Source organism: Sinohyriopsis cumingii, chromosome 18, assembly GCF_028554795.1.
Source record: "Sinohyriopsis cumingii isolate HCF-2022 chromosome 18, ASM2855479v2, whole genome shotgun sequence".
NCBI classification, from domain to species: domain Eukaryota; kingdom Metazoa; phylum Mollusca; class Bivalvia; order Unionida; family Unionidae; genus Sinohyriopsis; species Sinohyriopsis cumingii.
In genome coordinates, this window is record NC_142978.1 from 3,216,182 (window position 1) to 3,360,360 (window position 144,179).

Genomic DNA, 144,179 nt, shown 5'->3' on the forward strand with positions numbered 1-144,179 from the left:
TGATCTTGTATTATTCTGAATTTGTTTAATCTGATGTAATCTCTTTTTAAAGAGGAAATAAAGTCAGTCAGTCAGTCAGTCAGTCAGTCATACATACATACATACATACATATCAACATGAATAGGCTAGATTGATATATTGGTTGAATGCGAATATAGAGTCCTAATTATTTCCTTTTATTGCACCAGTAATGTGATACTCATTAGTATACTTAGTGATGATATGCAAATGAGTGAGTCGAAGGACATCAAATACTTACAATGTACCGTTATTCGAAAAGAGTAATTCATATATCAACCTCTTTCTCTTTTAATAACCTGTATTTATTAAAAAGCCCTATGTACCCTAACATCACGTGACTGTGTCAAAGCTCGAAAAACCACGATATCGAACCATGTCAGTTTGATGCACTTTCTGTTGTAACACACACACGAACATACACGCTTCAGCACATTACTATTCAAGTTTATCAAATTGGGTCGAATATATGGAACATAAATAACATGAACACATTATTATACTATGCTTTATTTAATGGATAAAGAAGAAATTATTTTTGAAATTACATTTCAAGAAACATTGGCATATGCGTATGATAAAAACCAAGAATATTACACCTAAATTTAGGTCTTAGTCCTTCATATCACCTACGTCAAATTATTAAATATCATGATATATGCAATATCTGAAAACGTCGACTGAATGTAGTGAACGTTATTTAGAAATTTAGTTTCAATGCACTTGCCATGAAAATTACTTCAAAAACCATATGCAACGTTGAAAATTTCCCTGACTCGAGACAGTGTGACATCTTTGGGGGAAGTCAGGATTGTAAGTCACCATGTTAAACTGTGTTCATGACTGCTGACATACTGTAAATCTGTAGTAATATTTTGACAAAGCATGCTATCCTTGCATCCACTCAACTCAACTTCCTTTCGCGACAAAGTAAAGTGTCGTATGTAACCACTACCCCTACCCCTCAAAAATCAAATTATTTTAAAAATGTGGTACTCTTTACAAGCATATCTGAATGAAGCAGGCGTATTTATATTAAAGTCTCTTTGCTGTAGAAGACGTTATTAGTTACAAGTCTTTTAACATATTTAAGCGGTTATTAAAACAAAAATAAACCTTATACATTAAAGGCATCAACATAGAGAGAGAGGTATATGGTTCATAAAGAAGGGAACAAATAGTGACAGAAGGATTAAAGAAAGGGCCTAAACGAGTCGGTGCTCAATCCAAGGAAGGGCCACACTGGCGGCATAGCCGCCACCCTCCCCTAAAATGCAATAAATTTAATTCAGTTTGCACGGACATTGTCCAATCAGTTTATGGAATAGCTGTTAATTGCAGGGGTTGTTAAATGCTGCGCTCCAAGCCAGTCTAGTCAGATTAGTGCCTCTTCCAAAAGTGTGATCTACAATTATCAACTGTTCATGTATCAAATCAATTACTAGACTGCAAATGGGGTTGTTAATTAATACATTCTGTGCCAGATGGTTAGATGGCAATTAGGTTTGTTAAATAATACTCTCTATGTTAGATGGTTTTGTGAGAAACAAATGAGCCCATACGCACATGTATAAGCTATTCAAGATTCATTCGATATAATCGATATATTACGACTGTACTAGGTATCCAGCTTATACGATTGCACGAAAGATTTGCTCATCTGTTTTGTTATGGAAATTATTTGGAAAGATCTAAATTGTTCTCTATGGGCATATTCTGGCAAGAATGTATGTCTCTGATAAGCATAAACGTAAGCTAAATATTTTAATAAACTTGGCGTCAAAGGTAGTAAATAGTTCTAGATGGAAATATACATATAGTTAGAACAATATTTCAAATCAAAGTCAAATTTTGTTGATACCATCGGTGACTAGTATGCATGCTGTGCACAATTCCGCCACTGACGTCACAAGGATAAGCCTGCGTATCGGGCTGTTTAGTAAAAGTCGCTGGGTTGTTTCCTTAGAGTTCACATTTCAGTAATGATTAAATAGCCATATATCCTGATTCAGTAAATGAATCTGAGTTAAATCTTCGAAGTGCACGTAACATGTGCAACAAATTATGATGACAGATTGCTGTATACGGCATTCAGGTTTACCGATAAGATGTTTAAGTTCAGGTTTACGATTAAGATGTCTAAATCCAGGCTTGCCATTAAGATGTATAAATTTAGGTTTATAATTTAGATGTCTAAGTTCATGATTAATGGTGATGCATTTACAATGTAATGCAATTACGAAGATTGCAGAAAAGCATTGATATACTGCAGGCATGAAAGTCACTAGTCAAAATATACACTCCTCCTATTCCTGTTTCATACATATTGTTCTTTCACATCATGACTGGATTTTAACAACACGAAAATATCCATAGAAATTTCCTTTGACATAAAGATAACGTGTCAATTAAAGTAACAAGTTTCTCTGTGTAATATACAATTTGCGATATGAAATAAATCATTCTTGAGAGTAAAATAAACCAAATTTTTTTCCCTTGAGTCTGCCTCGTCTTTACGCGTGATTCGTTATCCTTGATATAAAGTAACCAAAATGTATAAGCTGACTTTTGCGAAATGAGAGCTGTCGATATTCGGTGAAGAAATGTTGAATATGCCTAGAGGTTAAGGGGCGTAACTCGCTATTTCGATGATGTAAGTGTCAATGTTATGTCTTGTGCATTGTAGCCATGAAGTTGTACACATGTTGACACCCACTCATTGAAACACTTCATCCCGCTAAGTGCTCTTCTGACTTTGGTGAAACTAATACAAATGATGGTACAGATAATATGCATAATAGGATGCTTACTGTGTCAATTACATGAATGATTCTTTACATCATAAGCATATGTATACTTTAATTATACAAAAATCAATATAACAATTTCACAATGAAGGCTGATTGTTACTGAGACAAAATCAAAACAAAAAGATTACCGGAGAATTAGCAAACATTAAAATCACAAAATAGCAAATAGATCAAAAAGATATTTTTGCAGAACTACAGAGATAATAACTGAAGTATAATTGTCTATATCCATATACAAACAACCTAAATCACACCAAAACGTTACGAAATATTCACACTACGGATTATTATGAACCACTACATCGTAACTGTAAATGTCTACTACAGCAATGAATTCAGCGCAGACTGAGAAAGTCGATTACTGTTCAGCGTTTGTAATAGTAATAGTCATCTCCAGCTGACTGTACAAATAGCTGGTCCAGTTCCACCCTGATTTCTGCAAACGTCGGTCGCTTCTCTGGGTCTATGCTCCAAGCTCTTTGCATTACTCCATACCACCTGGCAAAATAAGGTTGATTGTCATATTGCAGCGAATTGAAGTTCTTTAACTAAAATTAGACATATTTCCACCAGTGAAAAATATTGTCTTGGTTTGCATTTAGAGCATGGGTTTTGACTTCTGTGAACAATGAAACATGAAAATAGAAATCTAATATATGACTAGAACTGAGATAATCATTTCGTTTATCTGATGAATGTTCTCAGATCAGGTATCTGTTTCATTTTTGTACCAACAGAACTGAGACATTGTTGTACATTCATATACCATTTTACATCTGTAAATAATGTGTGTGTGATTTGGATTTTTAACGTAGCTTTAACACGTTTTGAGTCTTATCGCAATGATGTCTGCAGTGTGGCAGTTTATAGCGATGTCTAGCACTGGGGCGTCATGCCGCATACATGTAGTATGATGTCCCACCCAATCACATTGCCACCAAGCCGACCAGTCCTAACACTAACCTTAATGTTCTGCGTCAAGCAAGGCAGCTGTTAGTACCATTTTTATAAGTGTCAATGATGTAGACGAGATTTCGAACAAAACCGTGATTCAGTGACATTACATTTCTTCAAGGCTTCTTTAAGATCTGTTCATATAACGTTTTGCTCTTTAGGTGCCTCATGTACAGGGCAAAATCTCGTACATACGATAAAATATGCTTGCGATTTGATTTAAAACGAAATACACACTACTCTAGTCTATCAATTAAAGATGAGTGGCGTCGGACGAGATTAGACATTCCAAATATTTTTAACACTTTACAATGAATCAACATAATCGTACATATCTGCATGTATCATTATTATATTACAAATTTTCAATCGAGCTTTCTTGCCTCTCTTATGATTAACACATTGTAGTGTTTAAGCCTTATTACAGTCAATAACTTCCATGAGTTACTCTAGATGGATTCTGCAGTCTCTTATAGTCATGTTAAGACATATGTAGACATATCATATGATGAAGTAACAACATGGAATATAATATTTGTATGACTTTATATCAATAGGAAACAACTCCCTTCCGTCAATAGAATTCACGACAGAGGTCACCAACTCCAACGACGTTTATCCTGGACATAACAACTAGCCTGATATAAGATACGAGCACAGCACAGATATTTACTCAAAACCAGCTGATAAACAGCAGTATATTAACATATAGCTGTCATTAAAAAACAATGAACTTGGAACATGGTCGAAGCTAAACGTGCAAGACAGAAAGTAATTTATCTCGTCACACGTGAATGAGGCATTTAGTACGTCGATCGGAAAAAGCTCAAGAGCTACACAGAATGATTAGTCTTGGCAGATCGGATTGGATGACAAAGAATAGTGTCTATACACAGAAGGATAAGTCTTGGCAGATCGCATTGGATGACAAATAATAGTGTCTATAGACCATTCTTAGAATATATTCATATATTCATGTGACCCTGGGTCAGCGAATCCAAAACGAGGCTAATATAGGCACCAGTTTCATTTTACCTCGCAACCATGGCTGCTACAGTTGATACCGGCAACAGAAAAAATCGTGACAATTATTGTTGTGTTCCGTTGTGCAATGGGAATGCTAAAATTCACATAGATTTAAGCTTCCACTATATCCCATCAGTGAAGAAGATGGAGCTTCGTAGAAAATGGATTGTTGCAATACGTCGTGATGAGGGGCTGAATTTTAAGGTAAGAAAACTGGATGATTGTTGGTGTGTTTATATTTTCTTGCAACTGAATGATGTAAGAATAAGAATTCCAAACGCAAAATAGATTCTGTCGATGAAATAAATGATTGTATGTATGTGTGTTTTATAATGACAGGTTTCTAAAAATGTTACCCTTAGTCCCATTCCACATAACGGGGTCATCGAAAACTGGGCGTACCTCCAAGCAGCGCATTTTTATAAGGAATTATGAATTTTGCGTAGGAGTAGTAAGTACAGAAAAGGTAAAGTTATTACCTCGTTAAAAAAACAAGTAGAATGTAAATGACCACGATAGAGAAGAGAAATAGCACCAGTACAATGAAAATGATGAGAGTACAAGTTGAATGAAATTACGAGAGAGAGAGAGAGAGAGAGAGAGAGAGAGGATAAGAATTAATGAAGCTGTTGATAAAACATCACTGCATAATTTCTCTTATTTACTCTGAAAAGACCTGATTTATGTGGGGCTTATTTTGCTTGCTGTTCTCCTCCAGATGGCACTGATATTTAATCAAACCAAAGCTTTGTAACTTTTGTTTTACACATTTATTTCATAGTGTGTGCATGGTGTGTGTGTGCATGACACAGTGTGTTTATGTGTACGAGAGAGAGAGAGAGAGAGAGAGAGAGCAGACAATCAGTGGAAAGCAGCCTCTGTTAAAACTCTTGTATAATTTTAATTATAGTGAAGCTGGTAACTTTGCTAGTTATATTTTTTTGTCTCCATTATAGTTAACAAATGTTGATGAAAAACTACATTATTATTTTATCTTCTTCAGATCCTGTGAGTTGCATATAGCATGCAAAAGTAAAATTACAGAGCTGGAGAAGAGACTGAGGAAAGCAGTAACAGAATTGGAAGAGAAGGAAAGGCAACTGCAAGATTTGAATAAAAAAATAAACATGGAGAAGCTTGGATTGAACAGATTTACAGATGATGATGAAATGATAGAATTTTACACTGGTTTTCCCACATATGAGGTTTTTATAACCTTCTTCAATAGCATCAAACCTACTGCAATTATAATGAAGAGCTTATATTACAGCACAGGGAATGACATCAACATCAGGGGACGGCAAAAGGCAATGGACCCAGTGGATGAACTTTTCATGTTTTTGTGTAGATTGAGATGTGGATTTCCGATTGAAGATATGTCTGTTCGATTTAATATTCACAGGTATTCTGTAAGTTGGATAATAATCATGTGGACAAATTATTTGTATTTTTTACCAAGTCGTGAGCAGGTTCAAGCAAATATGCCTCTCGATTTTCAACTGTCCTACCCAGGAACTAGAATTATTATTGACTGCACAGAATATTTACAGAAAGACCCTCATCTCTAGTGCTTGCATCAAAGACTTATTCAAATTACAAAACTCACAACACCTGAAAAGGTTTGGTAGGGATAGCCCCACACGGTGCAATCACGTGTGTCTTCCTTGTACTCGGGATGCATGAGTGATGTGGAGATCACAAAGCTGTCAGGGCTTATAGATTTATTAGAACCAGGGGACCAAATCATGGCAGATAAAGGTTTTGTTTTACATAAAGTTTTAGAAGGTACTGGTGTTTCCATTGCAACACCACACTTTCGGTGTAGTGATGGGCAGTTCACAGCTTCCCAGGTGGGAACCAATCAAAAAATTGCAAGCCTGAGTATACATGTGTAAAGATACATTAAGAGGGTGAAAGAATACAAAGTTATTACAGTCTGTGGTGCCTTTGACAATTTCTGGGTCAATAAATCAGTTGTGGACAGTAGCAAATGTACTGACTTTGTTCAAATGACCACTAATTAAACAAAAGAAATAGCATTTTGTGACATGGAAGTATCATGTAGAACTTGTGAATGAAAACAAAGATACTGAGACATTATGAAAGTACCACATAAGGTTCATTTTATTGACATTTCAGTAGTTTATTTTTAGACCTTAAAATCATGCCACATTTCATTGGCATCTTGTCATGCAAATACCTTTTAGATGTGTGAATCTTGTTTATTTTATTAACATTTCAGTAATATACAAGTTTTTTTAGAACACCTTTAGTAACATCGTGTAATATTTCAATGACATCTTGAATTTCATGCAAATACCTTTGGTAAGATGTGTGTATGTCGATATATATATATATACACACACACAATTACTCAAAGGGTTCATGTGAAAATGATACACAATTCTATAATGCATCTATGTGTGACTGTTCCGGCCTATATACATATATAGTAAGCAAAACCAGCTACGCTGAATTTAAAATTGACAATTTATGTAAGTAGATTTTAAAAGCAGTGCAACAAAGTCCACATTGGCAACTGACTTGCAGCCATTTTGCTTGGAGTTGTCAGAATGATTTAATAATGTAAAGGCATAGAAAATTCATTTTAATATATCTTACAAAACATTCATATGCATATATACAAACAGGAGAACGTACTAGTTGAGGTAGAATATATAACAGAAGAGATCAAGCTTGTCATTGACAGCTTGCCAAAATTCCCTGTCAAACAGAATAGTCTCAACATGAAAGTCATTTTCCAACCACACACAAAAATCACACCATTCCAGTCCTGTAACTGCCAACTGCATTTGAACTTGGTAGTAGTAGTTGTGGTTTGTCTTCAATTTCAAGGCATCATTAGAGACCGCAAGGTACTTCAGAGATAGTAAAGTGTCTGCAACTGGACATTTAATCTCCAACAAACCATGGGGGGGGGGGGGAGGGGTCCTGTTGGGGTTGTAGACTTTACGATCAGGAGTTGCAGCAAGCCAATGACAAAATGGGCTCACAATTATGCCACTTGGGTACAGATTGACATTGTCATTCATTCTCTAGAAGAAAAAAGTTATTTTTTTTTATATAAAAACAAACCAAAATCATAAATCGCAATAATTTAAAAGGTGGTTTTGTTTCTTATTCAAATAAAATGTTCCTACACACTGGGGTGTCATTTATGCAATACAGATTATTTTCCTTGATTTCTTAAGCAGGTTTTACAAATTTTTGTTGTTGAAATTTCTTTTAAAAAGGATACAAATCGGATAATTTTCTTTTCTTCTTTTCTTTACAGCATACTCATTTTGTATTCCAAAAGCAATCCTAATTTAGGAAAATAGACATCCCTGGAAAGTTTATTTGAAGAAATATGATATGGCCAAATCGTATCGTAGACAGCAAGATCTGAATTTCGATAATATTTTAAGTGTTGAAATATTAAAAATATCTGTGCATGTTGAATATAATTTTAATAATTTATAATATAAATATGAATGAAAATGACCTCAACAACATGTGGTGACTCGTTCTTCTTTTGTGATCTAAAACACCGTCCTTGACAAGGCATTCATTTCTATCTCTATAAACTGAAAATAAAAGAGAAACTCAGTTTAATAAACAGATTAACATAATATCCCATACATAAAATGACAAAATGTTATATTGTTTAGACACGATTATTCCCTATTATGTTTACTTGATCTAATGTGTGCAGTTACATACTGGGTGTTAAAATTCATCCATCTACCAACACCACAAAACTAATAATAATTATAATCAATGAACAATGAAGAAGTTCACATAAATAAGGGACCAATTTGTGTGTTTGGGGGCAGGGTGCTCTTTGATAATATATATATATATATATATATATATATATATATATATATATATATATATATATATATATATATATATATGAATGGATATAAAACAGCTTTGAACAAATAATCCTGCTGTTTTGTGGGTAAATATAAAAATGTCAGGTTGTGTACTTTTGATACATATTAAAATGCAAGGTATGTACCCAAAACTATTTAAAGTGCACCACAAAGTCTCTACTGGTGAGGAAGGGGGCGTGGTTGGTTAAAAGGGCAGTTTGTGTCACTATGCACGTTTTGTAAATGTTTTATTTTGACCGCATGTTTTGACCACAGTACTGACTGACAGCTGTACATTTAAATCAGACCTACTCAGAAAAAAAAATTATGCTTTAAATAGTTTAATTTCTATATCGTTAACTTGTGTATTGTGTGCAGTAGAGAAAAAGTACACTGAAGATAGGACGTAAATCGACTTACCTTTAAGAGAATGACATATCCCTCACTGTAATACTTGAATCCTTTTGTCATCTGTTCATTCCCTGAACTGCTGGAGACAGCCGTGATGAAATTCTCAACAAATGTAAAAGAAATATCTGGCAAACAGCTCAGATCGTTACTCGATGTACAGTAAGACGCCATATTTTTTTCTCAGTCTGCCTACCGTAGCCTCGTTTTCGCGATACATTAATATTCATGAGGATCTCATTAAGAATGGTCTATACACAGAAGGATTAGTCTTGGCAGATCGGATTGAATGACAAAGAATATTGTCTATACATATAAGGTGTAGTCTTGGCAGATCAGATTGGATGACAAAGAATAGTGTCTATATGAGCTTGTGTCCTTGACAAACAGGACTATCTCGCCACGGTTTTAATGCCTTCCAAAAAGTGATTTGCAATAATCCACATAGTATTTACTTTCATATATGTTCAGACTAAACTAGTAACCACGATTTATAAACGAGTTTTACACAAGAAAATGTTAGAAAAATAATCTTGGGTCCGTGTTTCCTACATACATGTATCAGGTTTCTCTAATATGGAATTAGAGAAAACTTACGTGTCGTCACAAAGCTCTGGTTTGGAAGGACGCTCTCCTTTTTTTAGCCTTGCTGGCAGGTCACGGCTTCTGATATTTTGGTATGGACTCTCACCTAGAAAAACCAATAGGCATATATATATATATATATATATATATATATATATATATATATATATATATATATATATATATATATATATATATATAAAAGCTTGTAGGGTGGTATATAAATGACTCACTTTGTTTATGTATTATTATTAAAGAACATACATTTATCTAGATCACATATATACATATGTGTGCATTGAAATGGAAGATGTGCATATGGGGGGGGGGGGACGAACACAGACCTAGACTAAAGATCTCCCACAAAACCACTCCGTACGACCAGACATCACTCTTTTCAGTAGCCCCGGCGGTACTCTTCATACACTCTGGTGCCATCCATTTAATTGGAATTCTCTCCTATAATAATAATGTTAAGATAATGATTACTACCACCAGTACCTTTACGTGGACATTGTTATCTTCTTATGCAAACATGTTAGTCTCTTACAAGTTATGAAACAACAATTTATCCAACCACTGTATGCTGAATCAACCCGTATTGTCGATATGTCACCTTTGGCCATAACAATTTTAAAGTCGAAGGTAACACATGGATACTATAATACTTTACATGTTTTGTGCTTTAAGAGTGTTTTACTTTTTATATAAAGGAAAGGAAAAACAAAAGTTAAATGTGATGCTTTTATAATGATAATTAAACGATGCCGAACACATTAGTATTCAATGAAATAATTTTAATACGCACGCAGTTTAATAGAAGAGTAAACTATTTTAGAGTGTGAACCAGAATAAAATGTCATGCTCAAAATTTACACGTTAACAAAGATCATGTGAATCACGAGTAATGTGCACAATATTTTACACACCACCTACTAAAATGTACTTGATGTTTTTGAATAGTATCTGAAAGCGAGATAAATTATATTCTATATTTCTTCGATCAGAATTGAAGAATGTCTCTAGCATATATTTCCCTTATATTTTACTCATTTACTGGCTCATGAAATGGTGACATTGAAGGCACTGATGATACCCACCTTCTTCTCAGAATCTCCATCATTGTCATCCAGTTCGAAGTTCTGTGGTCCGAACCCAGAGATTTTGACTTCATTCATGGAAGTCAAAAGAATGTTCCTTGCAGCAAGTCGGCGATGAACAATCTAAACAGATAGTAGGGTGTATTACCAAACGAGTAAATATATTGCAATACCGCAAGAAAAGATAAAATAAAAACAAGAAGCAATTAGCATTGAAAAAATAAACTGAACATATAAAGCTCATTTACAGCCATCAAAAATAAATATGTCCATCGCTTTAGCCCGACGAAAATAATTAAATGCCAATATGGATAAAATGTTTGCTTGATCAAAACTGTGTACGCTTCTATATATATATGTATATATATATATATATATATATATATATATATATATATATATATATATATATATATATATATATATATATATATATTCTGTGTTGTAATAAAAGGCATGAAGATGTAAGCAAAATATAAGATACTGCAATAAGGAAATAACATAGGAAGAAATATGATTTATATTAAATCACGTTTTCTTGATCAAAACTGTTTAAATGAACATGTATTGCTTGGAAGAAATATCTAACTTGTCTCACCTTCTTGCAGTCAATATCGAGTGTTCTTTGATACCAACCTTTTTGGAAACGAGGTATTCCATTCCTTTGCAGATATCCAGACCAAAGCGGAACAGTTGATCCTGTAGTTGCATGGTGATATTTCTTGTTTGGCTTTCCAGGTAGTCCTTTAGGGGTCCATTCTCACAATACTCAAAGATTATGAATGGACCGACTGTCATGTTAAGCAAAATAATATGAAACTGGAATTTTCTCTTTATTTTGCTGGATGTCGCGACCATTTTAGGTAGAATTAAAAACTGGTTAAGTATCAAAGCACAGACACAGAAAAAGAGAAACATAAAAACAAAAGTAGTCACCCCATTTGAAATTTAAAGAAATATTATAGTTCACATTGAGTTTGCAATCAAAGGCAAATATATGATACTAATCAAGAACCAAATTAGTGATTCAACGCTAAGAAAACCTTCCATTTCAACTCTACAGTTTCATTTGCTTAAATCTGCCTTATTCATATGTGGAGATGGATGAGTGCTTCGGTATCGGTAAGCGGAAGCTAATTTAGAAAAATCTGTTTTCATTTTCCTTCATATAAGTCGTTTGGTCTATATCTTACTGGATACAAATGTGGCTGGTATGTGGAATAGTTCTCTAACATGCATCGAGAGACCCTCGACGATTGTAACAATTAGCATATTGAGATTTATTGATAGCTTTTATCTTTTCTTTAAACACAGCCAATTGCTGCTTGGACGGTCGAAGATGCAACGCGTGATAGTTTGGCTGATGAACCAGTAAGCAGTCCTGCAGCAGTCATGCAAGATACGATAAAATATTTATGCTGACTTTCAATTTAAGCAATATCAACATTGAAACAACATTAAAGTTCTACCAATATGTACTATAATGCGCTATGATGAAGGTAAAATGAAATTTGTGTCCTTAGATTGTCGTGAGAATTGTCTTCTTTGTTCGAAAGTAATGTTCATGGGTAAAACCGTGTTCTACATTTGTACATGGAAAAATAAAAGGAAATTATTTATGTATAAGACTCGCTAACATGTTTAGTGATTGATAATCTTGTAAATATATGGCCATAATATTTATAACATATATGTCGATTCTTGAATATGCATGTGGTTTGCTGACCATCAAACTATATCAGTCCAATAGGTTTTAACAAAAAAGTATGTGGTACCTGAATATACTATTTTGAATTCATGTAAATGTGACTTACTGGCGTCATTGTCTATAACAGCTCCAATAAATTTAAGTATATTGGGATGATTTCCAACTTGAGTGCCGGTAAAATTTATCTTGGCCATCATTAGTTCCTTATCTTTGTCAGTGAATCCTTCTGAATGAAGAATATAGTATATATTATGAACAAATGGAACAAAATGTCTATAGGCCTACTTAGCCTTTATGTTCGCTAAAACTAAGTTATCAGTTTGGTAAGCATGGCTGATTATTATGTCAATCGAGATAGAGCTTGTAAATTGAATTTGGTATGATGGCTGTCAGCACACAAAACATGCATTACGTTGTATTTTGCTACATATTCACTTGAGTTATATCATGAAGAAAAGTTATTTAGTTTGTGTGGTATTTTCTATTCATTTCTCCATTGCCTAAATGTAAATTGGATGATAAAAGTGCCGGCTTTCTTATTTCTTATAAACGATTAATGTTTATACTGGTGGTGATGTTAATTAAGAGCTGGATCTACAGAGAATATGCATTTATAGTCAGTTACTTTAATATTGTCATCTTGATCTTTAAGCTCTTAACCTGTACAGAAGCGAGTGAGATCGACACATACAGAGTGATATATATATATATATATATATATATATATATATATATATATATATATATATATATATATGCATAGATATATCGAGAGAGAGAGAGAAAGAGAGAGAGAGAGAGAGAGAGAAGCTAACCTTTCAGGCTTTTTGCAACCACAATTTGACGTTTTTTGGACCTAAATTGGAGAGATGCTTTGTATATGTTGGCAAAGCGACCGCTTTTAAGGAGGCTTTCAAAGACAACGTCATCTCGATTCATATGCCATGGCTGACGTTCATCGAATTGCATTCCACCATAAATATATAGGTCATCGGAGTCGCTGGGCTGTATGTCATTAATAGAACAGTATTTATACACCAGCTGTTAGAAATAGCACATATGGTATAGTCCAGCTTCACTTTCTTTCACACACAGGCACATACGTATACCGAGGGAGATCAAAGGGGGAACAATGCCGCCAGTCCACGACCATCAGTAAAAAAGAGTTAAAGAATTCGAAACAACCGTAATATTTTCAGAGTAAGTTTTCTTTTACGGTAGATGGTTAAACTCATGGCATGGAAACGCTGAAAAATGTTAGAAATTCCGGGCGTTTCAACGTTATTCCTCTAATACTTGCTTAAGCCCTCACTATATTTCTATATCCACTCTTGATATATACATTTTTACAACTTTATGTTTAATCAGCAGCATATAGCTAATATTGTGCTGACGTGCCGTTAAATCGTAGGCATGTATACATATAGACAGCTACTTGTATATACATATACATATTGGTACAACGCTATCATACAAATACTTTAAGCAGCTAATAATATATATTCGATATAAAATCAATATTCATATGAAAATCATTGTAATTAATCTCCGTCTGCTAAATCCTGAGGAATATTCACTTACAGCATATGTTTGATTGCTCTGCCCTTTGACTGTGTTTCGGTATCGGATTGTAAAACGACTTAGACGTCTTCGGACAGGCTCTAATCTTCCCCTTCTTAGCAATACAATGAATATTGCTATCAGCAGTCCTATGACAGCGACTGCCGCTGAAAAAGGTAAATCAGAAATCATTGGTCCAGTTACTTCCTTGCTGTTAAAATACGCAAAGCTCTAAATGTATAAGCAAGAAAAAGTTTGTTTGTCGATTATTTTGTTGTTTAATTGCCGGTGTGTACTCGCATTTGCACATGAATCCAAATATGGTTCAGAAACTGTGTAATTTCCCGTAATTACGTTCTAATCTTGTGCCTGTTTCTTTGGCTTATTATTTTGAAAAGACAGATATTATACTGGACAATTCACTAAAGTGGTTATCTCGTAAGAGCTCTAGAAGTTGGCTCTCTTAATAGATGCTAATTTGGTTCACATCTAAAATTCCCTAAAATTCAATGTGCAAAGTCAGCGTACAACAACCGCGCCTACACATATGACGCTTTAAATTTCATCTGAAAAGTTGAAAATTGAACATACGTAAGAAAATATTCAACGTTCGCCGAATCCCTCGTTTGTATTGAATAATTCGGCCATCTGGCTTGGACCCACTAGGGACTTAGCAAAAGTTTGCTTTAGAAGACGCCATTGTTCTGTAGGAATTTGCTTGGCTTAATGGATGTATTCACTCAGCATGGAAACAAACAATTGAACTACTATAAAACTCATGGTTTTTATTGTCTCGATGTAACACATTTTTATGTCTGTTATTTTAGAACTCTTCATAATACCAGAGCTTCAGCAAATATTTCTGGCCTGCATTGCTTAAACTTTTATGATTATACTAGTTTTATTGTATTATGTCTTTTCTAATTCAGGAAAGACAATTGCGAATAAATATATTGCTCACAACATATATAATAAATAATGTCATAAATGTTTGGATAATGAATATTTTTTATGCTTCATTCATATTTTTTATTTATAGTATTTGACGTATTTCGTGTTTATTATTTCACTAGTGTTTTGAAGAAAAAAAAAGACTCACTCGTTGTCTGCGCTAAGCACGAGTTCCGTTAGCTGAGACACTCGTGAATCTGTTCACAAACCGTGTATTGAAAATTGTGAGAGCGCTTCATACTAAAACCCATTTCGCGCTTTATTCTCGAAAAAGGTATAACATTACAACCTATTTATCTATCCTCTAACGATATATCTAAAAAACGTCTTGAATTGCTCTATATGAACTACTGCAAAGCTGATCCGACAATATTGGTAAGAAAAACACATGACGAGTATCGCACAAAAAGAGAACCAAACTTTGTAACCGCCTGTCGACAAAATTGCAGTCTGAATGGCAAGCATAAGAAGAGATAGCACTTGTATACCACGCGATTCTGATTCAGCTAAGCGTTTGAGTTGACATGGACGATACATGTTTTTGTCCTTCACTGACTTGATACATAACATTAGTATATTTTTAAATGGATAGGTGGACAGAACGGACTGGTAATTAGATTGATGTAAAGCTATAAAGACACATTACTACTGAATTTACCTAGTACTCCTCCTATTATTGCCGCAGTTGGTATATAATCATCCTTGGCAGCTGTACGGTAAAAGAGGATAGGCACAAATCAAAGATACTTTCACTAAGTGTAAAAAGAATGACAACGATGACGATTATGATGATGATGGTAATGATGATAATGCAGATGAACTGATCATAATGTATGATTTTTGCAACAATTATAACAACGATAACGGGGAGTAGAATGACAACAGTAACTCAGATGTTGATAATACAAATTATTGTGATGGATATTAATACATGCAACTAAACGTTTTGTAGGCTGCTACATTTAACGTATATGTGACAATAGCAATATAATAAATAAATATCAATGCTGTTGTATGAAAAAATCTTATTAGCAATAAATTTTGACATAAATTGAACGAGAAGATACCGCATTATACGTGCACATTTCTAACAAAGACGATACCAATTTGTCAAATATTTGTTCATTTGACCTTCATACTTACAGAAAACATCATTATATATTCAACGCATGCGAAACTTAATTAACTGAAGAATTGTTTGCTTACTGTCATGCATGGTAAGAATGTGTCTTACATTGATACACATTGGAAATGACACTTTCGAGAATTTTGTGTTTTTATTGGTCAACACTTGTGTTCAGTGACAAATTGCATTACCTGTTTGGAAAGAAAATGGCATATTTCCCATTCTCTGCTCTCCGTAGCCGAGACTGAAAGCTGCCGTGTATCCTGCATCTGGATCCAGTCCTATTATATCTACAAATGTAGTATTTCTGCTGACAGTGTAAACTTTGGTCGAACCATCTTTCATGTACAAGATAATAACAATGTCCGTCCTTCCGTAGCAAGATTCAGTTTTAGGGAGATCCCATTCCAAGCGAACACCATTAGAATTACTCTTTGCTACACGAATATTTGTTGGGCCAGAGTCTGAAATAATGCAAAGTAAAATGTATCATTCATTGCTTTGTATTACGGAAAACAAATTACTTGCTTGAAAGCATTATGAAACAATTATTAAATCTGCGTGTATGTTGATATTCTGACAATAAATGACGAATTATTTTCCCTGCATGTAATAATTTAGAATCAATCGACGTTAGTTATACACGAAGCTTTGATATTTTGAATTGTTGCAGTAATCGAATGAAAATTAGAAGCTTGATAAATTGAAAGCAATATAGTTGGCATATACAGAGGTTAACACTAAATGAGAAGTTGGTTTTATTTGAAAAATAAGTTTAAAATTCTGAGCGGAAAGTTATTCATACATGACATCAATCAACATACAGTAGTATGTTCATTTTGTTACATCCATTCAAATGCATAAATTTGCAATTTTATTGAATAATGGCAGTGATTTCAATGTGTGAATAGAATTATTCATATTTATGATTAATGTTACATCAGTCTATGTAAGTAGCTGAGTAATTTAATTTTTGTAAGAAGGCTAGCAAATGGTAGACACAGTTGAGCTCAATCCTATGAAATTAGTACTTATGAAAGATCCTTTTTCAACGAAATAATTTTTCAAATCTTAATAAATTGTGTTAATAAAACGATTTTTTTAATAACAATTATATATGTATATATATCAAACTTGAATGTAACGATGTGGAGACTTACAGTATTCGAGACCACGCAATTCATTTAACTTGTCCACCTAAACGAGAAACATAAATGAGCGAGCGACAGCAAGCTGCTGCATGGATATTATATATAAGGTACTTACCACTCAAAGGAACTTGTATTAAACAATATATCTGAATCACACACTATTATAATTTCTCTTACTGCAGTTAATGTATTCTGTAATATTATGCAGGCGTGTTAATTTATCACAGCATACAATCATATAAACATATAATGTTGATGCTATCATGTGATTTCCACAACATTCTACACAAAATAAGTTTTAGTGTGAAAACTAATAATCCCTAGCTGTAGGTAACACGATGCATTTGCGATGTTAACGCGGTTTCATCGTTGTTGATGTCATGGTATTCGGCATTTTCTTCACATATCATAAGGAGACAAATACAATTTAAAAGTTGTCTTGAACGGAGAAGAATGTTATCTAGCCCTAAAAGAATCAGTAAATAAAGTCTTGTAGATAATACACTAATAATTACGTACAGTGAAGTTAAAAGTCGTCTTCAGCATGGCTTGATTGTACACTGTAACCTGTACAGTTATGTTGGCATGATCCAACTCCTCCAAAGAAGACATAAACCAACAGTTGTCGAGGTCCAGAACCTGATCCGAAATGAAACACTTCTCAAGGACGCATTTACAATTAATGCCAGCATTGCAGGATATCTAAAAAAATAACGTAATTGTCCATATCATTAACAAATATCAAATACAATATTTGTTACATAATATTAAGTGTATTTTGCAGAAACATTTTAGGCAACATATAATGGAATGCAGAAATTACAAAACATTAATGTCGTTTGCCTATAAAAATAAAATTCTCTCAAAAGCGACACGAATTTAAAGAATAAAAACTTGCCTTAGGTAAACGTTTTGTGATCTTCATACTATTTGAACAGTCTATATAGATATTAACTATAACATAATAGTGAAGTGAATTAATATATTTTTATCATTTGATCAAAGTCTAATTTGCAAACATATGCCCAAATCAATCAGAAGTATGACGACCGGAGTTAGCTTGGTTATCGATCATAATTTAGAATGTCTAAATAGAAAAAGTATATATTCTAACATAAAAGATCTGTGCTATTCAATATCATGGCGAAGGAGTTGATTAACTCCCTCCCAAAACCAAACCCCCGCCCCCACCAACCCCCAAACAAAACACGCAAAACAACGAAACAAAACAAAATAACAAACAAACAAACAAACAAATAAGCGAATAATACCATGAACCACATTCGAAACAAAATCAGCGGTAAACATTTTAACCACTGGAACTCGACACTGTATTTAGTCAAGCCGAAATATAAGGCATACGAAAGGAAATATACCAAATACTACAAATAAACATTCAAAGAATGTTCGGAATAAATGAAAAAGTCTAACCTTCTAAATGCAGTCTTATCAAAACTCTAGCCATGCATCAGCTTATCACAAGTACAGATTTTTGCGATAATAGTTACCTAAGTAAATATTTCCAACTCTTCATCATTATTATTATTATTATTATTATTATTATTATTGTGTGTGTACTTGGTGTGACAAAGACATTTAACGTATCTTTTAACAATTGCTCAGTCAGATAGCTACGATGTCAGCAGTGTGGCAGTTTATAGTGATTCCTAGCACTGGGATATCATGCCACAGACATGCAGCATGATGTCCCACACAATCACATCATCTTGACACCTAGTTAACAAGTCCTAACTCTAATCTCGTAATTCTGAGCGCCAAGCGAGGCAGCTGCTAGTACCATTTTAATAAGTCTTTGGAATGACTCGCCAGGGGTTCGATCCCGCGAACTTCCGCATGTGAAGCGGGTAGTCTAACCACGTAGGACACAGGAGCGGTTATTATTATTATTATTATTATTATTATTTTGCTATTATTAGTATTATTATTAGTAGTAGTAGTATCAGTAGTGGTGGTAGCAGTAGCAGCCATAGTAGTAGTAGTAAGAGTAATACCCACATCGCAATGAAACGTTAACAGTTGCAAATCCCTGCTGAAAATCCATACCTTGATCCTGTTCATTGGTAAATTTTAACATTTTGTTACATCCGTTTTTGAAATTTGCGAGCAGTTGAAAAGTATGGTTATTACTTGTTATAGATTAGTTTATGATATTTCAAACTAAAGGTTGTGAGCTAATTTGTCAGAGATTCAATCATCATTTATTTGCATCAGAAATAAAAGTCTCATTCACGTAATTGTGTTTCGTGTTTTCGCTAGATTCAGACCATCCCAGTTCATCATGGCGGCTGTTATATCAATATTTTTCCCATTTGTATTGTCTACTATTTCAATATCCGTTTCCGTGTTAATAAAGAAGCGATTCAATATCTATATTTGTTATTAGGATTCGAGATCAAGTCCAAAGTATTGGTTGCCACACATGTTCAATTCCAAAACTTAACAAGTGTTATGTTCAAGCTTGAATTTGGAAAAGTATCAGCACTTATTAGGCAATGGTCTTTAAGTACATGACAATAGTTTTCTAAACTTCATTTTATACGCTGCATGCTTGAAGTGTCAATATGTAAGATCAAGATCGTACTTAACAAATTTGGTGTTTGCAAGAGTTACTTACGCTATGATTTTTAATCTTATTTTTACAAATGAATTTTTATGGTTAAATTAATTTTCATTGTAACCAGAATAAATGACAGCTGTTTTCTTTCTTGGAGTTCTGTAGCACACCGATGTGGGTACAAATTACACATCATCAATACGTCAATGTACGACTAGTTTTAAAGTAAACAAAAGTTCCTTTCGTGAAGAAATGAAAGCAAAAGGAGAATTGTCACCGCATCGCATTAAAAATGCTGTTGAAACTAGATTCAAATTTAATATTTTTGCTGTGAAGCATTAACCAATCTATCTATTAGGACACAAACAGAGAAATAAGGAATTAGAATGCATGTTAATGCATCCATGGTTGTTTCCTAGTGTTGTTCTTTGTGTTGTTCTCCTAAACAGTTCATGGCCGGAGAAGCTGTTGTCGATAATTATTTATTAAGAAACGAAACAAGAAAATGATTTCATTAAAACGTAAGGTCATCCCAGTAATCACCGTCTTCGTTAGCCACATCCTCCTTCTCGTCATTATTATCGTCGTATAGCAAATACCACAACACTGCACGATAGTCATATTTTGCTGTTATTGTATAACTAATTATTACAAGTTTAGCATTTCCTAAAATGTATCTGAAATTGTAGGTCAGATATAATTCGCTTACACATTGAGCTCTAGCTGAAGTCAACTCTGTGTTGTTTGGATAGTTAGGAAGCGTCTTATGGAATTTCTTAGCTATTAAACGTTTCGTACAGAACTCTTTGTGTTGTGCTCAACTTCATTCCCGAGACACGTGGGTGAAACAGGCTATTAGATTAGTATTCGGGTAATATATGTGGTCCAAGGTTGACATTACCGGGGTGCGAGTGGGAGACAAGCCCCCATTCCTCCAGAAATGCACCATACAGCTTGCGTCTCTGATCGCCTCTGTCAGTTAATATACATAGCCAGGCCTTCAAGAGTGGCTTAGCTTCTAAGTCCGGCGGACCATGTTTCCAATAGTAGGATAAGGGGTGAACGATGGCCACTGGCTCCTTAAAAACCAGTCGCTTTGGGTAGTTGGGACTCGTACACCGTGGACGGTAAATCATATTGGAGAAGGAAAACTGCGATTTCAAACCTCCACTGCCTTGCGACGATACCCACTCACGGGAAGGCCAAGGGAGTTAACCCCGACAGAAAATCCGGAGACGGAGTCCCTAAGGCGGTCTGCTATTGGCCTCAATGTCATTCGGGTAACTCTTGCGCCGCCATTGGTGCCAAGATGTATCTGCACTCATCGTTCCCTTGAATCCACCAGCTGAGTGGAGAGGGGGATCTTCTGCATATGCAACAGCTGATTCTCCATACCACCCTGCACATGCTTCGTAGTTCCATTGGAGAGGACACCCCAGCGTCATCGTAAGGCGTCGGCACAACACGAGAAGCAGCAGTTTACCGGTTTTAAGTCATAGCTCGATTGGCGTAGAGCTTGGTGCCAGGGGTCGCTTCCGACGGTATGAGAGATTACTATGTCTCACTGGACAGCTACCACCAGCCTCAAGCTGGGCTGCCCCCAGCCAGTAAGGTGCTGACCCAACATGGCCTGCCTGCTTCACTGGGTGCATGTAGCTTATAGAACCATCTCGACAAGTGCGATACAAACTCTGCATCAAGGAAGACTCAAAAAATAAATAAAAAGAAATCAGCTCTTCGTTTTGCAATCTGAAACATCAGGACCATGAATCTTGAATTCACCGCTGACCTTCAGCAGATCGACTATGCACGGAATACTTCCATCATTGACGGGGAACTGTCTCGACTGAACGTCGACATTACCTGCTTTCAGGAGACGAACTGGCCGACAGCGGCACAATCAGGGAAGCCAACTACACCTTCATAATGCAAGAGAAGCCCTCATTGCATACAAACCGCAACATCCATTTATCCCCAATATTGATGGTCTCTTCCTACTAGGAGAATTCAATGTTAGAGTGGAAGCTGACAGTGAGGCCTGGTCCACCTGTCTCGGCTCTCACGAAAGGGCAAAATCAACGAGAATGGTCAGCTACTGCTGCAGATGTGCTGCTCCTACAGCCTATTTGTGACCGACACCTTCTTCAAATGAAACGAGATCCACCATGTGTCATGGAGAAACCCACGATAACGCGACTGGCACCGGCTAGATCTCGTCACCACCATACTTTCGGTACTGGCCTGTGTACTCCTTACCCGCAGCTACCACAGTGCCGACAGACATACGGACCACTCCCTCGTGGCCAGCAAAGTGCGAATTATACACAAAAATCTGCAACAAACCAAGAAGGGTCGCCACGAATCAACACCTGCTTTGCAAGAAGCCCACAGAAGACACAGCAGATCATCAGCAAATTCCAGGAGGCTCTCACTAAAGAGACATCTGATGACACGGTGGACTCCAAGTGGTCCCACTTCCTTGACGTTGTGTAGAATCCAGCCACTATTGCTTACGTAAAGAAGGAGCGCAAAAATGCCGACTGGTCTTAGGCCAACTGGGAAGAGATGAAGCCCGTGACTGAGGCGAGAAGGAAAGCCCTCCTGGCATACAAGGCTGCACCTAGCCCTAGTACATTACAAGCCCTCATGACTGCCAGGAAAAACGCTCAGCAGACCGACCGCCGATGTGCCAAAACCTATTGGCTGCATCTCTGCATCCGTATACATACAGCTGCCAAACGCGGATATGACGAGGAATGTACAAAGGGATCAACAAGGCGACAGACCCGCCACCTCTAAGACCGCCTCCCTCAGGTTCAAGACGGGCAAAGTCATCACAGACCAGAGGAAACAGTTGCAGCTATGGGTTGAGAAATATCTCGTTCGGTATGCAACCCAAAACGTCGTCACAGACACCACCTTCGACTCCATCCCAGACCTGCCAGTCATGGAGGAACTAGGCACACCGACGCCCAGGAAAAAGCCATCGATTTCCTTGCTTGTAGGAAGGTCCCTGGGAGCAACAGCATCCTGATTGAAGTCCTCAAGAGCGGGAAATCAGCACTGTCTCAGCCCCTACAAGAACTCCTCTGCCTCTACAAGAGCAAAGGTGACCGTAGTGACTGAAAAAACTACCGGGGCATATCCCTCCTCATCATCGTCGGAAAGGATTCCTACACGGCCTGTCAACTGTAAACATGATCGTCTCACTACGCCAGCTAAAGTAGAAGTGTCGTGAGCAGCAGGTGCCTGTACAGCACAATGGCCTTGAACGGCGCAACATTGGAGGTCTTCACAGTCAGCGGAGGTGTGAAGGTGTGAAGCAAGGCTGCGTCATTGCGCCGACGCACTTTGCCATCTTATTCTCCATGCTCCTCCAGTAGGCCATCAAGGACTGCAACGAAGGAGTGTACATTCATACCAGGGCTAACGGCAAGCTGTTCAACATTGTCCTTATCCGTGCTAAGATTAAAGTCAAGGAGGTGAATTGCTCTAGCCGACGATGTAGCCTTGATATCACACATGGAAGATTAACCTCAGCAGCTTGTATGTCGGCTGTCACACGTCTGTAAGGATTTTAGCTCATTATGAGTCTGAAGAAAACGACCTTCATTTCGCAGGAAGTAAACCCCATTCTCACCATCGCCAGCGATGAGTACAACCTGCACGTTATTGAGAACTTCACGTACATCTGGTCCACTATCTCCAACTCGCTCACCATTTATGTTGAGGTGAACGTCACGTTTGCCTAGGCAACAACATTTAAGGCCAAACTGAATCATAAGGTCAGGAAACTCCCCAACCTCACTGAGAAGACCAAACTATCAGACATGTGTGCTCAGCACACTCCTTTACAGCAGCGATGAATGGACCACCTATGCAAGCCACGAGAGAAAACTCAACAGCTTCCACCTGAGATGCATGCTGCGCATTCTGCACATCCAGTGGAAGGAGAAATTACTCAAGGCAGAGGTTCTGGAACGTGCCAGCATGAACAGCGTGTTCTCCATTCTGAGCGAGAGGCGCCTTTGACAGCTAGGCCACGTCAACAGAATGGACCCAGGCCGCATTCCCAAGGACTTGATATACGGTGAGCAAACAGAAGGCGCACGACTGACTGGACAGCCACGTCTGTGTTACAAAGATATCTGCAAGAAGGACATGAAGACGGCTATCATTAACGTCAACGAATAGAAGAGCTGTACTAGAGTAGGACTCTACAGCCACTCGCGAAGGTGCAGATATGTCACCCAACCGGAAGCTACACCATCGTCTCCCGAAGGCTGACGGAAGCCGAGATGAGATAATATATGTTGCAATGAATAGTTTGAATAGTCAAAGTCTAGAGACTGTAGGGTGATTGATTTTAAATGTAAGAGAACCTCACATCTGTATTGCCATCAACACTAACCTATTTAGTTGATTCTGGAAAACTGTCATATTACCATGTGCTATTGATCATCACATAGAACCAACATTGATTCAAAGTGTTTGTCATCAGAACATTTAATTGTTTTGTGTCTTAAAAACTGAGGTTCAAAATAATTTTTTCTTGATAATTTATTTGATATATTAACTTCGTAACAGTGACAACGCATGTCAGAGGTACAATTGTGCTTCGAACATGTACTGATGCGAAATGAGTTGAGATGTTGAAACATTTCGTTAAGCACTTCAAAGCGAGTCTACAAAACTGTATATTCTTTGCAAGTATGAGAGTATATACGGCAATTATTTAGACTTTGAAACAAATTGCGTAAATTGACTTTTGTGGTGCAAGTATTTCATTCTCTATTAATTACTCTTTTATACTCACATGCAATTATTTGTTGATTTATCTCTGCAATATTTTTCTTTACACCACTGTAATACTAGGTTAATTTCGCTAACGTTGCAGAATATTTGCATATTGTTATTTTGTTTCTCGTGTTATCATTTCCCCATTAGATTTTCTCTGTTGCAATAATAACATCTTGTAATTACTTGCACCTATAGTGGGCGTTGTCTCTGACCCGTATTTCCGTCAGAACACCATGCTGTTTCATAAATGCAGGTCTGATTTAGCCATCATGCTAAATAGTACTTCAATTCGAAATTCAGAGTATAGAGTTCTAAATATATCAATTGACAGTTAACTGAATAGATTTATCCACGCTATCTTTTTCTTTTTGCTCTATTTAACCAAAGCCACAGCTATGGATATATTACAATTTTAATTGTAAAAACGTTTTGGTAAAATGTCAACAAACTTTAAGTGAATTGCTCACACATTTTAGTATATAGGCTGAACATTTTCCACTTGAGATGATATGTATTGTGCGCAAGTTGTAAGTTTTCAATGTATCCCTTTTTCAATAAATCTTAAGTTTTTTGTGATGCATCAAACTGACTCTTTCCTGAGCTTCGCTTATCTAAACATTCCTTAAAAAACATTGTGTATGCCATCTCTCTATTTCATTTTTATTTTCGCAAAGAGCCTATATCCATAGCCGCATTTTGTATATACTGGCATGTGGAAAATATAAGCCTGTCACTTGTCAGCCACAAAACGCTTTTGCAGGAAAATCATATTGAGTTGCTAGTGTTATGTGTAAGTGGATTGTTGACCTAATTATTCCTTAAATTCGTTGTATCTTTTTCCTTTTCTCCCCTGCTTAATTTATTCTCACAAATGATATATTATTAATCAACTGGACTTTCAGAATGGTACTAAAATTGTTTTGAATAAAACAAATTGGCTGTCGTCTCTGATAGAAGTATGTATTTTAGGTACATCATTTAAAACTGAATAGAATATCATGAAAGTATTGTAATTATAATTTGTCATTCATTGTTATCAATGAGCAAAGAGTAGATCCTTTCTGCAAGAGGTGCCTTGTTGCCATCAACGTTTTCTTACTATGTGAAACTTTGAATTATTACTGATTTATGCCAATTTTGTCACGCCTGCAGCTGATGTTCAAATAATTATTCCTATATTCTAAGCGAGCATTTGTTCATGTAATTCTGACTTTACTCTTTGTGTTCCTTAACCATGTTTCTAATATATCATTGGATTTTGACCCTGCGAAGTTTAAAATATCTTCAATTTGTACTCTAAATTTGTATGTATATACATTTGCGCATCTAGTCAAATAACGTATGCGGTTTATTTCTTTCTTATGCCGTACTTTTTCAATCATCATGATTTCAGCGTTATTAAATTATCTCATCATAAAACAACATAATCTGAAAATTTTCTTAATTTTTGCATTATATCTTTTTATGATCCCAATCCGCCAATCAAAAGTTTGATTTTCGTTAAATTATTTTATAACTCTCTAGCCCTAATAACACTTTTATCTTGTAATGTTTGTGGAAAGAATATTTAATAAATTCTTGATAACGACTGAAATGGTTTGATATTAAGCTCATAAGCTCTTCGTATCAGAAGTTGTAGAATTCTGGAATTCAATTTAACATAGTTTTGTACCTTCAATTACGAGCTGCATACTGCTTACAATAAGCATTATAATTGTATCTTGAGAGGTATGCTCTTTTTCAGCCCTTGTGTTGCTTGCTAATTGTCTTGAATTGTATTTGTTTTCAATTTTCATGATTTTCAAGACACCTTTATTAGCGCTGCTATAGTGAATTTCAATTGAACTTTGAATGCTCTCGTGTTATCGACAAGAACATCAAAACATAAAAATGGCTGTTCTACGTCTGGTGATTTTGAATATCCCTATATAAGGAAAGTAAAAAAATGATGCCCCGAAAATGACACACATACATACTCACATTCTTTTGTGATGCAGAGATGGATCCATTATGCTGTACATGGCCTGTATCATCGCGCAAAAGTTTAAATCCGATTTTGTGAACACCACTCTCGTGATCAGCAGCTTCAAACAAGATCCTGACAAACGTGAAATAAATTAACTACTTTGTAAAATTGAGAAATATTTGTTATATTTATAAGTTATATGGCTTGTTACTGCGAATTTATATATTTATTCCAGTAGCCATAATAAATTGTTTTACATGTTTACATGAATCCTAGCTTCATGAAGCATTAAAATAAATGAACATCTATGGAATGTCTATGAATACATATTAAAAACTCTACTTGAAAGCGTTTGTATATACTATTTATTTCAGATGCTTTAATCAAGATTCAAGCATGTTGACTTTCTCCTGTACATTTGGAAATGAGTATCACTTTGAAAGATATAAGAATAATTTGAACTACTTTCATAAAGTCTGATTCACAGTCGTTTAACATACGAGGAAAGAAATAAACTAAATATATGTTTGAATATAAGGATTCTCTTTGGAGCATGCCTCATTGCAATAAATTAGTGATATACATCCATACTAATGCGTGAATGAAATCATCCGATCCCTTTTATATTTATTACCTTGAGGTGTACATATAGGTTCCGTTCTGAAAATTACGATAAAAAACAAAAGACTCGGTTTCCACAAGGGGTGCTGTGAAGTCAAAATGTACTTCTGTTTTGTCACTCATAGTATTTCCGAAAACGTCGTGGGCTCTGATCCAAATTCGAGCAGTTCTTCCCTCTTTGAGGATTTCGCTGAATGTATAATTCTGGAATAATCCGCTGATGTTGAACCATCCGTATTTGGGCTCACCAGTACTGTCCGACAAACTCATGACTGCCTCGAAGCGGACGATGCCGTTTGTATTGGGTATTTCATCGACAGTTCTCTCACCCTCGTTGTCGTCCAAACCAGGAAAAACGAATCTGCGGATAATGTTTAGTTTTATATATACTTCAACAAGAACAAATAAGTGGTCTTTTAGTTGTTTAAGCACTCTCTAAAAGGGAAACTATTGAAATGATTACAGTTGGAAGAAAACATTTATTTTTAAAGTAAATAATGAGTAACGATAAGAAAATAGTAAGCATCAGAAAGTAACTGCATTCACATGTTATGGGGGCCCATAGTGGCCGAAGGATCACTGCCATCTCACAAATGTCTGCGTGGGTTCGAGTCTCGGGTTCGGCCTATGTGGTTATGTGAGAAAGCATGCCAGTAGCCTCCCTTGGGTCGATGGTTCTTTCCGGAGTTTTTCCCGGTTTTTTCTCCTCCATTAATACTGGCCGCCTTGTTTAGCCTATTTTGTGCTGAAACATGGCGTTAAATACCACCACCACAACAACAGCAACAACAACATTCATATGTTTTGAGATTTCATTGTCTGCTAGCATCAAATACCTTAACATAATTGGAGATTCAGGCCATTAGTCCGCATTATATCATTACATAAATTATGTCAAGATGTTTTAAAATATGATTAATTTGTGGTTTTATTTCTAATGCAGTCATATTTCTATGTAGGAAAAGTGCAAATTTATTGACAAGTTTGGTTAATAGCTTGATCAAAACCAAGCAGTTTGGTGATTTCACACATCACATCATCCAAGCTTTAGAAATATACTGATTTACAGTTTACATTTCATGATAATAACATGTAAATACAGAACTTAACTCTAATAGAAAGATGGCAAAACAGTATAGTACGAGGTAGGAATACGCTACGTATATCGATTGGATAAATATTCAGATTTGTATTCGATTACATTTTTTATGCAACGTTAAAATCTGAGACAGCCATAGAAATTATAATACTGGACATAAATCTTAAATCATTCATATGTTTTAAAGAGACGTTGCAAATTAATGAAAATTAAAGTATTTGTTTTAGACTGAGGCCATTTTCGCTTATGGATAATACAAAAATACAGTTTATCGATTTAATGATTCTCTGGAGGTATTTAGTTTTAAATGAACCATATAAAATAGTTAATGAGGATATAGTTGCTAAGATCATAAGAGTCCAGTTGTATACACAAGTAACAATTAACTGTGGAAACAAGTTAAACTTGAAAACAAATATACTCTGAATAAAATGAATAGTTAATTGATTAGTGTGCTTAACATTACTAAGCAAGTGAGATCAATATTTTCCTACAAACGTTATAATTATCCCATGGATTAGTATTGTTGACATTAGCGCATAAAGAAAAGACAGCAATGAATACAAATATATTTTGAGTGTCATATGTTTGTTTTGGAATCACTTGGGTTGAATAACAAAATTAAAAACGTCCAAAGAAATACTAAATCCTTTCGATAAATCTTTAAACAGAAAACTCATGAATAGTTATTTATGAATAAGGAAATGAATTATACAAGAGCAAAATGAATAACTTGCAGGAAAATGATAATATTAAATGATTTACACCATCCACATCATCTGTTATGGAAAATGTTAACAGTTAAACCTAGAATGTGAATGTATTGCATCCACGATGAACCCGACAAAAGAGGAACCCTTTTTGCCAAAGTTCAACTGAGGAATGAAATAACACCACATATCAATCGAAATGCCGCTGATGGCAGCAAACAATGACGAAAACAGACGCAAAGTGTGAAACACTCTATTCAGTTTGCTGACAAATGATACATTTTAAGTCCTAAATGGAGCAAAACAGCCAGGATTTACATATGGAAATAATATTTTACTAACAATTAACTGCCTTCTTATTTTTGCACAGGAGTTTACAACCAGGACAAACAAGATGACATAGATTACATTTGGAAACCAGCGGATAATATGCCATTAAAGTACACGACGTCCACATGTCGTGGAGCTTTGCTGAGCTGGAGGAACCAGACAACATAATTAGATATATTAATATTCAAGAGCATGAAACCTTTGAGTCATTGAACAATAATCATGCCATAGAAAGTGCAGGATTTAGAAATACAACAGTTCGATTTAATTAAGGATCTAATAAGTGCAACATAGTTTATTTTGTGTTCGAAATTATGAGCGAAACAAGAGCAGTAATCCAAAAACATCAAGGAAAATATCAAGACAAACACAGAACACAGAACGTGACCTCAGTCCACACAATGTCCTGACAGAGTAATAACTTCATTTACATGTACCATTAAGAAAAGTGACATGAAAAGGTATTGACCCAGCCTCAGAGCAAAAAGGCTTGCAAACTTATAAAACGTAAAAGCCTACAAGCATATCTACGAGATTTTAACCGAAATAAGAGCTAAAGAAACTCACTTAAATGTTCGTGCTTTTGAGGAGACATATGCCTTTGTCTCTGTTGCACGAATAAATTTATGATCAAATATGCATTTTACATTTGCAAACTTTTACGATGTATTATTATCAGCGCACGTATACAATCTTTCTTTACAAAGAATTTCGTCACATGTTACCGAATTCATCTGATTTCAGAACAACACCCTGTGGATGAGGGAAAACCTAATATATTTACCTTGTGCAGATATACAGGTCTTGAACATATAGCTTTTACATAACTTCACAATTTCCCTTTTGACACCGGTGCATTATATCTTACTACTGTGAATATGCGTTGGTTACGGACCTTTGTATATTATGGTCATATGTGTACTGTGGACACCTTTGTGAAAACTGTTGAAACTAGGTAGAATTTATATTTGTTCCAGTTTTATGATGCTGAAATTCTACTTGCTAGTTTGTGTTTGCCACACTGTTGATGGCTTTCGGGAAAACTTTGATTTCACCGATACTTTGGGCTTGCGCTCGAGACAAAGCAGATATTCTATTGATATTTGCGTGGGTCAATCGGATATTGGGCGACATCCCCGTCTATGTTGTGTATTTGCATTGAAAAAGACTGATTAAGCAGTCAAAAGCGGCCAGGCTAGTTAGATACTAGTTTACTAGTTTTGCACTGCTCGTTGTCAGTTTATTGCATATATATATATATATATATATATATATATATATATATATATATATATATATATATATATAACCTCTAATTCAGAAGAAAGGTAAATGATGAGGTTATGTCTTTATAAACATTTTATTACTTTACAGAATCGGGGGAGCTCTTAGACTGTATTACCCCTCTTTGAAGGTTTCAGTTTTTGCAAACTAAGGTTCAAATGCATGGTATATTCAACACCTAACATAGTCTATCGCAATGTACAACATGACATAAATCTTACTTTGAGCTCTGAAGTATGCCTTCTCTTTGAATGTTTTGAAACTGTATTGGATACCCGTTGACCTTGTTCAGCAGTTTCCCTTCTGAAATGAACTTATTTACAAAATGATTTTTCCATTCGACACTTATCTCTGTCATTTCTCCCACTTTGTTCGTCTGCCATATATATCCTGTCTCAGATTCGGCTGTTGAAATAAACAGTCGGCCATCGTCATCTGTGTTCAGGCTAATATTTGAAGCAGGAACATAAAGTACAAGTCGTCGGGCGATCTTGGAATTATTGGCTTTATCGAATGCTTGTAGCAATACAGAAAACATGCCACCTTCTGAGGGAGGGTAGGTGCACAGGTAGATACCATCATGAGTATGATTAAATACTACAGAGTATACAGGTTTAAGAGGGGTCATTTCAATTAGATTGCCATACGGATCTGGGGAAAGCTTGAAGATTTCTACGTGGTAGCGGTCCATTTTAGACATATCGTCTTCCCATCCAGCCCAAGAAATGTTTATAGGTAACTGCGAATAGAAATGTACCAGAATTACTTCTGGAACCTAAACATGAATTTACAGATGGCCATTAAAATGACTTTATAAACTGAATATATGTACATTTTCCTTTGCTAAAGGATTTAGACCTAACGACGACGAACAAACCTGGGGAAAAATCTTCTGATCTAACTCGAACAGCCATTTAGACGCATGCATTTGGAATAGATAAACATTTGAACAGACCGTGATATCTGGAATCAACTCGCAAGAGGCACATTCATGGCAAATCGACTCCATTTCTTCTTCATATTAAAGTTCAAAAGAACGTCATAGCAAGCGTTTCAGTATAAATACGTGACCAACCGTTCCATAAAAACATTCTCAGCAATGCTTTTCTTTAATATCTCCTAAATCTCTCAATGAAAAGCAAACTCAGATAAAAAAAGTGATGGTTTGGTTAGAATGATTTCTTTTTTATTCCTCCAAAAATCATATCAGATAAGTATTATGAGTGTATGCTCTTAAAATAAGCAACAGAAAAGAGTGAAATCACAAATCACAAATCTCAATAATAACAGACATATTTAGTCTGTTATAGCTGATGTAGTGATGATGTGTCAACAATCTTTTGTTGAATCAGAAAATTATAATTTCATGTTTGAATTCAGTATAAGTCCCAGTGACTGTCTTTATCCAAGAAATTTATCAGAGCACGTTTGTAATTCAAGAGAAAATAATCACTTGACTTCAACAATTTGAAGAAAATGACAATCAGCACAAACTGGTCACAATATAATACACTTTGAAAGTGCTAGATATTAATGCACGAATGACCACGTCCTCACAATTACAAGATTATATAGTTCTCTACTTGACCGAAGGTCACAATTATCGAATGGAAATGAAAAATAACATTCTAGAATGATCTAATGAGCCTTGATTACTTACAACAAAATAACCTGTACAATTCAAAAGGACATACACATATTTACTCCTTCTTTTTTACCTGGATAATAATCCTAATATTAAGCTCAGACACATAGAGAATAATTTAGCCATGTATTATTATTAACATGAAATAAAAAAACGTAACAATGTCAATCAAAAATGAACTCAGTTTTGGACAAGGTCAAGTCCATACAATGTTACATTACAATTCATTCACAAAAGATAATCATTTTGCTAAAATGATAAAAATATGCTTTTTGCCTATCCATTAAGAAGTTAAGATTGTCTGAGTTTAAAAAATGAACAGTTTATTCTGTCTAGTTACCTTGGTAAACTCATTTTCTATTTTTAAAGGAACGTCAGTTGCTCTGCATTTAATTGTGCTATTTCTCTCTGAGCAGTGCATTGGTACGTAGAAATCAAACCTAAATTCTACTTCCTTCCGGTCTGTTAGACCCTGGTATATTTCGGTTTTATAAGTGCTAGCAGGATGATCAACGTCGACCAGATTTCTGTAGCCTCCACTCTTAGCGACGAATAAAACATTGAGCCTAATGTAAATGATGAATAAACAGTTTTAGCTATGTCCGCATTAAACAATCACTATAGCTCTTTAACCGAAATCCCTAAAACACGCATGTTTCTAAGGTAATTCATACAAGCTTATTTAAATAAATATGAGATCAAATATGGATGTCGAAATGACAAAATCTCTACTACATAAAGAAACGAATATAATAAGGTTAACTTGAAAGAAAAGTTTGCAGAGAACAAAAATAACAAACCGATAAAACTGAAATAATTGAATAACATTCTCATTCATATTTGTATAAATTCCATACACCTTTTAGTTGTAAAATATCAATAATTGTGGTTGAAGAAGATATGGATAGGCTCTACGTCCGATATACAAGGCACATGCAAATGAACAACTGTAACTTAACGCCATACCATATTGTAAAGTCAGATGCTGAATATATTCACAAATTAGAAAAATGTTTTATAATTTTCAAATGTGGAAACAAATTATCATTGCTTTGGACTTTTTTTTAAAAAAATATAGAAATTTAAACTAGATTAAGGATGGTAATTGATCGTAATGACCTTTGAGTGAAAACAAAATTTGCTAGCAGAATTATACATTTGGAAAATGTGTACATTATATTGTCTACTGCTGGAGAGAGAGAGAGAGAGAGAGAGAGAGAGAGAGAGAAAGAGAGAGAGAGAGACGGAGAGCTTACCAGTCACCGTGTTCTATATTTGTAGAGAATTGATTGTCATTGATTATGCAATCAGCATTGTCCTTCGGAGTCTTATTGGTTAGATCAGGACAAGAATATTCCTTGCGGAAAGCAATATCACGATTATTACCTGTTCGAAAATGTATAAAAGACAGTAAAAATGACAAATTAGAAATGAAACATCAAATGTTTTCTTAATTTATAGGATTTGGAATAAGTGCTAAGTACAATTTCTAATTTTATAAGTTCCCATTTGTCAAGAATTTAATATATTATACGAGGAAGTTTGGTTTCGTACACACATTTTCAGCGAAAGAAAGGAAATTAGTTAAACTTCTCTTCCAATATAGATACGCATACTTTTCATTTTGTTACAATGCAACTCCTAAACCTGATTCAAAAAGAAAGTAAGGATGCATTTCATATTCAATAATTTGCAAGAAAAGGAAAATATAATTAGGAAAATGAAACATTGGAAATGGCAACTGATTACTCAGTTTGCCTTATTTGCTCTAACTTTACGATCTTTGCAAGTCTGTTTACATCAAGGTACATCTTATTCATCCTGCTTGCCGTAAGATAAACTCAAAGCCCGAAAAAATATCACGCAATATTTGAAACGTTAGTCGAGTGTCTCTAACCTTTTCTTGGAATTTTGGATATGTTGGCTATTATAGTACCCTCCACAATGCCAAGTTGTATCTCACTAACGTAGTTTGGCTTATCATACTGAAATTGTGGAGTGTTGTAAACGGAATGGAACTGAAAGTTCAGGTAGTTAAAATCCTTCTGGTTACTCCAAAAGGTGTATATTCCCTTCATGGTACCATCCATTGAATAGGAGAATTTTGTTGAATTGTCCGTACGTCTCACGTGAGCCAACGTAACCGTGCTTCGACTTATGACTGGCGTCCCCTCGTCTTCGGTCACTAATAATAATAATAATAATAATAATACGAACGTTGATGATGACGACGATGATCGTTATAACTACAACAACAATAACTTCAGCGATGATGTAGGCCAGTGAAAATGATAATATCAGTTACATTGTTCGTGTGGAATCGAGGGAACAGTTTTAGCCTAGGAGCCAGGTCTGCTGCAATATAATGACGTAACACACACACACACACACACACACACACACACACAAACACAAACACACACACACATATACACACACACACACTACAGAAAAGATATGCAATTTGTTTCTCATTCTGAGTTTTAGAACTGTCCTGGAATTGGTAATTGGTGCGCAGTGCTTCAGAATGCCAGTATGTACTTTGAACATCATGCTCTCCAGTAATAGTTAAGGACATTGTTGTGAGGCAGAGTCAATAGATTGGGTTAATATCATAACAATTACACTGTGTTTACTTTAATTAATCAAATTAATATAAATATGTTATGCTTATACGTTTTCGTAAAAAGGGTCAATGGTTCACGTTAACGTATACGTGACGTTGATAGAGATTGATATTGGATGGAGTCACCTGTGTTAAGGACGATATTGCAAAAAAGTGTCTTGTTTTGTTTAAATCGTGCACTATTACTTGAATGCTGTACTAAACTTAGAATAAAGTGAATAAAATTATATATTAATGCAGTGATTCAATCATCTGAGTCGTATGAACAGACTTATAATCTACATTTGGACAGATAAAGCAATATACTCCTATGCATAGACTGTGCATGCACTAGTAAACATGTTTATAATGTACATTTTGTTTCAGTCGGACTTCTCAGATTAACATATGAATATGCTCAACAATTGTGTTCGTGTAATGTCTTGTGTAATACAAACTTTACTTTCCTGCTATCCTTGACCATTCGACCCTGAATGACCGCCAACAAGAGCTTTTAGTTTGCATTTGATGAATGAATGTTACCCTGTTAGATTTCGTCCTACAAATTAGTTAAAGTTAGGTAAAGGCACTAATTTCATAGTTGTTTCTAGAAACAATAAAATAACACGCAATGTGAGCTGTCAATTGAGCCTTTCTCAAACTCGTACAGGTTGCCCCAAATTTAACTTTAAAAATTTCCTTGTCGTATCTAAGTCAAGTGAAATAGACCACGCCGCAAAATATGCTCTTTGCATTGTCGTTTTATTGCTTTATTTTTGTCTGATACACTGTGTGTTTACACTTAACCACTAAAATCCTCAAAATTCAGAGAGGTTTACGCATATTTGGTTCAAAGTTCTACAAATGTCAGAGTTATGGAATAAATGAAGGTGTTTTCGCAATTTAGAAAATAATTATAAACATGTATCAGCAGGCTGTGTGTGATTCCTCTTACTCATTTTCCAAATGTCAGCTTCCATAAGTAACAAATAAATTACATGCCAGATATCATGCCTAAAGTAATGCCTAAACTTATCGCATTAAATTATCATCTGGTAACATCTGTCGGATTTTCATTAAATATTATATTTATTTTATTATCATATACCTATTCCTATGATGTGGTATGAATATACTTATATATTTTATCAACAAGGTACATGTAGAGACCACTTATTTAAACCTGTACAGAACCGTAATAGAATAGGCATGGAAATAATGAAATTTGAGACTGCGTTTGAGCTTCATAACATGTGCGGCAAAAACACGAAGGAATTCACATTTTTGAAATCACTTTTGAGTGGATGAGAATTAAAAGTAAATCTCAGAGTCAGTCTGATAGTTATATAATCTCCAGGTCAAGTTTGATATGCAGATGTTTTTATGCTTTAGCTATATATAGATTTACATGTACGAGTGAAGCCTTAAATAAATTCTGCCTTGTTAAAAATTACTACTTTCCTATCTCCAGAAATCTGGGAAGCAGCACAGCAGGGAGGCCAAATATTCTACTTTGCGCAGAGAAGATCTCGGCGGTAGTTTTGATTGCTGAGAAGTGCCTTTGGGAACAAATGTTGTCTGTAAGGCCACCTTTCAAACGGTTCACCGCAGAAGCGGGCGGTTGGGTGACGGTGAGGGTCGGGATGCTAGCTTGCATCAGTTGGCATGCTGTCGCAAAATACATTTTTGGATAGAAATATGATACACAGTATATACAGACCCATCCACAATGTGTGCAAGTGATTGGTGCTGATAAGAACTGACCAATGCGAAGCGCAATATGTCGTGAAATATTTTTAGGTACACAGGCAAAGGGGCATGCGTTATTAATTCCATGCCGTTCATGTTGGTTGGGAACTCGTAGTGAGGCTCAACTCTGTCGGTATTGCGTTAAAGACAAGGAAAAGGGTAAACCATGTCCAGGGAAGCAATTTAAGCTGGCCCTTGTTAAGCTGCTTATCAAAGTGCGGGTTCTTTGGGCAATAAGTGATTGTTTTTTATATACTCTTTACAACTAGACAAATGTTGCTCAGATCATGTCGCGTACTTGGAAAGGGTGTCCTTTGCGGTTCACAATGTCAAATGGTCCATAAACGGCTGATGATGTTGACAGAGGAGGTTCCAGAAAGACCATACTTGCGATTGCCTTCTTCGGTGAGTAGTGTTATCTCTCACGTAGGCACGGTGCAACTGCAGGCAGACATCGCACTCGATCAGTGCTACGCTGTGCAATCTCGCTTTCTGCAGTACTCGGGGCTTATTTATTCCCAAACATCTGATCGGCTTGATCATAGTTCAACCCATCAAGATACCATCCTCACTTGCACTTTGTGCCTAGTCAAGAGGTTTTACAAAGCTCATATAAACTCCGAGCCTGGACCAACTAGAAATAGTTCTGGTAGCTTTGGAGGCCCGATGCTTGAAAACATTCCTATGCTTCAGAGACATTGAAAACCTCGCTCGTGGTAACTGGTTTGGTCTCTTCGTCGCGCTCGGCGATATCAACTACAGTCAGCGCATACTTGCACCAATTGTTCCCAGCCTTGTTCTGCAGAAACAAGAGGTCTACCAATTGGGTATCATTAGAGTCTGGAAATGCCAACCGCGGCTAGGGAATTTTGCCTGTTAATGTAGGTATATCTCCTCCCAGATAGACTGCTTTTCGAGCTATTCCATGGCAACAGTTTGTGAGACTTTCACACGTATGTTAACATTTGGATAGCTTCTACGTCCTGCCAGTAACCTAATTGCATGCTTCATGTCAAATTCATCAGCTATTGGCACGTTAGCGAGTAGCTTCCATCTAATTTATCTGCAAAGCCAAATGACTGCACTGACCTGAGCATAAATACTTATCGGCCACGCAGCCTACGATGGCAAGACTCAAGATGATAATAAAATATCATATTTTGCTCATCGGCCGAAGGTCTGAAAAGTCATTAAAAATCGAGGTCCAATAAAATTGAAGATCGTCATCTATGGTTCAAGCTATCATCAAGTTGTACTCTTGCTAATGTCTTGGTTATTTGTTAAGACGGCCTACACATCTTGGAGCGCTTCTGCAACATGTATGTGTCTTTCTTGTTCCTCTTTGATTGTATATTGTGTTAAGGGATTGCAGAGATCGTAACGTGTGTGATTGCCTCTTTTCTTATGTACTACTGTTGGATCTGTTTGTCATGACGGAAAGAACCAGAGAGATATCACTGATAGTTCTGATCACCCCTCTGAGTACTAGATCTACCTGCCGTGACCATTACACGTCAGCTACGATAAATAGCGGTCTTTTTGCAAATATGGTACATGACATATCGTAGCATCTCGACGTAGGGTGCGAAAATTAAGTTGATTCTAAAAAAGGCAGCGAATGATGCATCGAACCATGTGGTGGCAACATTGGTTCCTGTGTTCTATTTGCCTTGAGAGGCCATGTTGTTGTCCTTTTTCAGTCAGTTAAATATCACTGCAAACGCCCCACGTGTCCTCATCATCGATTCGCCCCCACTGATTATTCTTTGGCTTGAAATGTATCTACTTGATGACGGAGACAGTCAATAATTTTCAGGCCTCACAGTGTAATTTTGAATGCCATTTTGTCGGTCCCTGACACAATAACGTTGCTACTTTTGAGGTTGCTAAAGCGTATAATAAGCAACTGGCTTTGGTTTATGGAACTTGGCTTATTACAGACGACAACGGTCCTCCGCACACCCTTTCCACCAAACGCGCTGCCGTTCGAATGGAATGGGTCGAGCTTGGATACGTATTGCAACATGCTCGCGGTAACATTGGATTCACCATTTTCATTCTTAATTCTTGCCGAATTGCAAAACATGGATAAAGGATAATACGAGTTTGAAATAATCATTTCAGTTGGAGAACGAATATATACCGGCGACTGACCTTGATATTGACGTTGAAGAAGCAAATACTACACGTATCGACCTCTCAAACGGTGGTGAATTTAATTCTAGATAAAAGGGTTTACGCTTTCCTTAGGCCATAGTAATTAAGGAAAGGCCAGTCCATGCAGTAGAAAATAATCAGTTGAGAATTTGGAAGGACAACATTGATCTTTTAATACAAAAAAGAGAAGCTGTTAAGGGTCACTAGTTTTGCTATCTATATCAGAGTAATACTCAAAACGTAAAAGAAAAACCAAACACAAGACGGCTTAACGATCGACAAATAAGACAAGACAAGTCACCAAATTAAACAAAATATCCCTCAAAATTGGCTTAAACGGTTGCAAGAAGACAAACGGGAACTAACGGATGCAGAGCTAATTGATGTGGTGAGATCCACGGGCTGCAGTCCCTTCCCTGCACCCTTCGGCAATGTAATTGCAGTAGATCGTGTCCAGGTCGTTTATTTTGCATTGTTTTATCCACCACTTATCCCCTGCATTCGAACAATTGTTGTTCTAGATGGCTTCGTATTCATGGTTCGCCAGAAATGAGCTACTTCATCTGAATGTAAATCATTCTCACTTTGTTAGTAAGCAAGAAAACGGCAAAATATTAGTTTCAACGCAGACAACTCTGGTCTTCCGATTAGCCCCACTAGAAGGTGCTAATCATGGAACATAAGGTGTTATCATTTTGTCCAAGGTACAAACTGAGCAAGACACAGCTGTCGAATTCTACAAATCAGCCGCTCGATTGCACTAAACGCGCCTGGTCAGCTGGATGAGCTTCTGCATTGCATTGATAACTTGGATTCATTTTCATCTGAGAGCCAGAGAAAGGTAGCAATGTTGCATTATGTTGTGCGGAACACTACAATACAAGACTGTGTCCTCCACTAAAACTAGTTGGCCAATCAGAGAATGGATATTATAATTTAGAGATCTCATGTTCTGAGCAATGTAAACTGTATCATTTTCCTTAATGGGAATACGATACTCGACGAATAAACCGGTTACCGTATCAAGAGATTAACATGAGGAATGATTGTCAATGCAACCTGCATTAATTTAATATCATTGATAAAGTATAGTATATTGTTGCCGTTGACAAACGGCAATTGAATACATATTATCTGACTTGCATATTTCAATTTGCTTATGCTTCGAAAACAAATATCTAAAATTCACGCCGACCGTACTTAATTTGTGAAAGAGGGAAGTACATACTAAATTTTCCTATCCTCTCAATAAATGTGCATGACTTTTTTTCATAAAAAGAACATCGGCAAATTTAACAAATAATTTAAACAGAAATTAACTTACAAGGTGTCCATTCATTATCTACACGCGTCGCTCGGATGTGCATGAATATTATAAACGATTACTCGATAATTGATAACCTGGTAATATGACGATTGCATGTATAACCTAAAAGCAAAACATATGTGCATTATTAATAAATACGACACTCTAAAACTGAAGTGTATAAATTGTTTACTTGTCAGGCAACTCCGGTCATACCCGTTGAACCTATTGTCACAACGACAGTCATTATCAGCAATGCAAGTTCCAGGGTAGCACGGTGACAGATGCGAGCAAGCACCTAAATTTAAGAAGTGAAACTTTAAATTGATAATTGATGTCTCATAAAACATCTTGTCAATTAATTATTCTGATATTATGCTTGATAAAGAATTAAAATGTATATACTAATTATCTTAGTTTTAGTGTCAGCAAATGAAATCATTATGTACTACTGACAAGTAAATAACATTTAACTAACTGATATACATTGATACATAAACATAATTCACAAGCATCATTGTTAAAATCATATCATGATTCCCTTCATGTTTTATGAATAATGGTTAATTTTACGTCTAATTCATAAAATGAAATTATTTAAATGTGCACGTTGGTCCTTAAATAACAAAGGTGAATAATGATCACCAGTAAATGTATTTTGGCTTCTTTTAAACAGAAACATACAGATAATTGCAGCCAATGCAGCGAGACCGTCTCAGAGTAGGTGAACTTTAATTTAAACTCCAGAAATCTGATTGGCTGAAATTTAAATCTAACTTATATTTAACCAAATTGTTTTTCTTGTATCCTGATTTTACCATAGGTATTATAATGGCTAAAGTGTGGAACGGGAAATTCACGTAATAAGAGTGCAAGAGGTTTCTATATTCTTGATGACGATAATGACAAGGTCAGTTTATCTCTACAGCATATCCCGACACTGATTTAGACCAATATCGTGGTTACCATTTATATCACAGAATAGGCACGTTCGAAACATAGCTGCTAATTTGTTTTCTTTGTACGGATTGAAATATTTATATATGTTTTAAATCTTTACTGCAACTCAAATATATGGGTTGCTTTTCCCCTCAAATAATTATAGTTGTAAACTTCAAATCATTTAAAAAATGTGTTCATATGAATTTTAAAACACTATGTCTTTTAATATTCTATTAGTTGCTATAGGTTGTAATTAGAGCATCTTCATTTTCATACACATAGTCTGATATTCTCTAATTTTTATAAGTTGTTGTGAAATATAAAAGAATATGTATTACGTTAATAAATAAACTAACTTTAAATATATTTTACAATTAGTTGAAAAATAAATACAATTATATAGAGTAAACAAGCAGTATCATATTCCAAGAAAAGGCTTTCACCAATGTAACCACTTTGGGTACGAAAATGTTGAATTTGCTCTCACTAATTTTGCAATAGCAAAGTCAATTGTATCGCACAAAGAAATACATAAATAAACAAATAAATTAATCTCTCATTCAAAATGATTGAAAATAAGTATGTGCTAACCATACTGATACAAGTAATGCCGTTTACTACACAGCGAAGTATTTGTTTGAATGAAATTTAAACAGATTAAAAAGAAACAGTGATCACAAAAACACAGGTTACTTTATTATCTAATATGATGACAAAGCAAACATTTAGATAAAACTTACTAAGCTAACCACATTGAGGATACGTTGAAGAAATGTAGCAAGTGTCAATGTTTATCTCAGGTGACTGTAGGAGTTACTTACGTATATTATTACAGCCGGTGTCACTCCCACTAAACCCTGCTGGGCACGCACATTTGTTCGGAGCAATACAAGTTCCACCGTTCTGACATTGTGGGTTGCACACAGCTGCAAGTGAACACAAATCAAGCGGTCTTTACATCTAAATTACATTCGTGCCATGCTACTCTTTCGCACATCATTGTGTTATATATACATATACATATACATATATATATATATATATATATATATATATATATATATATATATATATATATATATATATAATTATAATATTGAGTTCGAAACATTACACATTCCTTTACACAGCTGCAGTACAAATAAAACAAAAAGTATTCAAACTACACTTTTTCAAATATTAAAGAAGTGAAAGGATATTTGTTTCTAACGTCAAAATTGCATTTTTGTACTTCACTAACGGTGTAAAAAAAAGAATGAAAATGGTGTAAAAGCAATCATTCACTAATCTGACCAACCTACACAATAATGCTCACGTAGTTCTAATTATTGCAGCTCTGAAAACTGATACAGTCAAAAGGATTAATCAGTTTTATCCATTAAAGCAATGCTCAAAGGCAACGAATTCAGATACTATATAATATAAAATTAAAATATGCTCACGAATAATACAGTTTTGATCCCCATTTATATCTGTCCAGCCTGGTGAACATCTCAAGAGACTAACAATTTCCGTCTCCTGGACGGTATTCCATTCAGAACACCTGATTGAAGAAAAATTTAAATCAAATCATTTTCATTTAAGATGGTTTTGTCTACGATAAACGTAAAGGTCAACAATTCTTCAAGGAATTATTGATTTCTAAGGGAATATCTAAGGTTGGTATTCAAATGTACATCGGACTTCATCAATCAACAATATTGCGAAAACATGCATGAAAATGATTCCATTCATTTTATATATTTTGAGGTTTTAAATAAGCATTCCATATCTCAGTGAAGGCACTATCGTATCCATCGCTTTCCAAGTGAACGAGTTTGCTAATATTAATACAGACACATGACTTTGTAACTCAAAATAGCTCTTAGAAATCTTAGCTGATTTCATCCAAGTGTGCATACTGGGATGTTAGATATGCCTATTTTTGGAAGGAATGATTACCATAGAAACTACCCAGTTTGTCATAAGAGGTCGCAAAGGGACGTATACAAAGTCGGTCGAACGATATGAACAGTGTACTACTTCAAGCACACTACACACAGCTCATACTCCTTCATCTTCACCCAAGTCCATCGTCAATACGCATTAATACACGAGTACATTGATTGGGTGCCATTTTCCATATCTAATCAAGAATTGAAGTCATATAAAACATGGGAGTTAAAAAATGACTATGAATAAGGGTTCAGATTTTTATCACCGTAAGTCTGTTTAGTACCACATTGTAACTTAGTCATCCGTGTGCCCCTTCTCTGAAAGTGAGTTTTTTTCTCTCACTTATTTCTCATAAAATATTAGCCAACAGTTTCTTTGTTTTTGCACTCGTCGTAGAGATATCATCTCCGAAAATGGAGTGTAAGCTGTTTGCAAAGCAGTTATCAAGGCTAATGCTATTCTCCAGGTGACATTTCACAACAACGAGGTTTTGGCAGTAGCGGGAGGTAACCTACTGTGAGAAATATGTTATTCAAACACAGACTGATTAATGTTCCAGAAACGAGAAGCGCTTTAGTGATCAATGCATTAAAACAGGAAGTAAAGGTCAAAACTATCTTCATGTATAAATTATTAAGCGAATTAACATGATAAATAAATTATATGCAAATGAAAGTAACTAATATATAAATTCTAATATTGTGAGAAAGCGTATACGTATGCAGAAACTCTATCATATTTTCTTTTTAAATTATCAAAGGAAACAATCTTTATCGACCTAGTACATTATTTGGGAGTCGTAAGAAAATATCAGAACTAAATCGGGTGACCCTAAACATATAAACGAGTTCTTACAGCTGATCAAAGTAGGGGAAATATTAAACTGCTACAAATAGCCATATAACAGAGGAACCGACTTAGCGGCGATGTTGAAGAGTTATTTCGTCACTTGTAAAAGTTGACGATGATAGAGCTAAGACATATCTAGGAGGAATTTTACTTAAAGTGAGTTTAGACACACTAAAGAAAAATCGCGAATTGTACATACATGAAACACACCAATATAAGAATATTACATGTGAATTCTTATGTAATGTATACCTAAGACATCATCTTGATACACCTGAATGAGAATGAGCTTAAACAGTTAGACAGAGGAAAATATGTCATTGCAAAAACAAGTTGAAACGTGACGAAGGCAGTTTATTCTTCAAATAAAATATTAGCGACTATTCTAATAAGTTTGGATAACTTCATCAGTTGCTCGAATTTACCATTAGATTTTGATTTGATGTTAACATATAAAGCTAAGGTGAGATGTTGTTGACTGCTAAAACATTATCTTATTGGTGTTTACAATATCTATGCTAGTGGTTATGTTAGCTAGATACACATTGTGTGGGGTTTTAAGGAGAAATTTGGTTGAAAAGGCTAATAATATGCATTTTTGGCAAACATATCAAACTTAAATATAGTGTCCCCATGCTATATTACAGACATAATTCTGACATGTATTCATCAATGTTTAGCAACTATTAGGGTATATGTTTATTTTATTTGTTTGAGTTTCATAAATAGAATCACAACTCTATATGACACATGATAAATATTTTATTAACAAAGTCTTCTTTCAAGCTGGGTACCTCGATACATTGTTATACAGCTTGTAATGAACACCAATGACATACACATTATTTAGCTTGTATTTTCAGTAATCATACGCAGAACCATTCATATTAAAAATGTTCTTTGTTTGCAACAAAAAGCAATTAGAAGAAAAAACAAAAAAGACAAAACACACATGAATTTTGAAAGATAACAACATAACTGAATGACAATTGTCGCGGGCAGCGTGACACGTAAAAGTAACATTGACATATGGCAAGACCCTCAGTATTTATATAGTATGCGATAGATTTGGTGCTCCTCCTGGGGCATAAATGCTTTTCAATTAAAGACATAGAGAGGCAAGATTATTCTGAGTTTAAGTAGCAACAAACATGCCACAGTTTAACTAATTCGGAGACAAATTTATGCCATTGTAAATAATTGTCATAAAATGAATAAATCGACTTTTCTTTAGGAAGGCAAGACGTTGACTACACAAAAAAGAGCAACAATCTTTTCTCATTTAAATGTTCCAAGCGACAGGCATCTGGAAGTTGAGGGACATGAAACGTAAAGGAAGAAAGAGATTCCGATGCAGAGAAAAAATTGAGTTTAGGAAAGCAGAAGGTTTTTCTCAATTGCATAAAATTTATCCATTGATACGATTTCATAATTATTTGTTATGTTTATTTACTTTAGAATCAAACATCCATTTTCATTTTTGATGAGTTCGGAGTTAACTGTTTACATTCATCTGTCTTAAATGTTATATAAGTAATTTATTCTCACAGTATCATACATTAATGTCTTAAGAATTGACTCGTTTGTATGTAATAAGTATCTTCCATTACAGGAGTATAATGTATTAATTATGAAACTAATTGTGAAAATAGAGTGCATTTATCTGTTTTAAACGATATAATCGTGTTGCGAGGAATTGATATTACTATCCGTGGAAAAGTCAATGACGTACTAGTTAGCAAGTAAGTTGGATAAGAAAAGACGTGACTCCAATAATTTATCTGTTTAATTATGTTGTGAAATCGGAGCCTGCTGACCGAAATTTAGTCCAGTTAGTGATGTATAGCCCCCAGTAAGGCGTAACACTAGTTTTTTTTTTTAAAAGGATAGGTTATGGCATAGTACCGTTAGGAATGCGACTAAAGATAGGCTCTGTATTTGTAATACCGTTGTGCGTATCAGGTGCAAGGCTGCAATCCAACGTTTCTGTTGAATTATGAGAGGACTATCTGACTTAACAAGAGTGGTTTTCTTTGTTCAATCCAAGAAGTAAAAAACTGTGACAAATATTTCGGTTGCATATTTATTTAGTTATCTTCAATGTGGAAAATAGCTCGATATATGCAACATACATTGTGGAAAGAGAAAAGACAACCATGTTACGGTTGATGATTCGAAAGAGGCATGAGAGAGAAGACAAAAATGAATCAGGAGACTCTGACCTGACACTATCGTTGAATTTTGGAAGGACCGGAAGCAACCAGGTTATGCAAGCTCGCTGAGGAAATGATCATTAACTCAATTTCATGATAAAATTATTTTTATCGCTGCAACTGAACTGCTGATTGTATTTCATATCAATTTGGTAAGTTTATTTATGTCATATTCAATTTGGTTTTGTTTGAATAAATCATAAAGTTGTTGTATTTTACGTACGGGGGATACTGTTATTATAGTTTATATCTCTGCTCAGTTCTATATTGTTCCATCCATAATTTGTTTTACTTGATCCGAGGAATAATACCGGAGTCGTTCAATACTATATAACATAACGAACCCAAACCTCTGCTACGTATCAAGTGACCTAGCAACTCGCTAGAACAAAATAAGCAAATAAAAAATTCACACCCCAGACATACATTTCGGACACTTGGTATTTCTTTTACATACCACTTGTTTGGCGTATTGTTTGAAATGTGAATGAAATCTGAGCGTACTGACAGAGAACGAGCAGTAAATTTTGTTCAAAAAAGGATATGACAACTTTCCTATAGGACAAAATCCTTAACTGGGAAACTTTTTTTATCTGCTTGAGAGTAATGTGTATACAAGATTTTAATACACAACATGAAATAAACATTTAACATTAGCGGCATCATCATAACCAATAGCAAATACAACACTACTACTAATATTACTACTACTATGACAACTAATAACATGACTCTTGTACTTACCACCATAAGATATGGCAGGAGCAGTATCTTCTGTAGCTATATTTGGCGTAGCTGTAAGAGCTAGTATGCCTGTAATAAATTGATATATATACATAAATGGTACAGTCCTTGTAATTTAATTCCATCATAAGATTCACTCATTTACATGCCAAAAATACATGACAATATCAATATCTGTTAAAAAAGACAGACGAATTCGAAAAGTTTCTGTAACCACAATCTCTTTTTGCAAGATTCAGCGAAATCGATATATTTAGGTGATTTTAAAATATGCATGTATCCTTCAGTAAATATGAATGAAAGTGTTTGCGAAAAACTTGGAAAACAGAAACTAGGGTTAAAACAAACAAACTTCAGTCTAAAACTACTGGATGAGAGTGATTTTCCCATCTTACAGTAATTGATACAGTAATGTTGAACGTATATAAATATACTTCTATTCTTCCACAAACAGTCATGTGGTTCACTACCTTGACAGAGAACCAATAGTGTTTTTGCACTAAGTAATACATTAAGTTAATTGCTATAGCTAGACTATTCAAGAAATATTTACATTTACTATATGCAAAATCAAATAGAGATATGCCTGGTATATAGGCGTGAATCATCCTCAGATATAAATTAAGGGTCAAGCGGTTTATTGTCAAGTTTGATGGACACATCTATTCAGACAATACACTATTTAATTTAATTATCAGCTAAGATAATTTGAGGTTCATGTTTTGGTGCATAGATTGTTGCATTTGTCGATGTCATAGTTGCAGGTATATCAGCAATTAAATTTCTGACCTTATCTATCATTACCCAAACCTCCAATTCATAATATTGACTCGCACCTTCTATCACTTCAGGTGCTGTTTTAACGTAATGATGCATGCCGATTCGTAAGGAAGAATACAATGATACAATCGGCAATGATATGTTAGTATCTGCAAATTTATCAGAATTCTAAATTGCGTGGAATATACACAAAAAAAAAACAACAAGAAAAAACAACAGCTTCTGCGAAAATATTGTTTCTATTACCAGCTTATGATCTTAACTTTATGTGCTGTTTATATATTACACGATGCGTCAGTCCGTATGTCTATGCTCTTGCACACGTTGACTTTCACCTCTCTTGGTCAGTGATGTAACCAATGTCATAATTATTTAGCTTGCAAATAGCATCATATTTGGAAGAATAGTTCACGTACTTAATCAGAATTGTTGTCAGAGTGTCTAAGATTGTATTTGTCGCATCTCTTTTTAACCTTTATATATAATTATTTTAGAAAACTACCTGATACAATAAAACATCTGATCCTACCCTATGCATTAAAATTTTAAATGTTGTTCAGGCTTTATACCATGTTAGGTGTCTGTAAGATAATAGTGTCGTCGATTAAGACGATTCATAATATGTATTATACTTTGTCTTGTTTATCAGGAATTATATATTTTTTATAAGTTGTTAGACTATTTGTTTAGAGAAATTTATTTATTCTTATTTTGGACGTCTAAAATCTTTATGAAGTGATTTTCTTTCCTTCACTATTTGTTCACTTCTCAAAGAAACGTACAACCGATGTAAACGTATTGCACATTAAACCGGAAATAAAAGCACTCTCATAAATTACATATTTTAAGCAAATTTGCAAACATCGGTAACTCGGGTTGACAGGTTCTACATTTCTAAAGTATCGGCTTCATTAATAAAAGCATTAAAATTTTAAATACAGACATAGCATTTTAAGACGTCATTGTCTACGGTCAAGTGTCTTTGTTCTGAGTCTTTTGAACGCACTTGTTTCCGCAGTTCATCAAGTGCTCTATAGTCACTTTCTGCCTAAAATTTCACTAGCCTAAGGATCAAGTAACATAAACAGAATATTAAATGTTCTTAGCGTTGTAAACGTAAAATATTGAATAAAAGTATCAAATGCTTTCCTTCTAAATAATATATACTCTTTTTATTAATAATTATAGTGTTTCATATATATTGATATCCATATTTTATCAGCACGTACAGTTATATTATTCCATATCTCGTGACAGTATGATTCTGTTGATCTCTTGTGATTTATACACTTGTTAAATAAAACATCATTGTACAGATATACAGCTGGATGGAGATTATTTCAAACAAAATTTGTCTTACGACCGTTTTTATACTATTAAAACTCATCTCATCTTTTAAAGATTCAAAAAACTTTTGTTAGCTAAATCGCGTATGACTCAGATCTGTATATTTTTTTATTTTGCTTCGCAGAAGTTATATGTCTTAGCACCGTTGCACTGCACAATTGTGCTTTAGCTTTCTATTAGCATAATGATTATACCTCCCCTGAGGCTAAAATACATAAAATAACATCACATCATATTCGGTTAGGAATTCTATCCTTGTTTAAAATAATGTCGTGATTTAGTAATTGTGTGTATATATATTTGATAGCATTGAAACCTTTTGATTGCGACCTCTATTTACTAGATCTTTAGTAATGAGATGAGAACTGTATCTAGGTATCAAGATGATGGATAAATTAATTATAGCACTGGAGCATCATGCCGCCGACATGGAGCATGATGTTCCACCCAGGCATATTATCCTGACGCCAGGCCGAACAGTCCTAATACTAACCTCTTACTACTGAGCCCCATGCGAGGCAGGTGCTAGTAACATTTTTAAAGGTCATTTGTATGATTCGGCCTAAGTTTGAACCCATGACCTCCGGCATCCGTGGTTAACGGTCTAACCAAGTAGGGTACCGGAGCAGTATATGTATAATGTAATGGATGTTTGTTTGCATGATGTTTTGTAGTCTTGCAATTTGAAACTAGATTTAAAAATCAAGTGCATTTTACAAAAATATTGTATTGTGCGTTTCGTTTTACTAGTTCATAGACATTAACTGATATGTCAAATTAATTTTGAAATAAGTTGAACGTCTCCTCCTTAAATGGTGATCTTCTGTTGTAGTATGAGGTGACAGTACGTCGTCGTCGCTTGGCTTCACGTTAGTGAAGATTCTGATTTATAATGATGCAGTAGCACATAATATAGTTAAAAAGCTCACTTTTACTGTTGGAGTATCACAAAATTTAGTAAAGACTCTACAGCCTTCCTCTTTTCTCTTCTTTCACTTCATTTATTTACGGACATATTATTTTCTTAGCAGTCTCACATTAAAAAACTTTCATTTCAACAGTTCATAGGTACCATTTCACTCTCGTATGATACATTGGATCAGGTCGGTCAGTCTACTGAATATGGGTAGTAAAAAGGTTAATATATAGCAAATTAAGAACCAAATATGACCCAAAACATTTGCATGACAATGGGTATCCTCATATATTGAAAGAATTAAATCCTCCATGGGTAAAATAAAGACATAAAGAACTATGCAAGGAAACTAACAAAAACCTGCGAAATCCAGTAATAAGAATTCAAAATCACTTTGAATTCATCATAATTTGCAATGAATATGTTTCATTTTAGATTGTAAATGTAAGGTAAAGCCGGTTCTTAAGTATCTGGTTTTTATTATGTTCATCCCATTTAATAGCTATAAAGGTACATTTGTGTATACATGTCAGTACTTTTTCTCTTTTCATTTTTTTCAGTCCATGTTTGATGGTGCGTAGCATGTGAACACCGGTACTATTCTGTCACTCTGCATGCTATAATATTATGAGGATCGCGAGGCTTATGCGGTGAAAGGGTGTTATTATTGTTTAAAAGGGGATAGTAGGCAGGTTATGGGGATAGGGAATTTAAGTTTTAATAAAAGGAATTTAAAGTCAATTTTTCACTACTCTTTTACAAACTACTCTTTGTGACCGTTAGAGGAATTGGTACTGGTCACTAAAAACTGTGTGATTGTTAATAAATGTGGGTGTTCAAAGCGAGTGTGGTGGGTGGATGCTACATGATTCGGTATTGATTGTTGATCACTGGATACTGGTTACCATATTGGCATTGTATGAATAGTAGATTACTGTGTAATGAATAGCAAATGAGGTTGTAATGCATAATATATGCCATTACTGGGCAGTCAAAGTGTCCGCTAAAATCACTGGACACTTTTAACATTACAGTTGGGCGCCATATAAATCAATAACATTAAACCTACGATCTAAAGGCTTAAATTTAAATTCACTTTTGAGTCCATAACGTTCCCTACGTGTTAAATATGTGACGTAATGTTATTTCTTTTTTGAGGCCATATCATTTCACATTGCAACTACTTCTGATGGTTGAATGACTACAAAACCAAAACAGAAACTAAAAACATTTCTTGCTGACTATAATAAAGTTTACCTTTACTCTCAAACGGTTCCTACCTGTTTATATTAGCAGAAAGACATTGGACTGTTTAACCAATAAATATAACTGCATCAAAAGTAGACAAAATGTAGGTATATATAATACACACACACACATATATATATATATATATATATATATATATATATATATATATATATATATATATATATATATATATATATATATATATATATATATATATATATATATATATATATATATATATTAGGGTTTATCGGACATGATTTAGTAGCTGTAATACATATAACATGTGCTAGTATTATTGTGCTAGTATAAATGTGCATGAACCGAGTATGCAATAATTTGATTGTTAATATATAAAAAAACGTTCGTGTCGTGCAAATGTGGTATACATTAACAAAAACTTAACCCGGTACCGTTTTGCTCTTTAGTTCTCGAACGGCTTTGTGTCAGGAAAGTTTCATTTGTGTGAATAAAAAAATGACGTTATAAATTTAAGACTAAAGCTGTACAACTACTCATGAGCAAAGCATTCTTAGCTTCGCCAGTACGACATGAAACAAAGCAGTACATAGACAATGAAAACATGACTAAACCTTAATGATGGAAAGAACGATGCCACGAATTAAAAAAAAACAATAGAAAAATAACAACTGTATCCAGTTATATATTTTTGCTGCTAATATTGCTGCAGCAAACAGAAGAAGTAATAGTGCATACAGATTGTTAAAGACCTAACATTTCATGTTGTATAAAAACAATGTTTTCATTGATATCAGCTTATCATCGATGCGAATGAAAGTTTACTTAACCTTTACACCTATAGCAACAACTACTGTTCCCGCTGTTGCTATTCTGCTAGTAATACTAATGTAACTACTTCTATTTTGACAATGTAGTTGTAACAAAACATTTTGAAATAGTTATATAATGGGTTGCTTTGAGTCCTGATACAATTTTTTTTACGTCACTAGATTATGCATACGCAAATTTGCTTACTCACCCTGACCACAGATCAACAAAGGTTATCTGAACTAAAATTGGCCATTAATCCACATCGTGAAGTTGTTGTGAATTCAAGTTAATTTCGAATGTTATCATGTATGTGACCTGCGCACTCCAATCTCATTTTCCCAAATTTAAGATATACGTTGTATATCTAACTAACTGACTTATTAAACAACAGATATTAACAAACAAAATTGTGTTGTTTTAAGAGATAAAGGGATAAATCAGTTGAACGATGTGAACATGTGTGTCCCTAAATTATTCCACATTAGATTACCAATGTCTAAAAATAGATACGAACGTCATCAATTTCGTATGTTGTCACACGAATCGAAACAAAAACGGGTTACCTATAAGTTACCACAATCCAAAATTTGCGGATATTTGTTCTATACTGGCTTGATTAGATGAGGGAATGCTTGATTTGAGATTGTATTAAAAAGCAGATCTTGTCAACATTGCGAGAACATCCACTCACGCTCACTGAAATTTGGTAAGAACGTTTGTGCATATTACTGTAAACGAGGAAATCATATATCAGGCATACATGGGGGATATGAGTTCGTATCGAGGTTTTGCCAGTACCGTGTGAAAACAAAATAACTTCTGTGGTTGGGAATGAGGTTTAATAAAAAGCATGACCAATAATTCAAGAAGACAAATTTACAATTTGCGACTGACCCACAAGAGTTTGAGACAGAGTCTGTTACATACCAACCAGCTAAATGTAACATAGAAAAATAGCACAAACGTACACCTGTCTTTCTGATATCGTTCTATTACGAATACTTGTTTATGTGGATATTAAAGCCACAATTATAGCATTGTAACGTCTCTTTTTGTAGTACTATACTAGAGTGCTGATCAGTAGTTCTGTGTATTGTTTAGTGAGAGTGGGTGCTGGTCAGTAAGTGTGAATATTGTATGGCTGCTGGTAAGACCGTCTGTTGGTCAAATGGTGAGTTGTTGGTCAGCAGAAAGGGGTTTCGCTTACTAACAATATGTATTGGTTAGTAGGTATGAGTGTTGGTCAGTAAGACTACGCTTTGTCAGAAGTGAAATGCAATGGTTAATAACGTCCGATATTTTTACACTGTCGAAATGTCGGTCAAATATCTGAAAAATGTTATTATTTTCTGTTTTCAAAGCTAATGGAATATGCGACTATTTTAAATGTTCAAATGTTCACAAATATTATATGCAACGCAGCATTTTCCGATAGTTTGACAGCTACTCTTTCTTTTCAGCACTTGCTATTTTCTTAAGTCAGCAGATCAGTGCATGTTTTAGCAACATTAAAGTAAGCTAAAACGTTATCTTACACGTCGACTGACGTTGACGTTGACAATGTGGCAATAGCTCACAACATTTCAACATAGGCCACATAACGGTCTTAAAATAAAGTCGACTATGAAACTTTGACATTGGTTTTACCCATGCTTTAAAGTAGCAAACTTATTGGTCAGTAAGACAGTGCATTAGTTAGTAGGTGTGAATGCAGCTGAATAAGACGACATGCATGTAGTAAGAATTTGCGCTGATCAATCTGTGTATTTCACACTATATTGCCCATGTCCCGCTAACTGTCCGACTCTGTTAAAGCTTTGGTTATTATTCACATACAGTTCACTTGGTCGCAAGAGGTTCATATTAAATTTAAAACTATGGACGTTCTCAGCATAAGTATTCCCCGTCTCCCAAGAGTGACATTAATACTAGTGCCGATTGTGTTAATTCGCCATACGTTCCAAGTTTGCCGTTGTATCACCCATTAGCGACACAATGTAAGGACGGAACCATTAGATTTCGTTCTTGCTTTAAATATAAGCTTAGATCAAATACTGCTTTTAAAAGTTGGTTTTCCTAATCTTGATTTTATTACAACGCGCTGAATGTTCCCTATAAGAAAAAGTTTCAGAATCGGTTCTGGATGATAAAATTATCTTTTGTTGAATAATAAAAATACATAATATCTGCCCTATAGGATAATCAAGGTGTTCACATTTAATCACTTTTTGTGCTAATTTGTAGTCTAATATATATGCAGCTGTAACAATTAAACGAGGCCCACTTATCGCTTTAAAATGCCAAATTGCATCAATTTTAAATTCCACCAAACTCTTGACTATACAATACATCACTTGCACCAAACTAACAGCATCGACCAAATAATGGATGATGATAAATATATTATTCATTATTTGTTGTATGTAAACAGATTATTTGTTTCAAATATTCATTGGAAATTATATGTCTTCTCAGATTAGAGTGTGCGAGATTTTTAAAAAGTTCTCGTGTTGTGAGATACATGATATTAAATTTACAAGATTTTTCGGAAATAATACTTGTGTTCAAAACGTTATTTTCCACATCAACTTCATATAAATCTGCATAAAAGCAACATATGACAGCAACAGGGAAGAACGACACATAGTGAGTGCAACAAGAATAGAATAAAAATGATTGGAACCGATTGCCAATTTCAGGGACATTATTGCCACATTATTTGAGTTGGTGATTGCTGCCACCTCTGAAAACGTAGAAGTTAGTTATGCAACAAATAATCAAATCCTTAACAACAGCATCATCACCATCTTTAACTAATATAGTGATATGTTTTGTTCCAGCAATAATAACAGCGAGAAATACTACCGTTTGCGTAATTACAATGTACTACTTCTACTGTTACTGCTGTCAATATAATTGGAATCGAACACGTGGATTAAATCAAATAAGGGTTAGCTTCGTTAAATCGTATTTCATTTTAGTTCCTAGAAGTTTGTTCATACAACTTTTGTATACTGACCCTGGCCAGCTTCAATGATGGCAATTTGAAGGAAAATAAATCCAGAAATGAACAGAACCAATACGACTTTGAGCCACATTGTAAAATCGGTTTAGATTGAAGTGACCTAAATTAAAATTATAGCTTGCATGTAAAATTCTCCATGCTATATGAAAAGTCCAAGTCTAACGCAGATATTAGACAGGTTACGCTGTCGCTTGCGGCAATCATACACTTTATATTCGAGTTAATGAATAACTGTTATCTATCAAGAAGTATGTAAAGTATTGTTTGAGAGATACGGGACTAAATACATGTCATATAAAAAAACTTGTCGAAGCTGGTTCATTCCATTTGTCATACCTACTGATCAAGGTAACAGTTTAAACAAAAGTTATTCATATTTTTATATGGTTTATGAGCCATTTCCCAAAAGAGATTTTAAGCTGATACGTGGCTAATGCTGATATAATTTTGAGGCGAAATACATCAGCGGAAATGTATTGTAGTGCGCAAAACAAAACCCAGAACATATTTACTACTTTAAAATATCTCTGCTTAGATAAGAATCAAAGCGTTTAATAAAATATAAGTTCTATTCAGAACTATCACGTATGCATTTGATATGCAACAACAATGATGATACTGAAGTTAATATTGTGTCCACTTATCCTTCAGCCTTGTGTCAAACTTATCCATACACTACTTGCACTCATAATGACTTTATTGTATCAAGATGTGGCAAGAATACATACAATGTCCTAAAGAAACTGTTTTTATTGGGAATGCTTACTGATTTATAAACGGAGCTACTCTACCTGAAACAATCAATGAATATTTTGCATGATCATACAGCGACATCAAAACTAATGATACGTATTATCTATCATTTTAGAATAATTAGGTATTAAGTAAAATACAGGAGCTGAAGACATGCATATCAATAAAGGACAAGTGTTGGATAACTGCGTGGTATGGAAGCAATAATTTCATTGTTTTAACAAATGTCATATAAATAACACTTTGCTAGACAACAAAAAGCATTATATCATTTAAAGCTGGGGAAAACAACGAGAAAGCTTTATTTTCCCTGCACATAAGTTGAGTTTCCATGTAAAAGGATTTCAGAGTCATATTGTAAAGACATAATAATATATAATTTTGCCCGATTTTAGCATATTTTTGCCAGTCAAATAAGAAATGTTCCATATTTTGTATTCTCATCAGGTGTACAGAGGGAGCTCCTTCTATTCATGGAGAAAATATGTTCTCTTATCTCAATATATTGTAGCTATAATTGTGCGTGAATTTGTTAAACATTGTCACTCTTTCCAGCCAATAAAGACGTAGAAGAGAACTATCGTATGCAATTTAAAATGGAAGGACATTTCCAAAAGTTTGTCCACATTGTCATTTCAATATCTTGGTGTTATGCAAAAACTTATAAATTATATACTTATTGCCAGCGCACAGCATTGTATGTTATCATTATTACAAACGCATTACACATAATGCTTACGTTGCTGATATTTTATGATATTTGGCAAGTATTAAAAGTATCGTTCATGAAACATTGTGAACAAAATATGTTAATCTGTTTCCAACGTCAATTTACATTCTGCTCAAGACTTAATTGTTTGTTAACCTAGTTGACACTTTTACAATTCGTGATGCTTGTAAAATAAATTTAAATTTCTTGATTTACAAAGCGTCACAATATTCATAACTACCAAGATATATTCAAAGAAGCGACAAAAATGAAAAGTAAAGAGTAAGTAATATTCAACCTTGAAGAAATTTATTATATTTTCCCACTAGTTCAAAGAAAATAATAATGGGATAATATTATGTATATATGTTCCATGTGCCTTCTTAAAAGACTGTATGTTATAGGTGACTACGAATATCAACATATTTTGGTACAGAACAAGATGGAAGGTTTTTTAAAGGTGGATTTTGTATATTCTACTTGTTAGAAATAAGCATTGATTTGGGACAGTTTTGCGATAAAATGTTTCAACCCATTTATGTGACAATTTTTCTCTTTGCCTGATTAGAATTGAAGAAATGAAGAAAAATATAGCATTGTTCACAGTTATATACAGACTGAAAACACACTTATTATATTGATTCTTTGGGTATACACTCGGATAAGTCTCTAGTCACACTGCCCTCCAATCCACGTTTTTAATTCTGTTTACAGAACATTGTTTGATCTAATCCGTATATTAACTGAGACATTTTGGGATCGTCTAAAAGGGAACGGATTTGATAGCTAATAGAGAAACTGACTAGGTTTACTCTTTATATTTTTATATACACTCAGTTTAGATAACGGTAGCAATCAAACATCTCAAAGATGTGGGTCAATAATTACTCATGTCGTTATGTTTTATAAAATGGTGTAAGTTGACCTCTAACCACTTAGAATAAAATTACCGTTAGGAATAAATTTGTACCGGTTCACTGATCTGACAGCTTCTAGATTTTAGTCCTAATTAAACCGGGCCCTGCACTGTTGAACGTAAGAACATCGGTTAGAAGTTATGTTACTTGGACAGTAAGTTTTCGTTGGATATTATATTTCTTCTATCATTTATAAAGATGTAATATATCACCAAAAGGCTTGTGCTTTATCGTTTCAGAAACTAAAATTTCTTTTCTTATGGATCAGTGAGTGAGAGTTTCTACAAAAAATAGTTTGGATAATGGTTTTGTGTTTGATATTCTGTTGGAAATGTTTCATTTTGAAATCATACCATATTTGTTATTGTATGTCTTAGTTTTCTCAATATAGAATGTTGTTCTGAGTGATGAATTATTTTCGCTCTCCAATACTATTGTCGCCTGCAGGATCTGATTTGTCGTCGAATACACTTTGAAAGGTCAGACGGTGTTTGCCGCCTAATCGTAGTAATGTTAGGAGGAACAGCATTAGCACATGCTTGGTAAATATCGTTGATGACTTTTCTTAATAATCATCTATATCTTCAAGAGTAATAATCCTATACCTTCAAGAGTAATAATCTGTCAATTTCTCTCCAACGTTGACGTAATATATTATATTGCATTGTTGTATTTCCAGATTCGTCTAGTAAGATCTAATCTTTGGGAAAATTGAACTTGTACGTGATTAAAAGGTATTCTACGCAGACAGTGAATTATGTCATCTAATTGTATCGTACATATCTATGTCTGATTCTTTAGTGTTGAAGCCTTATGATTCCACTCATGAAACTGTGGCAGTGACACATGCTTATAAGTACGGTTTTGCCAATATATTAAACATCAGGTCCATCAGGATATTTAGAGACTTTATTGTGGAAATAAACGGACTTGTCCGTTAAGACAGCATTTAAATTTGGGGGAAGAAATGATATTCAGTACAAACTATGAATTATAGCTGTAGAACACACGGTACTAATTATACGGAAGAACTGTGAACCAGTCTAGAAATGGGTGAAGAAATAATAGAGTATTTACAGGTTTGGTGGTCCATAATTGGTTAATAATGAAAATTAAAATTTTAGGAAAAATATCTTTTGAGAGCTTATCCTATATGTAATGTAAAAAAAATATTGACAAATTTCTACTGATGCAATTTTAGCATTTTTACAGGCTTTACTCAGGAGTACTCAATACTGAAAGTAGCACCTGACTCATTTGGTGCAGAATCAATAACACGTGTTTCATGCACATGTATGTAAACAAATTGCCGCGGGTCATATGGTGTTCCCCACACATAAGCTTGCACCAAGGTTAGATGTGCACGAAAAATTATAGGTGTCATTATCAGCACCCATAAATTTTAAGTTATTGAATTTTGAATATGATAGTGTTTCCATATGTTTACCATTGGAGTGGAATTAGTACCGTGAGTCCTGTAACCTTTATGAAAGACAAAGTAGTTTTGAAGTAGTTATCAACGATTTCTGCACATAATATTTATACATTTCGTTACTGTATACGTAATTTATTTGTGAGTGGTTGCTAGGTGGGTGGAAACTATATTTTCAAACAAAAGGACATTGCAAATACAATTATGATATATACGGAGTCTCAAAACAGACTCATTTTATATAAAGCCCAGGTGTCAGGCACTTAATGTTAAATTGAAATAAAAAAATTATACTATCATTCAGATATCCTAGAGAAATTAATTAATGTTCTGAAACTTGATTTCATGCCGTGAAATTTACTGTCATGTTACCAGATTAAACATTCATCATTACCAACGTCACTCAGTTACTTAACATGTTTCTTTTCTTTTGAAGTCGTCATATTTGCAAGCTTGGCATATCATAACCAAGCTTGGGATAAGGTTATATATTTGAACCGCTGCCTGATCCGTACTTGACTTTATTGTCTACTTTCGATAATGCTCATTAAAATCCGTTTTGTTCTACATATAAATTTGCCTCAGAGTGTTTCAATCACTGATATCATTCACGTCGCGCTGGGAACAGGTTTATAATAACTAGTTGGACATGTATTGTGTTGTCGTATTCCAAAATCTGTCTCTCATCATTTAAAAATGTTCTAGAGTATGCACATTAATATAGGTCTGTCGAGTTGTTTTTTAATCTTGCAATGCAAACATTCGACCTTGAGTTTAGTCAAACAGATGTCATGATTTCCTCGATCTGCATTATATCATAATAGTCGTCGAACCGCTACTAATTTATAATGAGATGTTACTTATCAAGTAGGTGTAGATAGCTACCTTTGCTGTTCATCAAATATCACCTGTTCTTAAACTCTATCTACAATATTTTGGAAGGCAGACAATAAGGTTTAATTTACAGTGATCTAGATATGAGCCACTCACATTTTTCTGTATAAACTGTGTCCAGTAGGCTTAACACATTGGATGCATTATTGAAATAAACGTGTTTGTGATGGAAATCACTTTAAAATAAGTATAGAAGCGAAAGAAAAGAAAATTATCTCTGAAGCTTTCGTATGAAATATGTACAGCTCTCAACTACTGCGATTAACAAAATAAAATTGATTCAGTGGAGACATTTTGTGGCTTATTTGACAATTTAGCATAATTATGCATAGGCCATACATAATACATTAGTCACGCGCTGCACTGCTTAAATCCAACCTTTGCAAACTGTTTATTTCTCTCCTTTATAGTACACGGAGATACGTTTTAATCTTGTATATGTAATAGTGTAATTATGAGTCTGAAACACATGTCGACAGAATTTATTTTTGTAAATATGGGATCAAATTTGACCCCATACCAACGAATAATTAAGATCCAGATAAAAGGACCGAATATCGTTCATAGTTCATGTGTTGATAGCTTCCATTGAATGTTGGGAATTCCAGAAACATTGTTTAGTATGGATCATGTATCTAAAATGCCTTTTAAATATTCAATAGCTGGCACCATATTTTATCATTATTTACTGCTTGATATGTATTTGCAATGTACCGTCTAATACTTTAGCATGCGGCTCTTATGAAGTTAATTTTGCAATCATAGAACTCCTCCCAAAAAGTTGTGTTCACTACAGAAAAGAACAAATATGGTGGGGAAACTTCGTATTATTAAATAATAACTTGCTGTTTTTTTTGTTGTCATTCAAACATTTAAGGGCACTTTTTCAAACAAGAAATGCTTATTGTTGTTATTTCTATGCAATTGGAGAGATTTCGACGTGCAAACCTATCGCTCCTTGGCAAGCTCTCCTGCACTTTTTCTGATGTTATACCATATGCAGCAGTTCAGATTTTCCTTTCATAAAGGCACGTTTGTTTTGTATAATTTACAAACAGACTGATCTAGCAGACTTGTGAAATTCAAGTTAGTGCTATCTATTCTGCACGGTCTTCACCCATGCACAATAAATGAAAACAAAATGATTACATCAATATAATATAATTCCATCTCGGTATGTCAGAAAATGGGTCCAGCACAGATGATTAATCAGCACTGAAGAGAAATTGCAAAAAATAAAGTTGAATTTGTGCAATTAATGATACTTATAGATCGTGCTCCATCTCTGCCTATGTATATAATACGCACGCACACACACACACACACACACACACACACACACACAAGGGACCTGCTATTGTTCCATACCTGGCATTCGAGAAAATCATGTACTCGGATGATTAGCTGTTTGATATTTTGTAGGCATATGCTTCACTATAGCTGTTACACGAGCACAACGACAAAAATAAATCATGTATGTTATGTACATTTAATTTCCGTTGTTTGTGATTTGTTCTAGTTTTTTTATTTCATTAAATGATATTGTAATGTAATATTGTATTTCGGACTTGACCTTGTCCAAAACTGAGTCCTATGTCTTCTTGACCTCAATTGACTTTTGTAAAATCTCTAAACAACTATTACATAGCTAAAACAATTTTTATGTTTGTGTGGGCTTGATATCAGGATCATTATTAATATAAATAAATATGTTTCTTGTGGTTTAGATCAAGCTTATTGGATATTACCAGGTGTATCTGACATTGTCCACGTTCAACATTTAATTTTAGCAATGTTTCTAATAATAACTAACATTTATTTGTGTAAACATCAGAATGATTTTAGAAGTTGATTGTCCATTAGGTAATAGGCTTTAAAACAAAATTCTAATTTTGACCTGAGATCAAGTAGAAGATTGTATAATAGTGTCACTGGAGAGAAAATTCATGGGTGCTTTAAGATGTTTTGTCAAGTAATTTAGTTTTTGGATGAATTTTAATTTTTTTCATTATTGAATTTAAGTGATTATTTTCTTTTGAATTACAAAAGTGCTCTGATAACATTCTTGGACAGAGACATTCAATGAAATTTAAAGTAAATTCAAAACTGGAATTATAATTTTGCTATTCAACAAAATGTTAACACATCAGTATTATGCAGGTTATAACAGACACATCATCACTTTCAGCTTAGCATTTATTTTGGACTTCTACTGATTTTATTCAGGATTTTATATTATTAGGACACGTGTCTGTAAATCTAGGATTATTTTGTGATTTTATTTGCCATTCCGTAAGTTCTGTTTTCTCATTTATAAACTTGTATTCTAGAGAAATAAATTATTTGTTGAATTTTACAAATTTTGTCGCTGTTCTCTGTTTTCTGTTGCTTACTTTAAGAGGATAGACTAGTAACATGTAACACGCAAACACTCTTTCCCTGTCTTATCAATCACGTGTTACTGGAAACATTCCATGAGCCTAATAAGATAATGTCGTCCACTATTTATGCAGTAATGCATAATGCACTGAACCACATAAAATTTCATTACAAGAGTACATCTTAGAATCGCACGAGGTTTACCCATTGTAATTAAATTAAAACTTAATATAATTGTACAGAGATATTCTAAGTGTAATAGCACAACATGTATTATAAAAAGTATTGCCACTAAAAAGGTATGAGCCGAAGTCCACCAATACTGCAACAATTAAATAAGTAAAGGAGTAAATAGTCTATCCCACTTGCGTCATGCAAGATCAGCCAACACAAAATGTCATCTTTTTTTAATTTGTTCAGTGCTAGCAAGTAAGACTGGTGGTAGAAAAGTAAAAGTTTAAAAAGCCAGAAATTTCTAGATCGAATCTTATTTTATTATACCATGTCTTGCATATAATTAGAGACTTCCTCGCTGTCTTTAAAGCGTACACTGAAAAAGGAGATAAAATATACTTCCCAATCAGAATAAACTAATCGTAGCATGTCAAAGGCGACAGGTCGCTAATCTCCATTTCCACCCGTTAGTGTATCCGAAAAGATTAACTCGTTGTCTGGAGCACAATATGAACAATACAATATGAGAATGTAAGAAACGCCTGCACATCAATAAAAGTGCTCTTGTTAAATATAAGTAAGTTATGTGTTTGGAGAGAAAATGTTATTGGCCGATTCAAAAAAGCACTAATGGTGATATCGGGTAAACTGAACACTACGAGAAACCTTAAATCACTCTTGCAATGATTGCTTAAGGATGTTTATGCATTTTCAAACGAAACGAAATCATCCTTAATGCAGGCACTAACACGTGATGAGAAAAAGAACCACATTTTCGCGTAGACTCAGTTAGGGATAGAGTTAAATACAAGATATTCCAATAACGAAAGAAAACATTGCCAAATTAACGCGGTGTGACTGAAGCACAAAAACGTGAGCAAGGCTGTATTGTACTCAAAACACTTAAAACGAAATTAAAATAAAAACTTTTGCAAAAGATACAAAAGACTCATTACGAGGCTCATCTATATGAGGCTAAAACCGTTGAGTGTACACAATCAGCTGATGTGAAAGTACAGTCTCAGAGAATAGATAATGATCTGATGTATTCAATGTGGCCAGCAGTTGCCCACCGATCCATGCACTTATCCGTTTCGGGTGGGTGTAAACTATAACACGGAGAACATCTCAAAGAAATGTAAATGAGAATGATTTACTGTGGAAACAATCAGCATCTGTGTCAATTTACACTGTCTTTGAGCGATATGGGAAGAAAATCATCAATATAAATGTTGGGGAAACTGGTTTGATACGACCTACTTAAGAAGCAGAGAAAAAAAGTATATACATATTTATCGTAGAGCAATATTAGCTATATCTTTTGACATTTATTTTGCGTTTAACATACTAGAATGTTATAGGAATAAAACGAAAGCACAGGATCGATGTTTGACTGGATTGAGTGTTTCTTATAGCGAGTGCAATATATACCACGCTATTCAGTCATAAATATAGTTGTATTAATAACGGGACATCTGTTCAACGAGAAGGTTCTAAACAATGATCCAGATAATAAGGAAAACACACAAAAATTCTACGAGAAATACGTGTCATTCAGTAAGGATTTCATTGCTGATTTATTTACGAAGCAAGCAACATAGAAAACATTAGAAATGAAAATTAGTGTAGGAGATCCTGTTAAATTCTTGGGACAATCTATGGAACAGCTGGCTGATACTTTAAGTGATTATAAATTTGCGGAATCACTGAAGCAACTCTGAGACAATATGTAATCGCAGAGCAAACAGCTTACACCTTACGTGTCTTAAGAAGGACACCTTTTGAATAGCTGTACCTCTAAAAAGGTTATATTCAAAAATCATGATTCCAGCATATCCAGCGATTATTATCCGTATGTCAATGCTGTCATAAGTTGAGTGATTCACAAGGAAAAACATGTGTACCGCATATATATACCTAAGCAAATCACAAATCCTACTAGTATACTAGGATATCGATTGCGAGCTGTTTAACAAATTAGATGGAGAAGATAAAATATGCCAAAAATACCTGAAATTCCATTATATTTTCATTGACATGTCATGGACTTTACATTAGCTGCTAAAAGACATGTAGGATACAAAATGATATATCCCCGTTGAAAATGAGGATCATATATGATTATAATAAAACAAATCCAGATAATCAGAACTTCGTGTGTACATTAATTAAATAAAGGGTTATTCACGACTGGAGCTAATGCTTAGAGGTTTCATTTCTAGCAACACCGTGTCTTTAATTATATACATGACCCAAAATTGATCTAAGACAAATAGGTAACAAATATTTAAAAAGACTGTTCACGTTGATCAATAACAAAACATCCAGTAAACAATGAATATTTTAATAACAAACACAACGTTAGAAATATGAGGAGATACAAACTTTAAATTCCAGAAATCATGTCAAGATAAACTCGTATTTATGATCATACAGCATCAATAAGTTTTAAGCGACAAGATACCTATATTGACTAACCAATTTATGGTGGATGGTTATTATAAAAAAAATGCACCAACACGGAACTTTTATGCACTCATGTTCAAACAGTGGATACAGTACCATGAATCTCGTATTTCAACAGGGGTGGAGACATGTTTATCAGCAATTAAAGAATTTGTTTTAAAATAATTAGTTTTTTTTTTTGCATAGATTAAGATTTGGTAGTTACAGATACAATGCAATATTGATATGTGTACCAACATAACTGGCCAAAAAAAACAAACCAAAAATATTCTTAAATAACACACACACACACACATCATATCTATTGTATTGTATTTTGTAATCGGTTTATCTCAAAACACTTGGTATGCTGATAGGGTATACGTGGTCGTGTGATTGACTTCCTTCAATGGAATTCAATGTCATACTGACTGTACGGTGATTTTTAAATGTGTTCTCAATTGACTAGTTAGTGACCAATTTAAAATTTTTAAACGTAAATATCATTCAGATACCATGGATTCAGATCTCTAATTTATTCACTGCGTTTCACTAGAATCTGTACACTTTTTTGCTAGTATGCAGGTGGAGTACTAAATTGGTTCTTTCCTTCGGGAACACAGGGTCTAAACGCTAAAACACAGGGTCTAGTCAAGACATTTCTCACCATTATGAATCTGTTCTTCCCGGGTGTTAAATTCCTAGTCTATTGTGTCATACTAGTAACAATATCCCTTAAATTGCTATGATACTGGTAATGATATCGAAATGAGGACAGACGTGAAAGTATTTTCTCTTTCAAAAATGGGTTCACGAGTCCCAGAAAGAGGTCAATTTTTAACTTGTAGAAGGAAATAACACCTTGTACATTGCAGGATTTCATAAGCTCCACGCCCAGTCATTCTTTTGAAGTCGCGCTTGTTCTACAAGCATCACTGATTCCTCTGGATAAGTTCTAGGTTCTACGATCACGGGCTAAGCAAATATTTTCCTAGTCTTTGTAAGCCTTGTAGATACTTGTTTTATTAGTGGTGAGTTTTTCCACAGAGAAAACAGTTTTTTATTAGCCTCTGCCATCAAACATAATTTGAAACATAAAGAGCTATATTACACCACTGGATTCCTTTCCATTTCATTGCTTTGCTAGTCTGATAAGTAGAGTTTGATTCAAATGCTTAATTTTCGCGCTTCTCCATCATTTTGGAATCTATATTCCTTTCAGGTTATAAATCTAATCACTGTGTTGCATGTGATGACATGTTATTGACTATTAAACATTTTGCCTGTGACTGTGCTGGAATGTGTGTTTATTTCATTCATGTGTTCTCATGTCATTCAACGTTTGTTTGCACAAGGTTTCGATTTCCCATGCATTATTTGATTAGAGAGTGGCTTTAAATTTGCCCAAACTAACATGTCTCTCAACGTTTGAGGTCTGCTAAATGCTACAGTTGGTTTGCGTGGAAAGATGAATTTTAACGGTTTACACGATCCGTGATTGACCAATGTTTGTGAATGACGTGACCTACTTGTGTGTTCTCTGAGTGGAACGTGAGCATGAATGTTGTTCGCTCTAAGTGTCTTTTCCCTTTGCAGTTTAGGAGGTCAACACGGTTTATTTGTTTGGCCTTATGTATGGCTTCTACTATTATATCTTTTTTGCAGACCCATCAAGTCAAATGTCTGGTTAATTATCCTCACCACTTTCCGAGGTTCTTCCATCAGAGCAAATGCTACTGATCCTAAGTGATTGACTATAAGGGTGAAATGCCTTGGGTGGCAGCTGGATGGTAGATGTTATTGATGTTTGTCAGTCGGTTTGGAATAAATGTCTGAATAAAAGTATCTTATTAACTATTGTAGTTTCTGTATCCAAAAATATATGGTCTTCTTTCGAAAGATTTTTTGAATTTGATCGAATGACGAAAAGTATAGACCTGCATGATGAATAATATGGAGAGGGAATACTGCCATAATTATATGCATGCATATTCTATTATTCCTTGATGCATTATTCCCAATGGTTGCTTGCAAGTGCTAATTTCATTATCCTATTTATGGATATTGTATTGTTCGTTGATGCAAACTGTACGTAGCATAAATGTAAATACTGCCCCTCTATCCCGTCGTTCCATTTTAATTCTACATCATGAATGAAACGTGCCTATTAGTATGGTTTATGGTTTATAGAGTAGAAACGTAGGCTTTCTAATTTGTCCATACATATATTTGCATATCATTTGGCCATCTTAGTCCCGATAGCTGTTCCGTTTGTCTGGAGGTAATTATTGCAAAGTTGTAAAGTTTATGAATTAACTCCAGGAGTTTAAAGAGGCTGTAAAGTTTTCAACGTATAAGGTATATAAATTAAAGATCACGAATATAGCGTGAAATATCATAATAAAGATCTTAACATGGATTACACTATTCGGAAAACACAATCCAAGAACCTGCAAATATTTTAAACTGTTGCATATTACCTGCACTCATTAACTGAATATATTTATAAACCTTTGTTCATGAAATGTAAACTTGAGGTATACATTTTCATCTTTCATCATGCAAAATAAAAACACGACAGGAGATAGTGATATCCACCACTCATATTTTGTTGAATGAAACATTAGCTAATTTACCAGTTTAAACAGGAAACACGATTTCCAGTTCTAAACCTAACTAGGATTTTGACATGTCTTTAGGAAAATCATTTCTAAATACAAACAAGTTTTAAATAACCTGCTATGTAGACTTATGCACGTTGTCTTGATTTTTGCTGCGCAAGCATGCCTGTATTGATATTTTTGTAATAGTTCTACATTATTTGTTAACCACAGAGTTGGCACAAAACGTTCATTGATTCAGACGTAGACATCATAACATATAGATTTCATTTCTAATATTCAACTATTGTCGTATAAAATGCCAAATACATATTTATGAGAGAATACATGTGGAAAGACATTTTTTCCTCATGACCACTAATTGATATAGCCCAATATTTTGTCATGCATCTTAAAATATTAATAATTAAGAGGAATCGACCAAGGGCACCGTAACCCATATATACTTGGCTCTGACATTTAGTATATTTTTATGGAAAGAAATAAAAGTTTTTTCAACTATATTCGATCTTATAAATCCCTACATTTCACACGCACACGTTAAAATCGGCACAATAGTCTGATCAAGCAGTTTCGGCAGAAAATGTATAGAAAATGGAAATGGTTTATTCGCTTTGTAAGCAACTAAATACCTTTATTTGTCATGGGCGCTATATTTTTTAGTCCATTGGTGAACTTTCCATTCTCGTGAAAAAGCCTAATTATTTATATTCATCTACAAAATCAATGTAACAACATAGGCGTTTATCTTAAGTTTGGTATGCAACAGTAAATACAATAATTTTTTCGTCTTTATTGACTTTGAGTTTCCACTTCTCTCCGTATGTGCTAACATATCAAGGGTGTATTGGATTTTAGTTGGATTATCTGCGACAGTTACAGTGTCAACAGCGTATAAAAATAATATAATATTTATCATATTTACAGAGACTGTTTGTTTGGAACATTCACAGAAACATTACATTAATTTAACAACAAAAATATTCCAAGTCATTTTGGAAGAAGGAGGAAAATAGTATAGAAAATGTCGACTTCGTCTTTCCCCGTTTTTGCAAGAGAATTAAACCTAGAAAATTGATCATTTTCACATAAACATGATTTGGTATTATCAATACTACTCAATTTAACATTAAACATCTTGCCTTTGATGCCCACCGAAAACAATGTATGGCACAATCAACGTTCCAAAAAATATCAAAGACATTAAAGTTTCTTTTCGTAATGTCTGACAAATTCGCTAAAGCTATACAATAAAAATGTAGTGTCTATTGTAAAATAGCCATTACTGAATGAAGTTTAAATCTCAGATATTAATTTACTATCAACAAGGAAGTTTGGAAATCTTCGCATAGCTGTAGAAACTATAACAAACTATTAATCCTAGCAAGTAACAAAATACTTAATTACATAAATGGTTATTTAAACACAGCTTGACCTAACCAATTGCCAAAGTTAAGCACCTTTTTATTTGATTTAGATACTTACAGTGTCATCAATAACTGGTGTTGCGAAATCGAATTTTAATGATGTCGTCATATAATATGTATTCTTGCTTGTGATCTTAATCTATTTTATGAAAAAAGTTGCACTTACACAAAAATAGGGACTGGCAATACTAATCACCCTGAACCAGGATCTAGCAAAGGTGATTTGCATTACTGAGGGTCTCTATTCAAGGAGTTTTATTACTGAGATCAGCGCTATACGAAGTAACATAATATGCAAGGATTGTAAATAAGAACACTACGGACATTTTTCTGAGTCAGGTCTAGTTCACTCTTGAACCGTTTAATGCACAATATATTCTGAACAACATTTTGTTCGTAAGTTGGGTACCCATTGTCACAAATGTTTTCATTTTCAATTCGAATGAAGCAAGGTCGAATCATTTGTGAAATCAATGCTGAACAAATTTATAGTTTAATCTGATCTAGTGGAAAATGAAGATATTCGATACAATAAAAAACTAACAGAAAAGCCAAGCTTGATAAATCTGCGTCCTTCAAATAGTGTCAGTTGCTACCTGCAAGAGATATCAATTAGTGCACGCTGTATATATTATATGAAACTTTGTTAACCATTATCAACATTAGATAGGTGCCTACCATATAATGGATATTTATTGAAGAAATGTTATTGGTGCTGTGTCTATACGGGTATGCATATATATATATATATATATATATATATATATATATATATATATATATATATAATTTAAATTCGTTATATATATATATATATATATATATATATATATATATATATATATATGTATGTATATAAAAGAATTCAAATCATATGGCAAGTAACAGTCCTTTCAAGAGCACGTGATCCAGCAAGGGGTTATTTGTGTCCGAGATCGATTAAGATAAATGCAATAAACTGACAACGTACAGAGGAAAACTAGTATATAACTAGCTTGATCACTTTCAACTCTTAATGTGTCTTTTTTAACGGCAAATACAAAACATTGACAGGACGGTTTTTCTGTTTAATTTGTTTGTCTTGTCTTTGTTTTGCCTTTGAAAAAGACTCATTAAGAGTTGAAAGCGCTCATGCTAACTAGATACTAGTTTTTCACTGTTCGTTGTCAAAGTGTTGCATATATATATATATATATATATATATATATATATATATATATATATATATATATATATATATGAATTGGGTCCATATTTCACTTTCGGATTATAGAGGTTTTTGGTTTTCTGAGAGTTTCGCAAATACGCGTAATGTCTTTTTATTTGGTTGCTCTGAAAGTCTTGACATACAAATCCATGCAAATCACAGTCATGGCTACTTACTAATATGTAAGCTATGGTTATATTTCATTTGAGTGCATTTGACTTGTATACTACTGTTGTGTCGATCTCCGCTGGTAACGTGTCAAAATTGAGGCGAAATAACTCTGCATCTGCACATATTCTTTTTCTCTCTGAATTTGCATTTCCATTTTTTCTTTCCTTATCTTTGCATATGCTTTTCATTTTCCTATATCTGAATTTGTATTTTCTCTCTTTTTCTTTGCATATGCTTTCTCTTCCCCTCTTTTTCTTTCTAAATTTGTATTTCCATCAATCATTTGTGAAGCTGAAGCTTCGTTACTTCAAATTCTATTTGGTTTTTCAACTGTACGTGCTGTAATATCCAATGAAAACCAAATACAGACATACTAATCTAAATCAAGGTACTATCATCCAAACTTTCCTTTCTCACCAAATATGGAAGCAAAATATTTTAATTTACTGTTTTCTGGAAAATGTACTTGCTTCAGAAAGATCATTTTGTCTGACAATCGCAAGGAACAATTCCTTTTTCATAGACTTTAACCCTCGTTTATCAGGACTTGAAATAAGATGACATTGTAAATATCTGCTGTTGTCACTAAATATTTCTGAAATATGTGAAATTAAAAGTTTTATAGATACAATGTAAATTCCTAAACATAGTTAATGTAAATTTTCAATTTCATTTTCATATCTCTGAAATGTTTTACAGAAATTCAGATCCCAGATAAGCCCCCAATATCTGTTATGACACAATGTATTAAACTATGTAACAAAAAGAAGCGAAACCAGCATGTTTAATAAAGCCAACAATTAACGTAATTCCATCAGCGAAAAAGTGTGAATTTATGAGACACAGTATTGGGAATTAAGTTCTAAATAATCCTACGTGTCCTATCACATGTCCAAACGTATAGAATATTCCAAATGAATTTTAATTTCTTTAATTTCCTGTTCTACTGATACTATTGAAGGTCCTGATGTACCTTTGTGATATAATCAAAAATCTCTTTCAATGTTTTCTCAATAATCACAATGAAGTAATTTAGTCCAAACATACAATGAGCACTTTCTAATTCCAATGAATAATTTTTAAACAATCATCACAAATCATATATGAAAAAACCTATATGATTTCAGAGACTGATCATAAAATGGGAGTCAATAACGTTTTACCAAACCTCTCTCTCTCTCTCTCTCTCTCTCGATATATATATATATATATATATATATATATATATATATATATATATATATATATATATATATACAAAAAACCTATTGACCCAAGCAATGAGGAGCCCCAAAATTGTAATCCAATAAAATGAGCTCCAAACACTCAAGTATGTTTCACGAATGGAGTAACCTACAAACAGACCCAGACCAACTCAGAGTTATCAGCGTAATGATTTCGTTTTTAATTCATTGTGCGCAAAAGAGTTCCTGCTAATTTAAGTTACATAGGTTTCCTACCCCAGCCTGCTTGTAAACAACTCTAAACAAGCGTGACTGCCATAAGAGAAATTTGAAATATAGCATCTTGTATATAATATGAGTAATAATGCATTCGAGTTTGCTTAAGAATATAAATTGAAAAACTGCACTCACATGTTTTAATGACATCAGAGTATAACAAGGACATTCATCAATAATACGAATATCTCTTCCTGGTGTCTTTCTTTCCGTAATGGACAATAATTTTATATCGAAATTACAATGTCTTCAAGGTCAACTTGATAACGACTGGTTCAGTAATTAATGATAAATTTTTACTCCTGTTATTGATTATTCCGAATGACAAAATGCATGATCCGAACATAATATGTTTCCACTACTGGATTATTTCCAGAAATTCTTTTGAAATTATCAACATGTAGACTAAGATTGATATTCAGTCATTTTATCTTGACTCTTCTGAGTATATCACATTGGGGTAAGTTTAATCTCATATTTACAGACTCATAATTTGTTTTATTTCCTTTGCTATGTGTTCGTCGTCTTTCCTTTTCTCAAGATATAATGATTGCTTTCAAGAAATCCGCGCGACCGCTTTTAAAAATATATTTTTAGAAGATAATAAAATTGAATCGACGATCAAATGGAAAAAAAGACCTCAAATGCATAGCACACTCCTAATAGCTAAAAGTGGAATTCTACAGCGCACTCATGAGCTAAGTACAGCCCCATTAGCATTGTACACTATACCATTATACTATACGTCTACAGCCATTATACAATATTATACATGTAATATTACACTTTATTACTGGCGCAGTACTTTCAAGTAGTTTACAAATAGAGCAAGTACACCTGTACAGTTTAGACTAGTGCAAACATTGTCTGGTTTGAACATGACCACGTGCTATATCAAAAGACAGAATGCTATCAATGATCAATTATAATTTAACCGCTCTCTTGTAGTAAGCTATTGTATCATAGCATCCGAGTTAGCACCTGCCGTCTTTTTATTTGTCGAGTCCTCATCTACTCATTCGCCATAAAATTGTTAAGCAAGGCACACTTTTCGCTGTTGGGGTGATGTGAGGATGTTCCAACTAAGACGGTACAAACATGTCTCTTAAGGAGAGCGGTGAATCTGGCTTTAAAAAAAATGATTTGCTGATGAGAGGATGTGACCTTTTTGACCTTACCTTTGTCTGCTTTTCTCTTTCATTGGGATACTTAAACTTACGTATCTATCTCTATCTGCTGTAGAAATAAATACATTAAAACTAAACAATTGAATGCCATCCACTTTTTAAGCATAAATGAAAGACGCCTGAACTCACAGTGACCCTATTTTGTCTGTATGTGTTTTACTTTTGTATACGTTTTGCCCATGCACAATAAACAGAATGATCGATGAATAAATTACAGCATGGTGATAATACACTAATATCTTGGAACCTATTATTATCGCGATATTGAAATCCTGCAAATAAACGCATCGATTGTGTAAAGTTTTGGATACAAAACTAAAATAAAATTAAAACGTAATTAGTATGCTTGCGCATGTGCAATACAAATACAAAAATCATCGTATTATAGTTACAGCCGTAAAATAAATATATTTTTTAAAACCAGAATTTGGCGGTTTGACTATTGCTCTGGAAGATTTTGCTTTGTATGTATTTGAAAATCGCAGTGCTACAAACTGGTCTCTTAAAGTAAATCAAAGTTATCCAGCGATCAATATAAATTCAGAAATTAGGAATGGTGTTAACGAGATGCCAATCATTAAAATAAATACACCACACGCACCTGTTGCAGTCACAAGGTATGCAAGCAGCAAATAAGTAAAATGTATTATGAGGCTAACGTAGAATAGCGCGATAGCCTGTGAGTGTGATTTGGATTTCTAACTTAGCTTTAACTATTTTTCTGTCATATCGCTACGATGTCTGCAGTGTGGCAGTTTATAATGATGTCTACAACTGGGGCATTGTGCCGCAGATATATAGCATGATGTCCCACCCAGTCACATTATCCTGACACCAGGCCGACCAGTCCTAACACAAACCTCTTAATGCTGAACGTCCAGCGAGGCAGATGTTAGTACTATTTTTATGTCTTTGGCATGACTCGGCCGGGTTTCAAACCCTTGACATCTCGCATCCAAGGCTGACGTTCTGACGCGATACAGTCTGTAGTGTACACAATATGCTGGACCAAATGTACAAGATTGGAGTGCACATAAAAATCTGCTGTATAACGTGTGGCATCTTCCTAGTGTAGAAAGTGGTGCAGTTACAATATAGCTTCACCCACGGACAGAATCTATAGAAAATAAGGTGAGTATTTCTTCACAATTTTGAGAAAGGAAGAATATTTATATCAACATTCAAACTAGTTAATATAGAGCAATTAAAGTAAAACAAGTTGAAGTCTTCTATACTCGATGAGTAAAAAAGAACCAGAAACCCATTGTTAGCTCTAGGAAGCATTAATAACGATATTGTAAGTATTGTCATCAAGAAAACAGAGATTCATGTTAGCATAATGTCAATCAATAATAATTATATGGTGGCAACAGGCAAGGCTTGACGCATTTTGGATGACGTTGAAGAGTATTGGTATGGCATCAAATTTAGAAAAACAAAAATATGGTGAAGCAAACACGAATAATACACGTTACGTTTATGTTATCGAATTTTATATGCTTTTAAAATTACCAGAGTTCACTGAAATGCAATTAGCATATATTTTTGTTTCTTTATTCTTTGTTGGTTCATTCGGTGCATTTTGCCTTTATATTTATAATAAAGGTCACAGCCTTTTTTCCCCAGGACTTGGGCCCATTTTAGCAAGTAAGTCATATACTATGTGCAAACCATGGAATATTGACTAATAAAAATTAAGATTATGGTATATATTGCACATCCGCTACGCAATTGCTTATCTATTTTCGGAGTTGTCGGTGATTTCCGCTTCTGTCAATACAGTCTATAATGCCATGATAATTGTTTTTGTTTCCTCGACAGCAACCGAAAACAGTATACTAATCGTGTTGAGACAACTTTGTACCGCCGCAAGACATTCTGAATAGACGTGTATTCGTGTATGTAAACGTATCGAAATTAATTTGATAGCAGCACCAGAAACTTCAGTTAGTATCGACTTAGCCCGGAAAATAATTCCGATTGATGCACAAATTATGTTTGTTGTGGTTGCCACTGCATGCCATAAAAACCGTCTACAACGAAACACGCTCATTAGTATTTATGAGTAGTGCGGTTGTTTTGGTGATTTCATCTCGTAGATGTTGCTCCGTGTCGAATTGTTTTTTCTCTCACTTCGGTGACATTAAGTGTCTATTATAGTTCCTCAGTAATACCATCGCGTAGTACAATTACACGATTGGAAGACCCTGTCTTGACTCGTCACGCCCTGGCACAGACGCACACAAACTTCGAATCAATTGCTATTTTTACTGGCACAAAAGTCATATAATTATAAAAAATATCTGCCTGAAGAATATATACATTTTCAACAATTCTACCTTGTCGCGGTCTCGAAATGATGTTAATTGACTCCATCCACTATAATAACCGGATGTAATAAATAAAGACGATACAGACTCGTGCACTGTTAAGATGTGAGAATTAGGTTAATCAAACCCACTTGTGCTGTCAAAGGTAACTCGACCGTTTGTTATTTTACATTCTGATATTTCCTCTTCTTTGCTGGTCAGCAATTCTAAGTATATTGTAAATGAACTTTGGACATCATGTGGTGCGGGCACCTTTTTTTAGCGATTTGTCATCTAAGTATTGTTTTATTTTAGCTCTTTTGAGCCTGGCTTTAATATATTGAATGTCAACATTTGACATTTGTAATTTACCAGCTTGATCTAAAAAAAAATCACCAGCTCACATGGAACAACACCAGAAATAAAATGACAAACTCAGTCATATCCGCTTTAGTGCTAACCTGCTCAGATCTACATCTGCACCAAGTTGGGTTTAGTAACGTCTGTACATGTTAATGGACATATTGTATAATATTACACTCACTTCAATATGAAATGAATAAGCGTGTGCGGAGTTGTTGATAAGGAAACTTTGCTTCCGGCCAGTGCATGCAAAGCTTCAACGACGAGATAGACGCATAAAGGGCCGTCCTGTAGTATAGTTGAATTAAACAGTGGTTGTCGTCCGGGTTGGGTGGTATGACCATTCATTAAATAATAACAACTTCATATGGTGATCTGCATAGTTGAAGTGATTTTACCATGTCAAGCGCCAGGCCCTGCCCTAGGATGTGCGGGGCCCAAGGCAGCATGCGGAGCCCTAGGCAGCAAAAGCGATGAGCGAGGCCCCAAGAAAAAATTGCATTACCTAATTGATTTCCTGAAAGCGCAGGGCCCAAAGCGGTTGCCTCGTTTGCCTTACTCTAGGGCGGGGCCTGTCACGCGCAATATAATATCGAATCCATGCAGCTGATGCACGCACACATTTAAACAATCCCTCTTTCCCTTTCCCAGATAGGATCATAATGGTAATTATATTAACTGATTTAATTTCATATTCCCCATGTTACAATAATTTCAAAAGGGCGGCGATAATGTTAATACTCACTGGCTCAGATTGTCCTATTCCTCCCCACAGCGAATCCTATCGCACATTATTGCCGAAGAAATAATAATCGTTAGAAACTCACACGTGCCAAAAAGGGCAATCATTCGTCATTTGCTGGGTAGCGAACCGCAGGAAAGGGACAGGCCGGAGACTTTAAACAACATTATGAAATTGTTTTGAATTTAATGAATTAAGATTTCAAATAGTTCAGTATAAACTTCCTTAATATTGATCAATGAAAAAAAATTGTGTTTGATAATCTACTGCAAGCATGGCCGAATATACACACAGTGAAAGCCCATATAACTGAAAACTCATAGAATCAAATTTTATTCTCAGCTTAAAACGGCGATTTCCTTAGAGTTTAGCAGTTGTGGGAAGATACGTGTTTTCATAAGCGTTTAATTGTGTGTGCATGAGAGAGAGAGAGAGAGAGAGAGAGAGAGAGAGTAATTATAAGAGGATAAGGGTGTATGTGTGTGTGTAAGAATTAAAAAATAAGAAGGTTGTCATTTTTGTAATGTGCTTTTTATTATTTAGCGTTGCACTTATTACTATAACAAGTAACGTAACTACATACTTTCTTCAGAAAATAATGTCTGATCACATCCGTAACTTTAGCTAGTTTTTCTAAGTAGAAATACTGTCCAGGTCTCAATAAACATTTAGTGAATGATATATTTTTAAAACATTACCAAAACTCAATTGCAAATAATTGTCCATAATGTTTAAACACTGCATAATTTGATAATGTTCTTACACCACCACCCTCCCAGTACTTTAAATGTAATTCGTGGCAGTTTAATCCTACGACGCTTCAGTGGTCATTCTGACATCTTGATACACACGTCCATATATATGACAGGCATTGATCATGAAATATATGTATGCAATAGTTTTCTCTTTGAAAATCACTCCAGCAAATCTGCCTTTTAGAATAGTGTTTTGTCGATCTCCATCGGTGAAACATCAATAGAGAAGAAGCCAATCTCGTTAATAAAGTCATCGTATTTATTTAGCAAAGCATAACAAGCAAACAGTCAACGTTATGTTTATCATTTAAGGAAATAAATGGCAGCAATCACAGCTAAATAATCGGCAGACAAAGATAATCGCTTTAAAAAATGGTTTGCCTACAAGCGTCCTGATATGAATAATATTCCCTAAAAGCTGCCTCCTGTTATTTTGAAAAGACTTCGGTTTAGCGTATGGTCAACCCTGATTTGGTCCTGGCTGTTTCAAGAGTTTATCAGTTCAAAGACAGTTCGAAGCGAATTTCGGTTTTATGTATATTTTAGTTTAAATTTAAATTTCGAAAAAAAGTTGTACCACTTTTTGGTCCAGGCTTTTTTTTTCTGGGGAAAATGACGATATTAAAGACGGAACCATTCAGGATCTAATAAATAATTCGATCTTGAGTGATTCCGGTATTAGCGGGTTTCGGTTTTTGGAGTTTCTCCCAACACACACACACACACACACACACACACACACATAAATGCATACATATATACATACATACTTGCATGCATACATATTAAACAGGTTAGGATTCAATTATATTTTGCTGATTTTTCATGCCCATAACGGGAAATTGAACGATTAAAGTCAGTCTCAACATGTTGTAAGTAGGAATATGTTGCTTTTTTCTTTTGTGTTACATTTAAGAATAAAGACAAATTGCTTAACAACATATATTCCTTCAGAAAATCACGTCTGATCACATTAGTAACATATTTGTTCCACATAGGCACACGGTCCTTGTGTCAAGAAACATTAACGGGACCATATGCCTTTATAACATTAGTATAAGTCAATCAGAATATAGAATGCTAATCCATACTATTTATCCACTGTGCATGAATCATAATGTCTCTATCCAATTCCCGACCAACGTAAGGTGTTTTAAAGGAAGTTGTGGAAAAAAATCGTCAAACTTGATAAGACAAATTCTATTCTCTAAGGACAGTTTAATTCTACGACACTTTACTGGATAGTCTGACGTCTTGACATACCAAATCCATATCAATGACTGTCATGGCTACTGAAAACAACGTGTATAAAATGTGGCTTTAAGAATACTGTTTTGTCAGTAAAATGTTGGCCAAGCATCAAAATAGAGGCATGCATGGTTAATAAGTGCCGTGGTTTTTATTTAGCTAAGCAAAACGAACAACGAAGCTCAGTGATACGTGTGGATTATAATCAAAAAGATGAATAAACAAACAACGGCTTTTCACCATATAAAAAACGAATAGATAAAAATACTATCCTTAAAAGCTGGCTATTTTTATGATGCAAAGACTTCAGATTAGATTATTGTAGGCCCTAATCTATGTAAACAAACGTTTGAAGTGCTGATTTAACATCTCGTTCGCTTAGGGCTTTTTCTAGCTGATAAACATAATACAGTGTCTACTAAAAGTAAATAATCTGGTCCTGCGTGATTTAGAAATTATGGCGGCTTAATACAGTTCTGAGTCAGAAGTAATTTTTTTATATGCCTATTTTAGGACTGTTCCTGTAGTATAAGTGGTGAGAGCATCTGGGTCGTACCAAAGACTTTGGGTGGGACATGATGCTAACCGTCTGCGGCGTGATATTCCCGTGCTTGACCATAAATTTCCACACTGCAGACATTGTAGTGATATGACTGAAAATTTGTTAAAGCTGAGTTAAAAATCCAAGTCACACACAAAAAACACGCACACAAACACAGTGTACAATTTAAATGTTTGAACGAACGTTTATCACCTTTAAAACAGAGAGTTCTCAGTGTACTCGGAGCGTTTGGGTTCCGACAAAAAAGTTTTGCATCCAGGGGACGTACGTATTCTTGGGGTTATATTTTAGGAGATTCACTTGTATATCTGAACGTATTGGTTAAAATGAATAGGTGAACAAAATGATCGATGTACAACATGTATATCCTTCTCAGATATCTATAATACATGTATGCATTTCTTGAACCAAATCTTTAATGTCCTCAAGAGAGAGAGAGAGAGAGAGAGAGAGAGAGAGAGAGAGAGAGAAATAACCCGATATTACCAGCGGAGAGGAACGAAACCAAAAAGTGTAATTTAAATTAAATATTCAAGCAAGTCGTCGTTACTTCTTGTTTGAAAGAAGTTCAGATTTTGTATTTGCTCTGGCTGAGTGTTTAACCTTAGATATGAGACTCCAATCACTTCATACCTTTGTTTAGTTCAAAATAACTCTTCCTAAACCGTACTCACTGAAAGAAAAATGTACTTGATCATTTAGTATAAATATAACCAAACACAGAAGGTCAGCCATAGTTAAACTTATTAGTTTGCCTCAGGGAAGTTTGGAACGAACAACACTTGTTATCCTTAATCTTTTCATTTGACACTATGTAGAAGTCAATATAATGATAATGGCTATATAAGGATATTTCTATCTTCATTTTCGGCCAAAATATTAACGTTTCATTCATCCCGAAACCAGGGAATCTACTAATCTAAATCTTATTTCGTTTGTCTGTTGCATATATTACTTTTATCAGCATAAGATCTTGATGAATTAACGCTGAAATTCCCATACTCGTCTTACATCATCTGGATTGGGAGACTTTAAAAGTATTGACGGGACTAACTCAAATCAAGACTTGTCTTTCATTTGCTCTACACATGTGACATTTCCTTTTTTTGGGGGGGGGTCGCCATGTGTGCTAAGGTGTGGATAAGAACATCTTAATAAAATTAAAACGTTCATGATCAAACCTGCACGTAAAGACCCTGCATGTTTCCAGATTAAAAAATTAAAATCCGAATTAAATATTGCCTTCTTATCAAAAAGTGATCTCTAAATAAGTATATATGTATATAATATTTTATAAGGTAAAACCTACTAATATTTCTTCTTCTTCTTCTTCTTCTTCACATATTGCTACAACTACTACAACGAGAACAACTACTAATAATGTATAGTATTAATGATGATAATGACAATGATGATGAACTACTTCAAACACAACGAAATTAACACATCGTCTGTCTTATTTATCAGTCCAGTGTATCAGCTGAGTCACTGTACGATAAAACTATTCGAGAACCAAGTCCAGTACCATTACATTGTTGTAGCGTATGTTCAAATGTAAAAGCTGATTTAAATATGTTACAGTCGCATATGACACGGAATAACTTAGATAGCCCATACTCAGTAAGATTTCGCGACGAAAGTCACGGTGGAAGGACGGATAACTTTATCGACTGGCTGACCAACTCGCAGGATCTACTTCATCATGTCATTGCTAGATATAGGAAAGAAAAACGGTGACTCATTCTGTATCAAACTCATATACTACGAATGGTGCTTTCCCTTAAAAGACAGCGGTTAATAGTCATTTTTTCTTTTATTTCACCTGATGAACCGTTTTATAACAGGCATGTTCCTTTCAAAATTTTCAGCCCCTTACGTACCCCTTTGAAAGAATCTGCTGTATCCAAAGTCTTCTGGCTTGAGACACCATCTCCAAGCAAAAAATAACATTGTTTGTTAGGAAGCGCAAAAGCAAAACTAAATCACATCATGCAATCGTTGAGATTGAAATGTTTCTCTCAAACAAGAACGAAATATAAGAAGGAACCTCTGAAAGAAGATGTAAACGTATGTGAGGAAATACGGAGTGCTAAAGTGGACATTTGGTAACAGTTCTGTGTTTAGTGGAACTGAGAGATAAAGTCGTTAGCCCTACTCCAACTGAAAATTCTAGACCGTGTAAGATTTCAAAGTAAAGAGATTGTGCAAGGGTAAATGCTAATAATTGTCCTAATGAACCTTCTCGATATAAAGAAATTAGTATCATTTTCAATGGAAGTCAGCCAGACAATGCATGATCTAAAAGGTAAATGGGGGACAAATTTATATATATCGATAGACATGTGATGTGTATAATGGTTGATGTACATCGCAAGTTGATATCGAGTTTACTCAGGGTTGATATAGCCATTATTGATACACAGTAGAGACCAGGAAGAAAACTTCAAGTTATTGATATCTAAAAAATAATATTTTAAGATCTGATGTAATTAAGTAATTTGATTGAAAATTACGTTACAAAATTATTTTGTCATGTCCACACATTGAATTTTCTGTGTCCTAGATTATTAAATCATGCTTGTAACCATGTGAATTATAAACAAATATTAAAGATATTCATGGGCATTTTGTTTCTTCTTTTGTTTTATCGTTGAGATACTTTTGTTTGGTTCCCATGTCAAACTTAAAGTTATATATGGCATAATATACTTAAGATTTTAAGTCCTGAACAAATGTACCAAAATGACATTGATTTTATTCATATTTCCTAATGGGCATATTTTTATTAGTGAGCATTGTTACAATTGAGGGCTCTTTATTTGACCAAGCGGTGTCAACCCCTGGCGTGATTCCCGCTAGAAGCCATAAGTTTACCTCAAGTTTCCAAAGACTTCCATACAACTTCAGTTGTAAATTAGAAAACCCGACGTGTTCTTTATATAACTAAATTGTACTGTCATCAGTGCAAGACCACAGATCTCCCAACCTGCCAAATATCTATCTACCGCACATCTGCATGGTTTCTCTTCGTTAGGTTTCCGTACCGCCAGCAGTTCACGCCGCAGAAACTATACGACTGTCCTCATAACACAGGGCACTATTTTATCTACGCCACCTTAGGCCAGTCAGTCCGAGGTTTCCAGGCTCATTTCGCCAGTACAGCTGCACCAAGTTTGCCACCATGGCAACATTAACGGTATCTGCTAAGTCCCTTCAAGTTGATTTCATTGTGTAATTTACAGGTTTTCTACCGTAAATACTGCCACTTCAGTCACACTACCAATGTACACCACTAGATTTTAATAGGGACTATGGTATTCCAGGGTCACTCATTCGATTCGGACCTGAATTCACTACTAGTGAACCATGGTAACATGGAAACTCACTAACACTTTACTCCGTGACGTTTGCTCCTAGTAATTGGCTAATTAGTTCGGGCAAATTAATATTTATATTGCACCGATTTCCAATAATCAGACAAGTAATCACAAAGTCTAAACATTCCTTAAAAGGGGGCGCTATAACCGAATGCACATACTCCAAATTTATTACAATATATTGGGTGTTAAAGCATACCTTTACAGCTTTAAATTATCACAAGACATGAAAACTACTAGCCACTACATTCCAGGTATCCAAATATTATGTTTACGTCAGCATAGCTGGTGAGGGAGTACTCTAATCAAAATTACATTTAACTATAATTACCACATTATCTGCTCTAGGAAGATACCGAATCAAATGCAAGGATCGCAACGTTGGCAGCATGTAACAACACAACATATAAATAGTACAAAGGTACACTGCGACTATCTCATCTGTTGTGTCAAAGATTTAACGAGTTTAAGATAAAATCACCACTCATGGTATTATTAGTAAACGTATGTGTGTTTACGAGTTTGGATACGATAAATGTGCGATCATAGCGTGATGAGTTCTAAAATAGCATCTACAACAAAAACGTTTATATGTTGATTGCAAACATAAAAAAGATAGGAAACAATGTAATAGAAAAGCTTCAGATTTGCCAGTTTTGTTTTACTGACAACGTGAAAATTAGCATCATCAACATTGATAGCAAGATGGTTACAATAGCTTATTATGAGGACGGAATAAATTCGTATTTGCTTAAAGTTACTGATGCAGTTGATTTAAAAAAAAGGTCAACGATGTTTACAATTCTTTAAAATGTGTACGATAACTGCAGCTCTGCATCGAGGACGACTGATCATGTCAGGTATTTAAAGGACTTTGATTACGACCAGAGAAATCTGTTTGATTACACAAATATCATTAATATGTGGTACAAAGTTACACTAGAATAAGAAACTAATAAAATAAGCTATGTGAAATAAACAGCTAACTAAAACATATATTTACATTTTGGAGAATCAATCGAAAAATGTTATGCCTTCAGGTACCAGGTAGGCATTATCGAAATGCATGCGTTTGCAACATACAACGATGAAGACAAATACGTACTGGCAGAGATAATTATTTTCTTCTGGGCAAAGAAGTCACGTTTTCAAATAGCGAAGGCTTAAAAATTACGGTTGGAAGTCAGAAAAGCGTTTGGAACGAAAAACCTTAATATTTGTCGAAACAAGAAATTAAGGTATATATTTCAGCATACTGGAACAAAATTTCAATTGTTATGAAAAGTTTAGAACATCTATTGGACAATATATTTAACAGATGATTACAATGTACTCTCCAAGTGTATATACGCGCGTTCTATCAACTTTTGTGGAGTCTACAAATTGACATGGATGTGCTCCCCGTAGGTACATCTGTGAAAACTATTTATTTGAACTATATAAAGTAACTAAAAAAAATATTGTTTTTAATTCTTCGCAGTGCATCTAATACATACTAAATAAGCATTTAGTGAGCACTTTTATTTCCGTTTATTTACAGGTTTATACCTTAATGCACATAACCTAATAAAAGTTCGGTAGTCCAGAGTCTATTGTTATGTGTATTCCTAAAATTCATGCCACTCTATATGTAGGCGAAAACCCCCTCCATCCCATCACCCCAGCAACAATTTGCAACTTACAGAGAGATAGAAGATAGGTAAGATCTGGGCCGGCGCCAGACTATCTGGCGCCCTAGGCAAGGTTAGATTTGTGGCCCCCCCCCCCGAAAATATCAATTTCAAAATTTATAAACAATACATTTTTAATTTTTTTTTTTCAACATTTGAAAGTTTCGTATTCGCGCAATTTTCACTCACTCAGATTGCTTGTTTCGGTCAGCCTTGTGTTTCGGTCAGACAGAATCTACCCGATTATTTTTCCCTGTATGAAATAAACCAGGATAAAAAACGACCCTCAGTAAAACTGAAATTTATTTATTTATTTTTCAAAACTGTTGTTAATTTGGAGAAATGCGCCCCCTGAAATCAGCGCCCTAGGCGGCTGCCTAGTTTGCCTATATGGTACAGCCGGCCCTGGGTAAGACCAGCACCAGCACCGTCCTGGTGTTAAGTGGAGTCATGAGAGTACAGAATGGTTGAGGCTCGTTTAGGGTCAAGTCTTTGATGTCTTCGATAATTACCTTGAGCGTAAACAGCGAAGTTATCCAGCCCTTTATATTCTTTTATATGTATGTAGAATTGTTTTCCTGCTGGCTGTGTAAATATATGTTACATACAATTAGCTGTAATGTAATGTCTTGGACATACGAGGACGATATATATCAATCAGACTAAGATAATTTAGCATTTGATACAGATCAAAACAAAAGTCAGTTAAAATATTTTACAATCTTCCAAAAAAGCTACATTGATACAGTAGACAACGTTCCGTTAGCATGCAGAAATCAAACATTATGTCAGTCTACCTTCCATACCACACAAACTGTCAATTTGAGTACCAGTATTTTATTCATTGCTTGTATCTGATCTCGGCTATCTCCACGTTTTATTCATTATTTCTATGTTTCATGTTGAAACGAGTTTACATTTGATACTTTCATAGTTTATAATATATACCTTTTGCGGAATGTGCGTTTTCATTTCATAGTGTGCTGAATAATAAATGTATTTCGCTGGCTTTATCTTCCTAATCCATAGTGCAGATTAATGGTATAGTTTCCGAACTGAATGTGTTGTTGACATTACCTAGCAAATTATGTGTCTGCTGTGATGCTGTAAATCACTAATACATACATACATTTTTTAATCCGAGTTCTTCTCAACAAAGCAGATCAATTCAATTATTTTGCATGTTAAGAATCTATTGGAGCTATTCAACCTGACGAGATCATTCGACTTGAACAAATATCGCGCGATTTTCTGATTTCCTTCGCAAATATGTTATAAATACTATTTACTACAATATTGCTAGCTTACCATTTCAAGTATTTTATAGACAAAGCCACTGCCCGGCACGATACTTGGGTTTAACTTTGGTATGCTACCTTGTGGAGTTTGTTTAGATTTGAAAGGTGCTAAGGATGAATGTGATATAAGACGATTGAATGGTACGTAAGTCATGTGTGGTATATCTTCTTGCTGATGAGAATCGATGCATTTTGTCGTACATTGCCAGTCTTACACGACTATACATCACTTTAAAGGATTGCAAACATCTCGGTGGATTTCTTGAGATCTTTAATTTGGGCCGTAACTTTAACCAAAACACATTTTTATTCCGTCGTCATAATGGGCTATTTTAACCATCTTGATATAAATGCTGATATGACCGCTTTGGTGGTTTAAGTGGTTTAAGCGTCCGCCTCGAATGAGGGAGGTCGCGGGTTCAAACCCCTGTCACGTCACACCAAAGACGTATGACAAATTGTACTAGCAGCTGCCTCGCTAGGCTCTCAGCACCGAAAGGTTAATGCTATCACTGCTCAAAATGGAGTCGGGATTAATTGACTAGTAGAACATAATGTCACATGTCTGAGATATGATGCCACAGAGTTCGACATCACTATAAACTGCCACACAGCTGACATCATAGCGGTATGATTAAAAAAGATTTAAAGCTACGTTGTAAATCCAGATCACACACACACACACACACACACACACCTACACATCAAGGCTAAGATTGCCTAGTTTCACGTTATCATTATATCAGAATGGTTAATTTGCAGCTCTTCAAGTGCATTGTATGGTATATTTTCTGATGGTTGCAATCAACACACAAACCTGTTAGATATCTTGTATTTTGTTTTAGAAACGACCGCTCACGTATTCTGTCCTTACTTGGAAACAAATATATTTTTATCCTTGATACCGAAAGCATTGATTTGATTTTAAAATCGATACGAATTATTATACTTTTGTAAGAACTGTTGAAATTATCACATTGTACCTCTGTAGTGTCTCTGTGTTGTTTTAAAATATTCAACGTATTTTGTAGTATTTCATGTCTTGCGCTCATCTCAGTTCCAGAGTCTGTACTAGAATAGATAGAGTTGTAGTTACCCTATTACAGTCAATTTCGACTCGTATTCTCCCTCACCATCTGTGCTTGCTTATATACATTTCTTCTATAGCTTCAATCCCAATGTATCAGTGACTAGTAGTTTTCCTTTTTTTTTTTTTTGTCGTACTAATTCAAACTTGTACAAGTGTGCTTTAAATTTCAATATTCTAGCTACTAAAGGTATTCTTGATAAATTTAGATGTATAAAAAGAAGGTCTTATTTTTGCATTTGTTAAGTGCTGCACAACTAAAGGTATATTATGGCATATATAACTTTAAGTTAAAGAAAGAAACACATGAAATTATCTCAACGGAATTCTCTTTCTAGTCCCAAAAGAAGAAACAAATTGCCCAATAATATCTTCAGTTTTATATTAATTCAATTTGGTAACAGGTATCGATCTTATATCATTTGATCATTAATACAAGACAGTACGTTCATTATCTCAACTTAAAATAGAGATTACATAAAACAGTTGTCCTGAAATGTTTCAATGACATCAGATATAACCAATCAATCTTATAGATACCGATAGTATGAAGTTTTCGTCCTGGTAGTCACTGCGTTGATTATGTCAACATTGAATAAACACGAGACTGATAACAGCTTGCAGTGCCTGTCAAACGTTATATGCATCACAAGTAGATGTGTAAGGATTCAAGCACGATTTACCTTTTAAACAGATCGTCTAGCAGACTTCCAATGAAAATGATATCAATTTCTTTATATCACGAAGGGTCATAGGGATATTTATAAACATTTACCCAACAAGAATATATTCACTTAAGAAATATACGCGTTCGAGTTTTCGATGGGCGAACGGATGTTCACTTACTATACCAAAGTAAAATTAAGATACAAATCATGTGTAAGTGTGATTCTGAGTATATATCATAACAATATGACGAGGGAACAAAACAAGACCGATTAGATAAACACGTTATATATACTAGCATTATGATTATTGTGGCAAAGAAAATCAACTACATTCTACTTAATATTGATCTAAATTAACTAACTGACAGTTCGGACTATAAGGATAATCAGTGAAAATGTTTCTTTTTTCTGTATCTATTTATAGAGACATTGAACCATACTTAGGTTCTGCATTTGTTCTTATGCAAGTAATACTGTCTCATATACATTCAACTTATGTTAAGTACTCGGTTTCTTTAGTGGGTCTTCGTCTTTATCATTTTTACCATCCGTGGTCTTTGTTAGTATTGTTATTATAAGCTTTGCTATTATTGTTATAATTGTTGCAGCCTAAACTCCTCAACATTTGAATAAACATCGTCTATGCGTCATCAACCTTGTTGCGAGCTTCATCATCATTATCCTCATCATTATTTCTTCTATTTGAATTTCTAGCTTCCAGGGAATATTTGATTTCAACTGCGAAAATAATAGGAGGAGTACAAGCTAAGCTCACCTTTTTAACATATTTAAGTATTTTCAGTCACTAAAGCTAGTCAAAATTAATCACATAGCTCTTACTTTTCCCTCCTTTTTACATTTGTTCGACCAGAGACAGAACCGATCTCATTGATCCCATATGAAACCTCTGACACCGATATAACAGCTTAGTTTTAGGAAATCATTCTCTCCCAATGGAATCAGAGAGAGAGAGAGAGAGAGAGAGAGAGAGAGAGAGAGAGGGAGAGAGAGAGAGAGAGGTAGACAGGGGAGGAAGAGAGTGGTGTTCATATATGTAAAACGTAATATTTTCATTCTATAGAATCGAAAGTTCTTAATTATTGGTGTAGTTCAGGTTGAACATCTGCCTGTTGAAACAAATGTAAAACACAAATTTATCAACACATCGAAGACTGAGCTTAATGCCCTACCCGTTGCAATCAACTCCCATTCTATGCAAACTATTTATAATTGCAGACGGCAGAACAAATATAATAGCCAAACATTTTTAATATAAGTAATTAATTGTTTGTGCTCCGTCGAGATCAACGACTATTACATTACGTTTTGCTAAAGTATGTTACACACTAATCTTTCATTATCATTTTGCATGGAACCAAGCACAAAATACATGTAATAATAATAATAATAATAACAATAATAACAATAATAATAACAAAAAAACTTATAAAACACTGAATGCACAAAATTAAATATCGCCAGTTAAACCAGATATATGTGCACAGAAAGGCTATACAGTTCATTTTTTTTGTTGTTGCTGTTTTTGCAATTGTCTAGGGTTTTTTGTGTGCATCCTTATGGGTTATCACTTTAATGAGAAAGGTCAAACTGTAGAAAACTTCGAGGAGAAAAATTAATTTATAATGTACAAAAATATTTCCTTATATTTTCATTATTATCCAGAATGCGTAAAGTTATTGTATATTGTGCCGAAAACATCCTAAAGGCTCCATGCAGGAATTACACATGTACGGAAATCGATGAATTACATTAGTCTTTCTAGCACATTCATGCACATTACACAAAGTTAAGCAGTTAATATATGTCTTGGTCTTAGATGATAGCGATCATTGACGTATATGGTCAGGTTTGTGCTATAGAAATACATATGCCACCGTCAAGGACGTATAATGCAATTGAATAAAATCTAAGTTGGAAGTCTTTGAAAATCTCATAATTGGAATTAAAATGGCATTTTAATGTGTAGTTAAATTTACTATAAGGTAGGCATCAATAACCCAATAACTCTTTAACCTGTTCCTTTACGTCTTTAAAGCCATAGTCGCAGTAATATAGCAGACTGCAGTGGAAAAAAAAAGATGGAGCGTGGGTTTGAGCTTATAATTTTGGAAAGACATATCGTCACATTTTTCAGCTCGTAATAAGGCAAAGTAACAGTCCACCTCATTCGCCCTGTTCCTAACATTTGCCCCAGGTTTATTTATTATAATGAAAACTTCATAACAAACGTACAGAATATGATTTACTGTCTACTCCAAGTAGCCTACAATGCAACTTTTGCATGCGAAAGGTCACTGTAATGTACTGAATGTCATCTCAAACATTACATTTGTTTAGTTTTGACACTCTGGATCAAAGTTACCTTAGGAATGACACTGGAATTTAACATGGTGGGCTGCTAGGACCCCTAGAAAGAATGAATATTACACCGGTACTTTAACATTTGTAGGTCTCTATCGGCTCTAACGTAAATGTAACTTTAAAATTACACCATTCCTGTCGTCTAATACTCCATTATCCATGACTATCAGCTGCCTACTATGATTGTATAAATCATCCAATATTCATATAAATTATAATGGAAGATAAGGGGTATAGCAATTATAATATATATCCCCGACAACAATATTTTTAAAAAAGGACTAACTGCCATACCCTACTGCCGCATCATCCACTTAGAAACAAATTAAAATTCAAACCGTCTATGTAAAATCTGTCATCACCTTATAAACAAAAATATCATCTCCTTTCCATCATCATAATCCATAGTACTATCATAAATAGAGCGAAAGACAAATAAATCAAGACATTATTTAAGAACAAGCAAAAAACTTGCTTTTGACAATCGAAACACAAGCTTATGTAAGACAGCGTAGTTCGAATGCGAGATAGTTTTAAACTTTTTGTCTTCCTAAACGCTCCTCTGCTGGAATAGTAAGGATGCAGGATAGTAAATAAATGGATATTGATCATTGCACATTGCACGTTGGATATTGGAAAACTGGGTTTTCGATACATGATGACTGGATTGGAAGTCACTCCAAAAGGCGTATTGGTTTTTGGTTGTAGTTGAAAGGTTTATGCAGCATTTCTGGTCCTTACGGCACATATTTGGGGAATATGACTTCCAATGAGCAAAACAGAAACTATGCATTCTAATTAATACTAACTGATAGGAATGCTTAGAATAAAACTTAATAAGTGTACATAGGTAATTCACATTTAATCAACTGTCACAAATTTAATCAACGGTCACTTAAACAAGCAATCGTTTGTCTTGTAGCTTTAAAAACTTTATCAGAAAATGGCAAAGTCCTAAATATTTCTAACGAATTTTGACACAACCCCAAAATGTACAATACGAGTAGTGCACAGGTGTTTTCACACAAGTATTACACTATAATAGTCAACTTTACAGCTACACGTTAAGGGGTGAATTCAAATGCAAATGTGGATCGTTTGGATGGTGAATTATGTTCTAGGTTTTGAAAGTTAGAAAATTGCTTTTACTAGTGGCAGTGCACTGATTATTTGCACATATTTATTATTGCAGTGATACAGTCGGGGTAATTCTGCAAGTTAAAACTTAATTATAATGTAAAAATGCTGCAGTACTCATTGGGAAACATATGAACATGATATGGCCAAATACACGATAGAATGACCAAGAAGAGCACATATACCTTAACGTTTCACTTCCCGTTAGACGCCGCAGAGACGCATAACGTCAAACCCAAGATCATTACTACTTATATTATTATGTTATGCAGCTATTTTAGGCACGAACAATCAAAAATGTTAAATCAAAAACCCATTCATTTCTTTCAATTAGCCTAATATTTTACAATGTAATACATCGGAGTTATGTATTACAACCCAGCCCCTTTTATGTTGGCGATTCTTTAAAAAACTGCAAATACATATAATTGTTGGATTAATTTGCACTCATGTTGATCTCGCTGATATTAATTAGGTTGTTTATAACATGCATTTGGGCTGTGAAAATTTAGTTTTGTGTTCAAAACGTGACCGAAAATATTTAAGATATTTTAAAAGAAAATACTCATTGCATGGAAAACTGATGAGTTGGATATCCATGTTAGTTTTATCTAAAGTAGTTGTTTATTTGTGAACAAAGTTTTTTTTAGTGTGGCGTTGGTAACGGGAAGTGAAGACATGATATGTATCGAGGTTAACTGGATTTATCTGAAGTGTATTATCAAAGAAAGATTACATGTTGTCTGGGTAGACCTCACATCTTTCTCGAGTTCTCATGCTACGAAATAAATTATGTTGGCAATGACAGCTGCTGAAAAGGACATATCTAGATCTATTTTTTATTTGCTTACTTACAAAAGCCAATGTAGATACATTTATTTGAACATATACAAGATATGCGTTGCAAAGAGTTGTAGGATTTCAGATTTCCAGCGCCGTGTTTGTATCTTTCGTTCATTTCGTATTATTTTATAATTAGTTTATAATTGTACCTAAATATACATTAACATGTTAACCATATAATTATATTAACAATTACGTGAATGTTATATCATTCACAATTATGATTTAGATTTTAAAGGTCAACAAAACATTTTTTTGATGATACTTTTATTTAGGTATCCGTATCCATGAAAACCACTTATATAAATAATATCTTGAAGGCAAATTATATTTATTTTTACTTTCTTGCTTACAGGTTTTGGGAATATGCAAGCTGAACCATGATGCCCCAAGACCCTACTGCTCCTCTTATGTCCGTTGATCGCACACCATATCACTTTGTTCGAGAGTGAGACCAATGTAAAACGATGGTCGTTTCTAACATTATAATTCCCGTTGTCACCAGAAGTTATATCAATATGGCGCCCGTAATATTCTTCCTTTATGTCGCCATAGGAGTTTTGAATATAAAGTCAAAATTATGAACGTTTTGGTATTCATTGAAAATCAGAAAAGACTAGACACGTCTGTCAAAAGTTGTTTTGTCATCGAATTGAATTGTTCAAAACGTTTTTGATGTTATTTTTGGGCAAGAGTTTCAGAACATGTTGTGCATGATCAAATTCGTCTTTGCTGAGTCGAGGAAATAAAAAATATCTGCTTTAGAAAAAGTCTCATATTATCAGGTCTTTTGCTGACAATTTGTGGGCTAATGCATGTGCATTTGTAAAAGTTAAATGAAGCTGAAACGATATCTTACAATACGTATTTATACATTTTCCCCTCAATGAAAAGTGGCATATCCTAAATGGAATATACAAACCATGCGCTAAAATAAAAGCAAAATCTTGTTTAGGATAAATTTGTTAGTTTAACATATTTATTACAAACAATAAGTCTTAACAAATGTTCTTACTTTAGATTTGAGTCTGTATAGTTATATAGGTCTAGGACAATTTGTATGTTGAATCGACTTTAGCCAGGTCCAGTGACTCGTGGATACATACAAATGACACCAGTTTTGTTTGTTCCTTACTCCAACATTGGACCGCTCGGGTGGGCTAGTGGATGGAGCGTCCGCCTGGGATGCGGGAGGTCGTGGGTTCGATCCCCGACCGAATCAAACCAAACTGTCACACTGCAAACTTCGTAGTGATATGACTGAATTTTTTTAAAGCTACGTTAAGAAATCCAAATCAAAGACACACTCACTCCAACATTGAAAAGAAGAAGAAGAAAAAACCAAGTAAACATATACCTAGATCAAATTAAAAAAGTGAAACGAGCAAGGCAAATAATCAGTCAGGTAAGCGAACAATGAAAGCTGTTGATTCTTTTAAAAAGAGGTTTCGAAAGTAAAGAACATTAACTATGGGGCATCATTATCGTACGATAATTATCGCTTTCCTTAACAGCAACGCGATACATTACATTATTGTAGTCGTTTGCTGTCGCGGTTTCTCAGTCACGAAACAAATAATATACGTTTAGCAGTTCTACATTACACATAAAAATTATTACAAACAATAAGTCTTAGCTAATTAGACATTAATGCTATTCTAAAAGAAATCCAATGTTCGACATGCTGCCAATATTTATATTTATAAAAGGTCTTTTTGAGTAATGACTATAATATAACAAGATATTTCTTACTTACGTTTTGTGACTTGTATAGTTATGTGCGTCTAGGACAATTTATATTTTGAATCGACTTAAGCTCCTCAGTGTGGTATCTTCATTACAATTGTCAATGAGAAATCATTAAAACAAGAGTGTTCAGGTTTTGTGTGTTTGACAGGTCATATGATGTACTTTTGCATAGGAACTAGAGAAATGAGAGTACCTATAATAATCAATCGCCTTTGTAACGGCTTATAATTCATTGTCACGTGCAGCATACATATAAAGTAGAACATACAATTTAAATAGTTGTATAAGCAGCAAGACATATTGGTCGAAACGAAATAACGTATAATGCAGCAACATTACAATAAACGAAAACAATTCTATCTAAAGAACTACTATTGCCGCTTTAATTGCTTTTGCAATTTCTGTCATAGCTGAAAGCGTAGTCTACATATAAAACAAGAAAACAACAGTTTCAACAAAGAGAACACATACATCTACGAGTATTAATAGTTATATTTTCAGCTACAGCAATAATAACGAGAACAAATACCATAACAACCATTACTCGTTCCACTAGTATAATTATCGACTAAAAGAACTAGTACTGTGTAGACTATGGAATTTTTCAACCATGTCAGAATAAAACACTTGGACATAGTTTAATAAAGAATTGTAACTAGGATACATATAATTCTTACATTAATTTCCATAAGACCTTGTATTTATAAGATTTTGCTTACTCACCCGTTCCACTCTCCAATGACGGTTATTGGAAGCAAAATAAGTCCCAAAAAGGATGGACTCAGTACTTCGTTGAACCACATCGCATACCTGTGTTGATTTAAATTCGGTTTAAGTTATAATGTGTTATGTATGCAGTATGCTCTTTTCCATCTGAAACGCCCAAGTCTAAAGTGTATGCTGTAGAACTAGCTCAGCCGCTGGTGACGATGATAGGTACACTTTTAAATTACTGATTAAATGTCAATTGTATCAACTAGGAAGTTATACTGTTTCATGAAATACATTGGTTTTGATAAGCTTGTATCTAGGTAGCCAGGTTTTGTGACCAACTCACGGATACATAGAAATGACACCAGTGTCGTTGGTTTCTTGCTTCAACATGTAAAAGAAAAAGAAGAAAAAGAAGTAAACATATACCTAGAACAAAAACAAAATAAGCTAAACGAGAAGAGCAAATAATCAGCAAGCAAACTAATGGTTGTCCAGTGAATTTCTAAATAAGGAACTTTAATCCGATACGTGGCTATTGGTGCAATAATATTTAGGATATTTGGATTAGCTGAAGATTTTATCTCCCAATATGTCACTCGTTATTTTAGGACTAGCTAAATCGAGCCATTTTCTGATGTGTATATACGAATACCCGGTACAAGTTATATTTGTTCACTGTTAGGTTTTGAAATGTAGGTTAGGATAATGTTCGTTGGTGAGCTTTTTGTCGAATATAAGACTTCTTCCATCATTTGAAAAACATAGCGCTTTTTTGTACCATCGACAAAGATTTGGTCCTAATAAAGCAATCGGAGAACAAACATATAATTGTCACGGATTTTTGTATTTAACAGGCTGTTTAGAAATTTGTATTTACTTCTGTGATGTTAAAATAGTACCATATTTATACTATTGTATATCTTGTTTTTCTATGTATAGCCCACTGTTCTGAGTTTTGAATTATGAATCATGGGTTAATTTTTCTCTCATAAACTACTACCGGCTGTCTGATCTAATTTGTCTGCAAAGACATTTCGTAATTTAGAAGTAGTGATGACGTTTGACGAAAGCAATTTCAGAATGAATCGGATTCGACCGCTCCGGTGGCCTAGTGGTTAAAGCGTTAATTTCAATTGCGGGTAGTTGTGCGTGCAATCCCGGGCCGATTCATACCAAAGACTTGTAAGGTTCGAACTAGCTGCTGCCTCGCTTGGCGCTCATCATTAAGAGTTTAGTGGCAGGAATGGTCGGCCTAATATCAGGATAATGTGACTGGGTGGGACATCATGCTACATCTTTGGCTGCATCTGTCTGCTTCAACATAATTGTTTAACTAGCACATAAACAGTAAAGTATGTATTATTTACTAACGCTTTTGCTGCTTGATCAACCACATAAGCTGTGTGCTACATCAGACGCTCGTGGATCGGTGGTCAAATAATGAGTGATGGAGAGCGAAGACTTCTTGTCCATGGGGATAGGATCAAATCAGATGCGTTTGTGTGATATCTAACTATATGTATTGTCCGTGAATGTGGAAAGGATAGTTTGAAAATCTATCTCTGTCGTAACCCAGATCTGCTGCTTAAGTTAGCCAGGCACAGAGGTAGTTATTTCAATTGATGTGCTTATAAAGTTGGATTGACTTTGTGTGTTCAAGGTAGTAATAGGTGTTAAGAAATCACTCATTACCTATCCCTGTATGAGAGAGTTCTGTTAAGGCTGATGTAGCTAGTGGACAGCTTGTTCAACATTGCTTTTGTTTGGGTGCTGGAGGAGGCAGATAGTCCTTGCTTCGGATTCCGCGAGGACATGGGAGATTGTTGCAGATGAGTGGTCCCATGCATCATCTCCATGATGTGGTCCAACTTTATGTCAACTTGTGCGGTGATGACTGGTGTAATCTGCTGTAACGCATGCAGTGTTATCCGGTCAATGGTAGCTTGATTGACTGTATCTGCTGCATGTGTTGCTCCAGATTCATCCTGCTGTTTACGGAGGTTGTCACGGAATTGTGTATGAGTTATATCAATATGTATATGTGAACAAAAATGTACTCGTGTTTCGTTGCCGCGTACAGCGTCACCCGAGGGTGGTATCTTTTTTCGGTTCTAGTTATTTCGAAATACTGAGCGAGTGAAACTCAAACCATGCTGCATGTACAAATTGACTGCAGCTGAAAAACCCAAGTACCTAGCTGAGCATATCTGTCACAGCTAGTATACATATAGAGCAAATTCTCTATAAACGAATTGCACTACGAAGATTCTTGTCAGAAAGCTTACCCCTTTACGGGAGCAAAGCTCCAGCCGTAGAGCTGCCTTATACATGGTTCGATGTGGGGTCACATAACTCTGTGTGGTTTCTTGTGACGCATACGCTGTGTCTGGTGAAGTTGGTTCGGAAGAGTGTAGTGGTGCTCTCGATGCGAGGGACCAGGGCTTCTCGACCATCGGGTCTGTGTTAAATGTGACGGCTCTCGAGGGTTCCTTCAACAGACTGAGAGGGGCGGACCGTGCGTGGGCGCTTCTCTGACCATTGACTAGAGCGAGTGGAACCGGAGTTACATCTTTGACGTCAATTGGGCGCCACGATAGTTATATATATTATTATGTTCCATGTTGTTATTTTCACTATTGCTATCCCAGCAAATTTACTTGCATTTCAATATCGTTATATGAACGATACATTCAAATTTGCATGCATTTCAATATCGTTATATGAACGATACATTCACTTTTACATGCATTTCAATATCGTTATATGATCGATACATTCAAATTTACATGCATTTCAATATCGTTGTATGAACGATACATTCAAGACTTTGTTTATATTGGGGTGTAGATCATATACTTTTATTTTGTTGATCATTGATAGGACTTAATTCACGTTTGTTTGAAATTCCATTTGTTAAATTCATGTTCGAGTTTGTTCGTTGAGTTACTTGTTGTTGATAGTTCCATGTTAGGAAACTTATAATTTTCCTTATCTTTTTGTTTATAATGGTGTCAGATTTTGTTAATATTTAATTTGCGATTATAAATGAATATCCTATTAATGCAGTTGCTTTGGGTGTCTTCCCTAATCCAGTCCCAACCCGACTTCATCTTGTGACAGTGGTCAACTGACCCAATCCGTGAACCAATGGACTGAACCCACTTGACATTGTATATTTCTTCTCTTTTTTATTTTCACTCGTTCAACTCGTCTGAAATTAAGGGATCTAACTGGCACACTGATACATCTCGATTTGATAGTTTGTTACATACCATGTTTGTGTCTTGCCTTAATGGCAAAAGTCGGGGATAATTACTTCAAGTTTCCCATCACGTTATCTTCACTGTCCTAATACGGTAATAGGCCAATACTTTATTGTTTTGATTACCTTTCATTTCCGTTCTATATCTTTCGAACATTTTGCGGTTTAGATATAAAACATGACGTAATTGAATGTTAGTGCTAGGAAATGTGTTGCATATTACATTGCCTCAAGTTTTATCTTCAAGGAGAGGTTAGATTTTCAGTGTTTAAGTTTTCGGTACAGACTTGCATCAATGCACTTTTGCTTTAGAGCTGTATTAGATTTAGGTATTATGCTTGCTATATCTATAATCATAATCATTAGGTGAGTCACAGGCTGGGCCCTGTCACTATGATAATTGTTGTTTTTGTTCTTGTTGTACGGTTTAGCTTGATTTTTCAGTACAAGATAGCCTACACATGGCGGCCAGTATAAATGGTGGAGAAAGAACCCGGGAAAACCCCGAAAGAATTATCGACCCACGAGAAGCTACTGGCAAACTTTCTGACATACCCACATTGGCTAAGCCCGAGACTCGAACCCACGCAGACATTGGTGAGACGGCGGTGATCCGTAACGGTGAGCGCTTTAGACTACTCGGCCACTCGTGGATAAAGAGCACGGCTTAGTACATTTTCCATCACACTTGTATTTTCACTATGAAACGCTGCATACTTGCATGCCATCACAAGAATGTGCATGGTCTACCACGTTTTGGGCGTTGTCATCAAGGTTAAGGTCATGGGTCAATCCCTTTCGTTACTGGTAGACCTGTTTTGTTCCAATCTTGGTTGTGGATAGTCGAGTTCAAGGTCAACTCTCCATATGTTAAGTTAAGGATCTTTTGTTACTGCTGTTTATTTGAAAAACTGTTTAGGCATAGAGCAAATCATAGTGGACTTCTGTTTTCTAATATCATGGAATTGTATGTGCCACAGCCAATAGTTTTTCTTTATACTTATTCTCACTTTCATATGCTACACGTTTACACAGGTTTGCTCAGATAATATGAGTGAAGGTCATGAAATAGTATTCTGCATATTACCCAATACGTATGTGGCACAAAAGGCACATAGTTTTTATCATGGTATATACTGACTAATGCACCTTGTCAGTTGAGGTAAAAATTCACTGAATAGGCTTGTTTATTCATGCATGTCAACTCGACCTCTGACCCTGACAAGAGTCCAAGGTTATGGGGCTACATAATTGTCATGTGGTTCAGCGAATGCTTAAGAGCCAGTTTTATGTGTTGTCGTAGAGATAGTGATGGATTATTTCCTCAACATAGCGGCTTTTTGATGTGGAAGTTCGATATTATCTACGATCGGCTTTAAAACCGTGACTGTATCGGAACACGCATGTACAGTTACAATTCGCAATCTGATCCGTATTGATCTAGCTGTAGTCGAGAGCTTTCTAAAGACCTGTATATCTAGACTAAGGCCATCCTATCTACCCCTACATCTGTGCTTACCATTAAAGCCTCGACTTTATAGTATTTCGTCATGAGGAATCATGATAAGTTTAATTCGTGGGAAAACTAAGACTGAATATTTTACACTCCTTTACAACAGGGATCAGACAATCGTCAAGAGAGTTAATGGACATATATTATATGTATTCCACAAAAAGTGCATACACACATTACGAGATTTCCAAAATGTTCAAGACACTTTCTTCTGATCACGTATAATTCTAGTTAAGCTTATCTTAAGTCGACGTTCAATAGTAAATATCTCTATAGCAGATACAACATTTCTGAATTATAAAATAATCAGTCACTTTCTTAATTAAGGCATTTGATTATGTTGCTAGAAGACAAACAAGGGATATGAGGTACCTATGTTTTGGTCTCGCTCTCACTAATGTCATGACAAGCTTTAGCTCGGTATATATGACAATGCCACAACATGACAATTACAACTTTTAATGGCCGTCTATTTGCCAGTGTACGAGGGGAGTAAGCAACAACTACACACAAATACTTTATTATATTAAAATATTTAATCTATAACAACTCAGTTACAAATTCAAAATTCACACTAACACTTCATTGAATAAACGAGAAAGACATCAATCCGCCACCACATTCAAGGTAAAGTAATAAGAAAAGTCTTCGCACGGACAGTGAATATAACACGTCTACACGGGGGGATGGGGTCTCATAATAATTGCCCACACAGGACGGATTCATGTTCTCAAACAAAAAAATACTAGACCGCACAGGGCGAAATCGTGCAAGCCAACACAGTGTTAAATAACTGCACCCACACAGGTGAAGACTACATATCCACACTCGACTGGAATATGTCTGCCCACACATGACAGACTTCCTCATCCACACAGGAAAAATACATGTCCAAACAGCAAAAACATCTGCATAAGCACATTTAACAAACGCATGTCCACACAGGACTGAATGATACATATTACTTGCTTGTCCAGTTCAACATTGAGCAGTACAACAGCTAGACTGTCCAGGTTCACACAAGTGACATCCTGGTACCACGATAACCAAGCTAGCGATCCAACTACAAATAAACTATTTAGTTTAGCTAGGTGCAAACTCATTCCTAACGATCCCTACACTAATTCATAAAACTATTATAATTAATATGTGAATCGCTCGTTACAATTACATAGTAATTAATTTTTCAAACGACAAATATTTACAATAAAAATCTGACATTACAAACGAATGACTTCAAATGAAGTTAGGAATTAGTGATACATTAAAATATATCTTGCAATATCTATATCAGGGGTTCGAAATATTATGCACAATATGTTATACAATCATGTGTGTAACGATACCTCTTCAGCGCTAAAACTGTCGTAATGAATGACTTCGATTTTATTATATATTAATGTATGAAAATTGCAAGAAATAAAAATAAAATATGAATGTATACTTATAGTCAGCTCAATGTTCATCTAGATGTGATTAGAAAATTGGTAAATGTAAATTGCTTCTACCTCAAGGAATTGTGCAGTTAGAATGTATTTATGTACATGTCAGCTCTTTATATGCAAACCCATGCTAAACCGTGTTCATGTAACACGTGCAGAACAACATATCACATGTTTTACGCCTATATTTACTTGAAAGAACTAGGTGCACGGCATTATCCATTCTGCATAAATTAATCAAGGCATCTATATGACTGTGTATTTATCTGCCAGCTACACTGTTCGATAAACATTTAGGTAGATAAATTTATTAAAAATTATGAACTTTTCTACTAACTTGTGATGAGTATGTATCTTCAAACAAAACATATTAACACGCTGTTTAATGGCCGACAATTCTTGATATTCTGTTTTCGTCAGCGCCATGAACAATGCTAGAAAAATTTAAATTGTATTCACTGTTTTGTGGAAACGACTTGTCATTGAAAGTCATATATTGTTTTTGAAAACGAAGTCTTATATTTCCTACTTGACATATTTACGATGCCAAAGTACATGTTGGCTGTTAAGATCGCCAAGCAGAGCGAAATATCTTGGTAACTGTTCAGTAAGATTTATTAAATAAAAAGACTTATTGATTAGTGGTTTATGGAGGAGTTATTTTGAGAAAAATGTAAGAATATTTTCTTCTAGATTGATGAAAGTAGTAGTAAAATGAATTAAGCTATGTCTAGTTGTGCTATTTATCGTAATAAACGAGCCAGTAGCGACTTTTGCCAATATCTCTTGAAAAGATCCTGTGCAAAATCAAATGCATCGTTCTCTTTTAAACCTACTGCAATTGCATGTTATTATTCGATCATATCAATTAAAGTGGTCTGTATATTCACACGTCTTAATTCTTTCTACTTGGAACAAGTATTATTAGAAAACTGCTATTTTGTCTTAGACTTTTATCTTTTGAGGCGCACATTTACTTGTACTCAGTCATTGATGACTTATTCACCCGATTTGTTTATACTCTACGTTCGGCGAGGCAACGGCGACGATGTAAATTATACCTTACCCTTTAAATAACAGCAACTCTAGGGAAAGACTGTTCGCAATTCTTTTAAAAATCAATATTTCGTAATGCTTTGTATCTGTATTAGAGAGACAATTATGTGAACATGGAGAACCCATATATTAAGACTGAATTTTTGCAACATAACACCATTTTTTAATTGTGGAATTATCTGCTTAGTTTATTTTTACAATTTATTGACATGCTTTAGAGAGAATTCTACTAATGAACGCCACTTTTAAATATTCTTAACTAGCATTCAGAAAAGGTCACAAGAAAACGTATTTTGAAATTCCAAACGGTCTGCCAATTAGATATTATTGATGATGACATGGAACTCTAATCGTGACGGTTCGTATGCCTCTGCTACCGATAAATATTTTAGTTAATAATGTGTTTGGCCACAAACTAGAATTCCTGCCGCAAAGTATATGCTTCTAGTAGAAATGACGAAAACCTGGAATTGATGCAAGCTCTCTGGAGATCACAGAGGAGGGTCTTACTACTGATATTGAGGCATTTGCTTCAGGACCTAAATGTAATGTCATATGTGTTAGCAACGTCCTGGAATTAGAAAATTAGTAATGATTAAAACACACACACACACACACACACACACACACACAAACACACACACAAAGAAAATCATCAGAAGCAGTTTAATGTTTATACGTCTCTTAATGATGCTGAAATAAATGAGGGACGATATAGCGCTGCCCTGTGCAAATATTGAATGTTCATATAATTAAGGTGGAAATACCTTGAATGGTTAGTTCGTTTACAAGTTTGTTTTCCAGGCAAACTTTTTGACGTCGTGTGTTGGACTGTGTTTTATATATATGTTTTGCAAATTTTATCAACCGATTCACCGCATAAGACATTAACATTAGCTAAGTAGGTATCTCCATTAACAATTATTGCGATTTTTTGTCAGTGGTTTAATTTATTGTGATTCTTAAAGTGTGCATCTATCCTATTCTTAGAAGACATATTTAGGAATGAAACGAACGAAAGAAAAGTTAAATAACAATTTCAATTTTGCAATAGTTCGAATGAGATAGGGGTGGTTGGGGATTCTCATTCAAAATATGTGTAGTCCATGTGAGCCTTACTTTTACTATTTCGTTCTGTTTCCATTTGTTTCCAGTTATTGGTGTCTATGGAGTATTAGAATCGTTTGCAAGGGCAACATCTACAAGATGTTTACCCTTGTTAAGTAGGTAATCCTGACCTTCTTCCCCATATTTGTGGAAAATGGTATTTTCTTACACGTGTCAGTGTTGTCACCATATTTCTGGCAGATAAAATACCGCAATGGATCACGAATGAAATGATCCAATTGGACATTTTTTTAAAACAAATCAGATCTGATAGATGCACGCAAAGTGATGCATAGGTTAGTCAGTATGTAATTCTTGGTTGATATCGATTTGTCCGTTCATAGAATATTGATTCGTTACACTTGGGAGGCTCTCTAAGATCAGAAATTCCAAGGATCTTCCCCAATCAACCGTAGTGTGAGCTTTTCACTTGCTACCAACAATTGATTAACATAAGCTGAACTTCTATTCAATCTGTGAATCTCAAGTCAGATTTTGAAATTACTTTTCAGTAACAAAGCCCATAGTTTTGGTGACAGGAAGATGCAGCTCCGGAAAACAGACTTTTAAGTTAGCAACCTCTAACGATAGGCAACAGGAGCTATCGGGTATATCCTAGATCACGATGTCAGCAGCTCAGTGTGAGATCAAGGTAGATTATAAATGTTTATGTAAAGGGTATATTCATCTATAACTTGGCGCAGTGACAACCTTTTTCAAATTCTTTCTAGCCTTTGACTGGAACATCCCATGAAGTTTTCATTACTACCTACCATTTATAATTGTATTACGTGCTTAACTCGGCAATAATTTGTGCGATAAAACTTCATTAAGTCAGAATTAATACTGTCCACAATTAATTGAGAAAAACTTCTACCAGGATCTTGGATCATTTCTATATTACCTGCCTAGAAGATCATTAAATTAAACCAGGAAGAAATGCATTTCGTACTTCACGATCTCTTAAAAATGTGCTTCAGTTGTAATAACTAAATTCCGTCATCGGTTGCTCAATAAAAAATATATTGTCAATGCTCACCATGTACCAAGAAGACAGATATTTAATAATAAGGGCATTAATGCAAAGTAGAACGTATTCGTACGTAGCTTGCAAGTGGAAAAAATATAGGACATTATATCTTGCAAGTAAACATAGTAAAGCAAATCACTTGCTGATACATTAAAGAAATGGTCAATAGAAACCTATGTAGTCTCAGAGGTAAAATGATAGTTTTATACTTTATGTCCTATATAACTGAGTATATTGATGTCACTAGCAACAGAGATATATTGAGTTCAAGCAACTTCTAAGCAGCATTGATGATGTTAATACAATGAAGTAGTTTCTTCATGGCAATAAGCATATGCAAACATGAAAACGTTTTGGCCTTTGCATGATGAAGCTGAAGAGCTAAACTAAACCTGTCCTTGCTTTATTAGCCGTATGCGAAAGTTCCGTTATATTACTAGTCCAATCTTAGGTCCATACACCACAATGCGGTTGCACCATATCTGGATCCAATTTCTAGCCAGAGCAAGTGTATTACACTGATAGAATAGTTGGACAGAAATCAAAATCAGGTTTTCTCTAAATGTTAGGGAATGTATGGAAAATAGGTTTGAGGTTTTTAAAAGGATCAAATGAAAGAAATGAAAGAAAAAAATGAAATAAGAATACAAGTTAGAAAGAAAGGAAAAGTTTGTTCTACAACTATGAAAACGATGGAGCCATCTTCATTTTTTTTATCTAAATCTGATAATTAAACATTTTAAAGGGAATGCATAATTCAAGCACAAGTCGTCCTGGATGATGTCAGAATATGCAGTGATTACACAATGTAACATCTAGCGATATAAATGACTTATTTCGGAGTATTTATTATAACATACATCACATATACATATAATATAAATCATATCGAAATGTTAAACACGATAAAGTAGACTGACAAGGTTTTTTGTTGAGCAAATGTGGACTACCACCATTAAATCAAGAGACAAAAGGTAATTCCCCTTGCCAAAGAAGTTTCATGAGTCGTGAGATTTTCTGATTAGATACACAACTGTTGCGACAAACGAATTCGTTAATAAAAGAATGATATGATATTTGATGAAGACAGAGGAATCTCATCCTCTCATTCGATACTTCCTAATCTTTGCAATAGAACAAGTTACATTTGTCAGATCATGTATGTGAGGATAAAGAAAATCGGATATCAAATTTATGGGAATTATAATTCTATAAGAACAAGTTCCTGTGAAATTTACATTGTAATGAGAAAAAAAAACCACAGCCAATGATATCCTTACTTATTTAAATAAAAATTCTACATTCGTTGCAAACATTGACGAAATTAAATAACCATAATTATATTTAGAAAGCAATATTAATCTTTACTTGATAATACGTCTTTTGTTTCTTTTCGATCGAATTCAGTGAACGAAGAGTTATACGATATTATGTGCCATTTCAAAAAGGTTTAGAAAATGTTGGATAACGGGAGCTAGGGGCATATTTAAGTACATGTTATGTAGTTTCGCACATTTAGTATTGGAAGACACTTATAATTGTGAATACAAGTGTGGAGGTATAAATACAGTATTCAGTATCTCGTGATAATGTTCATTATTATGTTTTGAGTGATAAATATGTGCAATGCAACTCACTGACAATTTAACATCCAGCCATTATCAAGTTACCTTTCCATACTTACTCCAAGATACGGCTGTTGTCTATTGCCAAAAAGAAAGACACAGGAGAGACCTTCGTATTATCTGTTATGATGTCATTCAAACGTTTGAGAACAATTTGAGGGCAATGATAACAAAAAGGTACGACTTAAATGCTCATCAATATGATTCTACTTCACACGCATGAGTTATGTAGCCCACCATTAGCATTATAGTAACAACATTATACTTTATGTCTAAAGCCGTAATACAATATGCTACATTTAATATTTCACTTTATTACTGCCGCAGTAGTTTCAATTAGTTTACAAATAGAGCATGTAAACCTGTACAATTTAGACGAGTGCAAACCTTGTCTCGTCTGGACATGACCACGTGCTATAAACTAAACACAGAACAATATCAATGATCAATTATGATTCCACCACTCGTTTTCGTATACTAATGTATCATAGAAGCTGAGTTAGCACCTGCCGTCGTTTTGTTTCTCGAAGTCTCCATCTACTCAATGGCCATATGCGGGTTAAGCAAGGCACACTTTTCGCTCTGTTAGGGGTGACGTGAAGACGTTCCAACTAAGACGGTACAAACATCTTTCTTAAGGAGAGCTGTGCATTCGGCTTTAGAAAACTGATTTGCGAGGATGTGACCTTATCAATGTCTGCTTTTTCCATTCATTGGTGTACTTAAACTTAAGTATTTATCTCTATCTGCTGTAGAAGATATACTGTTGAAGGACAGCAACAGCAATAAATAAATAAATATATACATTTAAACTAAACAACTGAATACCATCCACTATTAAAGCATAAATGAAAGATGCATGAACTCACAGTCACCTTATTCCGTCTGAATGTGTTTTACTTTTGTATACGTTTTACCCATGCACAATAAGCAGAATGATCAATGAATAAATTACAGCATGTTGAAAATACACTAATATCTTGGAACGTATTATTATCGTGATAATGAAATCCTGCAACTAAACACATTGGTTGTGTAAAGTTCTGGATACAAAAAAAATCAAATTAAAAAATAATTAGTATGCTTGCGCATGTGGAATGTAGGGAATATATAAATCATCTGACAATTACAACAGTAAAATATATTTTTTTAAAAGCCTGACGTTTACGGTTTGACCTGGAAGAATTTGTTTTTTATTTAATTGAAAATCATTTTGCTACAAACCGGTCACTTGAAGCAGATCAAAGTTATCCCGCGATCAAAAAAAAATTCAGAAGTTAGGATTGATTTTAACAAGATGTCTATAATTATAATGAGTTTACCTTCTTCACTTGAAGCACATACACTTGTAGCAGTCACAAAGGAAGGAAGTAACACATAAGTAAAATGTATTATGTGGCTAACAAAGAAAAGCGCGACACAGTCTGTGGGTGCGATTTGGATTTTTAAATTACTTTTAACAAGTTTTCAGTCATATCGCTAAGATGTCAGCAGTGTAGCAGCTTATAATGATGTCTAGCACTGGGTCATCGTGCATTAGACATGAAGAATGATGTCCCACCCAGTCACATTATCCTGGCACCATCCCGACCAATTCTAGCACTAACCTATTGATGCTGAGCGTCTAGCGAAGAATCTGTTTGTACCATTTTTATAATTCTTTCGTTTGACAAGGGCTGGATACGAAACAGCGACCTCCCGCATCCGCGGCGAACTCTACAACTTTTGGTGTACACAATATGCGGGACTAAATGTACAATATTGGAGTGAACATAAAAATATGCTGTCTAAAGTGTGGTCTCTTCATAGGGTGGAAAGTGGTGCAGTTACAATTTAGCTTCACTCACGGGCAGAATCTATAGACAATGAAGTGGGTTTTTCTTCACAGTTTTGATAAAGGATGAATATTTAAATCAACATGTAAACTGGATAATATATAGCTATTCAAATAAATCAAGTTGAAGACTTCTGTACTCGACGTGTAAGAAAAGCACAAGAAACTCATTGCTAGCCCATTAATACATTTTGAAAGTAGAAAATAAATATGAAGCATAAATAACGATATTGCAAGCATTGTCATCAAGAAAACAGAGATTAATTGAAGCATAATGTCAATAAACATTAATTTTTACGGTTGCAAAAATCAAGAATTGAAGCAGTTTGAATAACGTTGAAGCGTATATGCATGTCAGAAAATGTAGAAAAACAATCATTTGCTTATCTTAAGGTACAAATACCCTTGCTATTAAACGTATAAAATGACTCACATGAACATTATGGATTACTGAGAACAGAAATATTACAACTAAACAATGTCTCTGAAAGTAATGTACAGAATTTAAATGGATAGTGCCATTAAAAGTTTGTTTGACAGTTTATATCCCACATTTAATGGTATATGTGATCTATGTTGCTTATCTAGATGGTGAACGTTTGAGCTGAGTGAATATTTGAACTCGCCTGAGGGGGCAAATAACAAGAAAAATTGTGCAAAGGAAGCAAACGCTAATAATAAACGTCACATTTACGCTACCGAATCAATTTTATAAACTTCTACTACCCCCAGAGTTCATTGAAATGCAATTAGCTTGCGAAAAACCACTGATTTAATAGAGGTTTGGTAGACGCTGAGGACATCTGTAACATTGAAAATAAGTTTGATATAGCTGTAAGTGTTTATAAAATACTGGAAGTAGAATTAACGGAATGTAGCAAGAATGCATAAAATGGGTTAGAAAAACCGTGAAGGACATATAAATACATGTGTATGTGCTGGTCCTAATGTTCATCATCCACCGAGGTGATGAGGTCTCCCGAAGTTTGATGGGTACTCTTCGCCAACGGCTACGACAACATAAATAGAAGATAAGCTCAAGTTGGAAGATTTATATAAAAAAAAAACACATTGAAAACTGTATGATCACTAGCATGCCAAGATGACGGACATAAAGAAATCATTTGAACGGCATGCTTGGGCTGTTTACTTTTGCTTTCTCATATAACCTTGATACGATTTCAGAACACTAATGATTTGTTTACAAAGTTGGCGGCTGAATATATATATGGTTCAGCTGCAAAAAGATGTAACATGCAAGACAATGAAATGTTGTAATTGCAAAATTAGTTAAGAAATATTATTACACTGAAACATGCTAAATCTCTGGTCTTAACACAGGAAGTTAGAAACATTTCAATGTAACAAATGCATACCTTGTATGCAATAAAGCATATTTAAAAAAGTTCGCAAAGACGATCTCTTTACAAGCAAGCACACATGGGCTGCACGTATCAAATCTAACATGAATCGACATGTATTCCAAATTATAAGTGATTACTAATTTACATAAAATTTAAACAGTTTAAGGAATGGACATTATTTCAGGGCAACAAGGTGAACGGAGCAAAGTCATTTAAATTCGCAAGGAAAGACATATTTGCTTCTTTAATAAGAGTATTGTCATTCGGGGCGTTTTACCATTATATTCATAATAAACGTCAGAGACTCTATTCCCCAGGACCTGAGTCCGTTGTAGCAATTAACCCACATTTTATGTGCAACCCCTAAATTATTCATTCATGAAAGTGAAGATTATTTTATTGACTGCATACCCGCTATGCAGGTCATTATCTGTGCTCAGAGGTGTCGGTGATTTCTGCTTCCGTAAACAGAGTCAATAATGTCATGATACTTATTGTATTTCCTCGACATCAACCAAATCTGTTTATTAATCTTGTTGAGACTACTTTGTGTCTCAGCTAGACATTCTTAATAGACACGTATTAGCTCATGTAATTATATCGAAATTAATTTGCTAGCAGCACCAGAGACTCCGGTTAATATAAACTTAGACTGGATAATAATGCCAATTGGTGGACATATGATGGTTATTGTTTTTACAATTCCAGCCTCAATAACACCAACAGATGTTGGCAAGGCAAGCCAAAGATACCGTCTACAATGAAACACGCTCATTTGTATTTTTGTGAAGTGCGTTTCTCTTGGTGATTTAATTTTGTAGCTGCTGCTCCGTGCCGATTATGTTTTCACTTCTGTGACATTACAGGTCGTTTATAGTTCCTCAGTAATACTATCAATTTTTTACCTGCAGCAGATACATGAAAACAGAACATGACCGCTAGTTACATTTAAAATACTATTGCGAACAACAAATAAAATAAAGTTATTTGCTGATCAAATATCAGATGACACCTCTGTCGTGATAATTTGTATACCTAACATGTACATTTACTCTAATATGTGACTGCACGATGCTACCTATCTTACTAGTATAGCCCCCACCACCAATATAAACATGATATCATGGGGTCATCTACCATAATCAGTATTTAAAGAAACACAAAAAACATTAAAAAAACAAAAGAATTTAAAAAGACATCCATTGACTCGTCACGCCCAATAAGACGCACGCAAACTTCGAACCAATTGCTCTTTTTACTGGCACAACAGTCATAACATTATATACAATAGCCTGAAAAATATATACATTTTCAACAATTCTACCTTGTCGGGGTCTAGCGCCCATGTTCATTGAAACTATACCCAGTTGCACCTGTGCAGGGTTTATTAAATGGTCGTTCTCGTCGTCCCCCAAGAACTGTAATATGGCCTCGCTGAATAAAATTATAAAACTGTCTCTTCTCACTTGCGTGAATATTGGTGTAACATTTAAATTGGCAAACGCAACCGGTGTTATCACATCGGTGATTCCCACTTAGTTTTTTCAGAAACAATCCCTGAGTATTTTCGCAGCTGCGACTGACAGTCATCGTTTGGACGTTTGCATTTGCTATGATTTCATGTTGACCTTGAGTTGACATTAATATATCAAGGTGATACTAACAGTAAGTTTCTATTTGGTTCATACCAAAATTATATTTCAGTGCACACGCAGGTCTGATAACTCCACTCTGATGCATATATTCGGCCAACGTGGGACCAAATCTACATCAATTCTAGCATCCGCATTCAACTGTACTAAAATTCCGCAACCTTATCACGAAGATGTTATGTATATTTGATTTCATTTTTGTATTTGATTTAATTGTTTGCAAGTTTTAAAATCTTTCAATTTTTTATTTCATTATATGTCAAAATAATGCAGTTCTATTTATTAGCAATTCGATAATTTTCCAGAAAAAAAGTTTGACCTTTACTGTTCGTTTTAGTAAACACATAAGGCTGACCTGGTCTCCGACCTGAATTAAAAATTAGTAACAACCACGTCAACAAGTTCTTCTTTTGTTTATTTTTATTGTCGGATTAATACGAGTGAGATCGAGGTTGTAGTGAATACGTGACCCTAGACTTGTAAATAGTTTTTAGTAAAGTAAACAACAATTTTATTTTCTAAGTAAAATGATTGGTGATTATCAAGGACATACAGGGGCTACGTGATTATTTTTTTATGTAAACATGATCATGTGACCCTATCCGCGGCCTAAAATTCAAGTTTTAAACCATCGTTTCGAGAAATAATCACAGTCGGGCTTTTACACTGGAAAGTGTCTTTTGTGTTGTTTGGAGATTTTTTCGAATTATTTTGGATTCAAAACGATTAAATTTTTTTAATGAAAATATACATGTGCTCATACGAAATTATTTAGCAATGACATCTCTTATAAAAATTTATTCGGATTTCAAAAACGGAGTGATATTTATTGTTTCTACAAGGAACTGTAGACTTCAACACAGTACAGGTTACAGCGTACATCATGACCTTTCGTCTTGGTTTCTTCGTCGGGACTCGAACTTGAATTCATTAGAACATTTTATTATTAGGGCTTCTAAAATTGTATTCGTGGATTATTTTTTGATTATTTTTGGATTTGATTCTTAAAACCGTAAGTTCTTTTTTTTTTTATTTTTACAGTATTTTTCCAGGGAAATAAATTATTTATATTTTTCAAAGCTTGTTGCTTTCACTCTTTCTCGTGTTACTGTTTATGCGAGCCTAAACACGTAACAAAAGTCAGAATCCATTACTTGTATGTATTGAGATTTAGGTTTTCAAAACCAGTTACACTGTCAAAAATAACTCGACCATTTATTATTTTATATTCTGTTATTTCCTCTTCTCTGCTGCTGAGCAGTTCTAAGTATTTTGTAAATAAACTTATAACACACGTTATCGATTTATCATCTAAGTATTGTTTATTGTAGCATTAACATCATCAACATACTCCTTGATAAACGCAACCAACACGTCGCTGTCTCTGATTCTGTCGTTTTATGTGATTTCAGCCAGGTTATTTGCTATAGCTCTTTTGAGCATGATACTAGAAAATTGTAATTTACCAGCATGATCTTGAAAAATCACCAGTTTACATGGGTCAACACCACCAATAACATGACTAGTAAAATCAGTCAAATCCGCTTTAGTGTTAACGTGCTTAGATCGACAGCAGCACCACAGCTGTAAATGTCAATGAACATTTAAATAATATTAAACGCACTTAAATGTGAAATGTATAAATTCTTGCGGGGTTTTTGGTGAGGAAACTTTGCTTCCTGTCAGCGCATGCAACGCTTCATTAACGGTATACTTGAATTAAGCAGTGGTTATCGTCCGCGTAGTGTGGTATGACCCTTCATCAAATAATTAACAACTTAATCAGGTGATCAGTTTAGTTACGGTAATTCTGGCTATGTCAGGCGCAATAAAATATTGAATCCATGCAGCTGATGCACGTCAAAAATGTACACAATCCGTCTTTTGTGGACTTGTTTCAAACTCACAGATAGGATCATAATAGTAATGATATAAACTGATTTAATTTCCTTTGTCACCATTTTACGATAATTTGATAAGGGCGACGATAATGTTAATATTCAATGGTCCCGATTGTCCTATTCTTCCATACAGCGTACCCCATCATACAATATTGCTGATGAAAGAAGAATCGTTAGAAACTCACCCGTGCTAAAAAGGCTGACTAATTTTCATTTGCTGCGAAGCGAACAGCTGGAAAGGGAAAGTCTGGAGACTTTAAACAACATTATGAAACGGTTTTGAATTTCATGAATTAAGATCTCGAATTAAATGAGGCCATACATATTTTGTTATGGAATAATAAATGTTCAGCTCATATATTAATATATTTGGCTGAGCTAAATATGTATATGGTGCATCGTTAAAATGTCAGGTTTCAAGCAGGAAGTATGTGCAATCTTGACTGATATCTCAGTATGAAACACACTCATTCAAGGGATAAGAGGGCAACCAGAACTTGATGCTATGTTCATTTAAGGTCAACGTATGTTACGAATAACACTTATTTAAGTGTTGTTTCTTCATTTCCGCTTTGAGAACAGGAAGACCAGACATATAGGATAATAGCTAGACGCAGATTTATCGTTGCACTACGTGTTTTTTGACTTGTTTTAAACCCACACCTTAAAAAAAAACTATGAAGAGAATATGGTAAATATTGGTGATTGTATAAAACAACGGAAATACGCAGTTTGTTGTTTTATACATTTATTTAAAACTGAACTGTAGTATTTCATAAAATGAAATATATTTCATCAGACATGTTAAAACATTCATGCACCTAGTGAAGACCAATGTCGATAGCCCTGAACTGTGTGTATGTATAAAAACCTGTCTATAAAAGACACCCAATTGTCATGATAAAAGAAGAGAAAACTGTACCGCGAGCTAACACTATTGACATACTGTAAAACTCGGGGCCTAATAAAGAATGCGATCTTGAGGGAATCGTGTATTACAGGGTTTACGATTTAGGATTTTTATGAACATACATACATACATACATACATACATACATACATACATACATACATACATACATACATTTTAAAAAAACTTAGGATTAAATCATATTTTGCTTAATTTTCCTGCCCATAACGGAAAATAAAAACGACTACAGCCAGTCTCAACATGCTGATTGTCTTTTGTACGTTCTGGTTTCCTTGAACCTGTGAAAAAGACAAACTCTGTAGAATATATATCTTTCTCAGGTACCTAGAATACATATATCTGATCCAAGTCTAAACAGAAAATGTATATATTTTTCCATGAGTAATTTGAAGAAAAAAAAGTCGAACCAAACCAATAATATCAGAGAGAGAGAGAGAGAGAGAGAGAGATGTTGCGTAAGGGGAGATGAAATAAACATATACAGGTAATATAACTTTTACGTATTTAAATCATATATTAGAAAATTCTCTTTTCTTCTTGTTTGAAAGATCTTTGAATTTCATATTTGTTTTAGCTGATTTTTTTAACCATTGATATGATATTGCAATCGAGCGATATTTTAGCACAGTTAAAATAAAACTCTGTCTGAACCTTAATGGCTGAAAGCAAACATGTACTAGATCATCTACAACAAGCATGACGAAAACCAAAAGCTTACACATGGGCAGAGATATAAGTTTACAGCATGAGCAGTCATAACTATTCTTGATAATTTCCGGTGATACTGAACATAAGCCAGTATGATGGAAATAGTTAAAAGAGAATATTTCTTTCTTCAAGTTAGGCAAAGCCATAATTATTTCGTTATCCAGCAACGTTGTGCATCTACTAATCGAAATCGAAATCGACGAATTACTTTTGTTTGCATGCCATCTCGACGATCCAACGCTGTGAATCAAATATTCGCCCCACGTGATCTGAATTTGGAGTATTTAAACGTACTGAATAACTTTCTAGTCTTGTGCTTTTATCCAATAATGTAGATAATAAAAAGACTTTATGTTTCATTGGGTTTATACATCTGTTAAGTTGTTGTTTTTTTGTGGGGGTTATGGGTCATTGCTCTCTTTTGTTAATGTCTGAATAAATAACTTTGAATTACCTTTTTTATTGCAATCCCATACAAATGATGATCACAATTACATATAAAAGTGTATTGTAAGGCACAAGATAATGACTATTTTTAAAAATAAAATTAAAATGAGTATTAAATACTGCCGTATTATCCAAACCTCGTCCCTAACTACGTATCACCGCATTATCAAAATATTTGATAAGGTTGTTGTTAGTATCGTTTTGGGGTATAACGCCATTTTTAGCGCGTGATATACATGCTGGATTGTGTTACGTGTGGAGGAAAAACTCGGGAAAACCCAGTTAGAACCACCTACTCAATTAAAGCACTGACAAGCTTACCCACATACCTACATTGACTGAGCCCGAGACTTCAGTCCATGCGGACAGAAGTAAAATGGCATTGATCATTTAGGGCGAGTGCTTCAGGCTACTCGGCCGCTAGTGTTATAAGATAAATTCTATTTTTATTATTATTAACGTAATACAACTCCTACTGGGACGAATGCATAGTATGACTGAACTTGTGATGCACTAGTTTTAAACGTCAAACAATACTGACCTTAACACAGGTATATAATTTATTTACCAGGTCAGCGTATGAGCGGACTCATTACAAGATAACACCATTCGATAACCAAGTTCAGTGTACTTACAATGTTATTGTAACGTCTGATTCAATATAATAGCTGACATAAACGTATAGCAGATTCGCATATGACACTTGTTAGCTTAGATAACACTGGTCAACAGTGAAATCATTACTGACTTGAAAAGGCCCTAATCTGTAGTATTTTGGTGTGCCGAACACGAATATAACCGTGAAAAATTTGTATTGGCTCTCGTTTTGAAGATATTCATATACCTCATTTTCTATGTTTCACTGTGTAAATTTCTCCAGTAGGACTGCAGCAACATCCGGAATAATGATGTAACATTGCATAATACCATCATGCTCACATCATCCACAGTTGATTGCATCATTTTCTGATGCAATGCAATACTAATGCCATGCGGCTGCTGAAGTAAGTTGACGTCAGCAGTTTACTATACATGTGTAGGCCTATTATAATAATGCCAGGCGGCTGCTGAAGCTGACGTAAGCAGTGTACTATATAAAGCCCAATCAGATAGGTTCAGCATTTAAAATATTTTAGACGTTGTGCGAGACAGTTCAAGCTACTGTTACATAAAACTTATTATTTTATCCATTTACGTACAATAAAGAACAGTAATGCCTCGAAAGTGTGTTAATACCGCGGACAATTTTTGCTATATTTGTGGGGAAGTGACATTTGCCAACCAGAAGAAAAGTATCAATTCTCAAGTGAAGAAGGCATATCATCTTTACTTCGGATGCAAGGTTAGTGACCAAGACAAGCCTTGGGCTCCGCATATATGCTGTGCTACATGTACAACACAGCTTTCACAGTGGTTGAATTGCAAAAGGTCATCAATGCCGTTTGCAGTCCCAATGGTGTGGAGAGAGCCAAGCAACCACCTAAATGACTGTTACTTCTGCTTGGTTCCTCCTCTTTCCGGCGGAATAACGAAGCGAAAGAAGTCGAGAATAGTCTACCCAAACATTCCGTCTGCATTGAGACCAGTTCCACATGGTGAGGGACTTCCTATTCCAGAACCTCCAGCAGAATATTCTCTTGATTCATCTGACGAAGACAAAGGTGAGTCGACCTGTTCTTCTCCTGGTCCATCAGCATGCAGTGATCCAGATTTTCACTGTGGTGCATCATCAACCCCACACAGAATAACACAGGAAGAACTAAATGACCTGATTCGTGATTTGGACTTATCAAAGAACAAGGCAGAATTGCTAGGATCAAGACTCCAACAATGGAATCTTCTAGAAGAAGATATCACAATTACTGCATATCGAAAGCGCCACCAGCAATTGGAGCCTTTCTTCAGAAAGGAAAGTAATCTGATATTCTGTTCCGATATTGAGGGCCTCATGAATGCTTTAAAAATCACTCATGACCCACAAGAATGGAGACTATTTGTGGAGTCTTCGAAACTGAGTCTCAAGGCTGTGCTTTTGCACAATGGAACCATTCTTCCATCTATTCCAGTAGCGTATGCTGTCCACATGAAAGAGACATACGATAACTTAAGGCAGCTACTGAATTCCATTGAGTATAACAAGTACAGCTGGCACCTCTGTGGTGATTTGAAGGTAGTTGCCCTTTTAATGGGACTGCAGCAAGGATATACAAAATACATGTGTTTCTTATGCGAGTGGGATAGCCGAGCAAGGGAAATGCACTACATGAGGAAAGAATGGACTCACAGGCAGAATGTAGCCATTGGAGAGAAGAATATCCAACACCCAGCTCTGGTTGAGGCTCAGAAAATCTTGCTGCCACCCCTTCACATCAAACTAGGTTTGATGAAGAACTTCGTGAAAGCCATTGACCGGACTTTGCCAGCATTCCGATACCTGCATGAAAAATTCCCTCGACTCAGCGAAGCAAAGATTAAAGAGGGAGTTTTTGTGGGTCCTCAGATTCGAGAGCTTTTCAAAGATGACCGGTTCAACAACTTGCTGGAAGGTGACGCGAAACAAGCATGGAATGCTTTTCGCCTAGTTTCTACAAACTTCCTCGGAAATGTTAGGGCAGAAAACTATAAGGAACTAGTAGAAGACATGTTGATGAAGTATAAGAAACTTGGCTGCAATATGTCTCTAAAGATTCACTTCCTTCATTCCCATTTGGATTTCTTTCCTAGCAACTGTGGTATTGTTAGTGATGAACACGGCGAACGTTTTCATCAAGATATCGCAACAATGGAACAAAGATACCAGGAAAAATGGTCCACTACAATGCTGGCTGACTACTGCTGGACACTCCTCAGAGATGCTCCCGAACAGCTGTACAAGAGACAGGCGAAGAAATCTAAGATGTAGTCAATGACTTGATTTTTTATAGGTAGGCTATTACAGTTGACCTTTTACTATTGGAATGCATTTCGTTATGTAAACATTAATTTCTTGCAGATTTTAAAAAAACTAGAGCCAATTTTGCAATTTGACTGTCATATTCGTGTTCAGCACATAAAAATTGATAAGAATTGACTAATTTTATTTCAGTAACATGACTTTTGTAAAAATTTGTTGTCCAGTGTAACCAATAGGAACTTAGATGTCATGACAAGCGCCATGGTAAAAGGACAAATAACTTCATCTCAGTGCCTTTCACATCCTATCATGACCTACTATAGAAAAGTAATACAGCGAAAAAAAAAATTCATTAAACTTCACTTTAAAGAACGTTAGTTCTTAAAATATTACCATTAATATTATTTTGACGTATTCGGTTCCTTTTGTTTCTAGCATATGTGGGGATATATATCTATGCATTATCACTTTTATGTTTGTGTGTAGTTGAGAGAGAGTGTGTGTGTGTATTTGTGAGAGAATATCTGTATGCGTGCTGAAATGTGCTGCATTTATTCTTTTGTGTTTTATTTAATAATGAAGAAAATTTGCCGAACAACAACTGTTCATTTAAAAAATATGTTTTGATCGAATTAGTAAACAAAATTGTTCCACATAGACAAACGGTTCTTGTCTCAAGAAACATGTACGGGACAATACACCTTTACAACATTAGTATAAGTCAATAAAAACATAGAATGATAATCCATACTGTTTATCCACTGCGTATAAATCATAATCTCCCTATGCCACCCGGTTAGGTTTTTCAAAGGACGCTGTGGCACATAAGCATGCAATTTGATAAGACATGATTTATTAATTATACGACACTTTACTGGTCGTTCTGACATGTTGGCAAAGAAATCAATACCAAAGGCTGTCATGGCTATTTACAAACATGTATACAATGTTTATCATTTGATTAAATATGGCGTTTAGAGTACTGTTTTGTCAGTATGTGTCGGCGAAGCGTCAAAAGAGAGACTGCATGCATGGTTAATAGGTACCGTTGTTTTTATTTAGCAAGGCAAAACAAACAACGAAGCTGTGGTATTTGTTTAGAATATAAACAAAAGATGAATACACATAATATAGTCTTTTCATCATTTAAAGAAACGAATACATAAAAATAATTTCCTTAAAAGCCGGCTATTCTTATGATGCACTGACTTCAGATTAGATTATTGTAGGCCCTATACTATGTAAACAAACGTTTTGAAGTGCTGATTTAACCTCTCGTGCTCTTAGGGTATTTTCTAGCTGATAAACATAATACTGTGTCTACTAAAAGAAAATAATCTGGCCCTGTGTGATTTAGAAATTGTGGCGGCTTAATACACTTGTGAGTCAGAAGTAAGTTTTGATTTTATGTCTATTTTAGGACTGTTCCGGTGGCACACGTGGTGAGAGTATCCGCCTCGTATTTCGCGGGTTCCATCCTCTACCGAGTAGTACCAAAGACTAATATAAATGGTACAGACAGCTGACTCAGCATTAAGAGGTTAGTGTTAGGACTGATAGGGACATGATGCTATCTGTCAGCAGCATGATGCTCTAGTGCATCACTATAAACAGCCACACTGTTGACATCGTTGTGATATGACTGAAATTGATTTAAAGCTTAGTTAAAATCCAAGTCACACACACACACACACACATTTCAATTTTCGAACGCACGTTGTATCACCTTAAATCAGAGGCTTCTCGGTTTACTAGAAACAATGATGCTATGAAGGAAGGAACCGTTTGGGATTAGACAAAACATTCCTCATCTAGGGGACTCCCGTATTCTTGGGGTCCTCTTTTAGGAGTTTCACTTATACATTTGAACATGTTGCTTCAAATGAATATGTGAACAAGATGATGGATGTAGATCATGTGTATCCGTCTCAGATACATAGAATATATATAGATATATACCTTTATTGAACCAAATCATCAATGTCACATAGATAGAGAGAGAAAAGAACCGGATAGTAAGAGCAGAGAGGAACGAAACCTCAAAGTGTAATTTAAATAAAATATTCAAACAAATCTTCTTTTCTTCTTGTTTAAATGATGTCTAGAGTTCATATTTGTTTTGGCTGTGTTTTTTACCTTAGATATGAAACTCAAATCACTGTATATCTTTGTTCAGTTTAACAGGACTCTTCTGAACCGTAATCACTGAAAGAAAAATGATCATTTAGAATAAATATGACAAAAGTTAGAAGCTCACAAATAGTCAAATTTATCAGTTTACCTCAGGAAAGTTAGAAATGAACAGCCCTTATTATTCTCAATATTGTCTGTCTGACACTAAGCCTAAGTAAATATAATAAAAATGGCAATACAAGAGCATTTCTTTCTTCACGTTAGGCCGAAACATTAACGTTTCGTTTATCCCGAAACGTTGGGTATCTAAATCGAAATCGACGTCCTATTTCGTTTGTCTGCTTCATAGATTACTTTAACAGCATAACAAATATTTATTCATGAACTTTTATGAACAACCGGGAAACTAATGCAACGTTTACCCAAAGTCATTGAAGCATGCGATATAGGTCACAGTGACATACCTACAATATACCTATGTAGTACTCATAGAGATGAATCTCCTAACTGTTACGACTCTAACATTATTAGTATCGAAAATACAAACTTTAAAGCAAACCTACAGCAGATGTTTGCAAAAGGTAAAGACGCACACTCGAATGTATAACCCATATTCCTAATGAAGCGAGATCATACAAATAAAAGAGCCACACATCCAGCTGTAACAAAGAAGATCAAGAACCGGGCATATTTACCAAGAGACAGTAAACAATGTGTTAGAAATATTAAACAATTAAACATCCCTAACCACGGATATAATACAAAACATATGTCCAACCACTCTTCCCTATTGAAATGTCCTTGATACAATATGGTACTAATTTGTCCTTGATACAATATGGTACTAATTTGTCCTTGATACAATATGGTACTAATGTGTCCTTGATACAATATGGTACTAATGTGTCCTTGATACAATATGGTACTAATGTGTCCTTGATACAATATGGTACTAATGTGTCCTTGATACAATATGGTACTAATGTGTCCTTGATACAATATGGTACTAATGTGTCCTTGATACAATATGGTACTAATGTGCATTAGTTGTGGAAACCGACTGCTTACAAACGTGGTTAAGAAGTGAAATGGATCCTGCATTCAGATAGTTCACTCCACGCTAAAGCTGTGGTAGGTTGGTGGTGTGCAACAAAAACGCTGACGTTAACATGCACACACGAGCAATGTTTAGTAAGTAAATATTTCAGTTAGACCAGGTACAGTATTTAATTCTCGTACGAATCGAATGAGTTAGAGGACGACAAGCAAAGAGACAATCCATACCTTTCCTTCCTCTGTAACGCATCATCGTCATGGATAGTTAGGTTTTAATTTCAGTTCAATGGTTCAAGTCATCATTATTTAGGTTCTATGCATCAATATATGTAGATGCAGATGTTAGGGAACAATGGAACACAAATTAAAAATTACAGATCTTGAAAGACTTCTTAATTAAAGAACGCCATTTTGTGTATACAGAACTTACGTTCGACTAAATGCAGCATAGCCTCTGACCTTTCTATGTCCTAAAGTATTTCACCTACAAATATTCCAAAGATGCCATGTTTATTAATTAAATGCATACACAATTCGAAATTGCTTGTTTTTGAATCTCATTGTGAATATCAAAAACGAAATATAGACACATTTATGGGGCATCAACTTTAATTGTATCTGTAAATTTGAATGTGACAATCTGTGTGCATGTTATCTAATTTAAAATCATTACAGTTCTATATTTAAGCCTACCTCATGGAACAAGCTTATTATCAATTGTTTTGAGATTGCTTTATGATTTAATAGTTCATCAATATAATACGGGGTAGCTCGTGTGAACTGTAATATATCAAACCATGTGGTAAAGCACGTATTCCATACCTTATATACTCAACCATATAGTCTAATATTGATGTGTTGCAAATCTTGTCTGGTTCTAAATCTCCACTTTAAGCAGAGCATCAATGCACAGCTTAAGTTGCTATGGTATTGAAGTGCGAGATTGGTATTAGTTTCATTGGCATATCCCCATGTAATGTAGCCTTAAGTAAATCGTGCTCCTTTTATATTCGCCATTTGCCGAATACGTAAACGATTTCAAGGGCATTGTTTGATAATTTATAAAAATGTTTCTGAAATCTACATTTCCCATATCAGCCATGTCTGCTAATGTCATATAACCATGTGGGAAGCCACAAGAAATACAGTAGACAACGTTCCGTAAGCATGCGGAACTCAAACAGTATGTCAGTCTACATTCAATACGGCACAAACTGGCAATTTCAGTATTGTGTTAATTGATCATATCTGATCATGGCTATATCCACGTTTTATTCATTATTCTTTGTTTCATGTTGAAAATATGGTACGTGTGTTACGTTAATAGTTATTGTATATAACGTTTGCAGAATGGCGTTTTCACTTCATATTGTGTTTTAAAATAAATGTATTTCGCTTGCCTTAGTCACGGAATTCAGTATGATTTATATCAATATGTATATGTGATCAAACATGTACTCGGGTTTCGTTGCCGCGTACAGCGTCATCCGAGGGTGGTTTATTTTTTTATATTTCGACTCTAGTTATGTCGAAATACTGAGAGCAACTCAACCCATGCTGCGTGTGCAAATTGCCTGCAGCGAAAAGCTAAGTACCTAACTGCACATATCTGTCACAGCTAGAATTCGTATAGAGAAAAATCTCTATAATCAAATTGCACTATGACGAGTCTTGTAAGGAAGCTTACCTCTTTACGGGAGCAAATCTCCAGCTGTAGAGGTATTTAAATTTAAGTTTGTATTTTTTATTACTATTCGCTTCATATGACATAATTGTTTCATATATTAAATGTTTTAGAATTTATTCTAAATTATACAGACAGTCAATGCCTAGCTTATACAACGCCATGATATTAGAAATAGTATAGTCTGGTTCGAGTTAGCTAATTGTTGTAACTGAACAAACAAATTGAATTTAATTATACGCTGCATGCATTGAAAGATTAATGTAATAGGTAACGAATTCATGTGCGCGCACGCACAACATATATCAATTCAGAAGTACTTAACGGTGTCATTTGAACTAAACGGTTTAGTTGTTATAATTTTAGCTGCCTTGTATATGGCTTGGTGATGTGGAGTCACAGAACTATGTGTGGTTTCTTGTGACGTGTACGCTGTGTCTGGTGACGTTGGTTCGGAAGAGTGTACTGGTGGTCTCGATGCGAGGGACCAAGGCTTCGCGACCGTCGGGTCTGTGTTGAATGTGACGGCTCTCGAGGGATCTTTCAACAGACTGAGAGGGGCAGACCAAGCGTGGGCGCTTCTTTGACCATTGACTAGAGCGGAGATACACATTGGACGTCAAATAAGCGCCACGATAGTTATATATTATGTGTTCTATGTCATTGTTATTTCCACTATTGCTATCTGAGGGAAATTACATATATTCCCATTTCAATATCGTTATATCATCGATAGATTCATAATTTCATGCATTTCCATTTCAATATCGTAATATGATCAATACGTTCATAATTTCATACATTCCCATTTCAACATCGTTATATGAACGATAGATTCATGCACATCCCTGTATCCCTTGATGTTTAATAAGACCTTGTTTATATCGGGGTGTAGATCATATACATTTATTTGTTGATCGGTGATAGGACGTAATTCACGTTAGTTTAAAATTCCATTGGTTAAATTTATGTTTGAGTTTTCTCGTTGAGTTACTTGTTGTTGATATTTCCACGTTAGGTACTTTATACTTTTCCATATCTTTCTGTTTATAATGGTGTCAGATTTGTTTATATTTAATTTGCGCTTATTAATAAACATCTTAGTAACGCAGTTGCTTTGGGTGTCTTCACTAATCCAGTCCCAAACCCGGCTTCCTCTTATGACAGCCCTTATCATCCTAATCTTAAGTGCAGTTCATTGCTATATTTTCCGAACCGGATGTGTTGTTGACATTATCTAGCAACTCATGTTCCTGTTGTAATGTTGTAAACAACTAATACATATTTAATCCGTGTTCTTCTCAACAAAGCAGATCACCTCAATTATTTTGCATGGGTTTAACTTTGGTGTGATACCTTGTACAGTTTATTTAAAATTCAAAGCTGATAAGGATGAATGTTTTATAAAGCGGTTGAATGGTTTTTAAGTCAATTCTGCTATATTTTCTTTCTGATTAGGATCTTTGTATTTATCGTACGCTGCCAGTCTTACATGACTATATATAACTTTAAAGGATTGCAAACATCGTTGTGGATTTCTTGAGATATTCAGGTTAGGCATTATCTATATAATGGGGCATTTTAACCCTCTTACTATATATGATGATATGACCGCTTCGGTGGTATAAGTGGTTTAAGCATCCGCCTGGAATGAGGGAGGTCGCAGGTTGGAACCAAGGCCGAGTCGTACCAAAGACTTATAAAAAATGATACAAGCAGATGCCTCGCTAGGCGCTCAGTATTGAAACGTTAGTGCAATCACTGCGATACGATGCCCCAATACTAGACCTCACTAGAAACTGTCACACTGCTGACATTGTAGCGATATGACTGAAAAAGGGTTAAAGCTACGCCAAAAATCGAAATCACAAGCAAACGTCAAGGCTGATGATGCTTAGTTTCACGTTGTCATGATATCAAGATCAGTTATTTTGCAGCTTTTCCAATGCATTCCATCGTATCTTTTCTGATGTTTGTAATCATGACATAGACCTGTTCTTTGTCTTGTATGTTTGTTTAGTACACAACAAGCTATCATTGCACATTTATTCTGTACTAATTTGGAAACAAATATATTTTTGTTTTTGATATAGAAAGTGTTGATTTTAACTCCTTGAACATTATTATAAAGTGGTAAGAACTGTTCAGATTATCACACTGTACCTTTCGAGTGACCCTATGTTTTCTAAAATATTTTGTTGTATTTCATGCATTTGCGCTGCTCTGTTTCAGTGTATGTACTAGAATAGATAGTGTTGTAATTACACTATTACAGGAAAATTCTACCGGTATTCCCCCTCACCATCTGTGTTTGCCTATACACACTTCCGTGATAACCTGAATGCTAAATTGTCAGTGACGTGTGTGTGTGTGTCTGTGTGTGTCTGTGTGTGTGTGTGTGATTTGGATTTTTAACGTAGATTTAACAATTGTTCAGTCATATCGCTACGATGTCTGCAGTGTGGCAGTTTATAGTGATGTCTATCACTGGGGCATCATGCCGCAGACATGTAGTATGATGTCCAACCGGTCACATTATCTTGACACCAGGCCGACCAGTTCTAACACTAACCTCTTAATGCTGAATGCCAAGCTATGCAGATGTTAGTACCATTTTTGTAAGTCTCTGGTATGATTCAGCCGGGGATCGAACACACGCCCTCCCGCATCCGAGGCGGACGATCTAACCACTAGGCCACCGGGGCGGTTCAGTGACTAGTAGTTTTCATTTATCGTACTAATTAAAATTAGTAAAATTGTGCGTGAATGTTTAATATAATAACTTCTAAAGGTTTGCCAGGTATATTGAGATGAATACAATGAAAGTCCTATATTTGCAGTTGTTCAGTGCTGAAAAATTAAAAGCATATTATGGCATATATTACATTTAGTTTAACATTAAGGTAAAGTTAGGAACAAGAAAATTATCTCATCTTCGAGTTCAAAAAAAAGAAACAACATGCCCAACAATATATTCAGTTTTATAGTAATTCACTTTGGTTATTCGTATCGATCTTCTAACATTAAATGCACAAGCGTACATATTTTCACCTTAAGAGTTTACGGAAAGTAATTTGACATGACTAATTTTAATGAAATCAGATCAAACCAATTCAACTTATAGATAACGATAATTTGACGTTTTTATCCAGACACTGGGTAAACACGAGCTTGATAACAGCTGGCGGTGATTGTCAAAGGTTATATTCATCACACGTAGATTGAAGGGAAGGCATTCAACCACAATTCACCTTTGAAATAGTACATTTCCTGCTGTAACAAGATAACCGGGTGGGATTTCGGATTTACAACAAAACACTTCTGATGGTAATACAAATTCAATGTTTAATCACGACTGACTTGAATGAGAAAAGAGATATGATTAATACGTGCGTATAATATCCAAATATTGAATCAATTAATATAATCCGCACGAAATAAATAATGAAAATACAAATAAATGACCTTGCACAGTACAAGGACAAGGGGTGACTGATTCACAGTGATTTCGCAACGAACGAATAGTACAAATGTGGTATTTTACTCATATAGTAAAAATGTATTCACTACAATAGTGAAAATGATGAAAATAAAGGGAGATATGTTCAAAATATATTTACAATCCCCAAAACACATTGGTTATTACAAAACCCCAAAGACTAGCCCACGGCTAACAGATTACATGTATGAAGTTACACACTCCGTCTTGAGCACACATGGCTACGAGTCACACTGGTCAATTAAGCAACAGCGCCCACCAATCACAGTCAGCAACGTCCGATCACCTGCTGCTCGACCAGCAACACTGTTTACTCAGCTCTACGGCTGCTATGTTCAGCTTGAAAGCTGCAATGGTCAACTTTTATGGTTAGCTCTGCAACTGGTACCACGTAGGCTCCAATCACTCCGATAACTGTGATCACTATGGTCACTCTTGTCATCACTCCGATCACTCTGGTCAGCTCTACAGCTGAAGATGTCCAAGTCCTAAAAGTAGACCGCACACTAACAAAACTTTCCTTAATATCACGATTTTGACCTACGGTGAGGTATTTATATACCGACAATGCCGCAGCACATCATCTGTGCGCTGGAAGTATTCGGTCCATCCTATCGAAAGCACTTTACACCTGCGTCATAGGATGAACATAACTCACTATTTCGAAATCTTTGTACAATATACATACATAACCTTCGGGTATCGTCATACACAAAAAAATGAAACCCGAGTTAAGTATTTAATAAGTAAAAGGATTTATACATTTTCGTGACACCTGCAGACTTCCCAATATATCAATGTCTCTACACCAATAAAGTTTATAGGGACATTGATTAGCATTTTACCCTGCTATAATATGTTCACTTAAGAAACAAATACACTTTCGCCATCATCATCTTCATTCACACTGAGGAAACGAAATAAATCTAAACTGTTTTAACAATGAGGGCTAAACACAGTACAGCTCGAATGCTTGATGTGAAAATTAGTTTTACTTTGGCACTGGCTATCAAAGAATGCAATTTAATTTCCGCTTGGAGATATTATCTGAAACCAGAAGGTTTAGTACAACAATTAATTTTAATGAAGCAATTAAGGGGTTCTAATTTGTCTCAAGAAGCGTACCCTTGATACAAAGGTGTTCAAGGTGAAAAAGTAATAAAGATTCATAAATGGTGTCTTTCAGGAAACATACGATAGAACAATGTACATACACTGAACTTAGTCCTCGAAAAATGTTATCTTTTAACGATTCTCATACGATTACCTGATAAATAAAGCTTGTTTAAAATTAGCTTATCATCATCATCATCAACAGCAGCAGCACCATCATCATAATATATTTCAACTTATTATATAATATGCAGAGATACATAACTAGAGAGGAACTTTTGATTACTTAACGCTTTAATTATCTTAATTATCTTGAGACTTATCTTTATCTGTAGCTTTGGTCATGTACATTTTAAATGATTGAAACAAACAGTTAATTAAAACGTGTTTAATCACACCTTAAAACAAGTCAATGCCCCGTAAAACAAAAATGACATATATACGATACTTAACAGTTAATTAATACTTTTTTAAAGTCTATAACCCCAGATGACGTAAGACGTAAGACGAATAGGGGATTGACAACGTTATATCGTCAATATGTTATACTGGTCAAGTAATGTATCAAACTGACACAAGAGAAAAATCGGCGATTTTGACCGAGATTGTTAGATACACAAACCAGTGGGATAGACGAAATTGTAACATTTTGGCCATATGAGAAGAAAGAAATATTCGTGTATAAACATTTCCTTAAATGTTTTATTAACAACGGAAGAGATTAAGAATAATTATGACTCTTTGTTCATAGCTTTCGAGGTGAAAAATAACCTTCCTAAAGGTCCCTCGTTTTTATAAAATAAACGTTTAGTTATGACTAGAATATAAAATGTGGCAGACACATTGTCTTTATTCAGGGCAAGCTAATAATCCTAGTAGTTAACCCATCTTCACAGGGAACTAAATGTTATATATTAGTTGCTTGCAGAATAAAAACAAATCAACGATTCACGTTAAGTAGAATATGATTTTAATTTTGGACAAGGTGAAGCCCAGCATATAAGTTTTCATAGCATATAATGAAATAAAAAATAAATAAATTAAAGCTAACAAACAATTTAAATATAACTGACAATAAGGTCAGTGATTTTCGCCACATGGTGAACCTAGCTGCGAAATTTTAGCCTCAATAAGGCTAGCACAATGTATACATGATTTAACTCAATTATTGAATAGTATCTCTTGTGTAAGATATATTTAAGTGAAAGGCTATCCCAAACCACCAAAATCACTATAATATTATAAACGTGATACTATTATTTTGGTAGCAAATATCCTCACGTGACACATTTCGCAAAATACAGCTTCGAAAACAGTTGTTAATTTGACAAACTACACAACTGGAAGCATTACATGCGCAAGAGAAATTTTGTAATATATATATTTATATATATTCATACGAGTCTAAGCTCTTAAAAAAGTAACATAAAAGAATGAAAGGCGACAGGCTTTGTACAATTCAACAAACAATTTGATTTCTACGAAAACAAAATATAAATGAGAACAAAAAAAATGTTCGCAATCGAATAAAATCCCAATATAATTAAAAAAAGCATTTAAAACTGTTTTAAACTCATACGCAAATATGTGCAGGTTTGCATTATTGCACTCTATTGAGCAACATTTCAATCAAAAAATCATTCTCCGACCACCTGACTGCCTGAGATAATTGAAAAGATGTTTCAAGAGTTCGCTTTGTCATACAGTATCAGTAACAATGCAGTTTATTGCTCCAATTTTCCAGATCATGGAGTAATGATAATCGTGTGCTGCGATTAATAGATTCAATCGATTAATAGATTCAATCGATTAATAGATTCAATCGATTTCTACCTAGTGTTCCAGTCCTTGTATGTGTTATTCTGCTGACGCATGTCATAATTACTTTTAAGCAGCATTTTCAATTCAACTCTTCATTTGTTAATTTTACTCACATTTTGTTTTCAAATATAAATTTAACACAGCTACAGGCATCCGTTGTAACGAAAATGCCTTTTCATTACTATATTCACACATTGAATGATACGTTAACCTTAAAACGTGCATGTTTGCATCATATTAACCCTTGTGAGAGTTAAATTTAAATTTCATGATTAACACAAAATTATTTAATTGCAAGTTCATTTTAAAAATAAGTAGACCGTGCATAGCCTTTGAGCTTATTCACTATACCTTAGCCCGTATGAACACTACATCTCTCTCTCTAACATTTCAGTATTCGACCACCTTATGTAAAAGTGATATCTTAAATTTTGGCAAATATCATTATGTGGTGATCAGAGTAACTTGATGCATAATATTTTTAAACTACTTTAAGAAGAATTTGCTGGCAAAATTTCCACTGCATTATTTGGACTATGAAGTATTTTATAACACGGTGATTTCTCTACGAATGATAAACGATGAAGTGTTGATGGTTCAGACTGAATTAGAACGTATTGATGCTCATAAGTTTACTTTCATTTGAAACATTTTAATGAATGAATTAATGATGAATTTATTCTTTTAAATTTCCAGCTTCTCGCTGTGTTTGAGCCAAACATTTACAAATGTATTTCTGAGAGTTCCCTCTCTCGTGAAATATAAATTTGTAAATGTTAATGTGTTGTAGTAGCAACGACTATTGAAAGGAAATGAGGAGATGCTATCTCAAACTTGAATTGATATTGTAAGGAAAGGAATATGACCTGTTTAATTAGGCATTCCGTTGCAAAAACGAATAAACAAAATCCATCTAACAAAAACGTTAACACCATCGAATAAACATCAAGCAGGAACCTTCTTTGCAATATTCACATTTGTTCAGGACTTCTAAAACAGCTATAGTCAATATTCCGAAAATTGACTTTAAAGATGAAGAAGAAAAAAAACATTTTCTTAATATTCTCATAACATTACACTTTCTACTAACATTTCTCAAATATAATGTTAAGAATTAAATAATCATTTGAAATTCATGCAATATTCGCTCTACTCAAACATCAATAAGGTTATCTTCACTTGTAAGACTATATACAAGACTCCTCAGTAACTTTGACCAATATGGCATCAGGGGTAACACCCAGAAATGGATCAGAGACTTCCTATGAGACAGCTCGCAGAGATATATAGTAGATGGATCAACATCAGAACCAGCACCAGTCGTTAGAGGGGTACTTTAACGGTATGTTTTTGGGTCATATACTCTTCCTGGTGTTCATCAATGATCTACCTGTGAGCGTCAAATCTAACAAGATACTTTTTGCAGATGACTATAGTCTACCGGGAAATAAATGATTCCATGGACTGTGAGATCCACCCAGAAAAAACGCAGCATCCTAAGAGTTTACAGGAATAAATCACCAATTTTTTCCGAATATACTATTAAGGAGCACAAGTTAGCTAGCTAGTGAGCACGCAACAAATCATCTCGGGGTTGAATTGTCTAGAGACCTCTCTTGGAAAAGGCACATAGACAAGATAGTGAAAAAAGGGAACTGTAACCATGGTTTCCTGCCCCGCAACCTCCAAATCACAATGAAGAAGTAAAAGGTGCGTCATATTTCACTCTGGTTCGACCATGTCTTGCGTATTGCTCTACTTTGTGGAAACCACATAATAAAGATCTAATAAATAAGATATAGATGGTTCAGACGAGAGCTGCTAGATTCTCCACAAATAAATATTGTAACACTAGCAGTGTCAGTGCAATGTTGAACCATCCCCAGTGGGAATCACTCAAATCCAAGCGAGCCAAGGCCCATATGACCATGACGTACAAGACTGCGAACAGCCTAATGGAAATAACAGCGAACAAATACCTGTCCCTGGCATGTAGCCAATCTAGGGCAAACCACAGGAAAAAAATTCCTGTTAAACTCAGCATCAACAAATTGTTTCAAGTTCAGCTTCTTCCCACGTACAATAGGAACTTGGAACAAATTACCATCAACTATTGCAGAAGTTCCTGACTTGGTATCTCACAAGCAGGAGCTTTGCAAAATCACATTCTAAGGAACTAGTCAGCTACAAGTAAAATCTAGTGATTCTCTGGGCTATACTGGTTGAGATTCCATATCTCATTGCCGCTACGGTAGCCGGATTGGTCATGCTATGAAGGCACGAAAACGTACACCGACACTCCTTTATATATTTCTGCCTTTCCTACCATTACTCTGCTGACTGTCCTATCACGTCCAGCTTTACTTTACATTTGACCACGCACCACCCGTTGCTAAACAGCCAAGTGTGACTGCGTCAACGTATTTATAGATAGATAAACTAATGCTTACTTCATACGTCGATTTGACATAATCATTGCGATGGGACGCTTCCTAATGATGTCACTTTTACATAGGGACATCGTAGCGCCATGAACTAAACGAAAGTGTTTGAACTTAAATGTACGTAATTGTGAATTATATTATTAAATAATAAAAGGACAAGTTCTTGTATAGTTTTAATAGTTGCAATAACAGTCCTTTAAATATCAACAAACAAAATATCATCGACAAATATTAGAGATCTTTGAAACGTTTCAACCGTTTACGTCGTATATAGGCCGCTCTGGCTTTAACTAGGCAAAAACATGTATTATATCAATAACTGTTTCTCGCTTAGAAAGCCACTCAGAAGTATATCAGTTCCTGTGTGTATTGGATACTAAGGTTTATGTGATCTTCACATTGTCTTACTTTGATGAACCTTGTGTATACTCATTCAAATTTTGTCTTAACGGTGCTTATTGTTAGCTCTCTTTTCCCCGTACTTTTTCTATTGAACTTTCATGTAAACTATGTGCGATTACAGAATGGCCATTGAGAATAAGAGTGTAGTAAGATAGATAACACAAGGTAGAATGACTGCAATGGGAGATTATATTAACTAAAATACTCCGGACTTAAAGATGCTTTAAATCTACGTGTTATCAATGATTTCGAATTTAAGACAGCACATTATTTCATATTCAAATAAGAATCATCCGAGCTCGTGTTATCGTTCGGACTCCAACAGAAGTTAACATAAACCAAGAAAACAAGAAATAAAAGCAAAGATTTAAAACTGTAAACATGTTCCAGTAAACCAAATAATATAATTATTCTTATTACTGGAACATGTTCGTTTCATGTTTGCCTGAGTTTTCAACTTCTACTTAATTGTGAGTCACCGTGTGGTTATGAGCACCATCTACACCGACGATATCTTCTCCTTGTCTATACATTTTTCGGATGGATAGACGCTTCGTATGTTTTTGTTTCAGTAAGGTACATATAGTAGCACAGGCAATGTTAAAACTCGCTGGCTAATTGCAGCTTTCTGATAGCGATGAATGTGAAATCAGGTTTAAGTTTAAGTTATAATGAGATGCGTTCACCAAAAGTCGCTGAATGAAGAAGTCAACAAGGAAAAGAAAAGCATTATTAGAGAAGGGTAAAGATAATGTCTGAGGAAATATGAAGTAGGCAGAATATTTAACTGTAATGTAAACAGTGTGCACATAATGATTGTTGAAAATAAGAATGTATTCAGATAGATAACTTAAGGTCGAAACAACAGTACATTTCACTTGGGGATACATCTCACCTAAGAGCTGTGGATAAAATACAAACCAACCCATGGTATGCTTAGTGATATAGAATTCATTTAATTAAAGTTAAATAATCAAACATTAAAGGCGCGATAGTCGTTGTGTTATCAACCGATTTCTATTGAAGACGGCGATCATTCACATTAAAATAAAATAACCGAAACGGAGTTAACAAAATGCTTTCATAACAATCGTTCGAGCAATCTTTCTAAAGCAAATAGAAGTTAACATGAAACAAAAAAAAACGAAAGTAAAAAAATAAGATTTAGCACCTGTAGAGCTGTTATAATACATCAATGAATATATTCATCCTGGCTGAACGCTGGGATAGATGAAATGAAGCAGAGTCAAAGAAGAAAGAAACTGTTTGGGAAGACAAGTACAGTAATCTTCAACAAATCCCCTTTTCAGCTTAATGTCCTCTCTCTCTCTCTCTCTCTCTCTCTCTCTCTCTCTCTCTCTCTCAGCACTTGCATGGCTATTATATTAAAATGTAAGCCCAATCAGAAGACATTAAAATTATAAAACTTAGATACAAAGCCTTCGCCTGTCGTATCGATACAATGTCTGTAGTGTGGCAGTATATAGTAATGTATAGCACTGGAGCATCATGTCCCATCCAGTCACAATATACTGACACAAGGCCGACCAGCCCTAACACTGGCCTCCTAATGCTGAGCACCTAGCGAGGCAGCTCTTGGTACCTTTTGTATAAGTTTTTGGAATGACTCGGCTGGGGTTCGAAACCGCAACCTCCAGCATCCGAGTTGGACGCTCTATTCACCGGAGCAGTGTAAAGCCCCGCAGGGACTTTGAATGATATAACAATCCTTATATTTGTATGAATGTTCATTTTTGCAATCTAATACAATCAAAAGTATCATGTTCAATATTTTGAAATATAGAAGCACCATTGTTCTCTTTAGTTGATGCTATAGTGATCTTATAATTGCAAGATACCATCCTATGCGAACAGTCAGACGTATATTGTCCTAACTTACAAAGTATGATAGTGTAAATGTCATCGAGACACTTCTTAAACAGTATATGTTAGTGACATAAAAACTGAGCAAAATAAAATACATTTCTTGCATTATATCAAGTCACACCGCTTAAAAGATTTAACACTTTTTTCTCCATATTATTTAAAGTTGTGATTGGTTCATTAGGATAGTCAAATTTCCACGTATACATTTCAACCTATTCGGCGTATTTTGAACATAGCATTGTCAAATACAGACTTAATATATTTTTTAAAAAGTTAAAAAAGAGAAATAATTTAAATGAATGAACATACCCGCTCCATGACTTGCTTTCAGTCACAATGAAAAGGAACAACAGGAGCGTAATGGAAATCGACACTTTCCAATCCATGATGCGTTTGTAAATGCAGATATGGAGAGTTTCTATTCAGAAACCATCCTGTCTGTGATGTTATTGTGACGGAATAAGGCAAAAAAAATAATTCGGTTTTGCATTAAACGATGACAGTGTGTAGTTGATTTTTGCCGACGCGTACAACGTTAACAAGATTAGCTTGTTTTATTACCTTGACATATAGTTACTAAATTAGAACATCTCGTTGTAGGTCGCTCGTAGCGTGATGCTGATGTTTCTCGACATGCACGGGTACTTTACCCCTAGGTCTTGAACGGCTTGTTTTTTTTTAAAGTATAATTAGTAAGGTTTTACTACAAGCGGTACATTATCGCATGGATCTTGTCACGGAGTGTCGGTACCTCAGATTGATATCGGACGTATAGATCCAGACACGAGGAAGAATAGTGAGCAAAGTTCAGAAGCCATCGTGATAGCTTGTGCTTTCACATCTACACTTTATTTATGCTCTTTATATGATTTTGGATTTATTTATTGGAACTCTGTGCCAGATATTATTTTATCTTTACTATTTAGCTATTGTTTATATTGTTAATATCAAAAATGATTTGAAAGTATTACCATAATACAGGCAAACATGAAAAAAGGGAGACAGTTGGGGTCTTACTGCACAACTAATTTGGAGACCCAGGAAGGGAGAAACCTGAGAGCATACAGGGAAGAAGGATGCCATGTTTATGATTTTTCGGGGATTCCCGAAAAAGATAGACCAAGGCCCTCTGAACTCCTCAAGCACTTAGTTGCTAGAGGAACTGAAATAGAATACATAAAGGGTTTGCAGAATGGAGGACGAAGAAGATACTTCCTGTTCACCAAAGAAAACACCCGTCTGTACCCTAAAGATTCCATTATGGAGTTCAAGGGACGCCCAATTAAAATCAGGAGTCCCCCTCCCATCACAAGAATATTGGGTGACAAATTTACAGAGGTACACTGCTCAGGATTACCTCTAGAAATTCCAACTTTAGAAATAAGGGCCAAGCTAAAGAAGAAGCATGGAATCAAAGTGCAAAAAGAAACGATGGCGACCTTTCGGGGATACCAAACAATCATCACAAGAGTATGCATATTGTACACGAGTGAGGAGTAAGTGGGAAAGTTATCCCCTTTTACATATGTAATGGGATTTATTGTTAAAACATCGTTCAGCGTAAGAACGTGTAATAGGTGTGGGAAAACAGGACATCTGCCAAGGGAATGCCCTAATCCCATCTCTAAACCAACATATACAGCCCACAAACTTTATATTTGAGCAAGTCTCGAAGCCACGAGTTAAAACACGAAGTTTTTGTTATGACAAGATAAAATATATCCGGTGTTTACGTTGTACTTCTGTATTGATATTTGTTATGACTCGAACAACATAGAGGTGACTACCGCCATATTTCGTTGCATATTTTTTTAATTATGTCCATTTATATTATATCCTAGATTATTCTTTTGTATTTTCATAAGTTAGTTAAATGCTGCATATTATATTTTGATTTATTCTTTTTTTGCAATATATGTGTCAAGGATGCACCTTCTAGACTGCATCTTTACATCTACCAAATGTATTAGTAAGTTTGTTAGGCATGGTATTATTATGCCGCAATCCTTCTGATTCCATCTGGGTGATATATATATATATATATATATATATATATATATATATATATATATATATATATATATATATATATATATATATATATATATTTTAATTTATCTTTCTCGCCCTGAAGTTTCTCTTTGCAATTGACAGATTTAATTTAAAAACACACTGTTACGAATTGCACGAGTAAAAGGTTCACATACTGAACATTTTAATGAGAGCAATGAATGTTTTAAGTTGACTGTTTGGCTGTTAAGATGACGCATCATAGAATAGTTTAATGTCCTGTTATAACAAAACAGGGCACCGTAATAACCGAATACAAATAGCGTGTGTTTAACCGGCTTCTGAAAATATATCAACACCTAGCAGTATTATAGTTTAATTTCTTTCCTTGTTGATGGCGATTACAAATATTTTGAATGAAAAAAATACTCGTACTTCTTATTAAATAATACGATAAATGTACAGAGACTGAATACAGACAGCTAAACAGACAAACAGATTAAAATACAGACAGTCATACAGAGATTGTCTAAAAATTATAGTAAAAATTCTTTCAGGATTCCATGGGTACAAAGCAAAAATCTATTCCCCTGTATAAAACCGTTAACTTTCATCAGAATGAATTTGGAACGTGTTCTATTGTGTTGTTAAACAACACTGGGTACCCAGTTCAAACGAAATGTGTTATGACTGTGACGAGATTTTGAATTCACGATTGTCTTGGAAATTTTATTGTCTGTTGTGGAAATGGGCCATGTTTCGATATTATTAGTGCAATGGAAATCTTCTTGCGGGAAAGAGTGTTGATTGATGAATGAACCATTCTAGTTGGTAAATGCCAGAATTTTCATTTGCAATTGCGTTATTATGTTTGATTCAAACTGGGTCGGATTGGGGATGATGGGCTGACTGGGTGTGTTTGACGAAGTTTGAAGAACAAAGGACTGAAGTAACACATGTCTTCATACATACATACATACATACATACAGTGAACCATGTCAGTTTGATTCACTTTCTGTTGTAACACACGCACAATCATACACGTTTGAGCACATTACTATTCCCGTTTATCAAACTGGGTCGAATAGATGGAACATAAGTAACAACGACACGTTATTATAATATGCTTTATTTAATGGACAAAAGAAGAAATTAGCTTTGAAATAACATTTTAAGAAACATTTGCATATGCTAGTATGATAAAAACCAAGAATATTACACCTAAAGGTACTTCCGACTCCTTCATATCACATACGTCAAATTATTAAATATCATGATATATACAATATCGGAAAACGTCGACTCCATGTAGTGAACGTTATTTAGAAGTTTAGTTTCAATGCGTTTGCCATGAATATTACCTCAAAAGCTATATACAACTTCGGAAATTTCCCTGAGTCGAGACAGTGTGACATCTTTGGGGGAAGACTGGATTGTAAATCACCATGTTCGACTGTGTTCACGATTGATGACATCTTGTATATATGCAGTAATAATCTGACAAAGCATGATATCCTTGCATCCACTGAACTCAACTTCCTTTCGCGACAAAGTAAAAGTGTCGTATGCAACCACTACCCCTAACCCCTCAAGAATTTAATTATTTTAAAAGCGTGGTACTCTTTACAAGCATATCTGAATGAAGCAGGCGAATTTATATTAAGATCTCTTTTGCTGTCAAAGATGTTATTAGTTACAAGTATTTTAATATATTTAAGCGGTTATTAAAACAAAAATAAACCATATGCATTCAAGTCACAAGAGAGTGAGAGAGAGAATAAATAGCGACAATAAGGAAAGGAAAGGAAAGGAGAACAAATAGGGACAGTAAGGAAAGGAAAGGAAAGGAGAACAAATAGGGACAGTAAGGAAAGGAAAGGAGAACAAATAGCGACGTAAGGAAAGGAAAGGAGAACAAATAGCGACAGTAAGGAAAGGAAAGGAAAGGAGAACAAACAGCGAATGTAAGGAAAGGAAAGGAGAACAAATAGCGACAGTAAGGAAAGGAAAGGAGAACAAATAGCGACAGTAAGGAAAGGAAAGGAGAAGAAGGAGAGACAGTAAGGAAAGGAAAGGAGAACAACTAGCGACAGTAAAGAAATGTTTGTCAAAGGACTCTTTCTTCTTTATTTTTTCCTTATCCTGTCTTTCTTGATTCCACTTTTCTTTTATCTTCTCCACTTCTACCTTAATCACCTTTCGTATTAATTCTTCACTTTTTTCAGTTCATCCATACCACTCTTCACATAGAACAACTCTGTCCAATACACTATATGTTCTAGGAAGCACCGAACTTGGATGACATGATACAGTGCTTCCTTCAAACTTCCCACTCTAACAAAAGGCTGGGCAACTAATCCTCTCAACTTATTAACTTATTCTACTATCACCCCTTCTATTAGAATCCTTGCTACCTTTAGACCTTTGACTTGACTGGTTACCAAGTCTTTGGTATCTCCATACCTCCATTCCTTTTCTATCCTTTCTATAACATATTCTCCATCCATCATCCAGAAATATATATCTCTCAATTGATTGTATAAAGCAGACACTCGTGCCATCTTGTCTCGGTTATTCCGTAGAATGGAGCGAATGACGAACGCTATGAGTTTTATATGCAAAGCAAGGACGTGAAGGAAAACATCCCTACTTTTCTCATGTTATCTACTATCCACACACACACACACACACACACACACACACAGGTGAGGAGACAAATAACTAATCACAATATACTATCCACACACGCGGAGAAGCCAAATCAAACCCAAAATATAATATCCACACACCCAAAGCAGCATAAACATAACCAAAATATACTATCCACACACGTTAAGCAACAAAAAACATAACTATAATCTACTATCCACACACGTAAAGCAGCAAAAGGAAAACCATAGTATACTATTCACACAAGGGAAGCAACAAAAAACATAACCATTATCTACTATCCACACACTCGAAGCAGCAAAAAAAAACCCCAAAAAACAAACAAACATACCATCACACTCTACTGTTCACACATACGTTCAAGAGAGCTTACAAACCCCAATAATCTACTATCCACACAAAGGCATGTGAGGGCTTACAAACACAAACACACTACTCCACATTCACCCATTGGCAAATTGAATAATATCTCTTTTCTAGAGCTTTGGTTATGCCTGAAAAAGGGCTGTTTGTTTGAACTCCAAATGCACCTGGCTAATACTGGCATCTCCCAGGTCTCGCATCACACACACATCTCCTGCTCCAATCGTTCTCCCAGTTGACTCTATTAGATGGGAGTACAGAGGCTGGATGGTTAGCCTCAGCACCCCAATCTTCAGTTACTGGGATTCTGAAGTTTTCCATTCCTCTGTGCCACAACCGTGGATGTCGATTTTGTGGTACAACTATTGGTTGAATCATCCTTGCCTCCTGTGTACGCTGTGGTTGTTGTTGTTGTTGTGGCTGTTGTGGTTGCGGTTGTTGTGCTGGTGACGGTGTTACCTGTGGAAGTGTCCTCACTACAGGCTTAATCAGACACATAGCTCCCATCATAGGATGAGGCAAGATCGTTCTCTTTTCTCCTCCTCTTCTTTGTTTTTCCTCTTCTCCTCTTCTTCCTCTATCCTTGCTTCGTCTGCTAAGGCCTCCATGGCAAGCTCGTCCAACAGAAGTTCCATAAGTTTTGTTAGTCTGGTGTTCATTCTTTACTGTTGACAGGTCAAGGATGGATAGCCAAACAGCCGATATTTCCAACTTTACATAAAGCACGGACGTGAAGGAAAACGTCCCCTAATACCCAAATCTTAAATTGCCTAGATAATTACCAAAAGTGCGCAGACTTAAAAGAAACACTCACTCACCTTTTTACTGAACATCATTATTTTAGATTTTATGACGGAAACGAAGGACGTAAAGTCACATTTTCTAACCAAGATAAGGAAATCATGTGCATATAGACACACTTCTAATATTATTTTTTTTTCTAAGATATCATAGGCAATGAATTGTTATTTCTGTTCGAGAGTATGGGGTAACCCTGAAAAGGGCTGCTTTTTGTGTGAACAAAGAGCTATGGCAATCTTTTAGGTTCTAAGATTGCGGCCTCCTCTGACAACAGACTTTCTCACATGATAAGGTCTGCTTCTTCGGGAAGAAAAGGATAACTCTTTGGTGTTGACACGACAATCGAGAAAACCTCTGTCAGGTTCATGTTGCTGTTGTTGCTGTTGTTGCTCTCTCTGTTCTCTCTGCTGTTTCTGAAATCTGTACTTCTCTGTCCATTCTTCTTTCTTCCTGTTAATTTCTTCTCTGAAGAGCTCTTCTATCAGGTCTGCAGTGACTTTTAACATTCTAACACTATATCTCTTCAGGCTTCGGTATCAGACTTTCTCTGACACGACGCAAATTCACCTTGGCTCCGTTCAACTTGGCTAATCTTGAGCACATCTTCGTAGGAGGATGAGTCTACAATGGATGGTAAGACTGGAGACTACCATTTTTTAAGGTAAAAGCGCGGATGTGAAGGAAAACATCCCTACACGGTTTTCAAGTCCAGACCCTAAATCAGTGTGATGTGAGTGATAGAGAGAAGTCAAGTAGCATGAATCATGATACCTATAGCAAAACAAACGACAAAAGCAATTTTTGTTTTGAAAAATCAACATTTCTATTCAAATATCTCAAAACTAACAAGTAACAAATTTTTCAACATTAACCATTCAATTTAATTAACAAACATTTTTTTTTCCAAATATTTTGGACATGGCTGACAACGTTGTGAATGAAATTGTGATTTCCTCTGTTGGAAGTCATTGGGCCATTGATGTACACTACGTTTCCTAGCTAAAGACAAAAGATAAGCATAATGATCACAAAATCATCGATCTACTTTCTCATCCTTTCTTGAAGAATGACGATCAAAATAAGTCACTAAATGTTCTAAAGAATATGCCAGGCTGCGATGATGCAGAAAATACACACAATATTGTCCACACACCAAGGAATCTGTGCCTTGTAATTTCACATTATTGAATCGTGTGGTCTGAGCATTTCTTCTCATAAAGTCAATGATATCGTCTTCCTAAGTGGGCAATCCATAGGAATCGAAATATTCCACACCTCCTTCTTGAGGAAACTAGACGGCTAACCAGTGGGTTCCTGGGAGATGACTGTCGTCCGTGTTGATCAAATAAGCTTGATGGTCTTGATGTTTGCAATGAGGGAGTTCATCTTTAGCACATACGACAGGATTTCAAGAAGCAGTGTACGAACTGTGCTTCAAAAGATAATAAGGTTCCCAGGTATCGATTTTTTGTGTTGTTTTTTGTCTTCAACAGGTGATAAAACGTGATCAATTCGACCCTGACTTTCTCTTCGAAAATGTCAGACAAGTAAATGGGTATTACCTCCGACTTCGTACCCTGGTCCAAGAGAGTTTCGATGCGACGGATCTCCAGAGGCGTTAATGGAGGACAAGAATGCTCACGCAAGCCTTTATACCACTGATCAAACACAAATTCTTCCGAGATGAGACCCCAAGCTTTTTCCACATATTTGTCGAATTTTTCTTCTTGACTCAGCATCAGTCATTTATCGTGTTGAATTTGACTGTGATGATCATTTTGACATCCTAAGCAATCTTTCTTGATCAATTCCTTAATTTTATCTCCCAGGACTGTAGCAAAACAGGAGACTAAATGTGCTTCTTGTTCTGGCCACCGGGACGTCATCATGATGACTTTTTCGTCTTTCTCTTGGGGTTCTCCTTCCACAGATTCTTCACATTCCATGTCCAAAGAATTTCTACTATATAAACTTTGATAAAGGTCTTCCATGGCTTATTATAGTCAAGAATGACTTTCTCAAACTTTTGATTTATATGGTATTGTCAAATTCTGCATACAGGATGACGTTAGCCGTCTCTGTTAGATTTAAAGCAAAATGAATTTCCACACGAACCTGGCCGGATTTTATAGGGTGGAAATGTCCCTCGTCGCTGCCTTGGTCTGGAGTGAAATCAAAAGCCTACAAAGCATAGCCTCCTGCATAATCCTTGTACGTAATGCTGTGACTCGTGTTAGTTCTTAATTGTACCGTAGCTTCGTACAGGGACAAGTACGACCTCAAGTAAATCTTCTTGTCAAAGTCAGGCTCGAAAGGTCGGGTACACAAAGTCTTGCCATCGCGACTGACTTCAATCTTGGACATGCCAAACTATTGAAAGTGGAATGGATTTTGATTGTGGACTCCGTTGAAGGCTATATTCTCGACCATACCAAGGATTAAACGTTTGGGTAACTGTCCTTGGAACAGATGATCTTCGATCATGGATCGCTGTCCAGTAGGAATGGTGAATGTTTTCACTTCCACACGTCGTATTGGATACTTGGTGGTCGTTCTGCTCAAAGTGTGACTGATGTCGTTTCCCACTTTAGGTAACACTTCCATGCGTCGTACGTAGAGTCTGGCTTCTTGAATGATGGTTTTTTAATCGGTACTGTCAGTCATTAAATGGAAAGCGGTACTGCTGCGATTCAGTCTAACGCGAACATTCACCCCGTTCAGCAAATACTATTATTGCAACCACATGTCCAAATGGAAGCGATTCATTAGTTCCAAACTCTTTCCCTCTTTGATTTTGTCTCCTCGTTCTACAAATCCTTCATTGTGTGCTTTAGTTGTATTAATTTCGGTTTCGTCAAACTCGCCCGCATCGTCAGGTTCCCGTACCACACAGGTATTGAGATGAGGGTTCTTGGCGTCTATTCCGTATGTCAAGAGATTTTCCAGGTAGGCACGATAAGGGTAAGTACCCATACTGCTACTGATTAGTTTGTTATTCAAGTACAAGTCCACTCCACTGAACAAGGAATGCATGAAATTGTTGACGGGAGTTATTTTGTCGACACTGTCTATGGCACATCCAGTCTTACCTAAAACGTTGACTTTCAAATACAAGTAACTACTGTTCAGATCGATGTAATCCTCGTGCTGTCCTTTGATTTCAAACTCGATGGGAGCGGAATCTGTCATTGAGGAGACGGGATGAAATTCCACCCATTGGGATTCTTGCATCGTCATCATGGTAAGTGGCATGGCAAACAGATCCAATTTCGACTTGGAACAGGCGCAAGACCCTTGGTACACCATTTTTTCTGTTTCTAAATAATTTAATAACCGAAAACGTCTAAGTCTTGAACTGTTCTTCTTTTATTTGTCTTTTTAGCTTTAGAAGTGCGAAGTCTTGTGAAGGGGTGTTTTCTTCCTCGTCTCTTTCTGCTTTGTCCTTTCTGTGGTTTCAGAGAAACGGGAATGCCTGATTCGGTAGCTTTCAGGGCATTTATAGGTGTTTCTCGTCGGCCCAAAATGTTTTTGCCCGTTTGCAACAAGACATTTTTGCCTGCTCTCAAGAAGGCTTCTTTAGGGTTTTGTTTGTCGATGATGACATTTTGGAGAAATTCTTTACTGTGTGTCAAAACGGCATCTTTCAAGGCGAGCGACGGTCGTGTCACCATTAGTTTCAACACGGGGGGTACCGAACGAAAGGCTGATTTCAACATATCTTCTAAACCGTGTCCTCGCTGTCAAGCAACACATCGGGACACTGGATACATGACTTACGAGTCGTTAGAGGACCGTTTTCGAAAATGGAGTTTCACCGTGACTTTCCCTTTGGTGAACGAAATATTTTGTCCCAGATCTCCTTTGATAGCAATGTTGACAGTGTCCAAAATAAGACTTGCTGACGGGCAAATAGTGAGGATATACAAATTCACGGTGAACGTGATAAGTGTTTCCACCATCCTCGTCAGCGACCGTGGCAAAATCCACTTTGAAAGGAATGAGACGCATTAACAGGACGTAGGTGTGTCCCACCACGGTATACTCCACCACATCGGAATACACAAAGATCAAATTCAGTCCTTGGTTCAATTCTACCGGGGAACGAAAAAACTTGGCAAAAGAATCCTTGTCGGAAATGACTGGCAAATCGTTTTCCTTGATCATTTTCATCCTCATCTTCCTGTCCCCGCCCAACATGTAAAACAATACAGGACAAAATAAAATGGACAGCACCTTGCTCCCCTCAGGAAATTTCATCAGGAGGCGACGAGCTACTTTATGGTACTCAAGGGTGACACTTTGTCTGGCACTCTCCAGAGCTTTAAGAAACACGACTTTAAACCTGGTTGCATGGTGCTCACCAAATGTTGTCCGCTAAAATAATAGTCTGGAGGAATGAACAAGTGATAGATCGACTTTTGGGTTTCTGAGTTATGTTTTCTTATCATACTTTACATGGGTATTCAAGAACTGTTGCATTTGCTCGTCATGAACTTCCACTGAAAAAAAATTGGGATTGGGAAGGACATTGAGGACTTGGGTCCGGTGAATGATTCCTATTAAAGCCACTTCCCAGTGGGCTTCGTGATCTAATTGGATGGCCTGAAGTAATTTGGAACAAAGTGTTATTTGGAAACATCTCCATGGAACTGTCACTGATAAGATTACGTAAAATTGGTTATGGTGGCTCATAATTCCAGAGTTCTGTGGCTGTCCAAGGGGTTACTGGAAGTCAGAGGAGTGTCTCCTCCCAAAATTGGGTTGTTGTTGTTGGAGTGGTGACTGACACTGGTACTGGACACAAGATTCCCAATGTTTGTCTCCTTCTTGCAAACTCAAATTGGCGATGGCGGCACCGATGACACAATACACCACAAAGATTTGTCAGAAAAAAGACGATTTGCGTTTTAGACACACTTTCTCCACACCAAACCCACAAGGTTGCTTTTGTAAATCTTGCAGAGAAGAACTGGGTGAATGAGCAGTGGTAGCACTAGCTGAGGCTGTGTGAAAGGGCATCATGGTCATTTCTTTTTATAGTTGATGACTTGCGAAGCGTCGATCCAAGAATCGAAACTGGGTGGATATCCTTTCCAACGTACTTTGACTTCTTTGACATGTCGTTTGCCCACTTTACAGGTTATGCGTTCGAGAAAGCTGTCGATGTCGTACACGTCGTCTTCTTTTTAGGTGACACGTTGTCACTCAGGCAAATCAAACGTTCCTTTTACCACTTCTCCGTTCATGTCTTCCAATTTATAGACGGCAAGATGACGACCATGCACTCGTCCAATGACACGAAACAATTCAGTCGTCCATTTAGGTAAGTAAGCTTTGTCAAAAGTGGGTTTGGTTTTGCCAATGCGCACCAAATCTCCTACGGTCACACTTCACTTTTCTTGGGGACAGCCTCCGTCGAGGACGTATCAAACAGGCGATCAGAAACCAGCACTTCGTTGTCGGGAGTCACCTCTTGCGGGGCACGTCCGATGCTTCGATGGTAAAATTGGTTGTACACTTGCACCAGGTGCGGTAAGATATCGATGTACTTCAGAGTGTGGTGATGCGTAAAATATTTCCACATGCATTCTTTCAAGGTACGTTGAAAACGTTCCACGAAGCTGGCTTTCAGGATTCTGGGTGGCAAAAAAATGAATGTCACGTTTCTTTAATCATTTTTGGAAAGCTTGGTTCAGAATTCGGTACCTTTGTCCATTTGCCATCGAAGAGGGTGACGAACACTTTGTGTCAACACCCGTTGCAGGGCTGGCACTAACTCGTTGATCGATTTGGAAGTCAATGGTACGATCCTGGCAAATTTGGAAAAGACGTCGATGACACAAAACAAACATTTGTAGCCGCGATTGTAGGTGGCCAAATGAGAGACATCGGCTGTATCGGCATGCCATTTATGATCGGTGCCGTCCACT

The 144,179-nt window shown here is 35.2% G+C and overlaps 1 protein-coding gene and 2 long non-coding RNA genes across 3 annotated transcripts; 1 reads left to right on the forward strand and 2 right to left on the reverse strand.

The window, feature by feature from the left end:
* Window positions 1-556: 556 nt before the first annotated feature.
* LOC149775975 (uncharacterized) lies at window positions 557-93,997 on the reverse strand. The gene is made up of 23 exons (XM_089941077.1): window positions 93,610-93,997; window positions 46,810-46,878; window positions 42,511-42,611; window positions 41,890-41,994; window positions 40,320-40,424; window positions 34,207-34,494; window positions 33,566-33,695; window positions 32,650-32,875; window positions 30,886-31,403; window positions 27,255-27,602; window positions 26,635-26,752; window positions 17,799-17,981; window positions 17,289-17,325; window positions 16,320-16,592; window positions 15,661-15,711; window positions 14,073-14,218; window positions 13,307-13,496; window positions 12,598-12,717; window positions 11,420-11,574; window positions 10,784-10,906; window positions 10,028-10,142; window positions 9,696-9,789; window positions 557-3,327 (listed from the first exon to the last, which is right to left on the reverse strand). Exons 1-23 carry the CDS (start codon window positions 93,687-93,689, stop codon window positions 3,195-3,197), a joined length of 3,708 nt encoding a protein of 1,235 aa, XP_089797203.1. The 5' UTR covers window positions 93,690-93,997; the 3' UTR covers window positions 557-3,194.
* Window positions 4,414-6,878, forward strand: LOC149775976 (uncharacterized). Its single transcript, XR_016416072.1, has 2 exons — window positions 4,414-5,013; window positions 5,813-6,878. It is a non-coding gene; the product is annotated as an uncharacterized LOC149775976 (long non-coding RNA).
* Window positions 6,907-9,680, reverse strand: LOC149775977 (uncharacterized). The gene is made up of 3 exons (XR_016416071.1): window positions 9,111-9,680; window positions 8,315-8,396; window positions 6,907-7,865 (listed from the first exon to the last, which is right to left on the reverse strand). It is a non-coding gene; the product is annotated as an uncharacterized LOC149775977 (long non-coding RNA).
* Window positions 93,998-144,179: the final 50,182 nt, after the last annotated feature.

Coding starts and splice junctions, on each gene's coding strand:
- LOC149775975 (XM_089941077.1), bottom strand. CDS start 93,689: ATGTGGTTCAACGAAGTACTGAGTCCATCCTTTTTGGGACTTATTTTG. Junction 34,495..40,319: donor TGACCGGAGTTGCCTGACAA/GTAAACAATTTA, acceptor TATTATTATTAG/TGACCGAAGACGAGGGGACG. Junction 16,593..17,288: donor ATTGCGTGGTCTCGAATACT/GTAAGTCTCCAC, acceptor GCATTATTTCAG/ACTCTGGCCCAACAAATATT.